General features: G+C 48.1%; 4 protein-coding genes across 4 annotated transcripts; 1 reads left to right on the top strand and 3 right to left on the bottom strand.

The window, feature by feature from the left end:
* Nucleotides 1-67,288: 67,288 nt before the first annotated feature.
* ZNF621 (zinc finger protein 621) lies at nucleotides 67,289-75,396 on the bottom strand. Its single transcript, XM_028134724.2, has 6 exons — nucleotides 75,369-75,396; nucleotides 74,717-74,794; nucleotides 72,433-72,501; nucleotides 70,712-70,838; nucleotides 70,044-70,151; nucleotides 67,289-68,423 (listed from the first exon to the last, which is right to left on the bottom strand). The coding sequence occupies exons 3-6, from the start codon at nucleotides 72,433-72,435 to the stop codon at nucleotides 67,345-67,347; spliced, it is 1,317 nt and encodes a 438-aa protein (XP_027990525.2). The 5' UTR covers nucleotides 72,436-72,501; nucleotides 74,717-74,794; nucleotides 75,369-75,396; the 3' UTR covers nucleotides 67,289-67,344.
* A 2,819-nt stretch (nucleotides 75,397-78,215) lies between these two features.
* Nucleotides 78,216-81,437, bottom strand: RPL14 (ribosomal protein L14). Its single transcript, XM_054729707.1, has 6 exons — nucleotides 81,374-81,437; nucleotides 80,804-80,905; nucleotides 80,144-80,238; nucleotides 78,903-79,002; nucleotides 78,765-78,818; nucleotides 78,216-78,559 (listed from the first exon to the last, which is right to left on the bottom strand). The coding sequence occupies exons 1-6, from the start codon at nucleotides 81,374-81,376 to the stop codon at nucleotides 78,269-78,271; spliced, it is 645 nt and encodes a 214-aa protein (XP_054585682.1). The 5' UTR covers nucleotides 81,377-81,437; the 3' UTR covers nucleotides 78,216-78,268.
* Nucleotides 81,438-89,049: 7,612 nt separating this feature from the next.
* ENTPD3 (ectonucleoside triphosphate diphosphohydrolase 3) lies at nucleotides 89,050-121,150 on the bottom strand. Its single transcript, XM_008154715.3, has 10 exons — nucleotides 121,106-121,150; nucleotides 117,834-117,961; nucleotides 110,767-110,884; nucleotides 101,321-101,471; nucleotides 98,184-98,343; nucleotides 97,013-97,246; nucleotides 93,768-94,040; nucleotides 93,469-93,579; nucleotides 92,807-92,944; nucleotides 89,050-89,821 (listed from the first exon to the last, which is right to left on the bottom strand). The coding sequence occupies exons 1-10, from the start codon at nucleotides 121,143-121,145 to the stop codon at nucleotides 89,585-89,587; spliced, it is 1,590 nt and encodes a 529-aa protein (XP_008152937.2). The 5' UTR covers nucleotides 121,146-121,150; the 3' UTR covers nucleotides 89,050-89,584.
* Nucleotides 121,151-130,706: 9,556 nt separating this feature from the next.
* On the top strand, nucleotides 130,707-130,901 carry LOC114227861 (H/ACA ribonucleoprotein complex subunit 3-like). The gene has a single exon (XM_054708072.1). The coding sequence runs from the start codon at nucleotides 130,707-130,709 to the stop codon at nucleotides 130,899-130,901; it is 195 nt and encodes a 64-aa protein (XP_054564047.1).
* The last annotated feature ends 746 nt before the right edge of the window (nucleotides 130,902-131,647 follow it).

Raw genomic sequence — 131,647 nt, 5'->3', positions numbered from 1 at the left:
TAGGGTTGACCACACCATCCCAGCTTGCCTGGGAGTGGGAGGTTCCCCGGGACACAGAACTTTCTTTGTCGAAACCAGGAAAGTGCCAAGCAATACCGGAGGAGCTGACCATCCTACCAATGGATGAGGGTAGGTGTTTTTCCCTAAGAGACTCCAGCCACAGAATAGTAATGCACCTGAGGCAGAGAACAGAGGAAGAGAAGATCCTGAGGGAAAGAAGCTCACATACAAAATACAGCATCTTCTCTAAGATGAATTTCCATTTTAAGAAAAGGATGTTAGGAATTAATTTCAGACTTCCTTAATGGGTTGAAGATTGCAGAAAATAGTCAAGATTAAAGAGTTCCCAGCTCCTAAGCCAAAATCAGGAGACCATCTCAGAAAGAGTGAACTGGAAACTCCCCAAAGTTAAGTGGAGATCAGGGTAGTCTACGGTCTCCTGTGACTGAGGGATGTCCTTGGAGCAGATCTTGAGTCCATTAAAACTCAAATTGGAGAAAGAGCCACAGGGTCAGCCTTGGGGCCATTCCAATGACAGGTCCTTTGTCTCAGCGTGGCTTCTAAAAGTCTCACAGTTGGTTAGAGTATCATCCCCATAGGCCAAGGTTGGAGGTATGATCCCTAGGTCAGGCCACATACAAGAATCAATTAATGAATGCATAAATAAGTGGAACAACAAATCAATCTCTCTCTCTCTCTCTCTCTCTCTCTCTCTCTCTCTCATCAATAAATACAAATTAAAGAAAATAAAAGTCTCACAGTTTCAAGCCCAAAGCATTTGTATATACACCCAATCTCAGGTTTCTTCATTTTTAACTAAAAAGGTATTCTATTTTAAAATACATATTTTCCATAAAACTCACTTGAAAATAAAATACAAAACTCACTATAATGTAGTTTAAGGTCTTGTCAAGATTAGAAAGTCCAGTAATCACCTGACCCCAGGACCTGGTTGAAGTGATCATTCCCATGATCCCTTACCATCCCAAATCACCTCTAGACAGCTGTAGGGGGCAGGTGGTGGTCTACAGGCCTGTGAGAGCCGGAGCTTCCCACGTCACAGAAGCAGGATGAGACCTTCTCTGCAGAAATCCCACGGAAATAATAACAGCATTGACCAATTTATTGGGGATGCACCACTTATGCCTAGCCTTGACATGTAACTTAACCCCAAGTCTCAGATCTCAGATATTACATGACGATAGATCAATACCTGCCTACTAGAGTTGCCCCGAAGATGGAAATGAACAAGGAAAGTGCTTTATGCCAGGGAAAAGTTCTACTCCATGCCAGGAGCCGTGAAGTTGTTACATGGACTTAGTGTCCAGAGAACTCCTTGGGGGACAGTAAGATCTCAAATCCCCATCAATGCTAAATGGTAGAGTCAACAATGCCAACTCCCTCTTCAGGACCCTTACCTAGAAGAGGGGCTATGCCCACAGTCCCGGTGGGAATTGCTTTCAGGTGAGCTGATGGTGGCTGGGAAGGCCCCACTGCCTAGCAGTGAGGGCAGTGGGAATGGTTTGGCAGAAGCTCAGGGGCTGGGCCCCTGGAGCATGGGAATCAGTGACCAAAATGAGGCCAACACTCCAGGGGCAGGGGTAGAACCACATTTTACTAAAAGAGTGTTTTGCGATGGTTAGTAGACCTAAATACGAAAGCCAAAACTACAAAGATTCTAGAGGAAACAACAGTTTATCTTTTTGATTTGACACTTATGACCTTGGGAAAGCAAAAATGTCTTAAACGGATTAAAAAAAAAAGTAAGTATACTAAGCATTCACAAGCTAGGAAAAGAACAAAATAAAGCTAGCCCATATGCAATAAATTAATATTGATGCAGCAATTAATAAACTAAAAACAACCAAAAGCAGTCGTAGCCTTGCTTTATAAATAAACCGATGGTTATTTTAATATGCTAATACAGTTCCAATGACAAAGCAGAAGGGGAGGGTAATGCATGGTTGGTGGAAATCCATGAGCTCCGGTCCTAGCTCTGGCCACACTGCCACCTTCCTGCCCTGTCCCTGTCCTGCCCTTTGGCAGCAGGACTCCTGGGCGGTGAAGTGTGCCGGTGAAGGTCATGGGAAACGCAGTCACCTGCCAAGCTAGACAGGTCTCTATGCATAGTGCTTTGTGCAGATCTCTGCCCTAGACCAGTATTTATTTCCAGTAAATGCCAAGTGGGGCCCAACCACTCATAGTAGATTTCCTCCCTGGGAAGACAAGGCTGGAGCTGACACTAAAAGAATAACTACATTTGAAACTGAGGAATTAAAACGAGAAAAGAAGCAGCAGCAAAAGCAAGTTACCTCCTGGTTTATAAGGTGATGTTAGAATTTCTTGGAATAAAACTGATCCAGGAAACTGTAGGCCATGATAACTAGCAAGAGGGGCCTTGACCCCCGAGCAGGGCCCTGGACAGCCAGGCACAAATCACCCAAATGCTGGACGCCTGGGTGAACTTGGATGGGGACATTCTAGATTTCCTCTAGGGAAATATATATTCTTCACGAGGCACTGGTGTAAAACCGTATTTGAAGCCTCTGGAATATTTTGTTTATACAATTTGAAACAAAAGGGAGGAAGAAAGTCCCTACAATTTGCCAAGAATCCTTTCACTCCCTAGAGAATTTTATCTGGATCCTCCTCAAGAGGGAAGCCGGGGAGCGAGGGGTGGAAAAAAGCACCAAATATGCAACTCCTACTGCTGCTCTGGTCATAAGAGTCCACAAAAAGCCAAGGACTCAAAAATTCCACATCCGAGGATTTAAGCAGCAAAACAGCCGAAGAAAGAAAAAGGAAGGTGGATGGAGGAGGGCACTTAGAGAAAGGGAGAGGTGATGATGGACCACCCAGAACCCAGCCAGGAGGACACGGCCAGAACTCTGAAATCTCCAACAAATAAAACAAGACATAATCCACGTGGGAACGGGAAGGATATTCTATCTCTGAAAAGAGTGAGGTTGGAGAAAAACCATAACAGTGAGCATCCTGCAATGTAAGTCCAAGCTTCCCAGGATGCTGTCCCAGGACGGTGTGCCAAAAACCTTAGACCAATCTGAGTCACTGTATCAGCTACCCCCAAAGACCAAAACGGGGTCACATTCTAAAGTGAAGACTTAGCCATCTCTTTGTGACTTCTGTTGGAAACATTTTGTTTTTGTTTTGGATGACAAAGTATTTAATATTTCATCAGAGTCCTAAAATAAATGTATGATAAAATGATTTTTTTTTAAAGACCCGGGAACTCTGGGAGGGGAAGGAGAGGTCAGAAGGGAAAAGGCCTGGAATAATCGTCATCCATTCCCTGAAAGTCAGGGATGGAAACTGGTGCCTGAGACCACAGCAGCTGCCTTCCAGGCCTGGTCTTCTGGGCATGATGGGCAAAGGGGATCCATGGGGTGTAGGGAGAGAATGTTAGAGCTTCCACTTACGTTAATGTTTGACCCAAAAAAAGGACATTAAGATTTTAAATTATCCTATCTAATAAAAGGGTAATATGCAAATTAACCATCACTCCGTCACAAAACAGTGGCACCCATAGCCACAAGATGGCGGCGCCCAGTCCTCTAAGCCCTGCCGGAGTCCCCCAGTCCGGGGGGGGGGGGACGGCCGCTGAGAGCGGGCAGCGTGAGCAGCCTGGCGGAATGCTTGCTTCGTCACTGCGGCGATGAAGCAAGCATTCCACCCCGGCCGCAGAGGGCCTCTGGGCAGCAGGCACAGAGCAGCCAGGAGAGGGGGGTAACGCTTGCGTCGTTGCCCCAGCAATGAGGCAAGCGTTCCGCGCCCAGCCACGGATGGGCCTCTGGGCCGCAGAGAGCCTCTGGGCAGCGGGCGCGGAGCAGTCCGGCCCCGCAGAGAGCTACTGGTGCACAGATTCGTGCACAGGGCTACTAGTTTAATATATAGACACTGGGGCCCTCCCTCACTCACTATTTAATATACAGATTGTCACTGCCCCCTCCCTCACTTGCTATGTCAGAGAGTCCCATGACACTTGAACTCTGACCTGTTTCCATTTGCGGAGAGACGGCCAGTAGAACCCCCTCGACCATTTGCACTGTCCTGTTTCGTGGCCAATTCAGTGGAGAGAGGGGGGGGGGGTAATGTCTAGTTTTAAATACTCATAAACTTGGCAAGTGATTTAAAAACATTCCTGCAAAGAAAGTTAGTAAAAGTAATCCTAACTGTGGAAATACAAGCAGATAAGAAAATGGACTAGCGGACACTCCTTCTCCCATACTCCGATTTGACAGCCACAAGCTATGCATATAGGCCACTGAGCCCTTGAAATGTTGTTTAGTGTGACTCAGGAACTAAATTTAAATTTTATTTTATGGAGATTTGTATTTAAAGCTGATACTCATTCCATTCCTGGAAACCTCCAAACTTATACTTGGAATGACTTGAGTGTGTGAGTCTATTCTGGCAACTATGAAGTTTCTGAAATCTAAAAACAGATCAAGAATTTCCAATAACTTTCTGCCATGGAGTCAAGTCCGCCGTAAATGTAAAACCCACACTGGACTTCAAAGACTTGGTAGGAAAAGAGAATATAAACTATCTCATTAATAACTTTCGATTACGTGTTGAAATGGTAACATTTTTAATATGTGGCAGTTAAAATATATATTACTAAAATTAATTTCGCCTTTTAAAATCGTTTTCCATACGGCTACAAGCAAACTTACACTTCCATGAGTGAGTCACATGAAATTCTTACCCAAGAGCCCTGGTGGGGATGCGTTGTTTTCTTAAACCAGACGACCCGCCTTTGGGGGCCCCGGAGGGTCTTGGGAAACATTTAATGTTGTCTACCTTCCTTGAAGCTCTTTGCTTCATGGCCAGCTCAGCAGACAAAGCAAAAACATACACAACCGGGCACAAAAACCGCTGGGGTCATTGGTCTGTGCCAGACGTGGGGCTGCCGAGACCAGCGCTTCCACCGGCAAAGCTCTTGCGCCTTTAGAACATGGCATTCCCCTCAGAAGCTAAGGTGAGCAGCTGTGAAAACGCTGGGCCGCTGCACGGGGCTGATGAAAGGAACAGCCGAGCAAGCACTTCTCCGTGTTCTCTCCTCTGATCCTCACGACACTCACTGGGCAGACGATGCCCCACTTCATAGAAGAGGGGCCTGGCAGAGGGGCTGGGGCACGTGCCCAGCAGAGAGAGGAGCTCACGTGCAGACGGCTACTCTGAGCTCCCAGACAGTCCTCAACACTATCCAGCAATAATTTTCTTTTTTTTTAAAATATATTTTTATTGATTTCAGATAGGAAGGGAGAGGGAGGGAGGGAGATAGAAACATCAATGATGAGAGAGAATCATGGATCGGCTGCCTCCTGCACGCCCCCCACTGGGGAGCGAGCCCGCAACCCGGGCATGTGCCCTGACTGGGAATCGAACTGTGACCTCCTGGTTCATAGGTTGATGCTCAACCACTGAGCCACACCGGCTGGGCCAGCAATAATTTTCAAATGAGACACTGAGGCTGCAGTTCTTTCTTCCCCTCGGATCTACCTTCCTGGTCCTGGGAGAGCAGCCTCTCTCTGTGGGAGCAACAGATCCCAAGCCGGCTGAGGGGAGCAGAGGGAAAAGAGAGCAAACTCCCTGAATGTACTCCGTGTCTTTCTGGAGCTTTCCGGTAGGAGGGCTGCTTCTGGAGAAACAAGATGCTCTCGAGCTGGCTCTGCACGCTTGTGTGTGCGCCCAGGTGGCATCAACGTGGCAATAACTGCTGGTTTGCCCAAAAGCAACAGCTCGCTGTCTGTGGAGCCACCCTTTCGTCCTACTGCCCACACCCTCCGGCCTCCGCCTGTGACCTGCGGCCCGAGTGCCCAGGCAGCACCGGCAGGTGGTGGAGCAGGAGGCTCCCAGGCCCGCCCCAGGCCGCAGTTCCAGGCCCCGCCTTCTCTTCTGAAAGGTGGTAGTTTGACTTGGAAGGAGATGCATCTGCACCTGCCAAGTTCAACACACAGTGGAGACAAACACAGCTCTATCCCCAAGAGGCCCCGCCTAAGGCAAGGCACAGACAGGGCAGTTCATCTGGCGAACAGGGCGAAGGGGGGGGGGGGGGGGCAGGCTCCAGGGCAGCCGGAGGGAGGTGGGTGGAGGGCCTGCCAGGCTGCAAACTGAGGCTCTGTGTGAGGAGGCAGGGGGCCAAGTTTCCGCGGGGCCCACCTCCTTTCTGCAGCTAAGATGCTTTCCAGTTCGCCTTAAAATCACCCCACAAGGTTGGATGGGTCTCTTTTGTTGTTGTTTTAACTGGCCCTCCTCGGGGAGGGTTTTCAGCGGTTCCAGGAGCTGGCGCAGCCTCAGAGAGAAGCAAGCTCTCCCACACCCACCGGCTTCCTCGGAGCACCAGGCCGGCCCTGGGCCACAGCTCAGCCAAGTCCTCCCAGGCCTCCTCCTCTGCCACCATTTCGCCAGGCAGGAAAATCACCATGACAGAGCTTCAGCCCAAACCAGCCGCGTCCCGGGATGGAGAAGAGAGAGCCCTGCGGGATGCCCAGCAGCTCTGAGTCTGTGGCCTGGGGAGAGGGAGGAGAGGGCAGGTATATACTCCTAGATCAGCAGGCGCCAACTGGTGGTCCGTGGACCACTGGTGATCCGTGAGGTCTGAAAGGTGGCGATTGCTGTCCTCACTATCCACTAATCAACAGCTCTGGCCTTCTTGAGGAGCTCTTTAAATCCGTCTCCACGCCGGCTGACTGGCATTTATGTGCTGTTCTCTAACAGAGATGAGTAAGAGACCCCAGGCCATCGCCCACCCGGGGGCCAGGCACCTCCCGGGTGGGCGATGGCCTGGGGTCTCTAGCCCATCTAGATATGGGCCCTCCAGGAAGGGTCTGGAGGGCCCATGTCTAGATGGGGCTGAAGCTGAGCTGAGGCACTGAGGGACTTCAGAGTTACAGTTGCACTTGGTTAATCGTTATAAAAATTACTCGTTATACCAGTTCTGACACTTCTAATAGCAACTTAATGGTTATTTATTAAACTTTCTCCAATTATGGCTGCTTAGCATATCAAAGGCTGGGAAAATACCTCCCAGATAACCTTGGGAAGGGGAGACAGGCACAAATATAATGGGTGGACTTGGCTGGGCTGAACATAGATCTCAGGAGGACAGCAAATTCAAATGAAGGTGAAAGCCATCCTTTAAAGAAACAAACCAAGGATTGAGGGGGGGGGCGGGGGAAGTGCTAAAATAATAGACATACAGAGGAGCCGCTGTACAGTTTTCAACAACTCCCCCCCCCCTCTAAGTCATTTAAAATACTGCACCATATGTTTTGCACTTGGACTCGGCATTATGTAATTGCCATTGTGACAAGGAAGCGCTCATCTGTGCATATTATTGACAAGCTTATGAACACAAAAGCCATGTCCCGTACCCTCTGGGCAAGCGAAGTGATTTTAATCCCCAATGCTCACCAAGCTTGATTTTCACCTGTCGTTAGAGTGTGTAACACAGTTGAATAGAAATGGGATCCCTCTGTGCTACCAGTAATATTTCAAATGAAGATTGTACTGTGTGTCAGGCACCTTGAATACATATTCATTTCACCCTTAGAACGTGTCTTGGGTTTTGTTTTTCTTATTATCCCCATTTTACAGATGAAGCCCTGAGGTTCAGAAATGTTCATGGAACATGCCAAGGTCACAGAGCTAAAAGTGGCAAAAGCCAAGATTTAACCCACAGGCAGCAAACGTCAGATCCCATGGCTTAATCACTGTGCCATAGGCCCCTTGTTAGTCAACTAATTTGTCGACCACTGATTTACAGTGTCAGCTCTCTGACTTAGCTTTCTGATTTGGAGGGGGCAGATATAGCTGGACACCCTCGGATCCCCATCAGATCCCCTTTCATTAGTTTCCTATTGCTTCTGCAACAAATTTGCCACAAATTTAGTGGTTTAAAACAACATACATGTATTACTGTAAGTTTCTGGAAATCAGAAATACGGAAGGTTTCATGGGCTCAAATCAAGGTGTCACGGAGCTATGTTCCTTCTGGAGGCTCCAGGGGAAAATCCTTCTCTTGCCTAGAACCAGGTGGTGGGAAGAGCGTGTTACGACAGGAAGGAAGAGGCAGCTTGGGTGATGCAGGAAAGGTTTCACGGAGCAGGAAGTCTCCAGGCCAAGCCTTGAAGAATCAGGAGGCAGCTATGACTTCAATAGAATAGACCATGGTGCAGGAGGTGGAATTTCTAAAAGGGCTTTCAGAGATGGAAACTAGAACTTCTTTTTGGTGTTTGTTTCCCTGTTTAGCCAAAACAAAGCAACAAGATCACTAGAAAGGTAAATGATATGAAATAAGGTATACCCGGAAGAGCCTCTTGAACATCCCTCCACGCCAACTTGATCTTCCTCTTTTTCTAAAATGGTACAACTAGTGGTTCCTTCTCTTGGATTAAGGTATTCTGTCTGCTCTCTGGCAATTCCCTATTAAATGCACAGATGAGACCCCATATTAGCTATTTCCCATTAACAGTGTAGCATGAGTCAGTGAATCAGCCCCATGGCTGCCCTGGGGTCTGTGTGCCGGTTACCCTCTGAATAACCTTGGGCAATCTCCTGAACTATGAAATGGGTGGTAACAGTATCTACCTGACAGAACTGTTGCAAGGATAAGAGGTCATACAAGCAAAGCACTTAGTACAGTGAACTCTCAGTGAATGTTAGCTAATGTTATAATGAACAAGACTTGAGGGAAGCGGGGGGAGAGGGTCAGTGCCTGGATGAAAGGAAGGCCAGGGAGGGCAGATTTGGGGGACACCATCACTGTCTCTCTGGAGCTGAGGGTCAGACACCAAGACCTAGAGGACAAGAAGACGGAGATTGGGTAAAGGGAGACGGGAGGGTCCCATCCATGGTAGGGTACTGGTTGAGTCTTAGTGGTTATATATTGATTTCCCCACAAACCTTATCAGTCTCATTCATCCCTGTGTCCTCTTAGGTGCTCAGTAAGTGCTGCTGAATGAGAGAGGGGTTGCCTTTTGTGTTTAAAGGTGTTGCCTTCCGCATCCTATGCATACCGTAATAGAACACAGGCAAGCGGAACACACTCTAAAATGTCCATTGTCATTTTATTGAGTTCACAAGATCACAGATGACCGTTTTGTCCTTTCTGCTGCTCTGCGTGTTTTCAAATTTTCTGCCCCAGTCTTCAGTTTTATCATTTGGAGGGGGAACGTTCAGGCCATTCGTGGTTTTCTGGGCTATCCAAAGTTAGATTGTTCTCACTTTCCCCTCATAAAGGAGGGGACTTTACGAACCAGAGCTCCTCAAACTCTAAGTGCTTGCGAATCGCCTGGGAATCTGGTTAACATGCAGGTTCAGGGTCAGCAGGGCTGGGGCAGCGCCTGGGAGGCGGCATCTCTGACAAGCTCCCAGCTGATGCTCATAGTGCTGGCCTGTGGACCACACTGTGAAAAGCCAGGTTTCGGTCTAATGCCAGGTAACACACGCAGGAAACAAAAGCGGGAAGAGAAGGTGTGCCAGTGGGCACACACAGCGCCTCATCCTGCCACCAACACGACTTCTCTCTTGGATGGTGCGTTCCTCCCTGAGGAGTCTCCTTTGCTCACTTGGTCCATCTGGAGGCTGTGCTGCTCCAAAGAAGGTATGAGACTGCTGAAACCCTGCGGGTACTCATATTTCCTCACCAAAAGGATGGGCTGTGGCAGGCCTGGCTCATTTTTTTTGGCTCTGCCTTCCATTAAACACCTTCACGGCTGTTGTCAGTAGAGTTCTCTTTAGATTAATGTCTCCTAAATTAATTTTGTGTTCAATAGACCTCCTTAAATATGTTTGCTCAGCAGACCAAATTGGAGCCTTCGATTTAACGGAGGGTGGAAACCCCGCCACGTAACGCTCGTCCCCGTTCACACGCTGTTGGCCCTGCTCTTTCATTAGTCACTGTCACCACCCTGCTCACCGGGCTCCCCCGAAGCTCCTCCATAGAATCAGATGTTGCTCCTACTGGAATGTAATCCTCCCGGAGCAGAGAGGGATACCTTCTTAATGGGCTGAAGAAGATCACAAAGCACCGGAGAAGAAAATGAATGATGGTAGAAGCAATTCCTTAATTTCAGATTTTCTGACAGCAGCCAAATCTTCACCGTTTTTTAACCCTCAGCTTCTCCCAGGAATGTTAATATGCTTCCCTCCCCCCTACCTTGTCCCATTCCATCCCCATGTCTATTCCAACCCCACTAATTGCTAATATTACAGGCTCTGGAGTTGGCCCCAACTCCTCGTTTCTAGGTAAGGAATCTGAAGCTCAGGGAGGCCGGGCAAAGCCCCCAGGGCTCACCCAGCCTCCAGGGCTACCTCCCTCCCCAGCCTTCAGCTGTCTGCTTAGTTCAATTGCTTGAGACCATAGACTTGGGAGTGAGCAAATCAGGTTTGTTGTTGTTTTACCATCTGGGTATTCCTGGTAAACAGCTTTGAAAGTCAATGGCGCTTTAATAATGATAACAATAAAAACAATGGGCCTTGATTTTCTAATTTTTAATCATGGACATTTTCAAACGTACCCCAAAGTAGAGACAATGGCATGATGCATCTCCATGCACCTGTCACCCAGTTTCGATGATGATCAACATTTGGCCATTCTCGTTTCATCTATTTCACCACTTACTATTTTTATGGGAGCAGTCATTCCTCATGCTTTGGGTTATTTTTCTCCAGGCTCCTCCACTCTGTCTCCAAGTGATATGCATTTCCTGTTATCTCTAGATTTGTCAGTTTTCAGCTATCACTTATTGACTTCCTGTTAAAGCAAATCAAGACAGAGCTCTCTTCCCCAGCCCAGCAGCCTATCCTGCCTGGTTCAGTTTCTCCAAAGAACAAATTCTAGGTCTCCTGCAGAAATGGGCTGAGAATCTACTATCTAACTGCTTCTTCCACAAACTTCCAAACAACTACTCTCCCTGTGCCCACTCTCACCCAGCATTTTAAGGCTCCTAGATCGCCCCAATTTGAAGCTTTCCTGTATTCCGCATGACAAAAGCAAACACACAAACTATGTGTGCCCCCCCTACACACACACACACACACACACACACACACACACACACCTTGCAACCACTCAGTTTTAAGCTTCATCCTCTCAGCTAAAAAATAAACCTTCTTCCCTCCTCTCTCTGACTTGGTGTTTTGTGGTTCAGGGTTCCAAGTGTTTCATGATTTCCTATTTCTTGTTCTGCCTATTGATTCTGAATCATTTTCAGAGAAGATAAAAATCAGAGAAACAACCTTACTCCATCTTCCAGAATATTCTTCTGGCCAAGATTTGAAAATGGGTCCATCAGTTATTAACTATGGCATTTTGATTTTAAATTACCTATAGATTCCCTGGTAGAAAAGACAGTAAAGACAGAAAGAACTGTAGAATTCTTAAACTGTTTTCAGTAATAACATGGTTGATGAGAGTATTGGTTTTATCATCCAACAGACTCTGAGTCTGTGTATTGTTTTAAAAAGGAGGAGGTGGTACTTATGATGATGATGTCATTGAGAACAGTTATTCGGAGGAAAGACAACACTGATGTCAGATCAGTGAGGTTTCTTCTGTAATCCTAACTTTGAATTGACAGTATCGATGTAAACTAATAAGATATTTTACTTTTTTCATTTTCTTAAACTTTTTATTTTTGAAATAATTCTAGATTCATAGGAAGTAGCAAAAAACAGAGAGGTCCCATGAACCCTTCACCTAGTTTCCTCTACTTGCTACATAACTATAGTACAGCATCAAAACCAGGACACTGACATGGGTACAGTGGGTATATATAGTGCTATGCCATTTCATCACATGTATGAATTTTTGTGGCCACCACTACAATCAAGTTACAGAATTATTCTACCACAAAGAACTCCTCCATGTTAGCCCTACATAATCATACCCACCTCCCCCCACTCATCATCTCCCTGACAACCACTAATCTGTCTTCCATATCTATAATTTTGTCATTTTCAGAATGTTCTATAAATGGAATCATACAGTACATAATTGGCTTTTTTCGTTCAGTATAATACCCTTGAGACCCACCCAAATTGTGTGTGTCAATAATTTGTTCCTTTTTATTGATGGGAAGTAGTCCATGGTATGGATGTACCCCAGTTTGTTTAGCCATTCATCCACTGAAAAAATATTTTGGTTGTTTCCTGTTTGGAGCTATACAAATAAAGCTGCTGTGAACATTCTTGTTCTGGTTTTTCTATAGATAAAAGTTTCATTTCTCTGGGGTAAATGACCAGGAATATGATTGCTGGGTCATTCTATAAATATACGTTTCATTTTTTAAAAACAGCCAAATTGCTTTCCAAAGTGGCAGTATCATTTTACATTCCCACCAGCAATTTATGAGAACTAGTTTCTCTGCATCCTTGCCAATGTTTGATATAGTCACTTTTTAAAATTTTTCTGACTGTTCCAACAGCCATACAGTAATATGTCATCATTGTCTTTTTTTTTTTTTTTAATTTAATGAATCTTTATTGTTCAGATTACAATTGTTTCTCCTTTTTCCCCACATATCTCCCCACCACCCAGTTCCTACCCCCCCTCTTCCCTTACCTCCCCCCCCCCCCGCTGTCCTTATCCATAGGTGTATGATTTTTGTCCAGTCTCTTCCCATACTCCCCACACAGACACCCCTTTCCCCCTGAGAATTATCAATCCACTCCCATTCTATGCCTCTGATTCTATTAAGTTCACCAGTTTATTCTGTTCCTCAGATTTTTAATTCACTTGACGTTTAGATTCACTTGTTGATAGATATGTATTTGTTGTTCATAATTTTTATCTTTCTTCTTCTTTTTCCTCTTTTTAAAGAATGCCTTTCAGCATTTCATATAATGCTGGTTTGGTGGTGATGAACTCTTTTAGCTTTTTCTTATCTGTGAAGCTCTTTATCTGCCCTTCAATTCTGAATGATAACTTTGCTGGGTAGAGTAGTCTTGGTTGTAGGTTCCTGCTATTCATCACTTTGAATATTTCTTGCCACTCCCGTCTGGCCTGCATGGTTTCTGTTGAGAAATTAGCTGATAATCGTATGGGAGCTCCCTTGTAGGTAACTAACTGTTTTTCTCTTGCTGCTTGTAAGATTCTCTCTTTGTCTTTTGCTCTTGGCATTTTAATTATGATGTGTCTTGGTGTGGTCCTCTTTGGATCCCTTTTGTTTGGGGTTCTGTGCGCTTCCTGGACTCGTAAGTCTATTTCTTTCATCAGGTGGGGGAAGTTTTCGTTCATTATTTCTTCAAATAGGTTTTCAGCATCTTGCTCTCTCTCTTCTTCTGGTACCCCCATAATTCTGATGTTGGTTCGCTTGAAGTTGTCCCAGAGACTTCTTACACTATCTTCAACTTTCTGAATTCTCTTCACTTCATGCTTCTCTGGAGGAGTGTCCTTGGCCTCTTTGTATTCCAAATCTTTGAGTTGATTCTTGCAATCCTCTAGTCTGCTTTTGGGTCTCTGTATAATATTTTTTATCTCAGTCAGTGTATGTTTAATTTCTAGTTGGTCCTTTTTTCATATCCTCAAGGGTCTCATTGAATTTATCGGCCTTTTCCATGAAATTCTTGAAAAACCTTATAACAGTGGTTTTGAACTCTATGTCCAGTCGCTTATTCTCCTCCATTTCTTTGGTTTGTGATCTGTTTCCTTGCCTTCTCATATTCTCTGCTTCCCTGAGTTGGTAGGGTAGTTTTGTCTACTAGGTGTCCTATTGGTTCAACGAGTCAGCCTCCCAGTTACCTGAGGTGGACACTCTTGGTGTACCCTTGTGTACTGTGTGTTCCCCAGCAGGAGCTACAGCAAGGGCTAGTTTTCTCCTCCTTTGCTTGGGCGGTTTTGGAGCAGTCTGGAGCTGTAGTTGGTTAAGCTCAGCTTTTCAGCTATTGTGCTCCTTTCTCTTCTCAGCTGTAAATCTTCCACTCAGCCAGCTTTCCCGTGGTTCTGGGTGGTAGACGTTTTTGTCTTTTAGTTGTGTTTTTGAAATTGTTGTGTGAGGCAGCAGATTAGTTGTTTAACTATGCCGCCATCTTGGTTCCCAAGTCTCGTCATCATTGTCTTAATTTGCATCTCCTAATGGCTAGTATTGGACATTCTTTCATGTGCTTATTTGCCATCTATCTATACTTTTCAGTGAAATATCTCTTCATGCCTTTTGCCCATTTCTAATCAGATTATCTGTGATTTTACTGTTGAGTCTTGAGAGTTCTTTGTCCTACAATATATGTCCTTTGTCATATATGTTATTTGCAAGTATTTTCTCCAAGTATGTAGCTTGTATTTTCATCCTCTTAATGGAGTCTCTCCCAGAACAAAAATTTACATTTTGATAAAGTCCAATTTTTTTTAATGGATCATACTTTAGATATTGTGTCTAAGGACTTTTCACCAAGCTATAGGTCCCAAATACTTTCTCCTATGTTTTCTTCTAAACTTTTTATAGTTTAACTAGTGTTCCGGTACACAGATTTATGCACATTGAAAGGAAATTAATTAGGAGAAATATTTTAATATCGCTATTCGGCCTTTCTCTATAATAGAAGTGTTAACCAAATTCACAATCGACAATGACAGACCAAAACACACGCGTTGATTGGCGCCAGTGAGAGCTTTACTAGTACATGTATCGTGCATGCCCAAGTCAATTTAGCCTTTTATAGATATGGAATAAACTCACTTAACTAAACCTGCTTTCTGATGGAGCTAAACTTTTTCCAGCCCAGTGAAGCACCCCAACTTCTCTTTCAGGTAATTGTCAGCAACAGCAGTAAATATCAACATGAAGCAGATTATTACTGTAGATCTCGCAGGGAGAACAAAGGGTAAAGTATTTAACTGCAGCAGTGTTTGACTATATTCTGCGCAGTGAGAACACCTGAAGTCACTTTCAAAGTCCACCATTTCTTACTTCTTTTCAGTTGGATCAAGTTTCTAAACTTTCTAAATTTCCGTTTTCCAGCTAATGAAAAGAAAATAGGATTGCACGGAGTCTCCTATCTACCTACTCCAGGACTTCTGTAAGGATCAAATGAGATGAGGCACAGGAAAAGCTTAACAAACATTTGGTTGAATTGTAAAATGTTTGCACCTGGCTATAAAGCAAGTTGGGTTCCTGGGCTGAAGAAACTCTAAGGAGGCTAGTCGCTAGGGAGAGGAAGCTGGGTGTTGCAATGTGATGTCATTACCTGGCGCTCACAGCGACCATTTACAGCTGTGGGTCGAATTTTGCACCAAGGGGTCTTGGCAGCGTTGGCTGCAATTTAGTGGGGTGTCAAAAACCAATATGATAAGGAAAAATATCCTGTAAGTAAATTACATCTAGAAAATTAATACTTTAGAAAATTAATTGTAAGGCTAAAAGCAAGACACCCATGAAAAACACACAAGGTGACAAAACAAGCCAGAGGAAAATCATTTGGGCAAAAATTGAAAAAGGATCCCCAGTCAAATTTATAGAAAATATTCCTTTATTAACTTTTGGTCGAGAATATGTTTGTATATTTTCAGAAAACTCCGAGACCATGTGGATTCCAGCAAGAGAGGAATCGACAGGACTACTCCAGCCATGAAGACAGAAGAGAAGCAGTCCAGAGACGGAAGACGCTGATGTGGCCTTCCCATATTAGCAGTTAGCAGCTGTGCATCACTGCAGATTGCCCAGGACCAAACCAGACAGAGTCGGACCTGCATTACCACCATTTGTCCACCATCCAGAACTGAAATGTCAGTGCTGACATGTACACATAAGGAACTGTTGGACATTGAAATTGGGTCTCAAAAGAACTGTTGGCCCAGAAGGAAACTCACTACACACTGATTCATTTGCCTGTCACCATAACCATTATTGCTTGTCTCATTTTCGGTTCTTATAAGTGTATTTCTAATAGCACATGATCTCACTCATCTAGGGGAAATAATGAACAACATAGACTGATGAACAAGAACAGACCCAGAAACAAGGAGGCATGGATTAGACTGTCGGGCCTCGGGGGGAGGGTAGGGAAGAGTGGGGGTAAAGGGGGAGATCAAAGGATTTGTGTGCAGGCATATAAGCCTAACCAGCAGTTAAGGACAACAGGGGGGTGGGGGCATGTGTGGGGAGGGGTGTGGGATGGGAATGGGGAGACGAGGACAAATATGTGATACCTTAATCAATAAAGAAATTTAAAAAAAAAAACCAATATGACTTATTTGGGGGTTTTCTATCTTATTTTATGATCTGTGTGCCTATATACCTCTGCCAATAACACTTGTCTTAATTATTGTAGCAATATAGTAAGTTTTAAAGTTGGTAGACTGATCTCTCTCACTTCTTCTTTTAAAGAATTATTTTAGCTATTGTTGTTCATTTGACTTTCCATATAAATTTTAAACTAAGCTTGTCTATTTCTACACACAAAATAATGTTGCTGGCATTTTAATAGAAGTTGTGTTGACCTGTAGATCAATTTGGGGAGAAGTGGTATCTTCTCTATGTTGAGTCTTTCAATCCATAAACATGGTACGTCCCTCCATTTATCCAGATCTTAGATTTCTTTAACATTTTGTAGTTTTTAAGCACACAATTCTTGTACAAGTTGTTAGATTTATACATAAATATTTATTTTTTAAAGTAATCATAAATGATATGTTTGTTTCAGTTTCCATGCAGTCATTGCTAGTGTATAGAAATACAATTCATTTTTGCATGTTTATCTTCTATCTTGCAATCTTACTCAACTCATGAATTTTTTTGTGTGTGTAGATTTATAGGAATTTTCTACATAGGACATCAATCATGTCCTTTGCAAAGAGAAAGTTTAATTCTTTTCCAATCTATATGCCTTTTATTTCCTTTTCTTGCCTTATTGCACTGGCTAGGAATTTGAGTACTGTGTCTTCCAGCCATTCAAATTTAGTGTGTTCAAATTTAAACTCATCTTTCCGCCCCAACTTCTGGATTTCTCATCTCAGTAAATGGCACCTCATCCACCAAGATGCTCCAAGCAAACCTGGAATTCTCCTTTAACCAATCCTTCCTCCTCACCCCCCACATCTAATCAGTCATCATCACCTATCAATTCCATCTCCCAAATAATCCCTCTGTCTATCCACTTCTTTCCAATTCCACAGTCACTCCCATAGTCCCACACATCATCTTCTCTTGCCTGCATCATGGAAATTCTTTCCTAACTATTGTCACTGCTTCTATTGTTATTTCCTCCCAACACACGCTCCTCTTCTTAGCCAAAGGGGTTCTACTAAATATGCAAATCTCATCGTATCACTCCTCTACTAAAAGCCTCACTGGCTTTTCATTGCTCCTTGTGGTAAACTATATGCCATGGCTTCTAAATTCTCCATTACCTGACCCCACACTAGCTCTCCAGTTCTGGTCTTGTCAATCCTCATCCCACCCTCTATAATGAAGGCATATTGAACGTTAGTTCATTCTTCCCATACCCTACCCTTTCTTCCCTTGTTCAACTCTTACTCAATCAAGTCTTAGCTTTCATATCCGATCCTCCAGGAGACCTTTCCTGATTCCCTAGACAAGAGACTTCGTAGCAACCTCACCAAATATATCACAGCATCCTGCACTTCCCTGTCATAATAGTTATTATACACTAGTAGCCCATTTGCAGGAAGAATCCTGCAAGCGGCCACTTGGCTATGTGCGCTGCCGCTGCCGCCGCCTTTGCGGCCGCGGCGCCTGCACCCGCGCACTGCTGCCGCCCACCCCACTCCGTCCCACCCCGCCCCAGCTTTCCCTCTGGCAGCCACCTTGCTTTATGGTTTCCCACAGAAAATAGAGGTTGGTCCATCCAAATGTCTGCTGGAAGCCTACTTTTATTGGGAAGGCATTTATTTATTCACTAGTAGCCCATTTGCAGGAAGAATCCTGCAAGCGGCCACTGCGGCTGCATGCGCTGCCGCTGCCATTTCGGCTGCTGCACCTGCTCCCGCACGCTGCTGCCGCCCGCCCTGCTCTGCCCTGCTCCGCCCCGCCCGGGCTTTCCCTCTGGCAGCCACCTTGTTTTCCGCTTTTCCTCCCTCTTCCTTCTAAGTTGTCTTCAGTCTTCACTCCTCCCTCCCTCAGCGTATGCAAATTAACCACCATCTTTGTTGGGTAATTTGCATACTCGCCCTGATTGGCTGGTGGGCATGGCTTTTGCTGGTGGCCGTGACTTGGGTGAAGCGAAGGTGCGGTCAATTTGCATATTACTATTTTATTAGGTAGGATTACTGTGGGTGCTGAAAGCTCCTTGAACAAAGACATCGCGACAGCCACTCTCCTCAGTGCAGCCGCTGAAGCAATGGGTAAACTATATCCTTCCAGAAGTGGTAAGTGGCAGAGTGTCCCAGAGACAGGTCCTTGCTAGATCTAGCATGAGAGGTGTCACAAGAAATGAATTCCCTCAGGAATAGAGACACAGTCGCTAGGACTTGAGCAAACAGAGAGGTATTTTCCTGAATGAAATATTATTTTAATTTGCACAATATGCACATTTATAATAACAATAGTTGCATGAGACATGCAATAATAAGTCCCTAATGCTAACCTGGAGCAAAATATCTAATACAAATTAAATTGGCTCTGTTCCTAGGAATTTTAGTATATTGCATTGTGGATTTCTGGCCAAAGTTGTGCAGAGAATAGCTGATTAATATTCTAATTAAAATCAGAATGGGACAATAGGAAATTGTTGGTTTTCCCCAGTAATCCTACCTAATAAAATAGTAATATGCAAATTGACCGCACCTTCGCTACGCCCAAGCCATGCCCACCAGCCAAAACCACGCCCACCAGCCAATCAGGGTGACTATGCAAATTACCCAACAAAGATGGCAGTTAATTTGCATACGCTGAGGGAGGGAGGAGTGAAGACTGAAGACAACTTAGAAGGAAGAGGGAGGAAAAGCGGAAAGCAAGGTGGCTGCCAGAGGGAAAGCCCGGGCGGGGCGGGGCAGAGCAGGGCGGGCGGCAGCGGAGTGTGGGAGCAGGCGCAGCGGCCGAAATGGCAGCGGCAGCACACGCGGCCGCAGCGGCCGCTTGCAGGATTCTTCCTGCAAATGGGCTACTAGTGAATAAATAAATGCCTTCCCAATAAAAGTAGGCTTCCAACAGACATTTGGATGGACCAACCTCTGTCTTCTGTGGGAAACCATATGGCAGACCCACCTAGAAGTGCTAATGCTAATGTCTCCAAAATCAACGCCATTATTGCCCTCTTAACTATGGAGGCATTTTGGCCTATGGAAGAATTCTAGATACATACAGTCATTTTCTTCTCTATTCTATCCCAGTAAAGAGAAACTGTCTCACTCACAATCTTGAAGAGGCAGCTCACTATACAATATGATTTTGCCTTTGGCCACAGATGGTTGAAACAGACGTGGATACTTGTACCAAACTGGGTCAGTCCAAAGGGTCCGTGAACACAGGGAGCTGACCTGGAAGGCCAGTGGCCTTGGAGTCTGCGGGAAGTCCTTGAGGGCAGTCATGATGGCTCAGTAAACCCCAGTGAATGAGCAGAAATGCAAGTCTGCACAGCCTGGCAAATGCAGCGGTCACCAGAGCAGACACAGAAAACTATGAGGACCCAAATGGCAGAGAGAAACCAGAGTGCATGAAATTTCCCACAGTGCTTAAAATAAACCCTCCTTTCCTTAAGCTAGTCTGAGCAGTTTTCTGTTCCTTGCTATCCAAGACCTCCAAGAGCTCCTGAGATAAAGGGAAGCCGTGCCCCAGGTCCCACGATTCCTGCCCAGGTTCTTAACTTCACTCCCAGCTAAGAATTGTGCCCGTGCCTTGGATGAGGACAGAGACGATGTCCTGAAGAAAACTGTGGGGAATGTGAAGCTGGGTGGAGCAGCAAGAGTAAGGTGAAAGGATCAGCACCCAACAGAACCCCAGTAACTGGAAATCTAGTAAATCTAACAAGAAAAAGGTCAATATAGGTGAAAGTAAAGACCTGCACTTGGACTGGAAAAGAAATAATCAACCAGACAGTTCAGGATGAATGGGAGGGTGAACTGATGTGACAGTGATGCCTGCTGAAATGACTGAGGGGACTCAGCTGTAAAACATGTCTGACACGTCCATGCTCACGAATTCAACAACTACTATATGTACCTACTATGTGCCAGGCACTCTATTAGATGCTACACAGCCATGCATGCTTTCTAGCCTACGGACAGTAAGAATAAACAAATAAATGATAAGAATGAATAAATAAGTAATAAAATAAAGCATGTCCTTATAGAAAGCATGATAGTCACGACTATGAAGGCAGGGTTCTCACTTCAGGCTTCCAATGCACAAGGTCACACCACAGCGTGTGTGCTCGGATCTGCTTTACCAATCCTGCTGGGTAGCCAAGGGTGGAAGTCAGTTGGCAGTTGAGCACACCCTCGTGTCTGCTCTCAAAAGCTGAGTGGGCCATTGCCTTCAAAAGGACTGAGCAGGGCTGCGTTTAACTGTTGACGTCAGAGCAGGAGGTGGGGCTAGGGTGCAGGGTAAGGGCAGAGGCCACTGGAGCTGGGCCCATCCTTGGAGCACCAGGCTTGTTCACTGACTTCCTTCCTGTCCCCCTCACCAGTGACGTGAGCTGTCTGACAGCAGTGGGGCAGGCTGAGGTTAGGCTCATGCCTAGGTTATTGATCGGGCTTCCTGTGCTTTATTCTCATTCCTTTGTGGTGCTGATTTTCATACCTGAATCATAACAGGCAGAAAATACTCAAAGCTGCACTTCTAAAAGTCGGTAAGGATTCTGGAGCAAAGTTGTTACGGAGCCAAACGACTTGTGACGTTTCAATCCCTGCCAGGCGAAAACGTTCTCCAACTGAAAACTAAATAAACAATATAGAGCATCGGTGCCCCTATATGCCCACCAGCCCTGAGCACTGAGCCTTCACGCAGTAAGCACTCAGTACATACTGGCTATTAGATAAACCAGCACTTGGCCAGAGAAAGTAATGACCTGCGAAGTAAAGCCAACAGAAGAATGAAAACTAATACTCTCCATTGGTTCATTCATTCATTCATTTGTTCATTCATGTTTATTGAGGACCTACCATCCTTTGAGCACACCGTTAAATTCTGAGGATAAAAAGATGGTCTTCAATGAAGAACCTGAGGTTATAGCTCCTCTGAAAATGGCATGGCCCTCGGAATTATAACAGCGGCGAGATCGTCCACCATGGACACCCATCTATAAAGTCCATCTGTCTAAATCAGCAGATGTGCCAGAAACTGCTGGCTCTCAGTGTTCCTCTGTGCTGTATAAATGGCCCTTGGTTTAGCCAAATTGGAAAGCAGCTTAAAAGAGGGAGGGAGCATTTGTTTATGAATTTATCATTCTTTTGGGTTATGAATTTAGTTCATGTTTGAGTTGATGACTTTCAAAGCAAAAGCCTTCACTTGAAATACACCAAGACTGTCCTAGATCAGTCTTTTATCAAGAAGAGTTGATCAAAGGAGTAAGTGTGACAAAAACTAGGAACTTTCTGATGGCCTATCAACATCGTTTTGTCATGAAGAGAGTTATGAGGCCAGGAAGAATGCAGATTAGAAGAATAAATCATGCTTACTGACTCATCCAGATCATTTAACGTTATTTTGAGTAATTTGCGCCCTTCACTGTACTAAATGTTTTACCTACATTATCCATAACCCTCACAACAATTCTGTTATTGTCTTCCCCATTTTATAGCTAAAGAAACTAAGGTTTTCTCAAAAGTTAAATACCTGCCCAAAGTCACAAAGTTAAGAAAAGATGGAGCCAGGAATCAAACCCATACAGTTTGAGTCCAGAGCCCCAGCTCTGGACCACAGTTTCTGCAGCTCTGTCATACACATCCATCACTTCACTTGAGTGTCCTGACTAATGCTGTGGCAGCCAGAGAGCCTTATTCCCCATTGAGAGATGGGGAACTACAGCTCAGATTTCACAGCTCTACTGGGCACCAAGGCCAAGAACACAGAGCACAGATGCATCACCTCTGGATGGCAGACACCTCCCTTACGCTGAGCCTCCATGTGGCCCAGTATAGAAAACAGAATCACCCACCTCTTAATTCTCTCACCGATGTTTCCTCGTTCCCCTCGGACTTTGTCCTAGTGTGCCATCTGTTTAATGGCACAAGGGCAGCTTCAGTAACCAACTGTGCGTTGTTTTCTTGACCCTCCTGACTCCAATTCCAGCACTCATCTCCACAGGAGATTGCCCGGTCTGTCCAGTGCCTTCCCGTGTGCTTACACATGCATGCCTCCTGTGTGCACACATGTGCATGCACTGAGGCTCTGACGTAGCTACTCCTGTGCCCAGACCCCGGGAAGCACAAGGAGGAGGATGCAAGGGAAGAGAGAAACACGTCAACAGGTATCTGAGGAGCAACCATCAGGGATAGGTTTGGAGCTGAACTATCTCTGCCAAGTACCTAAAGCAACACAGATGTGCTCTCGTCCATGAAATTTAGCAGGTGGAAGCAACAGATGCAGATTCTGAAGGCTGCTGCATTCAACTAGAGCAAACAAAAGCAAAATTCAACCGACCATGTAACTCTAGGAATCATTCACTGTTCCACCACCCTGCGCTTGTTTAATTATTTACATACATCACGTGGGCTTGTGTTTGCAAAGATTTTTCCTCCCAGAGAAATTACATTTATTATAGACGGCGATATTTTCATTTCCCCTGTGTCTTATTAAGCAAAGACATATGCAACTACCAAGCAGGGTTTCTGATCTTTCATTTGTTCATTCAACAAACACTTACTGAACCCTTACCGTGTGCAGGCACTGGGGAGACCGTGGGGAACATAGCCAAGGTCCCTGCCTTCCCATTCTTACCACAGATGCAGAGGTTCATCAAATGATCATAAACATATAAACACCAGTTAGAAAGGAGAATAAAGGAGAGAGCGCGAGGTGAGATCTGCATGAAGTGGGGCTTTAGGGAAGGCATCGTTGCCTAAGGGACACCGGAGCTGGGACCAGATTCTCAAGAGGTGTGACCCTAAATTTAGCAATTCTCCCAAAAACAGATGAAGACACTGAACTTACAAAGGAAGCTGATGTCTGCCCACATACAGAGCTGGGCCACCTCTCTGCAATATTTCTTTCTTTTTTTTTTAATCCTCACCTGGGGATATGTTTTCATTGATTTCAGAGAAAGAGAGGACGGGGGAGAGAGAAGCATCAATCAGCTGCCTCATACGTGCCTCAACTGGAGATTGAACCCCAACCTAGGTATGTGCCCTGACCAGGAATTGAACCCACAACCTTTTGGTGTATGACACTCCAACAAACTGAGCCACCTGGCCAGGGCTCTCTGCAGTATTTCATCTTTCCTCTGCCCAGCACTTCCTGCTCCCCAATTTTTGCACATTAAGACCGAGGCTCTCCAAGTTTCAGTAGCTTGACTGCATCTCCTGGTGAGTAAGAGGTGGATCAGAGAGTCAAACCTGGATCCCAGGCCCTAAGGAGCCAGTAGGAGAAGACAGGGATGCTTGCAGGGATCCCACTTTACCACTGGAATGAGAGCCATAAAGAGTCCCCATACCTGCTATGAAGGGCGAATGGATGCACCCCGGTGACACTCATGTTGTTAAACCCCCAGAGGGGGCATGTCACGAAACTAACCACACAGGCCCCTCCAGCCCTTAGACCGTCACATCTGCTTCCCAGGCTGCGCAGACAGGCCGCCCATGAGAGTAGCCCAGCCAATGACAGAACATTGTCCTTTTGTACAGATTTCTATAAATGAAGTCTTTGATTTGACAGAATTTGACCTCTCATGCTGAGTCCTTTGCAGGTCCCATCATCGTTCTGGGCCAGAATCCCAACCTCCCATAAAAAGGAATGTGTGGCCTATTTTAAAATTCCTCCTGGGAAAGAGTCAGTATGTTGCCTTGGCAACCAATGCAGCCCCTTTCAGGAGTCCTACTTGGTTCTTCCTTCAGTCTAACCCTGTGGTCGGCAAACTGCGGCTCGCAGCCACATGCGGCTCTTTGGCCCCTTGAGTGTGGCTCTTCCACAAAATACCACGGCCTGGGCGAGTCTATTTTGAAGAAGTGGCGTTAGAAGAAGTTTAAGTTTAAAAAATTTGGCTCTCAAAAGAAATTTCAATCGTTGTACTGTTGATATTTGGCTCTGTTGACTAATGAGTTTGCCGACCACTGGTCTAACCTACTTCTGCCCTGATGTAATTCCAAGCCCAATCATCCCGTGCTGGACTTCCAGAGGTGGAGGAGCAGACAGCAATGATCCCCAGGGCCACACCCTCCCTCCTAGCCCTTGCTCCATGAGAGTTTTGGGGGATGGAGAAAGAGGAGAAGACAAGGAGAGGGAGAGAAGAGGGGGAGGGGAGGGGATGGGGAGGAGAGGGGAAAGAAGGGGAGGAGAGGGAAGGGGAGGGGAGGGGAGGGAAATGGAGGTCATTTATAGGAGGACCTTCTCACCCAGGAAATGGAGGAACGGCTTTAAAGGCCTGGGCAATCTTGTGGACACCACCTTCCCGCCTTCCCCTCCACTGACCACTCTTGCCCAGCTTTAGGAAGCCTGCCTCTGTTCCCTGTCTGAACTCCTATAACCCTGACCGACCATTTAGTCTCCCACCAGGCCGTGCACTTGGGCTTGACTTTAGCTTTATTATACGTGCATCCTATCACCCTTTCTCCAAGCCCTTGGAGTTAGAGCCCATGTGTGATGCCCCTCCAGCCACCACATCGCTGCACCGTACGACACATTTCTGCTGACTTCCAGGGGAGTTCTGAGACGTCATCCCGGGCTCCGAGTTGTTGAGCACATGCCCACTTCCCCTTCACCCACTGTCTCTACGGAGAAGAAATGCTTGGCATCAGTAGATAGCAAGACCTTAATGGACCACCACAGAGCAAAGTCCTTCTGTCCTGGCCCTCTCTAGAAGGTGGGAAACAGATCTTTGGTGGAAGGAGTGAGAGATGGACATAATTGCATCCCCCGACTATTTTGGCTGCAAATGACAAAAGCTCAAATCAAACTGGCTTAAGCACAAACAAAGGAGGAAAGGGGAAATGTATGGACTCATTTAACTAAAAAGGCTGGTCCAGTGGCCCCAACAATGTGCTCTCCACGTCTTAACTTTACTGTATTTTACCTTCATTCTCAGCAGATAGGTCTTCTCCACATGATGACAGAGCTGACCACCAGCAGAAAAAAATAAAAATAAAAAGTCACCTTCCCCAGAGTTCCAACCAAGGAAGTTGGTGTCTACTGACTCTCCTGGGTCACGTGTCCAGTCTTGAACCGTTCTCCCTGGCCAGGCCTAAGAGGTGTTATCTGCCCGCTGGAGTGGGTGGGGTCATCTCCACAAACCTCGTGGCCTTGAATAAGGGAGGATCCACTGCCATCTGCACCCTCTCTTTTTTCTTCCTTTTTCTTGTTCAGAATAGTTAGAAGTGGATTGGAAGTGTCTCCCTTTAAGAAACAGCTTTAGTTCTGAAGGGTTGGGCGGGGCCAGAGAGAAACTGGGTTGAGAAAAAAAAAAGTAAGTCACCTAAAATTGGCACTGACCCTACATTTACAGAGAGAGGAGTGAATGGGGGTCGTACTTATTCATTTTCTCATTGAAATCCCAGCTCTGTTTCACCTTGAGGCCTTTCTCACTGGCTGTCCGTTGCCAGCTGGACTTTGCAGACATCAGAACGTTTTGCTTAATTATATGTCTGCGTTTTAAAAAATAAATGGTGGTGCTTATCACTCTGCCTGCACATGGGGACCTGGATGAGCCGCTGACGCAAAGCAGTTTCTAAGCAACTTGTGGAGCTGGTGCCTAATGCGGCAGCCACAAGATTTGGAGGAAAAATAAAATAAAGCCCATGGAAACTCAATGTGGAACCAAGTGTGATGGGTGCATAAAGGCTGCCCAGGGTCCTCTGGGAGGTTAATTCCATCTCAGGCGGATGGAAAGAGCCGTGTTTCCGGAGAGCCGGGCCTCTCTGCTGTGGGGCGCTTGATAAGTGGGCTTCTGGAGGATTCCAATCAGCACTCTGTCCCAGGGAGACCTGGGGCTGATACCGTGTGATGGCAGAAAAGCTGACGGTCAGAACTAAGAACGGCTCCGAGCATTGCCAGCAATTCTAGGGAAGAAGGTGAGGAGAGGAGGGCAGGGCAAGGTTTCCTTGTGCCCCTACTGCCCCGGGCCCAGTGTGGCATTACTGGCAGAGGCCGGGGGGGGGGGGGGGGGGGGGGGGGAGGGGGGGAGAGAGAGAGAGAGAGAGACTCTGACTGAGAGGGAGTAAGGACTCACCTCTATAGGACTAACCTCACAGCGTCCAAAGGAAGTGGATAATCTCATGCCAGCTGGCGGCATGAAAAAGTGCACGTGTTGCTGGCCAGTGTTGCTAAGTGGTTAGAGTGTCCACCCAAGCATCAAAGGGTCACGGGTTCGATTCCCAGTCAAGGGCACATACCTGGGTTGCAGCGATCCCCCAGCGCCAAGGGAGGGAGAGGCAACCAATATCTATGTGTCTCTCTCACATTGATGTTTCTTTCTCTCTCTCTCTCTTTTCTCCCCTCCCCTTTTTCCTCCCTCCCCTTTCACACTCTTTAAAAATCAATGGAAAAAATATTCTTGGGTGAGAATTAACAAACAAAAACAAAACACACCAAAAAGTGCATGGGCTTTCCCATCAGTGACACCAACACTTGCCGCTGGCTACGGCACTCACCATCTGTGTGACGCTGGGAGAGTCCTTTAAGCTCTCTTGACCCGTTTTCCTGGTTTTTAATGGGAGCAGTAGCAGGATTGTCATGGGGATTCGATGAGGTAATGACCAGAAAGCTTCTTGTTCCTTGTAGGTATTGGGCAAATACCTTTCCCTCAAAACTTTCCCTTAGTGATGAGAAATTTGCTAATACAAATCAGAGTTAGAACTGGCCTTAGAGATGATTGGCTAGTAATCTAGTGGTGCTCAAACTTGTGTGACTTGGAACCATGGGGGTCCCAAAAAGGTGATTCGTGGTTCACTGAGGGGGAAATCCGATACCAAACAGCACGGAGAGGACATCTGGGCCTCCCCACCCCTGCTTCACGCAGGGTGCCCGCAACTTTCTATAACAAAGAAGCCATTAGCCACCTTACTGCAAAAGTCCCTCTACTCCTCGTACCAATCTCCTCCTAGAACTGGCCTGTGGCTATTTAGATCCATTCTATTTAATTACTCAGCATCTTTGGGGGAACCAATATATGCTGAGGGCCTACTGGACACAAAGCACTACGTTAGGGCCTTCAGTAGGAGTCGGATTCCCTCTGCCCCGAGGCTCATGGGTCTTTCAAGTGTCATCCCCACGCCTGCCTTTATTCTTGACAGCTGCCTGTCACTTCACCTTCCGAGTCAAGCATCTGTTCTAGCCCACGTTCCCAGTCTTCATCACCACCCCCCTCCAGGGTCCTTTCCCCCTGTGTGAACATCAACCTGCTTTCTGGATCCAAGGACCACCCCGTTTTATGCTGTCAGTCAGCTCTAGCCCACCCAAGTCCCCAAGAGCTCCCAGTCTGAGAAGCAGGAGATCCTCAGTAAGGCCCCCTGCTCCCGCTGTCTACCGAGAGTCATGGCCCTTCTTTGCTAACACCTGCCCAGGCCAACCTGGTATTAATAACATACACCCATATAGGAAGCAGAGCCATTTCTCGTTAAGCCCGGTACGCTCGGACTCACATGACGTCACCAAAATCTTTACTTTGATGCAAACATCTCACAATGCAGCGTGAGGTCAGTTGCTATGAGACAGACTTGTACCACCTGATCATCTAAAATTCAATTCTTGGCTCTGCCATGGCCCTGATCAGAAGCATTAACTGAGTCACTTTATCCCACTGGGCCTCTATTCCTTCTCTCGCTGCTCAGTTCCCCACATCACCTGGGAGAGGGCTGCCAGCTGCCCACCACCTCCATAGATTTCCAGCTCCCAGGCCAGATGGTGGGAGGTGCTGGTGAGCAGAGATTCTAAGGGTTAACAGGAATGTTCCCATACCAGGAGAATGCTGGAGCTGCTTGGCCAATTCTAAGGTGAGAGACTGACATGCCTTAACTGCTGATGCTCCATAAAGGTCAGAAGTTAGTACCCAGCCCTAGTTAACAAGCAATAAGGTAGTGTGTCTAGCTGGTCAATGCAATGGGAGTTCCCATGTGCATTAGTAACATCTACCTCCCACATGGTGCTAACTGTCATAGAAAACAGTATGGAAGCTCCTCAAAAAATGTTAAGAGAGCGAACTACCGTATGATCTGTGAATTTATCCAAGAGAATTGAAAGCAGGATCTCGAAAAGACATTTGCACTCCTATGTTCGCTGCAGCAACCTTCACAATAGCCAAGCAGTACCAACACGGGCTTTGCTCACCGTCAGCTTTGCATGACCCAGTGTTAGCCACTATGCCACTGTGAGCTTAAAGAACGATTTTCTACAAAATTATCCCCTCCTGGCGGATGATTAGGAAAAGGCATCTGCTCTGGACTGGCACAGCCAGGGCCCACAGCCAGGACCCATAGCTTAAACGCCAGTGCCTACTCACCCCAGGTACCTCTGTGCAATGCACAAAATGAACAACTGAACCAAGTGGCTTTGATTAGTTGTACGACGAAGCAAAAGCTATTAACATGGGAGGAGACAGAATGTGGCTCAGTGGTTTCCCAGCCTCCCTTCTCCAGCGCCGTTTTGGGCTAGTGAATCAGGCCATGGCAGCCAGTGGCCCCAGCTGAGCACACAGAGGTGTTCTGAGAAAGGGCCAAACTGAGCTCATAGAACAAGAGGAAAGAAATCCTGTAAAATCTCTACCCAGATCAAGATAAACAACATTTCCATTACCCACAGAGACAGCTCCCCGGCCCCTTTCCAGTCAATACCCCTACCCCAGCTCCCTTGGCAACCATTATTGTGACGTCTAGCACTGTATTTCCATTTTTATCTGTTCTTTCATAAACATGGAATCACGGTACGTTCCCTTTTGTGTCTGGCTTCTTGAACTCAACATAATGTGTTTGAGATTACTCTGTTGTGAGTAGCAGTGGTTCATTCCTTCTGGCTGGAGAAAGGGATTCAAACGGCCAGATCACATATGAAAAGGTGTTCAAGGTCATTGGTCCTCAAGGAAATGCAAGCTAAAACCACAATGAGACACTCCTACAGGCTCGCAGAACAGCCAAAACCCAAGACTGACAACACCGAGAGTTGGTGTGGACATGGAGAAACTGAGGCTCCCGGACACCGCCTCTCGTGGGAGTGCAAACTGGTAAATCCCATGGAACACTGTGTGGCTTTCTAGTAAACTTCAGTGTTCACCTCTTCTACGACCTGGCTAGTCCACCTCTAGGCATTTACTCAAGAGAAATGAAAACATAAATCCATAAAGAGACCTATACAAGAATGTTCACAGTAGCCTTATTTACACAAATCCTACATGGAAAGAGCTGAAATGTCCATCAATAAGAGAATCTACACTAATAAAAGAGAAACATGCAAATTGACCGTACCTTCGCTATGCCCACCAGCCAATCAAGAGTATGCAAATTAACCCAACAAAGATGGCAGGTTAATTTGCATACACAGGTGCCGAGTGGCTGGAGGCGGGGCAGGACGTTTGTCCCAGCAGCTCCGGGCTGGTAAGAAGGCAGAAAGGCGGCTCCGGGCCAGAGCGAAGGCGGTGCTGGCAGCCAGGGGAAGCAAGGCCCATTCTTGCATGAATCTTCGTGCATCGGGCCTCTAGTAGATAAATAAATTGTGGTATATCCATACCATGGACATGTCACTCAGCTCTCTGGGGCTCAGTTTATGGGAAGAATAATGTTTATTCCATACACAGAATTGTTAGAGGAATAAGGTGGGAAGCAGCTTACAAATATAGGATTTATTTTTGTTGCATAAATAAGAGAAAAACAAAGAAAAAATAGGTGAAAAGAAGCCACAAATCAACATGCTTTTGGCTGCCAACTCCTAAATCGATTTAAATTTCTCATCTTCCTGGATTAAGCTGCCATTTCTCTGACTTACTGCAAGCAAGAAATAGTCCAGAAATAAAACCATTTTTGTCTAAACAAAAACAAGGTAACCAGAAGGGTTTGTTTTAGAACATTAACTTTCAAGAAACAAGCCAAATTTCCTGCACATGTTTAGTCTGTTCAATTCAGAAATCTTAAAGTATCGACTTCTGAATCCTTCCCATAATCTTTATTCTATTATTTATCTTTATTATTAAATAACTCCTCTTCTATTCTGCTTTAATCGGGAAACCACCTCAAAACTATTTGGAAACAAGCAGGAAAATAATCACACACACAGTTAATCATGGACATGCACAAATGCAACCTTCTCCAAATATGTATATATGAGGCCTTCATGTTTTCTACATCTGTGTACAATAAGCACAATATGAAGCAATGAGTCACTTAGTAGCAAACATGCCAGAACATATACATTCAAATAAGGTTCCCAAAGTAGAGAACTGCTATCCTTATTCGGCCGATGGTGTTCCTGCTCGAAACATCTTTGGATTTTTGGAAGTTACGTTCTATAAAGAACTGTGAAAATGACAGAGCCCAGTGAACCGGAAGGAGAAAAGCCTGCCCTTGACTATTTGAAGAGCCATTGTGCAAAAAAGGGAGTACATTTATTATCCCCATTTTACACATGAGGAAACTGAGGTTAAGCGATTGGTCCAAGGTCACACATCAATAAGGGGTGACGGCTGGACAGGAGCTCAGGCCATCGGTCCCTGATCTGCTTTATGATCGGCCCTCTCAGAATAGCATGGCACAGACTAGTGATGAAGAATGATAATGCATCCCAGGGGCGCTGGTGGAGGAGTACTGGACACAGTGGGTGCTTCAGGGGGAGAGTGCTGAGGGGGCTCAATCAGGCCCTGGATGGAGGTGGACGAGTGTGCAGACTGATGGGTGTGTATTTTCTCACCTTTTTCCAAGGTCGATTCGGAAAATGCCAGGTGGGACTTGGGACATCCTGTTCCTCAGTCACTATCCACTTGCTTGTCTGGTCTTCAGACGGGCATTTTATGTCTCTCCTATCGATGGGGCCTTGAGAAAGCCTTTGGAAGTGGGAGCACAGCAGGGATATATGTGCCCTGCCAATATCTTCTCCCCTCTGCCCTCCAGACTCCAGAAGTCATCATCAGATCTTTCCTGAGCAGTCAGGAAGGAGTGTGCCTGTGCCTGTGCATGTGTGGGTGCTCTTGCATGGTTCTTGTGTGCGCGCTCCTGCATGGTTCATGTGCATGTGTGTGTGCGTGCGCGCTCCTGCATGGTTCATGTGCATGTGTGTGTGCGTGCGCGCTCCTGCATGGTTCATGTGCATGTGTGTGTGCGTGCGCGCTCCTGCATGGTTCATGTGCATGTGTGTGTGCGTGCGCGCTCCTGTATGGTTCATGTGCATGTGTGTGTGCGTGCGCGCTCCTGCATGGTTCATGTGCATGTGTGTGTGCGTGCGCGCTCCTGCATGGTTCATGTGCATGTGTGTGTGCGTGCGCGCTCCTGCATGGTTCATGTGCATGTGTGTGTGCGTGCGCGCTCCTGCATGGTTCATGTGCGTGTGTGTGTGTGTGTGTGTGTGTGCGCGCGCGCGTGCGCGCTCCTGCATGGTTCATGTGCATGTGCATGTGTGTGTGTGTGTGTGTGTGTGTGTGTGTTGGGAGGCAGGTGAGGAGAGGCGGAGGCCCAAGGCCGTTGCTCCCCCACCGCAGAGCCTCCAGCGCCTGCACAGGAAGATGAGCTGCCTGGCCCTTTGATCCCGACCCCATGCTGTGCCTTGTTCAGGGAATTTTTAAATTCTCTTTCATTGTATTGAGCGGCTTCCCTCCCCACCGCCCATCCTGGAATCCGGTCTCAGGATTATTGGGTCCCTCTCCTCATTGATTTGTTTTCCTGACCTTTGTAGCAGATACAGGAATACACTGATGAACAAGGAAGGAAGGAACGGAAGGGGAGGGGGCCTGGCAGCCTCTGGAAGGGGGGTGCATGGTGAGGGCCTGGGGTCTGGCCACATTTTACAGAAAAGAGGCCAGTGGGGTGGCAGCCACCTGGTGCCCAAGATGGGGAACCCCTGGCCACTGAAGACCAGGCTAAGGCCACCACCCGCGGTCCCCCGCTAGTGCCAGAGACTGACGCTGAACCTCAGCACCTCTATGCATTTGCTTCCTGCTGCAAAGGTTCCTGTATCCACTCATTTTTCATTCTTTCAGTGAACCGAGGCTCTGCACTAGGAGCCAGAAATACACATGCCCTTTCCTTCCCCTCTCTCTGTACTCCCCTGGATGCATTAAATCTGATGTCCTCAGGTCACCCACCCTGGTGCATGTTCCATCAGCGACACTGGGAGGAGAGGATTTATGGAGGACCCACTGCCCAGCCCTAAGGAAGTCATTGTATTTGTGTTGGTGCTGAGGAGACTTTTCCCGCCGCTCCAGAAGCTGGAACCCACGGCAGAGCCACCATCTGGAAGGCAGTGCTGGATCTGAGAAATGTGATTCCTCCCAACGGTGTGAGTGCTGTTCCCATCTCAAAGCCAAATGATGAGGTTCCAAGAGTCAGTGGTCAAGATCTGACATTCCTGCAAGAGTCTGCCCCTCAAACCCCAAGGATGTCCACCTGAGCAGGGATGTGCTGCGCGGGACGCACATGGCAGAAAAGGAGAGCCTGGAACAGCCCGTGCTCAGCTGTTTGGTGAGGCTGATGATGTGGGGCCCCCAGAAGTCAAGCAGACATCCCAGAACGTGGCTGGACTCATCGCTCCTGTGTTCTGCTCAACTGGGCTGCCCGCCCACCAGCAGGTGGCTGGGGGTAGACTCCACAGTGAGACCTGAGTGGGGGGTGGAAGAGGTCAGCCTCCATCAGGCAGTTCCCACGGGGCCCTTTAAGGACCTAGACATGCACCCTACAAGAAAGCCTAACCTTTGGACTCAAGTCACAGAGACTATCAACAACCAGTTAGTGTTGGCCCACAAAACACCGACACCCAACAAAGGGGGCTTGACGGGAGGGTGCAGTTATGTAAAAAGATGCTTGACCTCTCCTCCTTCTCCCGGGGAGAACTTCCGGAGGACCTAGGACTAAAGACAGAGGGAGGGAAGTGATGCAGATGAGATTTAAATTGAGTTGGAGAGTTAGCAGGCCCTGTGAACCTCCCTCCTCATATCCCTTCACCTCTAAAAGTCTATGTCTGTGCATGTGTGTTAGAAACTGATGCAAAATTCATTTCTTACTGTGGGACACAGCGAACATTTTGAAAGCCATTGTGGTAAGCACTCCAGGACTTAAAGAACCCGAGTTGCTTCATTTGGCCCTGATGAAATGTAGAAAGACTAGGCCTTAGAGGAGATTTAAGAGGAGGTAGAGAGGTCAAGAAATATGGAAAGTTGGAAAGCACATTGTACACCCAGAAACTGACATGTAAACCTGGGGCTATTATTTCTTGAGTTAACTCCTCACTTATCTTCCCAATTCACATTTTTATTTCTACCTGCTCATCCCTTCCTTCAATGGAGGCCTTGTGCATGGCCCATATTCCGCCCGAGCTCCAGTCAAGCCTCATGCCTAGGAAATACCTTATACTCTCATGAGGGAGACTTGCTCTATAACCAAACTGTAGAGATGAAATGCAAAAAAAAAAAAAAAAAAACCACACACCCACAATTCATAGTATTAAGGGGGTTATGGAGGTTCCCAGGAGGAAGCTAAGTCACTTGAAACAACTGTACATTTTCATACATTTTTCAAAACTCACTTTGACACTGACTTTAAGTAGACAGGTACCAAATGACTCTTGACCTCTATGTACCCCCCAAAAATGCCCAGGAGAAATCAAGACCTTCCCATGCACTCAGTTGTAGGTCTATCAAGGGCTGGCTAGAGAAGCTTAAATCCAAATTAATTACCCAGACATCTCTAGTTCAGAAGCTGGGCTGCAGACACGCTCATCAGCATGCAAACGCCGCACCATTCCCACGGTGAGAAGAGAAGGAAGCGGGATAATGAGGACAGTAGATAAAAGGGAGACCATGGAGGAGGCTCTTCATTGTATCTTAATTGAGTCACACACTTTCTCCCAGCCCTCGAGTCAAAAAGAGAGTGGCCTCTCTGCTGGGGTGCTTCCTGTGCCCTTGCCATGTCTGGTGTCCAAGGTCAATATACGGTGGCATTCTATTAGAGGACGAAGGTATCAGTTAACTGTTGCTGCAATAATGCCGCTTAACCTTTATAACGATCATGCAGTCTCACTTCTGTGTCTGTGGGTCAGCTGAGGGTTGGCTGGACCAGGAAGGGTTTGGCTGGGCAGCTCTACCTCAAGCTTTGGATGCATCTCGTTTTGGCTCTCACTGAGGTTTGGCTCATCTCTGCTCCACAGTGTATTCATTGCAGGGCCCAGAGCTAAGAGGGACACTGATGCCTAGAAGATGGTCTCTGAACACAAGAGAAGAATCAAAATCATCTGAGAGCTCTTAAGGCTCAGGTTAGAACTGGCCTTTTATCACTGCCCAGATATTTCTGGCCCAAAGAAGTCCCACGGTTGAGCCCAAAGTCAAGAGGTGGGGACTTCATCCCACCTGCACTGAGGCCACAGCAAGGATGAAGATAGAGGGCAAGGTGAAGGATGCAGAGCCCACAATTTCATCTACCGAAGCCTGGGTCTTGCCTCCAAGCTCAAATTAAAGCCATGCCGATGATAAAGACTGGAACTCCCATCGTTTGTGGTACTAATTAGGAAGTATGAAGGTGCAAGTGACATGTTCACACACCTGACCACCACCCAAACTGAAGGACCATAATGGAGCACACCGCCCACGTCATTTGTACGGCAGGACTAGTCAACGGAGAATGGCACTCAGGGGCCTGCATCGTCCAGCTCATCCCCTCTCTCCTACAGGGATCCCCTGCAATCACCTCCCAGATAATCTGCCCACACTGGAACCCTGGTCTCAGGGTCTGCCTCTGAGGAACCCAAATCAAGACAGGCTGCCTTCTGGTTAAAAGCAGGGCTTTAAAAAATCAACTGCCTCCTTTTTCCCAGGTGTTGTTGCAGGTTTATGAGACCAGATTCTTAAAGACAGAGGAGAGAAAGGTGCCCGATTAGGGGCAGACGCCAGCTGTCTTCAAAACCCATGAAACATGCTACATCCCATACAAAATGTTATGTGCGGCCATTTTCAAAAATGAGGAAGATCTCAATATATTGATATGAAACCACAGCCAAGACATACTGCGTAGTGAAGGAAGCCAGGGACAGAACAGTGCACTTAGGATGCTGCCATGTGTGGATGTAAAGGGATTTATATATAAACTAGAGGCCCGGTGCACAAAATTCATGTACTGGGGGGGGGGGGCACTCAGCCCAGCCTGCACCCTCTCACAGTCTAGTCTGGGAGCCTCATGATCGTGGTGTGGAGGGCAGAGGGAGGCCCTCTGTTTACCGAGAGTTCCACCATAGAGGACAGAGGGAGGCCCCGCCCACCCGCCGCAGTGCTGCCGGCCAGGTAGCCTGGGCCTACCTCTGTGGGGTGACCGCAGAGACCCCCCCACCATTGATTGCCCCGCTCCCCCCCTGGCTGGTGGCTTGGGCCTCCCTCTGCAGGGCGATCATGAGGCGATGGCGGGGGGGCCCCCCCCTCCCCCCAGACCAATCGCATCGCACCTGCCTTGGCTGGCCTGGCACCAGTGTGTGTCATAGCATGGTCGTCCGGATGGTCCTTCTGCTGTTCAGCTGTTCAGTCAATTTGCATGTTATGCTTTTATTGTTATAGATGATGCAAAGAACATCTCAGGAAAGATACTTTTTAAAAATGACAAGGCAGGAGCTCCTAAGGACTGAGCTTGAGAATTAGGGACTATTTCTTCACCATATTCCTATATTTGCTTTGGGGTGGGGGGAGAAACACTATTAAATTAAACAAAGAGCTCAGCCAGTGTGGCTCAGTTGTTTAAGCATCATCCCATGAACCAAGAGGTCATGGGTTACATTCCTGGTCAGGGCACAATCCCTGGTGGGAGTGCAGGAGGCAGCCAATCCATAATTCTCTCTCATTGATGTTTCTATCTCTCTCCCCCTTCTCCTTTCCTCTTTCTAGAAAATCAATAACAACATATTTTTTTAAAAATTAAAGAGGCTTACAAAAAAAAATCTACGTGCATTTTCTTTACCGGAGGAACTCACTGAAAATGCCTGCTCCAATTGGTCAGGGGACTCTCAAATCTGTGTTTCTAATCAGTCCCCGGGCCAGTCTCCGGTCACTGGACTGTGCTGAGAAAACCTATCACAAAATGCTAGCCCACCACTGGGACGCAGTGCAGGCTGCCCAGGGCTCTGGAGGATCCGGGTTGGGGATGGGCGGTTCTGGGGCCCTCTGTGTGCCATAGGCAACGCCCCTGCTCACCATGACACGAAGCGCAATAATAAAACCGCACGCCACCTCCTTTCCCTGACCGCCACTCAGGTCCACGGCCACCACCCGCCGGATGGCACCCTCAGCAGCGGTTGCCTTGTTTGCTTTCTCCTTTCCCTTTGTAGAGGGTGCTCCCCGGACCCGAACGGTGAGCAAAATCAGAAACGCCTTAATTTAAAGAGAAAGGGGAGGATGAAAAGCACAGGCCGTATGAAATCCAAACCTGAGCCCCAAGGACCTCCGCAGCAATCTATAAAAAACCCAAGCAGAGAGAGACAGTGAAAGGAATGGCCAACAACCTCCAAACTGATTTACAATTAACCGGACATCTGGTCCTCAAGGGAGTCGCCAGATGCCCAAACCCGATGGTGGACTTTCAGTGTGTCTCGGGGCTCACAGAATGGGACTGACCCCTGGGAAATAAAGAAGTCCCCATTAAATGGTGGTCACGATGCAAAGCTACTACTTGGTCCTTTAGCTTGGTTTCCCCAGGCACAGGCTGGGCCAGAGAAACAGGTGCAGAGGAAAGGGAGGAAGTGATGGTTTGCAGGCCCTTCTGGAACTGTAATTCACACAGGCCCCAGCTGCCTGGGCCAGCACAGGGCTCAGGCACTAAGGGATTCGCAGGCTGAGGCAGACTCAGAGTGGGCGAAGGCAGCATGAGCCCTGCCCAGCCTCCATCCTCCTGTATCTGCCTCCCCGCCCCCCTCACCTCCCCAGAAGGGCAGGGAAGGAGGAGAGAGGAACCAAATAACAGATGCATGCTGGGATTCAGCGATCCAGCTTGGAGCTGGAGCCTGGGACCCCACTGGACCCCAGGCCCACAGCAGAAAGGAGAGCAAAAGCCAACTTCTCCTCAACCTGATAATGAGCCAGCCTCGTTATAAGATTACCGAGCGGCTGGGACGAACAACACTCTCTTAATAATGCACACATCGCTATGACAACCACCCACTTTGGTTCCTAAAGATAACTTCATTGGGGCAGCCATGTTTCCTGGTTTGAAAAGAAATGCTGTTTACCGAGAGTTCCACCATTCTGCTCCTCCTGGCTTCGTGCCAAGTGTGTGCCTGTAAGTGTGTGTGAGCAGGCCCATGTGCACATATGTGCGCGCATGCATGTGGGCGCGCTGCAGGGAAGCCCAGGCCCCCGTGCCAGTCCTGGGTGCAGAGATTCCATCCAGTGCTCAAGGTTGGTAAGATTTCTATTGGGCCAGCCACCCGAGCGTGTTGACATAATTATTCAGGCAGACAGGCTTGGCCAGGATTAATACTGTACTATGATTAATTATGGTGGGAGCCTCAACAAGCAAGTGCATGCTGGGGAGGGCCGGGGAGGGACGTGACAGCCCCTGCTCGCCTGCTTGCCGGCAGGACGGCTGGGGAGGGTGCGGAGCGGGGAGCCGCTTGGGCCTGACTGTAATGAGAAATGAGAAAAGTGCTGAAAAATTGATGGCGCCTGCAGATTGCGCAGGCTGGCACACAGCAGGGGGCCCCCTGCAGCCGGCTCGGTATGCTAATGCGGGCGGGCGCAGGGGCCAGGGGAAAGGGAGGAAGAAAAGCCCGCACAAAGGAGAGAAATGCAAATGACAGGCACAAAGATCAGTGCTGAGAATCCCGGATTAACTGCGGGAGCTGGTGCGCTCCCGAGTTTAACCCTTTCTGGACTGGGGCCAGACTGTGGGGGTGGGGTGAGGGGGCCTGCCGGGAGCTCTGGTCTGGATCTGGGTCCACGCTGAAGTGGGGATGCAGGAAAGTGGACTTGGGAAGAACCAAGAAGCTGAAGGAAAAAGGCCATTTCCTCCAGGGTGGTGACTTGTTTGGAAAAGTCCTGGGGAGGGATGGGGAGTGTTAGGAAGTGACATCTGGGGTAGGAGACGCAGTGGCCCAGCTGTGTGCTTCTTGGGACCGGTGGCCTGACAGGTGGCCAGATCTCCTGCAACATGGGCCAGTGGAAGGAAGCCAAGAGGAGAGAGCAGCGGGGTGCTGGGACGTCCGGACTGGGCAGTAGATACATGTATGGTGACCACCTCATCTATGTGATGCTGTAAATATCGGATGTGGGCACTTTCCTGTATCCGTTAGACTCCAGTCCAAGATGAAATAGGAAGAAGAGAAAAGGAGGCCAGAGCAGAGGAGCAGACCCGGGCTCCGAGCTCTGCAGACTGTTCTTCTCTGGGAGAGAACAAGAGAGGAAGCGGTGCATGACTGTGGAGACCCCAAAACACACGTCGGGGTCTTGGCGCTGTGCTGTGGGACCTTCCTGCTCTGGGGCGTGCACTTTCTCTTCGGATGCCCACCCTGGTTGGTACTCGGGGAGAGGAAAGCATTGCTAAACACAGATCCACCGGTCCCAGTCGTCCCTCTTAGGGAGGCATGTTGGGGTAAGAAGTCAGCAGGAACCCCACAAGGAAGCCCCGCTGCAGGTGTGACCTCAGGTCCTTAGACCAGCGGAGGAAGGAGGAGGACCCCAAACTCCAGACCACAGAACTGCACGTGGAGATGGGCAGACCTGAGAAGATGCTGGTGATGCAGGTTAGCCGGACACAGGAGAAACAGGAGTGTGTACATAGCGAGAGAACAGAGTAAGAGAGATTCCGGGCTAACCTACAATTTAAGTCATTGACCCGTCTACATAGTCACTGCTGATGTCTGAACGACTGTAAATCCAGCTAGGAACGCGGTTCGCTCCGTGGGATAAGAGCATCTGGACTTTCTCTGTAGTTTTGATTTTTTTTTTTTTTAACAATATTTAAGTATTAGGGACACATGAATAAGTCGATTCCAGTGTGAAAGGAAAAACATGGCAAAGGAAGGGGGAGTCAGGGGAGCCGTGAGCGCCTCATGCCCAGTGCCTCATGCCCAGCACGGGATCCTGGGTAAAGTGTCTTCCCAATCCTGAGGGCACGGCTCAGCCCTGCTAGGAGCACTGGGCTTCCCGTTTGCTTCCCCGAGAAGTGTGGCGCCTGATCCCCACTCTCACTCCATTTACACGGAGGCATGGGATCTCAGAATGGCCTGTGGGGGCGTGGCTGTGAGAAGCTGGTATTTCTGTATCAACAGCCTCATCTGTGCCCAGGCCGTGAAACACACTGAGTGAGCAGGACTCTCCCCAGCTCCCCTCATCGTCTTCTGGTAAGAAGACTCTTGGGGAGCAGCTGTGTCTTGCCCACAGAGGCTCTCTGGGGAAGTGTGGAAATGACCCTCCACCCCGGGATGTGGCCACAGCTCCGGGCCCAGCCCAGGGTCCGGAACACAGCAGAGGGCCCAGGCCTGTGCTGAGAGAGGAGAGAAATCTACATCCCTGGAGGAGCAGGACAAGGTGTAGAGATATGCACCCCCACCAGGGAAGGAGGCCACTCTGGGGTGTTTGATCCCTGGGGCAAGCAAGGCAGAATGCTCATGCTTGAGTTCCTCTGAGCCAGAAATTGCAAACTTGGGTCCAAGAGATGAGAGGATTACAGAACATTTTAAATGTCCTCTTTTTCTCCTTTCCACTGCAAAGCTCCAGTGAACTCCAAACCCAGGGGATTCACTGTAACACCACGGATTAGCCAAATAGGACTGGAGAGTCATTTAGAATCCTTTACACAGTCCCACGTGAGACGGGGCTTCGGGGGAGTGCAGGGGCGTTGAGGGGGGCTGTGCTAAGGCAGACACAGCAATTATTCTAGAAACATCTGGAGCATAAAATTTTAAACCGCCCAAATGGCAGTGGGTCAAGCTGGTGCCCAGGATATATATTCTCTGGGCAATGCCACAGGAGAGGCGGGCGGCTTTCCTGGGAGGCCAGGTCTGCCTCTCCCTCCACCTGTCCTGAAGGCAAGGCCTGGGGTTTGAATCCATTTGGTGCAGGACCCTCCTGTCCTGACTCCCAGACAGGAAGAAATCCGCAGATCACAGTGGATGGCTTATGCATCAGCCTCACTGAAGGGCAGCCCGGCTCTTTTTGCTTTCTATTTCCAAAATATCTGCAACTGACGATTAAGAAAACAAGCAACAAACAAAAAAAACTGACCTGGGACATCTGTACCAACTCCTTACCCTGAAAATTAACAAAGGGAAGAATTAAGCAATTCTCTGCTGCTTAGGAATAATAGTTACACCTAGTTGATTATTTAAAAAAATAAAGAAAGAAGAACTTCTTTACAGAAGAGTTCTAGCTAGTCAATGTGGAAGGAATGAAGAAATTAGAAAATCTACCAGTTTGCAGCCCTGAGTGAAATGTGATTCTCGCAGGGATGATCAATGAAAGTTAAAGCCATCGGAGGAGAATCACATCATTTTTAGTGATGTGGAAGTGAGAAAAATTACCTCCCATCTGTGCTTTCTTAGGACTCTCTAGGATGTGAGCACCCCCACCCTCAAAGGGAGTAGAAACCTGAGAGTCAGCAGGGAGGGTGGGGGGAGGCCTTGGAGAGACAGGCAATCAACTCAAACAGGAACCGAGGGTGGGAGATGTGGGTTAGGGGTGAGATTTCAGAGAACTTACACCTTCCCTGAGATTTTGGACGGAAGGAGACAATGAAAGCAAACAATTTTTTAAAAGAGCCCAGCTGGGTGGCTCAGTAGTTGAGTGTTAACCCATGAACCAAGAAGTCACTGGTTCCACTGCCAGTCAGGGCACATGCCCGGGTTGCAGGCTCGATCCCCAGTGGGGGGCGTGCAGGAGGCAGCTGATCCATGATTCTCCCTCATCACTGATGTTTCTATCTCTCTATTCCTCTCTGAAATCAATAAAAATACTTTTAAAAAAAATTTTAAAACCAAAAATCATTGAATTTTCTTCCACTTATCTGTGCATTCATTGGTTGCTTCCTGTGTGTGCACTGACCTGGGATCAAACCCACCACCCTGCAGTATGGGGACGATGCTCTAACTAACTGAGCTATCCAGCCAGGGCTATAATTTGATTTTTTAACCAAGAACATATATTACCTCAATTAAAAGACCTATATTAAAAATATAGTTAAAGACAGTTATAGGGGATTACTGTCATCCATGGATATGTATCATCTTGACTAAAAAAAATATTGACATAGAGTTAACAGAATTGCAACTCAAGAATAATATGGGAATTATTGACACCTACACATAGTGGGTCTTCCCATTTTTGAGTGGGTATGTCTCTTAAATTGTTTTCTTTTACGTCTCTCATTGTAGAGCTGAGTGTAGAGCATCCTTTAGTTGGTTCTTCCTGCCTTCCCCATCTCTCTGAGTGGCCCCACCCACTCAGTCAAGCTAGAGACCTGGGGACACCCTCAGAACTTCCTTTGTCACCCCTCTATTGAATTGATCAAGAAGACTGTTGATATGATTTTCTAAATCACCCCCAAATATGCCCATTTCCTTTCCCCTCCATCTTCGATGCCTCCTGAATTCCAACTGTCTCCTGCTTGGTCTCGGTGTCAGTCTTTCCCTCTCTGACCCATTTCCACCAGGTAGCTTAGGGGATTGTGGGTTTCCATGCCACCACAAAGGGTACGTTCCAAATCCTTAGCATGATATACAGGCCCTGTGCGACTTGCCTCCATCCGCCTTTCCCTGCCTTCCTGCTGTCCCCGGGGCCACATCCAGCCAGGCTGAGTCTGGCCCAGTTCTATAGCTCATCACCTTCTCCCTGACTGTCCCCACTGCCTCTAGCCAACCCCCTGTTAACTCCCATTCACCTTCAGCCTCAGCTCAAGTGTCATGATCTGGGGACACCTTTCCGGGCCCCACCCACACTGAATGCTAGAGCCACTGTGATGATACCCACCTTCCTCCAGCACGTTGTTCAGGAGTGTGGGGTGACATACTTCCTGATTGTTTAAGCCAGGTAGAGACACGTGCTCAGATCTTTCCTGAAGAAAACATCCCAAAAGATACAATCTCTTTACGAATTACCTTTCATTAGCCTATGGCTGTGGTCGGCAAACTGCGGCTCACGAGCCACATGCGGCTCTTTGGCCCCTTGAGTGTGGCTCTTCCACAAAATACCACGGCCTGGGCGAGTCTATTTTGAAGAAGTGGCGTTAGAAGAAGTTTAAGTTTAAAATATTTGGCTCTCAAAAGAAATTTCAATCGTTGTACTGTTGATATTTGGCTCTGTTGACTAATGAGTTTGCCGACCACTGCCCTATGGGAATGGCATGGGGACCCAAAGGTGAGAGAAGCATAATGAAACCTGGGCATCTTGGAGGGCAGTAGTTAACAACATGGACTCAAATGGGGTTCTAACCCCAGCTAGGACGTTCACTAGCTCTGCTACTGGGCATGTTGCTTAACCTTTTGAAATTTCAACTCTCTCAACTGTGCCACAGGGGTAACTCTTAGCTCCCAGGATGGTTATGAAGAGTAAATGAGATAATGCATAAAAAGAACGTTGCACAGTGCCTGGTGTGTAGTAATAGTAGCTGCTATCACTTAGTGATAGTGGTAGAATGGAGGTTAGGGGTGGTGTTTAGGAGTAATAATTATTCCACATGCATAAAGCACCCCATAAGACCTCCAAAGTCATCCTATGCATTGTTCTGCCCTGGACGTGCTGATGGAATTCGGAGTGGCTGAGACTCAGAGTTTGAGCTCATTGCCCCTGACAGTTGAAACTCCAGCTCTTTGCAAACAGATATTAATCTCCAATGAAATACTGTAGAGTTTTAATTAAGGCAATAGGACTGATTAATGATTCCCTCTGGGCGAGTGCTAAGGCACCCAGGAGGGAGCAAAGATTTTTTTTTTTAATATTTTTATTTATTTCAGAGAGGAAGGCAGAAGGAGATAGAAACATCAGTGATGAGAGAGAATCATGGATCAAGCTGCCTCTGGCATGCCCCCTCCTGGGGATTGAGCCTGCAACCCTGGCATGTGCCCTGTCCGGGAATCTAACCATGACCTCTTGGTTCATAGGTCGACGCTCAACCACTGAGCCATACCGGCTAGGCGGGAGTAAGGACTTTATGAAACAGACAGAGCAATCCATCCAGCAATTTACACATGACACCAGGTCTTCCCAGGCTTTTGGCTCTCAAGGCTGTATCTCCATCCAGGGTTCCTGTGGCTACTTTTACAACGATAAACACTGTTAACCTAAAATAGACGGCCAGATACTTTTCCAGCAAAGTGAGTTTATTCAGGAACAACAAAGACTTGCAATTTGAGCCACAGGTAGGGAGTGGTTAGAAAGGCCCCGCTTAACTCTCCCCGGGCTGGTGTCCTGTCTCCCTTCACTGCCGTGGCCCCAGGTGCTCACTCACACCTGCAGTCACTCCCACCCCCTCCTCCTCCCTGGTCTCTGAAGACTCCCTTCATTTTCTTGTCAGGTCATCCATGCATTTACAATTCTGTTTCTTAGGTTTTATCTAGCATTTTCCATTATTTGCAATTAGAAGGGTTTGAGAACCTCTAATCTTCCATTTTGCCAGGAAATGAAATTTCATCTTGTTCTAAACGCGCAGGGCTTAGTAACGATGATAAAGTGTCACACCCACCACGCAGCAAGCAAACTACCAAAGTTGTTTGCCTTGCTAAACGGAATAAGAGGTTGGATATTACCACATTAAGGTGTCTAGGGGATAATATTGCTCCCAGGGCTTCCCCAGTAAACACTGAGAGGAAAAAGGCATCATCGGGCAAATATTCCATAAAGTACATTCCTGGGAGAATTTCCTTCTTGGAACTGTGACAAGAACTTGCATCCAATTGTCACGGGGAGGGTTCTCTACCCTCCATTTGAGAAGAATAAAAGCACGCCACTGAAGGTCGATGTAATGATCATTGTTACAACAGCTTAAAGTTGCATAAAGGGCATTGTTGACAAAGTACTTCTATTATACTTATTTTGTTCCCCTTCTGACAGATGACCCCAAAGGCAAGGAGCTATGATGGGAAAACTAGGGCACGTCCTCTGGGGTCAAGAGCCCCCATGCCAACAACAATACATTGAAGGCTTTTTGAAGAAGGCTTTGGACAAGCCAACGAGCAGCCAAGAATCTCTGCTTTCTCCCCTCCCTGGGGGTAGTTCCATCATAGATGCTGAGATTTATGGGGTGACTGGGACCGTCACAGTCACTGATATTTGCCCAACTCAGAGTTCCTAAGGTCCTGGCCACTCATACATTTTACCATAGATTCAACCCAAGAGTTCATGTCCAGCACCCTCCCATTCCCATTAAACATTCCATCCCCAAGCCTCTCAAAGCAGGAGCAGGCTACTGGGAGACACAGTCCAAGAGGAAACACTATGAAACTCCCCAGTCTCCCCACAGGCCCACCTCCTGTGAAGGAATCTCAAGCAGCGGGCTCTGCACAGCCTAGGACAGCCCTAGGCCTTGTAGAATAAAACTAGCCCTACGCGCCGAAATCGGTTTGGCTCAGTGGATAGAGCGTCGGCCTGCGGACTAAAAGGTCCCAGGTTCGATTCCAGTCAAGGGCATGTACCTTGGTTGCGGGCACATCCCCAGGAGGGGGTGGGCAGGAGGCAGCTGATCGATGTTTCTCTCTCATCGATGTTTCTAACTCTCTATCCCTCTCCCTTTCTCTCTGTAAAAAAATCAATAATATATATATATATATATATATATATATATATATATATATATATATATATATAAACTAGCCCTATGCAGACTGAAGTACCCATCGCCCCACATAGAACAGCAAGGTTTGGGTCAGATGGGTATTTCCAGGACTGGCAAGAATGACCGATGGCCATGGTCTACACTACAGCGAGTGTGGTGTCTTTATTCTTTTAATGCTCTGATTCTAGACCAGAGCGATATTAAAAAGGAGCGATACTCATGTGTCTTTCCTTATTCCAAAATCTTCAGTTCCTCTCAATCTTGCCCAATGTAAAACCTCAGGAAATTGTTGGCCTTTTCCCTGACACCCCGACATGAGCCAGACATTCCAAGGTATGATTACAAATAATCACCTAACATTTCAAAATTGATGTTTGCTTTTTATTCACCTTCAAGATGTATCACAATTCCCGTTTCAACAGAACATAAATATTGCAGAAAAGGGGGGCACATGTGAAAAGTGAGCAGAGCAAGGTCACTGACACATGGAGGACACTGAGGCTCAAAGCAGGTGAGTCATTCCCTCCAGGTCACACGGCCCCAGAGCTCGGGGCCAGGACTCAAGCTCAGGCCAACTGTGGTCAAACCCATTGACTTTGCCAGTACTCCCTGCTATGCTCTCACCCTGGGCAGCTCATCCATCAAAACAACTCCATCCTATGAGGGAAAATGACCCTGTTATAACCTTCATGGAGAGTACAGAAAGGCCAAGATTTTACCAAACCAACAGAGACTGAGGGAGATGGAGAGATGGGGAGATGGGATGATGGAGAGGGAGAGAAAGAGAGAGAGAGAGAGAGAGAGAGAGAGAGGGAGAGAGAGAGAGAGAGAGAGAGAGAGAGAGGGGAGAGAGAGAGAGAGAGAGAGAGAGAGAGAGAGAGAGAGAGAGAGAGAGAATATCTCTTCTTGAAGTTATTATTGCCTTTGCTTCTTTTTTGTTTTGTGTGAGGTTTTTTTTGGGGGGGGATCTCCTACTAAATCAGATCTACTAATCTGATTTAGGTCACACACACACACACACCACACACACACACACACACCGCCCACACCCTGAGTAATCTAAGAGATGTGTGTCCTGAGAAGGCCACAGAAGTCTCTCGGAGCAGCATCGCTAGGGGCGCAGTGCCCTGTCCAGAAGGGAGGGTCCTGTGCGAGGGACACTGAGGCCCCATCGTTACACCGAGGACCCAGATAAGCAGAGGTCAGATCAGTAAGGCTGCCCCGTGCTCAGCTTCCTCTCGTGAGCAAGGTGGCTGAGGGTCAGAGAACACCACACACCTGTTCCCAGGGCTAGTCGGGTTCCCCCCGTTATCCAGGCAATGGCTTATCAAGAAGCTGGCTTTTTAATGGAACGAGCCAATGCGAAGGCGCCAAGACCTCTGCTCTCAGCCCTGCCTTTTTCTTCTTGTCTCCCTTCCCCACGGCCCTCACAGAACATGCAGATGGCTGTCCGCCGGCCTTCGGCACAAGGCCGCAATCAGGTGTACGATAAAAATAAAAACAGCCACAACTAGCATTTATGAAGACCTACTATGCGCAGATTCTGCACACACAGGCCTTAACCTGCCAACGGCTCTCTGAGGTCGTTGTTCTTCTCATTGCCCACGTGAGGAAGCCAAGGCTCCAGGCCAGAGGACCGGCCTCAGGGCGCATGGCTGGTAAGCAGGACCTGGATTTAAACCCAGGCCCTCAAACCTCTGTCCCGGTGCCAATCTGTTGCTCTTGCCTTCTTCACATCAGTTTCTTTCCCCTGAGAAGGCATTGGCTCCACTGGGAGATGGGCACAACCACTTTCTTCTTCCTTCCCTCTCCTTCCCCCATTCGCCACACTACCCCCTCTAGTGCGTTTCGATGTTGGATGGGGGGCGGGGAGGGGAGGTAAGACCCAAACGTGGGGAGTCAAGCTCATCAGTGCCTCCTCCTTCCATTGTGGGCTGAGGAGACCATTTTTAAAATTATTTTTCAGAAGATGCCCCGTTCCCCTGCAGGGGCGCAGACTGAAAGGGATTCCTAACAGGGTTTTCAGCCCGTTTGCTGCCGCTCTTTCCACAGTGGGCAGGCTGCATGAGCATGGGAGAAATGGGCCCCCCTGCACAGCGCCCTCAGTCCTTCTCCCCGCTGCCGGTTCCCCAGGACTCAAAGGTGCCTCTGCCCAATCGGCAGACATTGCAAAATAATAGGATGGGGAGGAGAGCGCCCCGACCTCAGCTGCTGTGCCAACGGCAGCGCCTGGTGCCTGGCACGCGGGCAGGCTGTCGTCCCTCTCACTTGCTTTCCTGGCCTGAGACCTTTCCCATATGCCCTTGGGCCCTGAGTTCCACGTTAGTGAATGAGTACCGTGTATTAGATAAGGTGCCTTTAAACAAAACACAGGAAACAAAGTCATGTGTTTACTGGCTGACGGCAATGTGGCTGGAGCCTTGCAGGGACCTACCCCAGGGAGCGATGGCTCAGTATTTGCTGATTCAGTGTTTGAAGTGACTTGACAGAACAGAACTAACTACCTTAAGCAGAACCAACTGTCCTCGGTACTGGCCTGTGTGGCCAGTAGATAGAGCATCGGTTTACGCTCCAAAGGGTCTTGGGTTCGATTCCCAGTCAAGGGCATGTACATGGGGTTGCAGGTTCCATTGGCCCAGTTGAGGCACATGCAGGAGGCAACCAATCGATATGTCTCCCTCCTTCACATCGATGTTTCTCTCCCTCTCTCTCTCTCTCTCTCTCTCTCTCTCTCTCCCTTCCCTCCCTCTCTCCCTTCTACTCTCTCTAAAAGTCAATGGAAAAAATACCCTCAGGTGAAGATTAACAAGAGAAAAAGAATCAACTGTACTCAAACAGTTGCAGATTATATGCGGCAAAAACACTGCGCAATGTTAATAAAAGACGTCTGCTGGCCTGGATTTGAGCCACAGGACCCGATGTTTAGCCCCTGGTCTGGTTCATTCTCCTTGACCTTTGCACAGTATAGAATTCCTCCCGAGTCTCCAGCGTCCCCCCATCGGTAGACACTTGCGTGGTTTCCAGTCTCACCGCTCTGGTGCGTGCTACAGTGACCGTCTGCACGTGCACAAGCTCCTCCCGCGGAGACACGGAGCAGTGTGACGGCGGAGTCCCAGGGTCTGCACATGCTACACTCTCATGGATGCTGCCAAACTGCCTTCCCAGCGGCCGCACCAATTAACACTCCCACCAACGGTCTGCGCCAGTCTGGGTCTCCCACACGCTTGCCAACACTAATTCCACAAGTATTTTTGGAATCCGGATCCTGCGTGAGGCACTGACGAGGTTGCGGGGGTGGGAGAAAGCAGAGCAGGAGAGAAACTGAGACGCGGCGCCACAGGCCCAGAGACAAAATGCTGGTCCTCTCCAGAGGGTCACCGAAGATGCACCGAACAGGAGGGCGCGAGTAAACAGCAAGCAACGATGTTCCACTCTTATCCGGCGGCCCACTTATCTTAAACAATAATCCACAAAAACACCCCCTTAAAATGTAAGCTACCCAACTGTTCAAAACAGGGCATTAAGTAGTTATATATATCAAGACAATTTTGAGCTGTTCATAAAGAGTTAAATAAATTGAACTATGAGGAACTGTTATGCCACCATCAGAAATAATGTGTCTGTTGTCAAGGGAAGACATTTGGAAAACAGTATTGTTGTTTTTAAAAAGCCACCGACGTGTGTTCATTCACTCACCACGTACACGCTGGGCACCACTGTGTGTCGGGCACTGTGCTGGGCTCCGGGGACAAAGTCATCACGACGCAGGCAGAGTCCTTGCTCTCGGGGGCCACGCCGTCCTCTGTCCCTCCTGCCTGCACGGTGGATGACATAGATGACACGTTCCTCAGGCCTGGATCTGAGCAATCTGCTTACTCTCGGCTGTTAAGCTTTCGGTGGTTTCACAGGCATCGATGGGTTGCTTCTAATTCTTAACACCACGTACGACGATGCCCCACTTGCTTAATATCACAGGACTCAGACCAGGGGGAAGAGAGTGTCTCTTAGCCACAGAACCCGCAGATCAGACTTCCCTCTCCCAACACCCCTCTCCGAGGGAAAGCACCTAGGACGGTGGGAACACAGTAGCCGAGGGTCCCACAGCCCGGGCGCCAAGCCCCCGTCTTGCCTTTTTCGGCACCTGAGCGAACATCTCCCAGGTTAAGGGAGCAGCGCCCGGTGGATGTTAAATGGATCACAGCCTACGGCGCGAAGAGGAGGTCTGCTCACAGTGGCCACGCTCCAGGTATTAGTTCCCTTCCCACCTTCGATGTCCTCCTCCAAGATTGCTTTCCCCTACAGAAATCACTAGTCTGAACAGCGAAGGGACGCAGTACTTCAGCTGGGATGTTCCTCTCCCTTTGCCCTCATAACGTGGGGGGAAGAGTGGTCTGGCTTACCCACAGACACTGGAAATGCTCACCAGTGTCACCTGAAGGTCAGCGAGGGATCCGATTCTAGAGGTTCAGGTGAGTTCAAGGCCCCTCTCTTCTACAACTTGACACCAGCGTGTGCACACGGCAAGCACCTGCCCTCGTCTCTACCTCCGGAACACAAGCCCCCGGGGGTCCCTGCTGCCGGCCCCTGCAGGGTGTGCAATGGAGTGGGTGGGGACGCCGAATGGGAGTGTGCAGAAGAGGACCTGAAAGGGAACCACAGGCCCGAGACTCGGGACTGGCCAATCAGACCATTCCATCCACCCGGCCGAGGTGTGCAAGTCAGGACGGTGATTTGCAACTCTATGATTTTCACGAAAAAATAAAGTTCTCCTTTTATTCTGCCGCGGTGCTTTAGTTGGGAGAGTTATCAGCCTGGAACTGCTGGCAGCCACTGCGCTGAGAATTTCTGACTCAAAAGAAAGCAGAGCCAAGTGATGTGAAGAGAGAAATCAAGTCCTAATATTATTTGAGTCTGCTGGATCCAACCCTACCTGAAGCCAAATCTATGCCTGGACTCCAGTTATATGGGACTAAATAAATCTCTCTCTCTCTCTCTCTCTCTCTCTCTCTCTGCAGAGGCTTCCCCTAAAACACTCATTTGCAAAGAGTTTGAGAAGTGATGCCAGAAAACCCAGTAGGAGAACAGGTGAGACCAGGAAGACAAGGTATATTCCTGAGCAGGTAACAGCTAAAGGCCAACTTGGGCTCAGTCCCGCTAGGAACTCCGGGAGACAGTTTGGGGCACACATTTCAGAGCCAACCTGCCTGAGGGGCAAGGAAGCTGGGGCATTGACCCACTTCTCCCGCCTGTCACTGTCAGCTGGGCCTGGGGGCAATGGGTACCCCTTCATTCCTGGACTGCCATGAGAATAGGCAAAGCAAGCTCCTTAGGCAACCACGGGGGCTGGCAGTGGGCAGACAAGCTGGTGTGCCCTGTGCAAAGAGAAATGGGTGGGATACTGCTGTTTTGTTCTGTATTTTTTTTCATTTTGTGAGGGGTGCTAGGCTTTCTACCACCTGCAAAGGAAAGACATCCTGACCTGACTAATGTATGTGATACTTCCACCCAAGTTAGAGGTGATCCTAGAATATCTCTGAGATTTTAAAAAAAGCCCTGGACCCAGCTGGTATGACTCAGTGGTTGAGTGTCGACCTATGAACCAGGAGGTCGTGGTTCAATTCCTGGTCAGGGCACATGCCCAGGTTGCAGGCCTGGTCCCCAGTAGGGGGAGTGCAGGAGGCAGCTGATCGATGATCCTCATCATTGATCTGTTTTTTTTAAAAAAGCCCTGGATTTCTTCCTTGATTTAACCCCGTCCTAGACGTGAAAGCATCCTGGTTACTGGAGAAACTCCTGCTGATATCTTCTGTGCCCAGCACTCACACTGGCAGGCCAGCTTGTCCATCGGGACACCCCGGAGTGGTCAGAGTGGTCAACCCTGCAGCCTTCCAGAGCCAGCCGGGCTCCAGGAGACAGCCACATCCTCTGGCTCCCTGCTCCAGCCGAAGGCCTGCACCCCGGCCCTGTCCAGGCGCGGGTGACCACCCACAGCAACCACAACGGGCAACCCGCAGGCCCAGCAGCCCCTTGGCAGCTTCCCAGAGCAGCTGTCCTGAGCTTGTATCTTCAACACGCCCCGGAGGAGGCAAAAAAACTCCCACCCAGAGAGCCCAGGTGGGGGAATGCTGGTTCCCACCCGCCCTGCCCTGCGGCAGAGGTCTGCGGGTGGGGACCAGGCCTCCAACCAAGGTCACAACAGCTCTCTGTTCCATCACAGAGGGGTGCCTGGGATGGAGGGAGGAGGGTGCCGCCCGTGTGTCTTCTCCCAGAACGTGGCTTGGAGGTGATAAATATCTTTTGTTTCTATTGAGAACGAGATCTTTCTTTTCCATTATTTTTTTCCCTCAGCGGTTACTGTTGGAAATAGGAAAGCTATTGATTTTTGTACATTTGTTTCGTGACGGGCCGCCTTACTGAACTCTCATTATTTCTAATAGTTTTTCAGTTCAATTCTCCCAAAGGAAAAAAAAACAGTCCGGGCGATATGACAGAGAGCGGGTGAAATCAGCCACCGTTCTATTTGTTCTGAGGCGTGTGAAAACAATGAGTTAGAAACAAAATCCCACTCTGGCCAGATTCGAGTCCTCTGCTCCCACCACCCCACCCCCAACACTTCAGTGCCCCCCTCCTTCACCCCACCCCGGGGCAAAGGCCATCGCCCTGTGTGGCAAAGAAAGTCTTTGAAACCCAGACTCAGAACAGTCCTTTTGGGGGGCAAACGCTCAAACCCTAAACCTTCCTGGACGCCAGGTGTGTGCAGGTGTACCAGCTGTGAGGAGGGGCCTGGGGTGGGCTGGCCCTCTGCAGATCCCAGCCTGTCGCCCATCACGCCAACCCCTCCCCTAGCAGCCACTCAGCCCCTCTCCAAGCAGCCCTCCAGCCTAACTGAGCACCTACTGTGTGGCAGGTCTGGGAATGCAAGAATGCAAAAGGCTTAGTCCCTTCCTCAGAGGACTTCCTACATTCCTGCAGATGTGCCCAATTCCATTCTGCCCGATTGGTCCTGGCACGCTTCATGGGCATTTTGTTATTGACTCAGGCTTTCCTTTGTGGGATGTAGTCCCACAGCCAGTGCCCTGCCCAGATGCCCTCCTGTCCCTTTTACAGTTGCTGTGTGGCCCTCCCCATGCTGGCTCCTGCGTGATCTTGCAGCTCCCAGTGAGGGACTGTGCTCACACACCTGCAGAGATGGAAATGCCTGGGACTTAATGTCCCCCCAGGGCAGCCCTTAGCCAGTGACTGACCCGAGAGGACGCACCTGAGCTCTCACCTTGCCTCTCCCTGACTCCCGGACCCATCCCCCACGAAGCACATCCTCAATGCATCACTTGCACATAAGTCCTCATCTCAGGGTTTGCCTCTGGGGAAACAGTCCTAAGGCTCAGAGCAAGCATCTGACTCACACACGCACACACACTGCCTTAGTTTCCCCATCTGTCCTGTTGGCATAATGAGAAAGTCTCCCGAGGAAAGGATTAAGTAAGGTTCTGTTATGGACTGCATTGTGTTTCTACCCCTGCCTCCCCACAAATTCATATGGTGAAATCCCAACTCCAATGTGACTGTATTTGGAGATGGGGCCTATAAGGAAATAATTAAGGTTAAACAAGGTTATAAGGGTGAGGCCCTAATCCAACAGAATTAGTGTCCTTGTAAAAAGAGCACCAGAGAGCCAGCACACAATCAACACTCTCTCTCGCTCTCACTCTCGCTCTACACACACACACACACACACACACACACACACCAAGAAGAGGCCATGTGAGGCCACAGTGAAATGTCAGCTGCCTATGGACCAAGAGAGAGACAGAATTCGCTAGCATGATCATGGACTTCCAGCCTCCAGAATGGGAGAAAATAAATGTCTATTGTTTAAACCACGCCGTCTGTGGTATTTGCTATGGCGGCCGAGCGGACTAACACAGAGTCCTTCACCGGCTCTCTGGCTGGGATCCTGGAAAGCCTCCTCGGCCTCATTCAAGTGTCCTGTCACCGCAAAGTAAAATTACAGTGGCTCTGGGAGCCACTCCGCCTCGGTCCAGGGAAAATAAATGAGACTGAGCCACGGAGCAGAGGTCGGCAAACTCTGCGGAGAACCAGGGGGTAAAACCTGGGGCTCCGTGGGCCGTGCAGCCGGTCCCTGTCACAACCACTCAATTCTGCTGCTGCAGGTGCAGACAGAGGCAGCCACAGGCAGTGCGTCCGCGATGGCGGGGCTGTGTGCCAATAAAACCTGATGTAGACAAACAGGCCACTGTGGACAATAGCTTGCTGGCCCCTGCCACAGGCAGTTTGAGCTGAGAGTTGAGTGACCCTCAGACCCAAGCTGGATCCTAAAGATGAGGACAAGCACAGGGGGTAGGGGGGGAAGCAGGCTCGCCCAGGTCCCACAGGAGTTAGTGGCAATAGGGCTGGAAATGGACACCCACTCCTTGTTTGCATTCTGTTGTTCAGTGGGTGGGGCTGAATCCTAAAGGCTTCTAGAATGCTGGCAATAGAGGGTGACGAGATGCGTCGGGCGGTGGGGGAGAGGGGCGGGGGAGGGGGGGAGAGAAGGGAAGGGCAAACGTTCGCAGACACCCAGGCATGGAGACAGCCATCAGCATGCCTGCCTGTAGGTCATCTCTGAGGCGTGCAGCGAGGGGCAGGGCCCTACGACGGCCCTACGATGCTGCCCCTGGAGATCCAGCCCCCTACTGCTCAGAGGAAAATGAAAGGCCGGCCACTCCCACCACCAAGGCCAAGGTGAGGACCAGGGAAGGGCGGCCGAGCAATGGGTGGGGAGAGACTCCTCACCTGCAGTGCTCACCCGCACAGGTGTGACCTGATTCGTGCTCTTGGCTTTAGGCTGGAAGCTGTGGGCCTGTTTTGAGACACCAGCTGAGCAGACGTGGACCTGCGGCTTTACATTTCACAGCGGCAGGAGGGCCTGGGGAGAAGGCAAAGGCGAGAGGCAGCTGTCAGGACCCGTGTCGTCGTCCTCCTCCTCCTCCTCCTCCTCCTCCTCCTCCTCCTCCTCCTCCTCCTCCTCCTCCTCCTCCTCACTCTCTCCTCCGTTGCCATGGACCCCTGGGCCCTGACGACAGCCTCTCACACCTGCAGGGAAGGGAGCAGCTGTCTCACAGCAATGACCCTCCTCGGGCCACCAGGCTCCCTGCAGCCGCCAGGGCTGCCTGAGGGCCCCCTCAGCAGCCTCCATCCTTAAAATCTCCCAGGGCACAGCCTCAAGTTTGAGAGAAGGAAATGTTCAGGTTTGGAAAGAGAAGGGCAAGGGGACATTGCCCCCCGCCCCAAGAGGATTGCTTCCATTCGGGATTCTGTTTAGCCACTTCAATGTCAAGGAAAAAGGAACCAAACATACCACCAGCACCCTAGAAACAGATTTTTTAAAATCTCCCTATCAACAAGACTTCAGTCTCCAATCATCTCAGATGAAATAAAACCTCAGCGGCAGGAGTTATTGTAGATACGCTCGATAAAGAAAGGAGGAGGGGGGGGGCTTTGTCACGTGACTGCTATGCTGCAGAAACTTAATGAGAAACACACCACATTTCCAGAATCCTCTTTCTAGTCGGAGCTCCCGCTGAGATAAAAGGTCACACGAAGAGAAGGAGGGAGGGCGGCGGGAGCAGGGAGGCAGGGAAAGGGGCCTGAATTTCAGACGAGCTGCTATCGGCCCGAGCGTCTAGACGGGTGGTTTTCTTTGAATGCCAGATGTGGAGGCTTTCAGAAAGGAATCTCAAACATCACCCATTCGAAAACAAATCCACCCAAACTGCATTCACTGACGCAGAGAACTTTCTACCCCAGACTGCGAGGAAGGCAGGCAGACAGCCTGGGCCGGGCGTCTCGTTGCTGCCCCCTGCAGGCCACGAGCTGCAGAGCGGCCGGAAAGCCGGCCCAGGCTGGGGTCCCTGGGCTGAACCGGAGAGGCAGGCGAGTGGGCCCCCTCACAGTGCCGGTGGCTGGAAGAACTGAGCTGGGTCTCGTCTCCGTCAATATTTAACCCTGCAAGGGGAGGATGGCCCTCTTTATAGAGGAGAAACCACAGGTCCCAACAAGTGGAGCGCGATGCCCAGGGGATGCGCCTGTTTATTCGGCATTGGCATTTGACACCCGTGCCTCTTCTAGGACCCTATGAACTGTGCTGGGATTCCCTTCTTCGGGAAAATCAAGTGAGCTCCGTTACACAAACTGAACCAGACCAGCGAGGAGGCTGCCCTGCCCTTGAGGCCCACAGGGCCAGGCGGGGGCCTTGCACCCCAGTGTTCTCACACTGGGAGTGGCCCAGGATTCGGGATGTTACGCCTGCTGAGGCGGGAGGGAGAGGCTCCTGGACTCCCACACACCAAGCAGGGCTGTGGGAGGTTTGCAGAGCCAGGAGCATCCAGGCCACCCTCTGGCCTCTGGGACCTCCTGACAGCCCTGCGTGTCTTCCCCTGTCTCGGCTGCCCTCACATGGGGTGGACTGTAAACAGGATGCTGACATGACCCCTGACCCCCTGGGACTTCCCACTGGACCAGCGGCAGCTACAAATTCTAATGCCAGACTCTGGGGATCCGTGATCTTTAGAAGGGGCCGGGCGTGGCAGGACCCTCCGAGTGATTCATGTCTAATGTGGCGTGAAAGGACCTCTGGCCCCTCCGCTCCGGCAGCCCAGCCTGCTCCGCGGCCTCTGGCTGGCCTGCCTGCTCCCCACCGGCACCGGGACAAGACCAGACGCCCTGCAGGGCCTGTGGCTTTCGGCCCGTGCTGGCGATGTAAGACTCTGTCCTGGACCCTTGGGTATTCCTTCCTTTTCTTTCTGTTTTTTGTTAATCCTCACCAGAGGATATTTTGCTATTGACTTTTGTTTTATTTTGTTTTTGTAATTATGTTTTTATTGATTTCAGAGAGAGGAAGGGAGAGGGAGATTGAGAGAGAGAGAGAAACATCAATGATGAGAGAGAATCATGGATCGGCTGCCTCCTGCACGCCCCCTACTGGGGATCGACCCTGCAACCCGGGCATGTGCCCTGACCAGGAATTGAACTGTAACCTCCTTGTTCGTAGGGTCCATGTTCAACCAGCGAGCCATGATGGCCGGGCTCCATTGATTTTTAGAGAGAGTGGAAGGGAGGGGGCAGGCAGAGAGGGAACATCAATGTGAGAGAGATACCTCGATTGGTTGCTTCCTGCACAAGCCCCAACCAGGGCCGGGAGCAAGCCTGCAAGGGAGGTAAGTGCCCTCTGTCCGGAATCGAACCCGGGACCCTTCAGTGCGCGGGCCGACGCTCTATCCACTGAGCCAAACTGGACTGCACCCTTTTCCGAATCCTCCCCAAGTGGCCCACTCACCTCTCCGACCCCATCTTTCCACAGGGCTCCGACCCCCCACCCCCACCCCAAACCCCCAGGCAAAGCTGCCTGCCCAGCCCGGCGCATGCGCGCTGGCTCCCACCTCCGGGCGTCCACCGGCCCCTCCATCACTTGCCTGACTCCGACTGGTCCCCACGCGTCACTCCCGCACAGATGGCTCTTCCATGCCCTCCCGTTTCCGCACCGGCTGCGGCCCCGCGCTGAGCCACCGCACCTCGCACCTGCGCGGGTCCGCTACGGCTACGTCATCACGCAGACCCTTGACCTCGGGCCTGCGTGATGACGTAGAGACCGTCCTGCGTAGAGACCAACCGGAAACACTTAGCAGCTGTGGGTGGATTCCCTGATCCGAGGCTCCGCGCCTGGACCTGCCTGCCCCCGTGTTCGCGGACCGCGCTCGCTGCATTGGAACCTGGGACTTGGGATGGATCGGGCCGTGGGATGAAGTCATGGCCTTTGGGATCGTCCTGGGGGGAGAGGTGTCCTTCCGGCCCTGTGCCCCCCCTCCCCCGGGCACCAGGCGGCAGCGAGAGGCGCCCACTCCGCCGTTTCAGTGGAGTTGGCCAGAGGGGCCCCCTCCGGCCCAAGGAGGAGCGGCCCCCCGGGGGGCTGTCCCTGAGCCCCGGGTCCAGGGCCACCCCGGCCTGCCGGACCCAGAGCCAGCTCCCCCTGGAACAGGTGGCTGAAGGCACTTGTCCCTTCAGCTGGGGCTGCGGGGAGAATCTCCCGGAACTGCTGTCCGGAGAAGGGGGCCGAGAGCAGCCTCGTGTGAGGTTCCTGTGAAAATCCGAAGGGTGGCTCCGTACTGGATCAGCCATGTCCCCTGTAATGGAGACAAATGAATCCCCCTGGGGCACTGATCCCAGAATCTGAGGACCAAGGGGGCCTTAACGACCGGCGCCCTGTCTGTCTAGCTGGCTCCCTCCCCTTCAGTGGGCGATGGTGCCGAGCCAGGAGCCTTTACAAACACATCTCCTACCCTCCGCTGCGCACACCCTCCTTTCTTAGCGAATTTAAGTGTCGAACGCTACCCGGGAGCCTTGTTAAAACAGGCATCCCTCCATGAAATGACAAAGCCTGAAAAGGTACCAGGTCCAACGCCCACCTGGCACAGACCCTGCCTCATCTATGAAGCCCTTGGCCTGGGAGGCTCTCAGACCCCAGGGAGGGAGGGAGGGGCCGTTACAGGCCGCCTCACTGGCCCCAGGTGGGAGGTACCAGCTCTGAGGTGGCGCTGAGGCTGCCAACAGGAGGGGAAATGTATCTCCTGCTTCTGCAGGCCCAGTGTGACTCCAGTCAGCAGGGCCTGGACAGGTCAGGGACAAATACCCCCTGGAAGTGTTGCTGACCCTAACAGAAGCTTAACGGCGCCTGGGGCTGGGGGGCCCCCTCGCCTGTTTGAGCCTCGCCGCAGCAGGACACACAGAGAGCAGGGCACCCCCATCCTGCTTTTCCAGCTCTGCCCTCCACCCTCCTCCTGTCTCCTGCTCCACCTCGGGAGTGAGGAACAGCTGGGTGCAGGGAGGGCCTTCAGGCTGCAGGTGTGTACAAACAGAAGCGAGAGCCGCAGGGGGGGGGGGCGCGACTCTTAGGCCTTCATCTGGAAGTAAATGAAAATGGGGGAAAGAAGACACGTGGCTTTGGCATCGCAGCAACTTGACTTTGAGCAGGAGAGGCCATCTGGGGCGGTGGCGAGGGGTACGTTTTAAAGCCACAGCCTGGGTCTGAAGTGCCCCTCTGCTACTCACTAGCCTGCCGGGGTTACAGAAGCACCGCCTTCCAGGGTGTGGGGGTTCCGAGTGATGAAGCTGTGACAACCGTGCCTGGCCTGTGGTGCATGCTCTCCGGGAGGAGGAAGAGGAGCAAATACCACAGAGAGACAATGAGCGTAGGGAGCACTTTAGAGTTGGAGAAGCTCCGTTGGTTCTTCTGTTCTTTCCTATGATGCCCACAGGGGCCCTGGGAGGCACAAGCTGTAATCATCCCCACATCGCAGAGAAGAAAACTGAGGCTCCCAAGGGCCAAGAGACTTGCTTGCCATCCACAGGATTTCCCAATGGACAGGACATCAGGAAAGGAGACTACATCTGAGGAGGCCATCCAGCATTTCCCCATCAGAAAAATCTAGAAACACTCCTTGCCCCATGCGTGTTGGGGGCTTGTAGGTTCAGGGTTGTATTTGCATGTGTGGGGGAGGGGATCTGTCCAGTGTCCAAATCCAGCTGCCTGTGGCTCCCTGTAGGTAGGTAGATGCAGAGAGGGCAAGGATGGGACCCCACCCTCCTATTTCTGGGTGCCTGCTAGTGTCAGGGCCTACAGTCCTGATGAGAGACCAAGGACATTCAGCCCCGGGCTTGTGAATGGACCGAGACAGATCTTGGCAGCCCCACAAGTGGAGTTTGTCATCTTGAAGGTGTCCGATTCTCCCTGCCTCCATCACCGTTTCTGTTAGAGACACCAGCACATTCACTCACCCTCTGCAGGTGCAGCCACTGCAAAATCCTCAATGCCCTGTATGCCTACATCCGAGCTCCATCTAGTGGCACATGTTGGGTATAGCACCCAAGTGTGCATTTTTTTTTTTTAATTGATTTTTTACAGAGAGGAAGGGAGAGGGATAGAGAGTTAGAAACATCGATGAGATGAGAAACATCGATCAGCTGCCTCCTGCACACCCCCTACTGGGGATGTGCCCACAACCAAGGTACATGCCCTTGACAGGTTCGAGTCCAGTCAAGGGCACATGCCCTGGTTGTGGGCTCGATCCCCAGTATGGGGTGTGCAGGGGGCAGCCGATCAATGATTCTCTCTCATCATTGATGTTTCTATCTCTTTCCCTCTCCATTCCTCTCTGAAATCAATAAAGATATATTTAAGAAAAAACCCAGACACAAAAGCATTCATAATGTATTTATGCAATATTCAAAAACAGGCAAAACTAAGGTATTGTGATAGAAATCAGCATAGTGGCTGGCTCTGGGTGGTGGATATTGACTTAAGGGGACAGGAAAGAATATTCTACCATGATAAAAATATGCTATACCTTGTTTTGATGATGGTACATGGGATGGGCATATATAATTGTCAAAACTCATCAAGTGACTGGGCTGTATGCTAATTATATTTCAATAAAAACTAGGTCTAGTCTCTTGCCATCATAGTAGTTATATTTTTAGCTTGAAGAAAACCATGGTTGGGCATCGACCTATGAACCAGAAGGTCATGGTTCGATTCCCGGTTGGGGCACATGCCTGGGTTGCAGGCTTGATCCTCAGTAGGGGGCGTGTAGGAGGCAGCCAACTGATAATTCTCTCTCATCATTGATGTTTCTATAGCTCTTCCTTCCTCTCTGAAATCAATAAAAATATATTTTAAAAAAGAAAGCTTATTCTGGCCATCAACTAGAACAATTCTAATTTTTAAATACTCTTTTCTGTTGAGAGGGGAAATGATACAATATATAATAGCAAATTAAAAAATGTTAGAACAAGAAAAATGTTAGAATATAACACAATATAATCTATAGACCTCTTTGAGTATTGTTGAAAGATAATAGATTGCCAATGGAGAGGGCTATGTTCAAAGATGGTGCTAAAAGTGTGTGCTTTTTCTATTGTTGTTGTTGTTGTTATTCAATACAGAACACAGATAGCACTTCATGTTGGTATGGGCTTTGGCACCCAAAGCAGAATATGTCATTCAAGGAACCATATGAAAGACGTCCTACGCTCATCTTCATGCTACAGAAAGACAGCATTCGGTGGGGGCTGAAGAGAGTCCAGTCCCTGAACGGCGCAGCCACAGTGCAGAACCACAGCCCAGCTTGAAGGGCCAGATGCGAAGGGGAGACCAAAATGAAAGCTATCAACGGAATGAAAGGACACACAGGCAGGGAACAGCAGGAGGGCTGCGAAATGCGGGCCAGCATGGGGAAGCATCCCAAGAACATGGGACGTGCGGCGCCGGATTTGCATGTTGGATTGGCCGATACACAGCATTTTTGAAAGAGAAAATTGAAATTGAAATTTATTTTTTTTTTAATGAACAAGAGAAGACAGTATGCAGGCAGATTCCAAATAACCTGGGAATGAGACCAATCTCTTCTAGTCAAAATTAAATTCCAACGAAAAGAAGGGGTGGGTGTGTGAATAAAGAGCCATTTTAAACAAAGAAAAGAAAAGGTATTTGGGGTTGAGAGATAATATGTGTCCTAAAGGCAGGCTAGTTGAATCTTTAAGCATAATAAACACACCTCAGAATAAATGCTTCTTAAGGTATACGCTCAGTGGCTGGAAATCCCAGAATAAAAAGCAGAAAGAATAGAAAATGGTTTTTTGCCACCCATGGTCCCTGATGCTCTCCATGGCCCCTCATTTATTCCATATACATTTAGCAAGCCCCAAGTCCCCCAGTGTTCCTGGCTCAACCTGGACCACAGGATGCCATCATCCTCCCAGTCCCTCATTCACCGTGCTTCCCCCGCTCCCAGCACCTCACTGCATGTTTCAAAATGCTTTCCTCCTCCTCTGCACCCCTCTGCCATAGTCAGGCCCTCATGTTCCTGTCCCAACCTGGACCACAACCCCCAACATTGTCACAGACAGAGGACCAGAAATACGTCAGAGCCTTTGTGCTGATTTCAATGTGACAATGGAGGGTCTTTTTATTTTTAAAAAATATTTTCTATTGACTTCAGAAAGGAAGGGAGAGTGAGAGATAGAAACACCAATGACGAGAGAATATCATTGCTAGGCTGCCTCCTGCACGCCCCATCCTGGGCATGTGCCCTGACTGGGAATCAAACTGTGACCTCATGGGTCATAGATCAACGCTCAACCACTGAGCCACACCGACTGGGCTGTAGGGTCTTTTTGGACTACCTATCTTTTAGGGTTGCCTACTGAATATTTATGGATGGAATGATATGATGTCTGCAATTTGCTTCAAGATAATATTGGGGAATATTACACGGCCATTTTTAAAACCTGACAACTACATGGATGAATCTCACAAAAAAATACTGAGTCCAGAAACTAGATCCCCAAAAAGAGTACATACTGCATGGTTCCCTTTATATGAAGATCAAAAACAGGCACAACCAGTCTTTTGAGCTACAAGTTAGAACAGTGGCCAGCTTGCAAGGAAAGAGGGCGATGGGAACCAGAATGGTCCCTGCCGCTGGGTGCTGGGTGTTGACTGGAACTCTCTGGATGTTTGAAATGTTCTCTATCTTATTTTGGTGATGGTACACAGTGTATATGACGGTCAAAACTCATCACAGGCTCAAGGTATGTGCATCTCATTGGATATTAATTCTATTTCAGTAAAAACTAGGTTTGGCCTCTTACCGTCATAGCAGTTCCTTTCTTAACTTGAGGAGCACGTACGCTGGCCACCGGCTCTCTTGACGGCTAATGCAATGAAGACTCTCCTTGAACTTGAATCTTTGTACAAGCCCGCAGGCACTGATTCTCTCTGCTGGTGACTAAATGAATAACTGCACTGCTGTTTAGCTGTGAGAATAACTCCATCCGGAGCCACCACTACTTAGAAAAGCACAGCAGGACTCTGTCACTGACAAATCACCCCATTCGGGATCTTCTGCGGGAGCGCCATTTTTCATTATGCCGTGTATGTTGAGGAACCGTACCGCACAGGACCAACAAATATAAGGCAAAGGTTCGCTTTTGAGAGGAATAAATGCACCCTCTGCAGGGAGACAGAGGACGCCCAAGCCCCGCTGAGCCGCTGAAGCCAGGGACCCTCGGCCCTTCACCGCCTGGCGCTGGAGGGGCAGGAGGATACGACCAGTACGCGTTCCTTATACGTCCAAGGATTCTTCATGAAGAGGGGAAGCTTGCCCAGCCGGTGTGGCTCAGTGGTTGAACGACAATCTACGAACCTGAAGGTCATGGTTTGATTCCCGGTCAGGGCACAGGCCCGGGTTGTGGGCTCCATCCCCACTGTGGGGCGTGCAGGAGGCAGCTGATCAATTATTCTTTCTCATCATTGATGCATCTATCTCTCTCTCCCTCTCCCTTCCTCTCTGAAATAAATAAAATATATATTTCCAAAAGGGGGAGAGGGGAGGAGAGGTGAAGCTTCTCCCAAGGAAACGACTTCAGCTTTAGAAACTAAGTAGAATTTGAAAATAAATATTCAGGAACTCAACAGAGGGATGAAGGGTCTTCCCAGTCCTAAGAATAGTGGCGGATCACCCAGGGTCAACCTGGGCCTGAGTCACAGGAGAACCATCACCTGAGGACTCAGAGGCCCCAGGCTCAGGCTGAATTTATTCCGTCTTCCCCTGGTGTTGTTTATAGCTCTGTTTAAAAATATCTGGCAGCTCTCACCTGGTTGGCTGGGCTGCCAGTCTCCTGAATAAAGAGTGTGAAGCATGCTGGCACTCTGCAGCCATTTCACCTGCCAAAGATAATTTAATAGCATCATGAAACTTGATCCAGGTGCTGTCTTCCGCCTCACTGATGATGCTGATGGATCCATACCATCTCCATTTAAAATTGAGGGTATGACTCAGGCAAGACTAGGTGAGAGTTTGCTAAGGAGTATAGTTACCTAAACTCAAAATACCTCCCACCGAAGTACTTATTAACCACAAAAGGGAAAAGAGTAATTTGACCGTGGAAAATCTGATCAACACCCACCTTCACCAAATGGTCAATGTCCTTATTTTCAACAATGAAATCAACCCACAAGGTATGCCTCAAGATAAGATGTACTGAGGAGGACACATTATTCCTTCTGGGACATTGTGGCCAAAACGCATCATCTGAATCTAATAATGAGGAAACATGAGACAAACCCAAATTAGGTAAAGTCGAAGTCATGAAAGACAAAGGCAGGCTGAGGACGTGTTCAAAATCAACGGGGCCCGAGAAAGACATGAGAACTAAATGTAATCTGTGATCCTGGATTAGAAATACAAATAGCTGTAAACAACATTAATGGGATAGTTGGCAAAATTTGAACATAAAGTAGGAAATAGTAGATCGGTGTGAAATTTCATGAATTTTATGACTATATTGAAGTTACATTACGAAAAGATTCTTGTTCTTGGATATACCCATGGAAGTATTTAGAGGTAGCTAGCTAGCTAGCTAGATAGGGTGGAGGAGGAGAAGGAGGAGGAGGACCAAATGTGGAAACTTAACTATTGGGGGCTGTGTGAATCTTTTGTCAAATGGGGTGAAAATGAGGGTGGAGACCTGAACAGGGCTCAATCCCCTCTCTGGATTACTAGCATCCCAGAAAGGTCAGAAGACCTCTCAAGTCAATCTCAAAAGAAACAAATTGAACTATTTGAGGAGGCGGGGTATATATGCATCCAGCTAGAACTGAAATAACTCCAACCATCTTTTTCCTTTCCCTTTGCTTCCATGGCTAATGCTTGCTGTGCTCTCTAAGATGATAATTTCACTCTTTCTTAGAAATGCCACTTTCTTGCCTGGCTGGCGTGGCTCAGTGATTGAGTATCGACCTATGAACCAGGAGGTCACGGTTCAATTTCTGGTCAGGGCACATGCCCAGTTGTGGGGTTGGTCCCCAGTGTGGGGCATGCAGGAGGCAGCCAATCAATGATTCTCTCTCATCGTTGATGTTTCTATCTCCCCCCTCTGAAATCAATAAAAAAATATATATATATTTTTAAATGCCACTTGCTTAAAACCTAGGCACAGGTAAAAGTCTATAAACAATGCTGAATTTTGCCCCTTTCTGCACTAACAAAGAAAGATCAAACTTACTGCTTCTCACATTGTAAACTTCCCTTTTGCTGGTGACATTTATCTACCAATATACACTTATTGTTTTAGGATCACTTTTGCTGTAATCCTATAATTATGGCAATAATTTCTTCAATTCATAAACAAACTAGGATCCACAGATATTAAGATGTATTTTAATTCATAATGAGGCCTGTTTTACGATTTATAACTCATGAATCTCTATATATTTATTGCTTAGCCTTCTGGTGACATTAAACTACATCTCAATAGAAACAAATTGAATTATTTGAGGCGAGGTACATATGAATTACGATGAAGGCAATAACTATTTATACAAAGATGCTTTGGTAATTTATTTTAAAAGCACTTATTAAAAGCCTTCAACATGTGTTATTTGGAAATCGAATGAATTAGACATGGCAGCCAATCACAGATTATTTACTCTTTTCTTACACACACACACACACACACACACACACACAAACCATAATGGCGACAAGTTCAAATAAGAACCAAAAATCAATGCCTCTTGATTGTCATATTTTAGCACCAAGATCAGAGAGATCCATCTGATCATTTTGCATTTTCACATGAAAGCCAGGTGAATGTCCAACAGCCCCCCAGCCCTGAACTAGCGAACATGTAAATCCCAGCCTCCGGCCATCCATGTTCAAGATACCATAAGACATCTGGTCCCCAGCTCTTGGTTTCTAAATATGTCCCACATCAGGGCTCCTTGGAGAAATGGATGATTCCAGGGCTAGAGCTGGGAAGTACCAGCCACACAAGGACATCATATTGTGCTAGAAAGCCCAAAAGTACTTTTTAAAAATAGGAACTGTTGTCCAGACAGTGTGGCTGAGTGGTTGAGCATCAATCTATGAACCAGAAGGTCATCGACCTGGTCAGGGCACATGCCTGGGCTACGGGTTCAATCCCCAGTAGGGGGCGTACAGGAGGCAGCCGATCAAAGATTCTTATGGATGTTTCTATCTCTTTTTCCCTCTTGCTTCCTTTCTGAAATCAATTTAAAAACTTTTTAAAATAAAAAATAGGAACTATTGCCGAAACCGGTTTGGCTCAGTGGATAGAGCGTTGGCCTGCGGACTCAAGGGTCCCAGGTTCGATTCCGGTCAAGGGCATGTACCTTGGTTGCGGGCACATCCCCAGTAGGAGGTATGCAAGAGGCAGCTGATCGATGTTTCTCTCTCATAGATGTTTCTAACTCTCTATCCCTCTCTCTTCCTCTCTGTAAAAAAATCAATAAAATATATATTTTTTAAAAATAGGAACTATTCATAGAAAGATTTATGGAGACAGAAAGTAGATTAGTGGTTGTTTGGGCAGGAGGGACCTTACTGGATGAAAATGTTAAACTGATTTATGGTCATGTTTAATGTTACTAAAAAAAATCATTGAATTGTATACCTGAAACGGGTGAATCATGTATGTGTAAAATATACCTCAGTTTATGTAAAGCAACTTTTAAAAAGTCAGTATCATTTTGCTTTTTTAAAAATATGTATTTTTTACAGAGAGGGAGAGGGATAGTTCAAAACATCAATAAGACTGAAACATCATTCAGCTGCCTCCTGCACACCCCTACTGGGGATATGCCCGCAACCAAGGTACATGCCCTTGACCGGAATTGAACCTGGGACCCTTCAGTCCGCAAGCCGACACTCTATCCACTGAGCCAAACCGGTTAGGGCTCATTTTGTTTTTAATCAAGGGACTATTCTAGAAAAGATGTAACAACCAAATCCATGGAAAACCTTCATTGGAGCTTGGATTGGGGGAAAAAATCAGCTTTAGAAAAGGTATGGAGGAAATCAGGAGAGATTTTTTAATGGACTGTAAATTAGATGGTACCCCCACATTGTGGTATATTTTCTTGGGTGTGAGAATGCTATTGTGATTATGTGGGAGGATTGCCTTAAATTCTCAGGAGATACAGCTGAAGAAGTCAGGGGTGAAGTGTCTGAGGCCTGCAACTTACTTTGGAATGAGTTAGGAAACTATACATACATACGTATGAAGATAGAAAATGCAAATGTGAAAATAATGTTAACAGTTGTTTAACCTATAGGGAAGGTATACAGGTATTCATTGTACCATTCTTTCAACTTTTCTACAGGTTTAACAATTTCAAAATAAAATGGTTGGGTAAAATATTTGGGCCACATTTATTTGCTTTAGGGTGGACCTTGAAGAATCTCTGTGTAATGAGTAAGCGAGTTGTGCTAGTAAAAGGACTCTGTGTTACACTGTTTTCTCCATCCCTCACTTATTACCCTCGCCACATTGGATTTCTTTTAGCATCTGAGATGAGCCATGTGTCTTCCTACCTCAGGACCTTTGCTTTTCCCTCAGGCCCTCCCTTTTCCTGGATTCTCGCATAACACCCCACACATTTCCTTCACATTTGAATAATTTGTTAAGGTATCTGTCCCACTGTCTTCCCCAAATAACTGTAAGATTCAAGAGGATGAAGACGCCCACCATCATTTCCCTGGTTTTCCGACAGTGCCTGGCACACAGTAGACACCCAATATTTTTAAGAGAATGAATGAGTGGGTTTGTTTAATGGACCCACCAATGTGGCATCAAGTGTCGTGAATCTCACTCGTGTTAGGGAAGCACCACTTTATCTTCGAATGGCTCTGTCTCTAAGGAACAGTTAACACTTTAAATTCAGGTCTGCTGATGCTCCCTGGAGGTCTCTGCCAGCCTGCTTCTCAGTCTCTCCACAATGGACACTGGTTTGGGGGAAGGCAGAAAATCAAACTGGTTATTTCACACGAGCTTTGGCATAGATGTATGAGAGATCCTCAATGATCCGAGCCGAGGACAATGCAACTTCAACTGCGTTACTACACCATCTCGCACTATTCTAAACAATCTGCGTTCGTTTCTAAAGTCTGTTGTTGCAAATTTATTACAATTCTCTACTCTCCTCCATTTCTCTCAGGTGGCTTCTCTCTAATGACCTAACACAGGGATGTGCTTTCTCCCAAACTTCTCTAACACCCCAGTGTCCGACCTGCACCCCCACAATACAGATACAGATAGCCATTGCTATTCAAGCCAGAAAGGGGCCAAGGCAAAGATCAAGTATTTCCATCCCCAAAAGAAAAGAGAACATATTATATAAGCACAATCTTTAAATATATAGATTACAATGCAGTGTGTGCTGAAACAGTTGAAACACGTGTAAGGTGAGGGATAAAATACAAATGAAACTCAAATTAGGTCGGAGGTTTGCTGGGCGTGAGAGCCGCGGGCGTGGCAAGATGAAGCTCGCGAGAGGAGAGATGAACTGGGGAAGGCTTGACGATGGGAGCAAGGGCCTGGAAGACTTGCACCATCTGGACAGGTGGCGAAGGCATTCCAGATGTGGGCAGCAGCATGAACCAAGGCCCAGAGGTAGGAAGGAGCACAGCCTGCGGAAAGGTCAGCGAGGGCGTGGCCACGGGGGGAGCCACGCGCGGGCTCTGGAGAGGACCCGGCGACAGGGCCAAAGAGGCGCCCTGGGGACTCGTCGGGACGGGCTTTTTCTCCACGGGGTGCAGTTTCTGGTGCTGAACAAAACTGCCGTACCATCTGAAGGCCTTCCCACACACCTTACACTCGTACGGTCTCTCTCCCGTGTGCACTCGCTGGTGCTGAACGGAGGCTATCTTCTGTGTGAACGCCTTGCCACACTCCTGACACTGGTAGGGCTTCTCCCCAGTATGAATCCTCTGGTGGACAATGAAAACTGACCTACAGCCAAAGGCTTTCCAGCACTGCTTGCACTCATAGAGTTTCTCCCCCGTGTGTAATCGCTGATGCTGCAGGCAGGCGGCGCTCCTGCGGAAGGCCTTGCCGCACTCCTTGCATTTGTAGGGCTTCTCCCCAGTGTGGATCCTCTGATGCTGAGTCAAGGCGGTGTTGGAACTCAAACCCTTGCCACACTCCTTGCATTCATAGGGCCCTTCCCCAACGTGATTCTTCTCGTGTATGATACAGTCATAGCTGGACTTGAAAGCTTTGCTACATTCCTTACATTTGAAGGGTTTCTCCCCGGTGTGGCTCATCTGGTGCCGAAGGAGCCTTGAGTTGTACCGGAAGATTTTCCCACATTCTTTGCACTCGTAGAACTTCATTCCCCCTCGAAGTATCAGATTCGGATTCAGGCTGAAAGTTGGCCACGTGGCCCTGCTTTTAAAATCAAGGTGCCGAGAAACATTTCGGAGCCCACCTCCCGGCACTCTGAGCCGCTCTGTTTCTCCAGAGGCTTCCTGCTTTACGGCAGGCTCTTCATCCTTGATCCAGGACTCATCACCTGACCAAAGCAACCATGAGCACTCCAAATTACTGAGCTGGACAGAAAGCAGAATCCAGGGGTCCTAATTCTCTCTTGTAGGATGCGATTTTTAAAATACATACTCATGAAATGGCTCTAAGCTTCCATAAAGGAGGACAAGCGAGAAAAAGGAAAGTACTGTCGTAACATACAACTGGAGAAGTAATGACATTGGAAACAGGAAGTGCCTCCCATAAGGAAGGCTGGAGTTGGGGGCACAAAGGCAGGTAAAATGGGCAGAATGAGAACTTCAAGAATGGGAGGGAGCCCTAGCCGGTTTGGCTCAGTGGAGAGAGCATCGGCCTGAGGACCAAAGGATTCCTGGTCTGATTCTGGTCAAGGGCACATGCCTGGGTTGCAGGCTACTCCCTGGCCTGGGCCCTGGTCGGGGCTCGTGTAGGAGGCAACCAACCAATGTGTTTCTCTCACATCAACATTTCTCTCTGTCTTTCCCTCTTACTTCCACTCTCTAAAAATCAATGGGCCTTTGCTGGTTTGGCTCAGTGGATAGAGCGTCAGCCTGTGGACTAAAGGATCCCGGGTTCGATTCCGGTCAAGGGCACATGCCAGGGATGTGGGCTTGATCCCCATTAGAGGGCATGCAGGAGGCAGCCAGTCAATGATTCTCTCTCATCATTGATGTTTCTGTCTGTCTCTCCCCTCTCCGTTCCTCTCTGAAATCAATAAAAATATATTTTTTAAAAAAATCAATGGAAAAATATCCTTGGGTGAGGATTAAAAAAAAGACGAGGCGGAGCAGGCTGGGAACACAAGTGAGCAAACAACAGATCATAATGCCCCCCCCTATAGGCTAGGAAACCACCCGAATTCTAAATTCTAAATAATGGCCTAATAATTCCATTTTTAAATGTTCCACGTAATATCCTGAGATAAAAGATTCCTCCAAAACGTCAGCTGGAACAGAAGTTGGAGAGCTGTAGGCCACAGTGGCATCGTTGCTAAAGGAACCATTAGTTACAAAATCACAGTACGTGTGAGAAGTAGGGCCTGAAACCTTCCTTTGAAAGGAAAGAAAACCAAGGAATGAAAAGCTCCCAGGACTGGGAAGCAGTCTCGGGGAAATGAGAGGCTATGTATGTGCCGGGTGCCGTGGTGGGGGAATATTCCTTGCCTTCTCCTACGCAACCCCTCAGAGGACAATACAATGTAAACCCAAATATTATGGCATAGGAATCTTTAAACTGCACCCAAAAAGGCAAATTAAAATAAAATTCATAGCCATGGCACAAAGAAATCAGTTTGACCCACAGAATGAAATTTTTCTTAAAATATGACAGAAACCCTACTCCTCTGTCATGAAAACTGGCATGAAATTAAATATTTCCACTGGTGAGAAAGGAAGTGGTTCAGGAGCCCCGGGGCCAGTTTTCTGCAGGAGCTCAGCCACCTGTGTGTGCAGACAGTGTGCGGCCAAGCACTCCGGGGACTGGTCTCTCTGGGCTGGGGGCTGGAACTCAGTGGAGGTCAGAGTGCACCGACTACTGCCTCATGGACAACAGGGAGCTTTGTTTTCTGCTGCAGAAGAAACATTTCCAGTAAACCGGGAAGGCCAAACCAGAAACTGCTGTATTCTCTTACCCGGACAGATGCCTCGCAAAACCTCTGCTTCCCAAGGATCGGGGCCCCAGGCTGCGCTCCCGCTCTCCAGCTGGGAGATCAGATCCGGCTTGGGGGCTGGAAATGCTACTTCAGGAAGAAAAAAGACAGATAAGTTGAGGGAGACATCCAGACCTCTTCCTGAGATCTCTCTTGGCCCAGTTCCTAACGGGCTATTGGGGAGAGAAATGGACCGCCTAGGAGACCAAGTGAGCCGGCCAAGGGTTCTGAGGATGGACTCTAAAGTGGTCCAGGGGCATGACAGGGAGACAGCCATTCTCCAAGGAAATTTCAACGTTTCCCTGACTTATTAGAGAGGAAAACCCCTCAGGAAGGATATATGCACTGATAGCCTGGGAGACTCCTCCTCAGAGAGGAGGACCCACAACCCCAGGACTATGGAAGATGGAGGAACAGGTCACCGAGGGCACCAGGAAGTCCTCAGTGCCCAGAACCTCGCTCTTCTCTGAGATGTGAGGAAGTCTAGTTTCAAGACCAAAGGGCTCCGGGGATTTTCCCACCCAGCATCTCCAGAGGCTGGGACTGCAGAACTCTCCCCTGGAGTCATCCAACCCAAGGGCTACTAGAATCCCCCCAAATATCCGAGAAAGATGTCAAACTACCACAAAGAGCCACTGAGAGAGACCTACCCAGGGCGGCCACATTTGCATAGTTCTCCAGCATCACCTCCCTGTACAGGGCCCTCTGCACAGGGTCCAGGCTGGCCCATTGATTCTGGGTGAAGTACACAGCCACGTCCTCAAAGGTCACGGACTCCTGAAATAACAGGTTCCTGCTCAAGCTCTGAGTGAGGGGCAGAAGGTAGCAGCCTGAACTGCAGGGTCCCCAACTCTGAGCCTGTGGAAGGTCTGCTCTATCAAGAAGATCGCCTTCAGCCAGTGGTTCCACTTCAAACATGGAACCCCAACACGCTCCCATCCGCTCAGCTCTGTTCTAAGTCATCCTAATCTCATAGCCTGGCATCTGGGGCTCTCTGCCTGGTGACTGCATCAGCCCCTATGGACCTGTCCCTCTGGCACCTCCTATCTCAAGTACTCCATAATCTGGTCACCTTATTTTCTATACACTAACCACTACAGAGAGCTGCCAATCACCCCATCTCCACCCATCTAAAGTACGCACGCACAGCCCTAGCTGGTTTGGCTCAGTGGATAGTGCATCAGCCTGCGGACTGAAGGGTCCCGGGTTCGATGCCGGTCAAGGGAATATGCTCAGGTTGTGGGCTCGATCCCCCAAAGGAGGGGTGCAGGAGGCAGCCGATCGGTGATTCTCTCTCATCATTGATGTTTCTATCTCTCTCCCTCTCCTTTCCTCTCTGAAATGAATAAAAATATTTTTTTAAAGATTAACATTAAAAAAAATAATTTAAAAAAAGTATGCATGCACAGCTCCATCTGCAGAGAAGCCAATCCTCAAAAAATTTTCCAACTCTAGCTGGTTTGGCTCAGTGGATAGATAGAGCATTGGCCTGTGGACTAAAGGGTCCCAGGTTCAATTCCGGTCAAGGACACATGCTCGGGGTTGCAGGCTCGATCCCCAGTAGGGGGGTGTGCAGGAGGCAGCCGATCAATAATTCCCTCTCATCATTGATGTTTCTATCTCTCTCTCCCTCTCCCTTTCTATCTGAAATCAATAAAAATATATTTTAAAAAAGAAGTTTTTCCAGCATTTTGCAAATTTCTTTTCATACCTTCTCACTTTATCAAAAAGCTAGCTCTGATGAAGAAAACCCACAATCTGACTGTTCCAGTGTCTTCTCTGAACCACCTGTATTCAAACAAGGCTGGCAGTGCCCTGTCTCTGGGCACAGATCCATTGATGTTTCTATCTCTCTCTCCCTTCCCCTCTTAAATCAATAAAAATATATTTTTTTAAAAAGACACACAGCCCAAACCGGTTTGGCTCAGTGGATAGAGCGTTGGCCTGCAGACTGAAGGGTCCTAGGTTTGATTCCGGTCAAGGGCATGTACCTTGGTTGCGGGCACATCCCCAGTAGGGGGTGTGCAGGAGGCAGCTGATCGATGTTTCTCTCTCAACGATGTTTCTAACTCTCTATCCCTCTCCCTTCCTCTCTGTAAAAAATCAATAAAATATATTTTTTAAAAAGACACACAGAAGGCAAATAAGTATATGATAAGATGTTTACTATCATATGTCATCCGGGAAGTGCAAATTAAAACAATGAGATACACACCTATCAGAATAGCCAGCCCTAGAACAGAGCACTGACAACCAAAGGCTGGTGAAGAGTGGAAGGGAACTCTCCCTCATTGCTGGTGGTAAGGCAAAATGGTGCAGCCACTTTGGAAGACAGTTTGGCAGTTTCTTACAAAACTAAACGTACTCTTACCATATGCTCCAGCGATCACGTCCTTGGTGTCTTCCCAAACGAGCTGAAAGTCTATGTCCACACAAAACCCTGCGCACAGAAGTTTACAGCAGCTTTACGCATAATTGCCAAAACTTGGAAGCAACCACAATGTCCTTAGTAGGTAAATGTCTACTCTAAACAAACTGTGGTATATCCAGACGATGGAATAATTATTACTCAACACTAAAATGAAATAAGCTATCAAGCCATGAAAAGTCATAGAGGAACCTTAAATGAATATGATTAAATGAAAGAAACCAATCTGAAAAGCCTACACAATATAATTCCAACTATTTGGCATTCTGAAAAAGGCAAAACAATGTAAAGAGTTGAAAAGATCAATGGTTTCCAGGGAGGGAGGGATGAGTAAGTAGAGCCCAAAGAATTTTTAGGACTATGAAAACACTGTATGATGCTATAATGGCGGATACATGTCACATACATTTGTAACCCATAAAGTATACAACACCAAGAATGAAGCTGCTCAGCAGGTGTGGTCAAATGGTTAAGCATCAACCTATGAACCAGGAGGTCACAGTTCAATTCCAGGTCAGGGCATATGCCCAGGTTACGGGCTCCATCCCCAGTAGGGGGCTTGTAGGAGGCAGCCAATCAATGATTCTCTCTCATCATTGATGGTTCTGTCTTTCCCCGCCTCTCCCTTCCTTTCTGAAATCAATAAAAATATATTTTAAAAAATAACAAAAAAACGTGAATGCAAACTATGGACTCTGGAGAATTATGATGTGTCAATGTAGGTTCATCAGTTGTAACTAATGTACCACTCTGATGGGTGACAACAATAATGGGGAGGCTATGCATGTATGGAGGCAGGAAGACATGGGATCTGCTTTTGCTGCTCAATTTTGCTATGAAAAGAAAACTTCTCTAAAAAAATGAAGTCTAATTACAAATAAAAAAAGACAATCCTTAATCTCTTACCTGATCTACAAGATGCAACTGACCAATACCCTTCCACAAATAACTCACCACTAGGGAAAACCTTTTAAACAGATAAATCTAGCCATGTCACCTCCCCTTTTTAAAATTCTTTAGTGCCTTCCCAGGTGACCTACAAGACACGTGCCTACTTCTCCCATCTCACACTGAACAACTTCCCTGACTTCCCCGTTTCTAAAGTACACCCAGCTCTCCCCAACCCCTCCCACCCACCACTTCAGGGGCTTTGCATATGCTGTCCTTATCTCTGGAAATTTCTCTCTTCAGCAGTTCCCAAGACTGTTTCTATCGCATCCTTGACGTGAAGTCCTACCACTGGAGAGGTAGCTTCTTTGAGGTGTCTCAGATCTGAGAAGGTATATAAAAATCACCTGAAGGGCGTTCACAGCAGATTCCTGGTGCCCCCCCCCCCTCCCCTCGCTATCCTCCTCCCCAGTTTTCCTGAATCTAGGATGGGGCCCAAGACTGCAATTCTAATGAGCTCCCAGGTGATGCCCACACTGCCAGTGGACCAAGCTCTTGAGAAGCACTGTGCTTTCGCAACATGTAATTATGGTACTAACTTGTGTATCTGTTCGCAGTCCGTCTATCTGGCTAATGAGAAAAGGGAACTTGTCCGCATTATTCAGTACCACGCACCCAGCATTTAGAAAGTGCATGTGGGAAGAACAATGCTGGTGTCTCTGGGATACGTCTCAAGAGATTGCCCTTCAGTGAAGAACTTCTCTGATCTCGGCAGGTGCCTTTTCTCTGTAGAACATCATCTAGATTTCCACAGGGAAGGAGAATTTCTAGGCTTTTTACACTTAAACCTGCACATCCCCCAGAGCGTCGTCCAGGCCTGCGGATGGAGGGGGCGGGGGGGGGGGGGGGGCTGTCACAGGTTCGATTCCGGTCAGGGGCATGTACCTTTGGTTGCTGGCACATCCCCAGTAGGGTGCCTGCGGGAGGCAGCTGATTGATGTTTCGCTCTCATCGATGTTTCTAACTCTCTATCCCTCTCCCTTCCTCTCTGTAAAAAAATCAATGAAATAAATTTTTAAAAAATAAATAAATAAATTTGTAGCAATTTCAGAGAGGAAGGGAGAGGGGAAGAGAGGCAGAAACATCAACGATGAGAGAGAATCATTGATCGGCTGCCTCCTGCTCGTCCCTCACCAGGGATCCAGCCCACAACCGGGGCAGGGCCCTCATCGGGAATCCGACCGTGACCTCCTGGAACCTGACCTCCTGGTTCATGAGGCCCCACGCCAGCCGGACGCTCATGTGCTTTTTTAAAAGACTGAAAGGAAGCTCAGCTCACCTGAGGCCAAGTTGTTTGGAGCATGGCTGGTGTCCCCTGGCTTCGGGCACTGTCTTCTGGGTTTGGAAAAGCAAGAACCTTAGAAGCCAAGAGAAGAAGAGCCATGAGTGCCAGGGGCTCAGTCCTGCATCACCCGCAGCCGCCTGGGGCCCTCGCAGTCTCATTCCCAGCTCTGGCAGGAGGCTCCATCAGGGGCCCCCGGGCTGCTCGCCCCACCTCCTCAGCAAGTGCTCCGCCTGGACCTCAACGCCGTCCCGCACCTGCCCGCTCAGTCCCCAGGCTGCTGAGCCATTGACACCGGGCGGCTGAGGTCCAAGACGAGCCGTGAGTAACCTAAAAACCTAAAAAAGCTCTTACAGGGACCATGCCATTGACCCCAAAAAGGTGCCTATGGAAAGGCGGGACAGGGATGGGTGGCTGCGGATAAAGAGTAAGACAGTGTTCTCGTGGGTAATGCTGGCCCAGACGCCAAACACAGAAACTCTGCAGCGGGCGCAGGAGGCTGCTGGGCCAAGTTCTTTGGGGCGGAAAGGAGGATCACGCTGCGGTGGGCAGGGGCTGCCCCGGGCTCTGGAGGCCGCGCAGCCACCAAACGGACCGAGCTCGGGGGCGGGGGCGCCAGGGAAAGTGAGGAGGCCGGCACCGGGCGGACCTGGCACGGAGAACTCGCTGGAACGCACACTTCCTCTCCGAACCGCGAAAAGCTGGCTGCTAAAAGCCGATGCGGAAGCGAGCGCGTGCGCTCAGCGCCCCTCTAGGCCGCCGGAGGCCGCCCATCTCGGTGGTCCCCGCGCCCGTCCCCACGTGACCGGGCCGGCGGCGGAAGGGGTGGGGCTGGGGGCGGGTCCCTGCCTGCGCCGTCGCTGGTCGGGTGGGGCCCCGGCCAGCTGGGAGGGACCCTTGTTACAGACTTGGGGTGAAAAATATATGTCATGGAATTAACGGCAAATCAGAAATTGCAGGGATTGGGGTGGGGGGTGGAGGTGAGTAGCGCATGTAAGGCATAGCAATACAAAATGAAAAACAGAGAGAAAAAGACTGAAGGCAGAAAGACCAGCAAAAATGACAGCTGCTCTCACACTTCTCAATACTGAACGAGAGGTTCCAGCCAGTGCAATTAGGCAAGAAAAATAAAGGATCCAGACTCGAGAGAAAAAACAACTACTCTTTATTCACAGATGGCATGTCTATGTAGAAAATCCAATGGGATCTACAAAATAATTATTCGAATTGTGTTATCCAGGGATAACAATCTTGTGGATGGGGTGAAAGGGGTCTTCACTGTATGCAGCGCTGCAATGTCCACTTTTCAGTTAATTTCTACTTTTCAGTCTCAAAGCCAAATCTATCCCAACCAATCCCTCCTTACTCGCTTTTTCCCCATTGCAATTATCTTAGTTTGGGCATTCTCATCTCTCCACCCCTCAACTCCTCCTCTTCTCCAAACACATCCAATTGTGACAGATTCAAAATGGAAGCCACTGGCCCAGACAAGGTCTGGATGCAGAGCTGACACCTACTCTCCTGACATCTGTGGACAAAAGGGACCAAATACTAAACCCGACAAGCTCAGGGGAGGCCTGCGTGGCAGCCCTACAAACTCAGAGACCTAGAGTAACCACATAGGGATGATTTTAAATTAAAACTTTTTAACTAAAAGCAGTTTATGGCGTAGTCATGCCTAAGGCATTTTTCCCTAACAAAGGTCAATACTCATCAGTTTGGCTTGAATAAACTAACAGGTTTGAACCTGCTTCTTACATTGACTCATCAAAAGGATGGGACTCAACAGAGGCCGGGAGGACGCTAACTCACCTGGTGCCAAGTGGCCTGGACCATACCGCCCTCCAGGTTCTGAGAAGTGAGACTGAGGAGAAAATAGGAGGCACAGGTAAAATGAATGCTGCCTCGCACCCTGCCAATGTGTGCTGTTCGCCTCGGGCCCCATCCCTCCCTCCACATCATCACCCCAAAGGCAAAGAGCTTAGAAAACCCAGCACTCCGCCCCGGGTAAACAAACCTGTTAGCCAGCCCGGGATGCGAACCCCAACTTGACCTGGGGGCTAACCCGCGCGGCGCAGGCGCAGGGAGAGCGTGGGAACGCGACGTAGGACCTCTCTAAGGAAGCGCGGCTGGCTCAGCCGGAAGTTCATGCGTTTCCTCTAGAAACCTGGGAAGCCGCTCGTCTCTATGGTTCCCTATCCCAGCCACTGAGACCGCGGTTCCTACAGGCGGACAGAAAGTTGCCGGCCCCAGGCTCGGGTCCTGCAGGGCCATCCTCCGGGGATGTCGGCCACCCCGCTGGAGCCACAGGAGTTACAATCCTGGGATTTTCCCAGGGTTCTCTGGCGTTTGCCACTACGGGCTGCTCTGCCAGGCACCGAGGGGACCATTGCTCCGCGTGTGCCAGAGCTGCCTGGGTTCTGCGGCTGCGCCCGCCCGCAGTGGAAGGCTTGGAAGTGGGAAGAGCTGTTAAGTTTTAACCTTTATAATAAACTGTCAACAGTAAGTTCTATGATGAGCTGTTCCAGTAAATTATCACGTCTCAGGAGGCAGTCCAATTTATAGCTGGTCACTCAAAAGGCCTGGGACTTGTGATTGTATCTGAAGTGGGAAAAGACCTCTAAACCTGTGGGTCTGATGCTAACTCTTGATAGTCAAGTGTCAGAATTGAACTGGTTGTGGAGGATAAAGCCCATATTTACTATAAGACATAGTCATATAAAGACAAAAATAATACAGACAAGTAAGCAAAGTCTATCACTCATGAAGCCTAACTGGAAGAAACACTAGAGGATGCAGTAAGGGAAAACCAGAAAATGAATCCAAGAGCAGTAAAACCAAGAAACCAGTAAGATCATTTACTTAGGCCTACTAAATGGCACTACCAACACTTAGACCAGTGATTTTCAACCTTTCTCATCTCATAGCACACATAAATGACTAAATGATGTGGCACGCACACACAAAAAAAGGGTATAATTTTGATTCTCTAGACATTATAAAATGTTTAAAAGTTAAACAGATACAAGATGTATTTCCCAAACCCTCACATAAGGGCAGGTAACCTGAAATTGCCTGCATTTCCTTTATCACAGAAGCTATTACACTATTATCATTTGACTATTAATACCAAGCCAAAATGATTGTCCATTACCCAGTCAGGTTCAGGAAATCAGCTTATGGTTAGAAATGATAGGCAACCAGAACTTGTATATTACTTACTAAACCCTTAAGCATCCACAGCTGCTAGAATCTTATGTGTTTATATGGGAAATATATTTGTACAAGAAAAAAAAAAATCACCTGATGTTCTAATTATAATTTCCCATGAGAACATTAACTAGTTACCACTCAGTGTGATGGCTTTATACTATCCGAAAACAGGCAGAACCAGATAAAGGAACTGATTTTCGAACAATGACATCAACCATCCTACAATCAGTATACTTCGAAATCCCTGCCCAAGCAGCAGGCTTTCACCCACAGTAAGCAGATGCCAGTGTGTTAAAAAGAACCTTTATTATACGTTTATAGTCGCCCCTCGTGTTCTCACGCTTTCTTGCCAGATGCCTTGGGAGCAGCAGGTGCTTTCTGGGCTGGGGCTTTCGGACCCTTTTGAGCTTTTGGAGGTGCTGCCGCCTTCTGGCCTGCAGGTTTCTGGGCGGGAACCTTCTGGGCTGGAGCCTTCTTGCCTGCAGCGGTCACCTTTTTTGCTGGAACCTTTGCAGCAGCTGCTGCAGCTGCAGCAGCACCTTTAGCAGCAGGTGCTTTTTTGGGAGAAGCTTTCAGGAGAGCTGCCTTTTGAAGCTTCCTAACTTCAAGCTTGATTATTCGGTTCCTCTGAAAAATGTCAATGTAAGTATATTTACAACATATGCATACAAAAACTGTCATATATGTACATATGATGTATAAGAGAAAACCCTAATGTCTTAGACCTTCATATAATCCATCAACTTTGCTCTACTAAGCTTGGGCAAACAAAATTACCATATAAACAAGTTTAGGGTTAAAACATAATCCTGTACTAATTTAAAAAACTTACCATTTTCTTTGCCTTCATTACTTTGTAACGATCAAAATCTGTCATCTTGGCTTTCTGTAAAAAACAAAACACAAAATTCTTATACCACCTTCCAACCCTCCGAAAAAGGTCAGAATTCAAATGCCTGTAAGTTATTACCTTTTCTCTGGCTTCAATCTTCTTGGCCCATCTTGTGGCTGCCCATTTTGTATTGATATCTGCCTTCTCCCAGGCTTGTCGAACATACTTCTGGCGGGCACTAGAAAGAGACAAGACTAGAGATGAAGAAATCAGCTTTGAAGCAACACAAACCCAAGGGCAGCTTTCGCCCTCTGAAAAGCAGAACTGATACCCCCTCCTCAGGTTAAAAGCATAAGCAAAATAATCCCAGAAGTGCCCTTCCATTTGTTGTACTCTGGCTCTAGTCGTCTCTAGAGAACAAATACCACCTGGCACACCACACCTTTGGATGTCTTACAATCTCACACACACAATAAACCCAGCATACTTTAAAGTAAACTAGTAGTTACAGTAGGTGTCCCACTACACCCGTCAGTGTAGTTGAGATAACTGTACAGCAACATAGTAGTTAACGTCCGTAGTCTACATCAAGCATGTCAAGAAAGAATTAATGATTTTCTCAATTCCGTGTAAGTAGCTGGGAATAGAACCACTTCAGCAGCTGTCACGAAATGATGCATGTTACATTTTTTAAAAATCCTCACCCGAGGATATTTTTCCCATTGATTTTTTTAAAGAGAGACTGGAGAGGAGGGGTGGGGGGTAGAGAAACGTTGATGTGGTTGCCTCCCATACTTGCCCCTACTGGGGCCAGGGATCGAGCATGCAACTCAGGTCCATACACTTGAGTGGGAATTGAACCCGAGACCCTTTTGTCAGCAGGCTGACACCACTGAACAAAACTAGCTGTTAAATACTTCTGATACATAGGAAACATTCAACTAAGGATAACTAGAGTATTTGGAAGAGACAAGAATTCATGTTTGTTTTGGAGCTAAAAGTGATTAAAATATGAACAGGAAACCAGAATGCCTAAAAAAGGTCTTTGTTGTGTAAATCCTGAGAGGTACAAACAAAAGCTGGCTAATCTGCATACAGGCAGAGCCAGAGGGCTACCGACCACAGCACATTTAAAGGGAAACGATGCCCGTCTACACTGGAAGTCTTCTGAATTGCCTCCATTCTTCAACACTGTTCACTATCTTCTCAAGGGAAAACTAGTCAAACAACAAAAACTTTTTTTTTTTAATTAAATCAAGAAAATGTTCTCTAGCGCAGTGGTCGCCAACCGGTGGTCCACGGACCACTGGGGGTCCATGAGGTCCGAAAGGGTGGCCACCGCTGCTCTAGCATAAACAAAGCTGGGAGGTGGATTTTACCTGTGTGGGAACTTAAGGATGAAGTCAGTGAGCTGCATGCATTTGAAAGGCATAGCCTGTCTCCTTACTTGAGTGCAAGGTCCATCAACCAAAGCCTAGAATACAGAACATCAAGACCTCAGTGCAAAACCTAACAGCATTCAACAAGATAGTCTGTACAACACGTCCTTTCAAAACCCAATCCCTACTATTCAAATGGCTTTTTAAATGATTAAATTATTAGCAGTAGTTCAACCTATTACCTAACTACCTATAATTTACTTGACAATTTTAAGTCTTCAATCCTCACATTCCCAACCAACAACTTTATGTTCATTCACAGCCTCTGGTCAATCCCTTTTAAGTTTGTGGTTCTCCATACTGACAAGAGCAAACGAGGGCTTTCTACATGCCTGGCTTGTTCTCACCTCGCTTTATACGTGTCTATAGTAGCTCATTAAAACCTCACTAATGGTTTGCCCACACTTAAAGGCTCTGGCTAGCTTAACTCAAACCCAGTAGCACTGGCCAACTCACATCTGTGCTTGAAAACCCCTCAACACACAAACTAAAATAAAGCCATCACCCACCCACAGAACTCCTACCTCTGGGGGCCGCTGGGATCATTACAGCGCACCATCCACTGCCACGTCAAGTTGTGACACTTTCCTATACACTTACCCTGTTCTGATCGATAACATCGACGATCGCGACCAGCTTCCCGGCATGAGGACCAAAGGAGACGTAGGCCACCCGGCCAACCTCCACGAAGCGCCTGAACACCTAAAATGGGCCGGGGGGAGGAAAACAAAACTAATTAAAATTTATCCACATTTATAAGGTCCTGCAGTTTAAAGGCAGAGAGGCTCAGAACAGAGAAAAAGGACGTCGAGGGCAACACCCCTCCCCAAGTGCCACGGGTCGACCTGGATGACCCAAATTCGCAGAGGCGGCGACAGCGGCAAAAGCCGGAGTCTCGCCGACTTCCACGGCCCCGCCCGCCAGGCCGCCGGCCCTCCAGCTTCGGCGGCGGCTGCGCGCACGCGTGGCCCAGGCGCGCCGGGCCTGCCGGGCCCTCCACGCGCTCACCGACCGCGGGCCCGGGAAGCCCGCAAACTACGTGCTCCATTCGCCCGGGAACCCTCACCATGCGCTACGGAGGGCCCGCTGGGCGCCATTCCGCGCCCCCGCCCAGGCGGTGGTGCAGCTGCATGGCTGCCAGACCCCGGAGCCCGCAACAGTGGTACTCACCATGTTGGCGGCGCTCGGCGAGAAGGAAAGAGACCCACCCAACCGTGCGCATGTGTAGAAAGCCGCCCCGCCCCTGCGCTGAACGGAACGCCGACGTGGGCGCTGATTGGTTAGAGCTGGGGCGTGCGTGCGCACTCGCGCGCATGCTCACTGGGAAAACATGGCGGAGCCGGCAGGAGCGTGGACGATTTTTCGCTCCAGCCGGCAATGAGCTCGCCTTCGGTGAACCGGCGCTCGAGTGGCGGAAGGGAAGGTCCTCTCTTAGTAGTTTAGAGTGAGGAGCACAGAAGCTTTGACTCCAGTGTAACTTGGTCCACGTTCCATTTGACTCTTTTTTTAACATTCTTCCCTCTTTCTTTCCACTACTCACCCTTCTCCCGATTTTTGTCTAGACGTTGTTACTCCTGGTTTAGTGCTAGATATTTTTTTTTCTGTCCCTGAGTGACTCCAGTAATTTTGATAACATTTTATTTTAAAATAATTCAGATTTACAGAAAAGTTGCAAAGCTAACATAGGTAGTTACCATGAATGCTAAATGTTAACATTTCATGTTTGTATTTTCTGAACGATTTGCGAGAAAATTGCAGACATCATGTTTCTTTATTGCTACACTATTAAATGTGTTATTGCCTAAAAACAGAGACATATCTTACGTAATAAAATGATCAAAATCAGGAAAATAATAACGAATAGTCTGTTCTTTAATTTGCAGTCCTATTTAAATGTTATCGGTTGTCCCATTTACAGTTGTTAGAGTAAATGCAAAAATAAAAATTAAAAAATTCCTGGTCCACAATCTAATCGAAACAAGTTGTGTTTAGTTACCATGTCTAGTTTTCTGTTTGTTTGTGTGTGTTTTTTTATCTGTAACAGTTCCTAAGCTTTTATCTTTTGTAATACTGACATTTTGACATTTTTAAACACAGGCTAGTTGTTTTGTAGAATGTCTCTCGATATGGATTTGTTGTAGTTTTCCTCACGGTTAAACTCAGATTATGCCTTTTTGGTAAAAATGCTGTGCCCTTGATGGCATCATATCAGAACACATGCAGGATATCTCCTTGTCAGTGTTACTATGGCAGTGTTACTATTCATGACTTGATTCAGATTGTGATTATTTTGCTGACAATTCCCAAATCTATTTCAGTCGTTTCCTCTTAAGATCTATGCCAGCATCTATTCCTGGGACTGTTCTAAGCAGCCTCCTAAAGTGATCTGCTTTTCCACGGATCCATTTAACCTATCCTCTGCTCAGAAGTCAAGAGGGCTCTTTATATATATATTTTTTTAATTGCTTTTTTGCAGTGATGAAGGGAGAGGGATAGAGAGTTAGAAACATCGATGAGAGAGAAACATCAATCAGCCGCCTCCTGCACACTCCCTACTGGGGATGTGCCTGCAACCAAGGTACATGCCCTTGACCGGAATCGAACCTGGGACCGTTCAGTCCGCAGGCCGACACTCTATCCACTGAGCCAAACCCGTTAGAGCTAGAGGGCTCTTTTTAAAAAACAAACCGTGCCCTGGCAGGTGTGGCTCAGTTGGGTGGGTGTTGGCCGGGGCACTGAAGGGGTGCCCCTGGTTTGATTCGGTAGTTGGTTTGATTCGCTGGTTCAGTTGGATCCCTGGAAGGGGGTGTGCAGGAGGCAGCCCATCTAAGTTCCACTCTCACGTCGATGTTTCTCTCCCTCTCCTCTCCAAAAATCAATAAAAATGTTTAAATCAATAAATAACGTCACATCTTTCTATTTAAAACATTTCAATGACTTTCTACACTTATTTAGAATAAGATCATAACTGCTTATTCCGGCCTGCATCGTATGCTCCTACATGCAAATCCCTTGTTCCCCCTGATCGTGCTTCAGCCACACTGGTCTTCTTGAGTAGCACAAGCTCTCCCCTTCTCTGTGACTTGTACATGGTATCTCCCGTGCCAAGAATGCTCATACTCCTGGCATCACTGCCACATAAAAAAAGGTCAGTCCCCTTGTCCCTTTGCTAGATCAGCTTTTTGTTTTCCTCAGAGTTCTTACCACAATTGTTTGACTTCTTTTTTCTGTCCATTTAGCTGTAGTTTTGCACCAACTAAAGTTCTATGAGGGCAGGACCTTGACCAACTTAGCACAGAGCCTCCTAAGGGGCTCAATAAGTGGGCAGCGAACGATTGAGTCTTTAGGCCTTGGTATCCTGCTTTATAATTTACAAAGCAAAAGACATGAATAAGAGCATCCGTAGCAGTCTGGTTGTGGTAAGAGCCCCAAACTGGGAACTCTCCAAAGGCCCACAAACAAGAGAATGGATAAATCGTGGACGTCTTTATAATGGCGTCAGCAGCATCTACGCGGAACATGGACGCATTCACACATAGCAGTGAAATAAGTCGGACACATAGAGTGTATGCCATGTGATTTCACTTCTATAAAGTTCAAAACAGGCAAACGTGTTTACCCTTGGAGTAGGCAGGGGTGGCTGGAGGTGAAAAGAGACTTGTGAGGTGCTGGTGGCCAGTTTCCTCTGCGTGTTGGTTACCTGAGTGTGTTCAACTTGTGGACATTCATAGCTTTACCTTTAGGGTTGGTACATTTATTTCCCCCAAATAAATGGTAGCTTAAAAACGCACACACAAAAACAACTTTTAAAAGGGAATTTTTCTGGCTTTAACACCAGAGAATCTGATTTGCTGGTCTGAGGAGGGGCAAGAATCATTTAAAAAAAAAAAAGCTCCCCCACCTGGCAGGTGTGGCTCCGTGGTTGAGCGTCGACCTATGAACCAGGAGGTCATGGTTAGATTCCTGGTGAGGGCACATGCCCAGGTTGTGGGCTGCATCCCCAGTCTGGGGTGTGCAGGAGGCGGCCGATCAATTATTCTCTCTCATTGATGTTTCTAATCTCTCCTCCCTTCTTCTCTGAAAGCAATAAAAATATATTTAAAAAACAACAACAAAAACAAGCTCCCAGTGATTCACTGAACACACTTTGGCAATCACTTTCGGATTCTCCAGTTACAAAATTATTTTTCTAAAGTTCATCGTCTCATTAAGTCCACCCTATTTAAAGTCCTCCAAATGCTCATTTTAATCCTCTGTTCTACAGAATCAAGTCCAAACTACCCAGCCTGGCATTCAAGGCCCTGCACAACAATTCTGCAATAGCTACAGGTCTCACAGCTTTTCACATAGTCGGTCTCCCTTTTCCTAGAACGTGCTCCTCACTCCACAGCTGGTCCTTGAAGAAGCATCTGGAGATCCCTTCCCAAGCAGCCCCAGGCTGTTTTCAGATTTCTCTGAAGCTCTAGGATAATGGCAAGGTAACTCTAAGTAAGCCTCGATGCAGGCATCGGGAAATGAGCAAGATAATCATTAGCAGCTACTTACATCAGAAGCCAAAGTATCAGACCAAGCATAAGCAGAACTCTGATAGGCCAGCTACACCCCTTCTAAGACACCCAACTGTGAGGATTGGCAAGTCCTGTCCCATCCACATCCTCCTCTACAAATAATTTTGAATCAGTTCATAGATGTGATGGTCAATTTTATGTGTCAATGTGGCTCGGCTACAATCTTCAGTTATTCATTATTCTATAAGGTGTTGCTGTGAAGGTATCTTGTAGGTGTGATTAAAGCCCAATCAGTTATTTTTAAGTAAGGGAAATTACCCTAGGTAACCTTAGTGACTAAGTCAGCTGAAAGACCTGAGGAGCAGAGCCAACCAACGCTCCCCAAGAAAGAACAAATTCCACCTGTGGCAGTAGCTGTCGCTCAGGCCCAGAGTTCAGTCTGCCCTTCTGAGCAGCCTGCCCTGGGGATTTCAGACTTGCCTGTCCAGTCCCTACCATCGCATAAGAAATTGATTGCAAAAACAATCTCTTAACATATATCTCCTACTGGTTCTCTTTCTCTGGTTAAACCCTGACGGCTGTACCAGATAGATATCATTTCATCTGGAAGTAGTTTTTAGCAAGTATGTAAATGGTAAGGATTCTTGGGGACTGGGGGGAAGGGGGGCGGAGGGGTAGAATTCATAAGACCACTATCTCACCTAAATAAAAATTGGAATGCTTGTAGCAAATGTTCAGATTTCTGATGGTCTCAGTATTTTATAATATTAAAAATAATCTTGAACTAATGATTTTTTTTTAGCATCGTTAATGAGGTTGAAACAAAAAGAACTCAACCTAGAAAGATATTCTCCATGGCTCCAGCAGAGGGCCTTCATGTCTCGTGTGTTAGCATAGAGTAGACTTTTGGCGAATGTATGATGAATGAATGAATGAATGAATGAATGAATGAGTAAATGGATGAAAGAAATACTTTTTAAAACTCTTATTCATTGCCTATACTCCCTGCCAGACACTGGCTAAGTGCTACATTTCTCTTAACAATCACATGAGGTACTAGTAGATATTAGCCCCAGAGATTGAAAGACTTTATGTCGCTCATAGAGGTAGCAAATAGCAAATTCTTGAGTTAACCCGGATCTATAATTTTATCTTTTAAATGTCATATAGGACATACAGAAAGTGCATACACGGTTGAAAAAAGGGAGCACCTGTAACTACCACCTAGTTATAGAATATCAATCACCATCACCCCAAAAGTTCTGTTACTATGGACTGAATTTTTGTGTGCCTCCGATATTCATATGTTAGAAGTCCGAACCCCCAATGTGATGGTATTTGGATATGGGACTTTTGGGAGGTGATTAGGGTTAGATGAGGTCATGAGGTCATGAGGGGGTGCCCACTAGAATGATGGAATTAGTACCCTTATAAAAAGAAACACCAGAGAGCTCACCCTCTCTTTCTGCACAAGCACAGAGACAAGGTCCTGTGAGGACTCCACGAGAAGGCAGCTGTCTACAAGCCAGAGAGTTCTCGCCAGGAACTGAATCAGCTGGCACCTTGATCTTTGACTTCCCAGCTTCCAGAACTGTGAGAAATTAGATTTATGTTGTTTAAGCCATCCAGTCTCTGATATTTTGTTATGGCAGCCCTCGCAGACTAAGATATCTGTTTATTCCTGCCCTAGCCAGCTTGGCTCAGTGGATAGAGCGTCGGCCTGCGGACTGAAGGGTCCCAGGTTCGATTCCGGCCAAGGGCACATGCCTGAGTTGTGGGCTTGATACCCAGTAGGGGGCGTGCAGGAGGCAGCCTATCAATGATTCTCTCATCATTGATGTTTCTATCTCTCTCCTCTCTTCCTCTCTGAAATCAATAAAGAAATATATATATTATATTTTTTAAAAAAGATATCTGTTTATTCCTTTCCAGACACAATCTCTGTTCCCCCCAAATTTAAGAGCAGTAGTTTTCTTGCTTTTCTTTAGAGTTCATCTTCTGTGTTTAGTTTTGCCAGTTTTTGAACTTTATATAAATGGAATTATACTTGCTTTTTACCCTATGTTTGTAAGATCCATCCATATTGAACATATTTGTAGTTCTTTTGTTTCCACACCAGATGGTATTTTCTAGCACAGATATATCACTATTTATTCTTTCATTTTATGGATGGGCATGCTGGTGGCCAGTAAGAATATTCTTAGGTGTGCATCCTGGTGTACACATGCATACATATCTTAGAACACATATTCTCTAAGGTATATGCCTTGAACTGGAATTTCCAGGTTATTAGGTATGCATATCTTCAACTTTTTAGACAGTACCACAGTTTCTCAGAGTGATCACATTAATTTACATGGTCAGATTTTCTAATTTTTGCAAAACCAATGGGCATATTGTATTATCTCATTGTAGTCTTGATATGTGTTGCCCTGACCTATTTAATGGTATTGAGCACATTTTCATATTTATTGAACATTTAGATTTCTCCTTTTGTACAGTGCCTTTTCAAGTTTTTTGCCCATTTAGAAAAAACTGGATCATCTGCCTTTTCCCCACTGATTTGTAGGAATTCTTCATGTAATTTAGAAACTAGTCCTTTATCAGTCATATATGTTGCAAATACCTTCTTCCACTCTGTGGTTTGTCTTTTCATTCTTTTCATGGTGTTTTTGATGAATACACGTTCTTAATTTTAATGTAATCACTATTTATTACATTAAAATAAATACCAAGTATTCTCCTATGGTTAAGGCCTTTGTGTGTGTGTGTGTGTGTTAAGAATCCCTTTCCTTATTCAAGATCTCAAAATCTCAAAACCCTTCAGTCCTCGGGCCCGCGCTCTATCCACTGAGCCAAACTGGCTAATGTACCTTCTGTCTATTTTAGGAACAAGCCATATGCACACACAAAGATGAATAATGATATAAGAATTTATGTGGTAATTCGTTTTTAAAAGGTGATCCAGGAGATAGGCCATAGTGTAAGGACAGCTTTGTGAAAGAAATAGAGCTAAAATTGGACCTTGAGAAATACGCATTATTTGGATGGATTGGAGGATGACCCAGGCTAGGTAGGGAGAGCTCTGTGAGCAAAGGTGCATTTTGGGATGGGAGCAGCCATTCTGGGTGGGAATCAGGATCTAAATGGCAAAGGGGAAAAGGGAAATATCTAAATGGCAGGCTGTGGCTTCACAGAAGCTTTGACTGTTAAATAAGGTAAAGAAATGTTCAACACAACTACTAGTATCTCAAGGAGCCAGAGGTTTTCCAAAGTGAAGCTCTTAGAACACTCTGAAATAAAAGTGATAATAATGCATACTTTTCTTCTTTTTTTTTTTTTAAAGATAAATATTTATTTTTTATTTTATTTTCTTTTATTGGTTTTTTTCAGAGAGGAAGGGAGAGGGATAGAGAGCTAGAAACATCGATGAGAGAGAAACGTGAGAGAGAAACGTCGACCAGCTGCCTCCTGCACACCCCCTAACGGGGATGCGCCCGCAACCAATGTACATGCCCTTGACCGGAATCGAACCTGGGACCCTTCAGTCCGCAGGCCGACGCTCTATCCACTGAGCCAAACCGGTTTTGGCAATGCATACTTTTCTTAATTCACTAGGCAGGTTTTCTTAAGAAAATGTTCTCAATTTTTTAAACTTCTCATCAGTACTGCCTTGGGACCTTAGGAGAAAGAGTACCATTGTGCAAGGTAACAAACACACACTCTGCAAGTCAAAATAAAATCCGCGTCATTTATTCCACATTGAGCTACCAAAAGACAACCTGAAACCATGTTGATTTTCAGCCTGTAGCCGTTGGACATACCGGAGTTCTCCCCCATCCCACTTAGGAGTTCAACGTCCCTGCAGCTTCCTTTTCTTTCTCCCAAGTCAAGAACTATGGCCGCTATGCAGTGAGGTCTACCACCCAGGAAAGTAACGGGCAAGCCAATCGTATCTAGCACAGATATATCACTATTTATTCTTTCATTTTATGGATGGGCATGCTGGTGGCCAGTAAGAATATTCTGGACGCCTTGTGGCAGCATCAAGCATGCCTGTGGAATGGTGGACAGAAGGTACACACCATGCTAACGATTTCTGGAAAGAGAGCCCGAAACAAAAGCCTAGCAAAGGCAAAAAGATCTGGGACACAACACCCTCGCTAGGAGTAGATGTTCCTAGGATGACAGGAGCAATGTGAAGGGGCGGGGAGGATAATGATACAGACACCGGCTGCGGTCCAATGGCCAGAGCCCTGAGCGGGAGGGAATCCCACTTGGGGAATGGCCAGCTGTTTTCTGGGAGACGTGCTGTGCGTTCTGCCTGAGTGACACTGTTCTTGGGTGTAAAGCAGTCTTCTCCCCCATATATTCTACCGACCTGAGGGAGCTCCACGTTTACGGGATTGCTAAAGGAAAGTCTCAGTTGAGGACCAGTGGGCGGGAGCCATACAATGAGATATCTGATTGGGTCCAATGCTTAGTGGGCATCTGCCAGGAGGAATACGGCATTTCTAAGGGAGGACAGGATGCAAAATGTGCCCTGAGGTCCATTCTTCAACATGGAACTGTCATAATCTCTGCGTCCTCTTCCTCTGGGGCCCTGGAATAAAGAGCCGGCCTCGAGGGCCTGTCTCTCCCGTCCCCCAGGGCGTCAGCATTGGGTGGTGGGGTCTCTGAGGAGCAATGTGCACAGAACAGGTGAGGGACTCCCCAAGAGGTGCTTTGGCATACATCAGTATCTGAGAGGCGCACGACCTAAGTATTTGACTGTGGTGGTGTTTCCCGCAGACGGGCATTTCACTTGCATTGTCTGGTGCCACCCAGACTGGACCTGGGGCAGCCCTCGAGCTTCTGCAGCTGCTCACTCGGCTCACTCGGAATCCACTGCATGGTCCAAGGCATGCTGGGAGCGCCTCTGATTCTTAGACAACGCATACAGGTATACCAAGAATGCCAGGCACAGCAAGGCCACTCCCGTGAAGAAGGCGAGGAGGCTCATAAAGGTAGGCAGCTTCATGGGCAGGCGGATCAGGGGGATTTCGGCTGGGATCTGGTTGGTCAGGGTGAGCATGTAGCCAAGAGACCAGGCTATGCTGCTGTTTTCCACCTGTGAAGTAGAGAAGATGGCTCAGTGCAGGTCCCCACCCCAACCCAACTGAGCATTGAACCTACAAGCCATGTATGTTCCCTGACCAGGAATAGAACTATGACCTCATGGATCATAGGTCAATGCTCAACCATTAAGCCACACCAGCTGGACTATATTATTTAAGATTTAAAAAAAAAAAAAGTACTTTTATTTAAAAAAAAAGAAGAAGAAGAAGAAGATGGCTCAGTTCTCAGGGCAGGGGTTGAAGTGGGAATGCCATACCCGGGGCACACCACTGTCACCAGCATGAAACACCCACCAGAAAGGAGGTCAAAGGACTAGCCCAAGTTCAGACACTGCAGAGGCTGGGCTAGAATCCAAGTCACTGGGACCCCGCCCCCCCCCCCCCCAAGGCTCGAGGGCCCTAACTCCAGCATTGCAGAAAAGTCAGAACTAGTCCACACAACCTCGTCATGGCCAAGTGGCAAGAGGGCAGAGCTGATAACAGTGAAACACTGTCTGTTGCCGGCTGTCCAGAGTGTCTGCGGCTAAAGAAAGAAGGTAATGTGTGTTCGCTAAACCAAGGGCCAGTTTCTAAGAAACAGGGTTTGTCCATTTCTTCTGGTAATTCAATCCATTTTTGGTTGGCACATTTTTAGGTTGTTTTATGAGATGGATAAATATTTTGAATTTGCAATCTTCATGATGAATTGAACTTTTTGTCATTAAGTTGTGATCCTCTCTATCTTGAATGATGCTCTTTATCTTAAAGACGATTGTTTTCAGATATTAAATAGCTACAGCAGTTTTCTTTTGGGTGATGTTTGCCTGACAATTTTTAAAAAATCTTTTTTTTTTTAACTTTCAATTTTTCCAAATCCTGATGTGTGAAGCGTAAGTGTTTCTTTAAAGTGTTTCTCTTATAAATTACATTATTTGATTTTTAAAAATCAGGTGTGACAATGTCTGTCTTTTAACTGGTAGATTTGGTCCATTTATGATTATTATAATGGTTGATATATTTGGACTCCTAATACCTTACTTTAAAATTTTTAATTGGTGCTATCCTCCTATATAATAAAAGGCTAATATGCAAATCAACCGAACGGTGGAACAACTGGTCGCTATGACACACATTGCGGCAGACGCTCAATGCAGAAGCTGTCCCCTGGTGGTCAGTGCGCTCCCACAGGGGGAGTGCCACTCAGCTAGAAGCCCTGAGCCGGGCTCATGGCTGGCGAACGCAGCGGTGGTGGCGGGAGCCTCTCCCACCTCTGTAGCAGCACTTAGGATGTCCGACTGCCCCTGAAGGCTCCCGGACTGTGAGAGGGCACAGGCCAGGCTGAGGGACCATCCCCCGAAGTGCAAAAATCTCATGCACCGGGCCTCTAGTTTTCCTATATTTATTTTTTTCCTTTCTTATAAATTGTGTGTGTGCATGTTCCCTTTAAAAAATTAGCATTTTAGGCCACTCCTATGTTCCCGTATCCATGACCCCCTGATCCTATCCCCATCACATTGAATATTAGCTATACTTGAATTCTGGGTTGTTCTGGTATATGGATGAATTCTTCTCTTTTACTCTTTTATTTGGTGTTAGTTTTCTTTTTCTTTTTAATATACATTTTAAGCCACAACATTATTTATTCTTACTTCATATGTTTTTATAACATCTGGATTTATTTCTAGTCTTATTTCATTACTTCCTCCAAATATAGTTTTGATGTGCAGTCTTTGTGTGGCCAATCTTCTGCAGTCTTTTTTGGGCCCTCACATTCGGATACTAACTTGTCTGGATATAAAATCCTCTATGAATAAAGGAAAGGAACTTGACGCCTAGAACTCTGTGTGCATCCAAGCTGGTACTCGGTGGGAAGTGATGCTCCATCCTCATAATGGACTTTCCTGATAATGAGGTCATGAAGTCAAGCCGGGAGAGGACATGCCCACAACAATCCTCATATGTTTCCAGACATCCTCATTTCTTGTAGATGATTCAATTTCATTTATGTAAAAATAGACAGCCACAGGCCTAATGTCAGATGTTGATTGGTTTAATCTAATTAGCCCAAGCTAATACCGAACAGACTGACTCCAGATACACTTCAGGCTTTACACCAGCTCTTCCTGAAACCAGACAAGCCTCCCAGAGCCCGGGAACGTAGTGCTGGATGGGCATGTCAGCCAGGCTGCCTCTGCCCAAAAGCCAGGTCCGAGGCCCCGTCACCGCACAGTCACCTGGGAACAGCTGAGGTTTCAGCTTTGGCCCATTCCGGACTCTTGACAGGAAACACGGGGCCTCAGGCTCATTCCAAGAGAAAATTCTATTTAATCCCTCAAGCTCTAAAGCCTGTGTCTTACTCTGACATCTGCGTAAATAGAGAGCAATTAGTTACTACCCTCTTTTTTTAAAAAAAATTTTTTTTTAATTGATTTTAAAGAGAGAGAGGGAGGGAGAGGGAGAGAGAAACATTGATGAGAGAATCATCAATTGGCTGCCTCTTGCATGACCCCTATTGGGGACTGAGCCCGTAACCAGGGCTTGTGCCCTGACCAGGAACAGAACCAGTGACCTCTCAGTACATGGGATGACGCTCAACCAACTGAGCAACACCAGCCAGGGCAGTTACCATCCTCTTTTTTTTAAAACAAACAAACTGTTATATTGGAAGCTTCTTTTTAGAATGAAAATATGTTAGGATGAAATCCTTAACCTATTTATTCATTCACTCAACAAACATTTACTTAGCATCTTCCAGGTTCCCGCCCACGTGCTGGATGCTAGGAATCTGAGGATGATAACAAGTCCTGCCCTGGAGGAACTCAGATCCTTGGCTTCCAATCCTTTGCTCAAGGGGGAGGGTCTGCGGTGAACTCCCCTTCCCAATTCTTCATCATCCCTTCGGGGAGGTCACTGGGGATCAAAGGCTCTTCTTTCACGCACACACGCGCAAACCTCTATTTTGAGAGGAAGAGGAGGAAAAGATTTGTGCTCTGACTTACCTCTTTTTTAAAATGTATTTGGGGCCAGGTGTCCTCGGTGAATTTGTACCCACTCACGAGCAAGTGGTAGATATAGTGGGCCGAGAAGCAGTACGAGCGGGCGTACACCTCATCAAACCGGGGCAGCAGCCGCGGGAGCTGAAGGAGGTCAAAGCAGGGAAGGGGAGGCGGGCAGGCAGGTTTTAAAACGCACATTTTGGAACACCTTAGGACCATAGGCCTCTCTGAAAAAATTGTCTCACCCAGCATTTCATATTTATTTTTAATTTTTTTTAATTTTAATGTTTTTTAAAAATTGATTTGAGAGAGAGAGAGGGAGGGGAAGGGAGAGAGAGAAACATCAATGAGAAAGAACCATCAATCGGCTGCCTCCTGCATTAAGGAATGGAATGATATAATACTAAAAACATATCCCTAGCACAACATCATGTAAGAACAAGCTCTAAGTGCACAGGGCGCTTATGATGTGCCCACCACGGTTCTAACCACTGCGCCTGTGGTCAGCACATTAGTTCATGATGCAGGTATGGCTCCCTGAGAGCCTCATTTTGGGGGTTAAAAACAACAGCATAGGGCGAAATTCAGAGCATAGACACGCATGCGCACAATGGGACAGACGCTGCTCTGCTGCCGCTCTGGCTCCTTTCTCTTTACGCACTGACCTGACTCCAGTCCTGCGAGCAGAAGTCCCAGGTGCTGGAGTTGAAGGCGCTCAGGGAAAAGCTGTCTGAGAGGTTGAACGCGTTGGCCGTGTAGAAGAACCCCGCGAAGGCCTGGGAGGAAGCGGAACAGAAGGACATCCTGTCTCAGAATGGGGCAGACAAGGCAGGTGTTAGGGCAGGTAAGAAAAGCAGGACGCAGGTCAGCAGAAGAGAAACAGAACGGTGAGAAATAAATATGCAATGGGGGGGGGAAAAAAAACACAACAACACGGGGATCTTTCCGTGGTTTTTGCTCTTACCACAAAAGAGCCTTTAACTTTCGGCTGATAAACCCCGTCAAAGCAGCAGATGTCTCGGTTCTGGCAAGCTCTGAAGGCAAAGAGGGAAGCCACCTTCACCCGACACAGTAATGGGTCCCCGGTTCCTTCAAAAGTGATGGTGTCATCGGGGTCGTAACCTCCAGGCCTCAGGTCCTCCGTGCACAGGCTGTCAAAGAGGTGGCCCGCGGTGAAGGTGGTGACGTAATTCCGAGGGTAACAGGGGTTGGTGACATTGGCGTCGGTGGTGGAATTCTGTAGGCACAAGGGTGACCTATTAGAAATCACTCTTATGTGGAGGACCAAGCAATTCCCTTGGGCCAACTCTTACTATCGCTACACGCTAATGCCAAGAGGGAAATGGAGAAAATGCCATTCTGTGTCAGTGGGTCCTTGAAGGCAACTCCCAGGTTGTCTAGGTAACGCAAGTGGCGGCGGGGGGACAGTTACCTGGACCAGGTGCAATGCTAGGCTCTCGCTCACATGGCCAGATCCAGCCCTCACGGCAGGCCTGTGAGGCAGGATTTATGAACTCCATTTTGATGAGAAAACAAGACAGGCTGAGGTTAATCAACCGTTTTGACTGGAGTATTATCTATCCACCTAATAAAATAATTCCAAAGGGACAAATACATGAATTATGAAAATTTAGCTTCCGTCCCCCCTCATTGCCACCCACCTGACCCCCTCCTTGGAAGTGACCTCTATGGCCAGTTTTTGTGTATTCTACCAGAGATTTTGTCTGTACTTCGTGTGTGCATGTGTGAATACATTTTATTTTCTTCCCTCTTTTACTAAAATCATAAATGGTAGTACCCTACACACTATTCTGCTTCTTACTTAAAAATCCGTCTTTGATATATTGTACATGTAGAGCAGCCTCTTTTAAAAAAAAAAAAAAACTGTTTTTTTTATTGATTTCTAAGAGAGAAAGGAAGAGGGAGAGATAGAAACATCGGTCGGCTGACTCCTTCACGCCCCCTACAGGGGATGGAGCCCACAACCCCGGCATATGTCCTGACCAGGAATACAACCAGTGACCTCCTGGTGCCTGGGGCAACGCTCAACCAACTGAGCCTCACCAGCCTCTTCTTTTTAGTAGCTGCATAGAACTTCGCTGTGCAAATAAACTATAATTTATTTAAGAAATCCCCTCAAGATGAAAATGCAGGCGTTTTCCAGTCATTTTGCCATTACAAACGGCACCACAATAAACATCCTAGTTATGTATAGATCTTTGATCCATTTGTAATTTATTTGGATAGAGATTGTAGTAGGACGCTGACTTTATATCTTTTCCAGATGACTATCAAGTCTTTTATGTCCTGGTGAAACAATGTTCCCTTTATCTTACGCTAAACTAGAGGCCCGGTGCACGAAATACATGCACTGGGGGAGGGGGGTGTGTCCCTCAGCCCGGCCTGCGCCCTCTCGCAGTTGGACATCCTTAGCACTGCCGTGGAGGTGGGAAAGGCTCCCCCACCGCCGCTGCACTCTCCAGCCGTGAGCCCGGTTTCTGGCGGCGCTCCCCTGTGGGAGCACACTGACCACCAGGGGACAGATCCTGCATGGAGTGTCTGCCCCCTGGTGGTCGGTGCGCATCATAGCAACTGGTCATTCCACCGTTCAGTTGATTTGCCTATTAGCCTTTTATTATATAGGATTCCTAAATTGGTTCTGTTTATGAGTTCTCTTTTCAAAGGAGCAGGATTTGAACTCTACTTTCAAAGCCACTAAAGCATCTTATTTTCCCTACAGTAAAATCTTGACTGAAGTAAAACACTGAACATGTTACTTAAAAAACAGAAGAAAAAGATCTGGAAGGAAGGAAGGAAGGAAGGAAGGAAGACAGGAAGGAAGGAAGGAAGAGTCCCTAATGTCTAACAACTTATCAGAGTGAGACCTGAGCCGGGGGTGGCTGGGGCCTGGTTAATAAGAGGATAACTGCCAAGTATCTACCCAGGTGTCCTTCTCACCACACTGTGCAGGCCCTTATGGTGCAGAAGAGGAAATGAGACGCAGACTCAGCCAGTGAGCATGATGTCATAACCTGCGTGAACCTTCTCAGTCGGGCTTGCTAGCATGTACTTGGCGCATGAAAGTGCCGGTCAGGCAGGTCTGGGCACGCATCTGTGGGTGATGCTCATCACACCTGGATCCTTTCCCTCACCTGAGTCAGAAGGCTCAGGGCAGAGCCACCCTCTCAGCATCCTGAGGTAACCAGGCAAGTTGGAGAGATGGCTGGTCCCTGGGAGGTGACTGTCCACAGTCCTGGACTCACACCTGGAAACTTGTGTTTTCATATGCAAATGAGACCTCAGACAGGTGTGTATACTCAGGGCCAGCTAACTTTAAAAGGTTAGACTCCCTGACCCCTACTCACCCTGGGAGGATAGTTTCACCTGCCTGCTTCTGTCGGAGTTCCGAGGAGCCCCCCTCCCCCGCCCTACCCTCCCCCTCCCCCTGCCGGGGCCAGAGCTGGAGGAAGAAGCATTAAGCTTTGCCTGAAATAACAGGAGGTTGAGAAAAGAGGATTTTCCAGGGCTTTTCTCCTGGAAAGAGGCGTGTTGGCTGAGACTTAATGCCTTGGCAGGGCCAGACCAAATGATTTCAAAGGCCTTATATAGCCCTGTGGGCTGAACATTCCCCACCCTGCCATAAAGGGATCCCAGGACTCGGATCATTTATAAAATGTCTGGACCTCTGGAATTTCCTTGGAATTCTGACTCAAATACATTGGAAGAGGCCAACACAACAGAGACAGAGAACAAGAGAGAGAGAGAGGAGAGAGAGAGAGAGAGAGAGAGAGAGAGAGAGAGAGAGAGAGAGAGAGAAGAGAGTGCGCTTGGACCCCCACAAGTAAACCAGGGAGGGGGAGAGAGAGGGAGGGAGGGAGGGAGGGAGGGAGGGAGGGAGGGAGGGAGGGAGTGAGAGAGAGAGAGAGAGAGAGAGCGCACTTGGACCCCCATAAGTAAATCAGGGAGAGGGAGAGGGAGAAGGAGAGGGAGAGGGAGAGGGAGAGGGAGAGGGGGAGGGGGAGGGGGAGAGGGGGAGAGAGAGAGAGAGAGAGAGAGAGCGCGCGGACCCCCACAAGTAAACCGGAAAATGCTGTTGATTTCCTCCACCTTCAAACTGGAGTTGGAAGGATGGACCCCGGAAGGCAAGGCGCCCTTCCCTCAGCTAAGACCCCCAAGGCAACACCTGCTCCCCGCCGCCCCCTCAGGTACCTGAAGGAGGATCGCCAGAAACCTCTTCTCAGCCTCGTTTCGCCCGTAGCACTGGAAGCTGCGTGTGTAGAGGGTGTACACGTAGCCGTACAGGGACACCCTTATGATGTCACTGGTGTTCAGCTCCACCTTCTCTCCCACCGCGAAGGATATTTGGGTGGAGGCACCGCCTAAATCCAGGGCGCCTGTGGTCTCCACTCCATTGGGATGCACCCACATGTGCCATAGGTCCTTCTGCACGGTGGGATAAGAAAGCATGAAAACAGGCCGAAGACGCCATTTCTGTTTGCCCAGGGTCCTCCACCTAAGACCCATCTCTGACTGCTAAGAACTAGGACATATGGGGAAGCATTCAGGGGTGCTTTATGTCAGGGGTGGTGAGCTCAAATGCTTACAGGAGCTGGGCAGGCAGCAGAAACGAGCAAAGGAGGTGAGGTGTAGACAACAGGGAATGGTGGGGACTCTGGCAAACTGGGGAGTTGCACCCCGTTCCAGTTGGCTGTCACCATGCAGGAATGTGAGTCCACTGTGACCAGCACTCCCAGCACTTGGGGGGGGGGGGGGGGGGGCGGTGTCAGGAGAAGCTATGAATTTTTATTTGAAAATTTTCAAAATATTAACTGTTGGCAATGAACTGAAAATGTAAAAATATATGTGAGGAGGAACAGAATAGGTCTTGGGCTGGGTATGGTCTCTGTAACCCGGTGTTTGTCTCTTGGAGTCAGCCTCCCTCTGCACCAAAGAAGAAGGGCGTGTGGGGACTGGCGTGTAACGGAGACCTGGGGACAAGGGGGCCTGAGGAGCGGGCCGCCTGAAGGCTCTGTACATTCCAGATGGCTCTGGACCAGCTTAGAAGAGTCATTCTCCAGCCGCCCTTCCTATCACCCATAGCCCAGGGTTAGATTCTCACCTCCTCCCCCAATGTTTTATTTGCTAGTAAAGGGATGATATTCCCTCTCCCCCATGCATTTGGTCCCGCTTATGATCCAAGGCTTGGCACCAGCCATCGAGTCTTTTCTTACCTATTGTCTCCCGGGTGTCCCTAATGCATCACACCACAGGAATGACATGGGACAGACTGCCCCTGTTGGCATGCACCTCTGCTTAAGCTACCGCCCACAGGGAAGGGATCCATAGCAAGATTAAAAACCATGCATTTGTTTTCACACACCTCCAGGAAATTTCCCATTAAATAGTTGGCTGTAATCCATCCATATATCCCTTCCTCTTGCCCAGAAATGATTTGAGCACCCCTAAAATCAAAGGGCTGGGACTCGAAGTAGTTTTGGATGCTTGCAAGGACTTCATTAGCTGCTGTTTCATTTTGCAACCTATGCAAGGCACAGAACACACAAGGCTGAGTGCCCAGGCCACAGAGCCTGAGCATAACCTCACTCAGGTGAACAGGTGAGACCGCCCCGCCCGCTGCCGACAGGGACGGTTTCCCAGATGTGTGCAACCCGTGCCAACCCCGCCTGCAAGCGGAGGCTCCCTGGGTCACAGGGAGCCCTTGTTACCTGTCAACCTGCCAAGCAGGAAAACAGATTCCAGTGAAAGCACCCTGTTCCCTCCTCCCCGACCTGTTCCTGTCCCACCCTCCAGCCACCCGCTAGTCCCAAGAGCCTGTGCTTAATCACCGCTGCTCTGTCTCAGGTCAGCAGAGGGAAGGAGATGGGTGAAGGCACAGAAGTGGTATAAGTCAGTGGTCGGCAAACTGCGGCTCGAGAGCCACAGGCGGCTCTTTGGCCCCTTGAGTTTTTAGCAAAGGCCGGCTGAGGAGGACCCTCATTAAGTTAATAACGATGTGCCTACCTCTATAGTTCAAGTTTAAAAAATCTGGCTCTCCAAAGAAATTTCAATCATTGTCCTGTTGATATTTGGCTCTGTTGACTAATGAGTTTGCCGACCACTGGTATAAGTCATCTCTTGGGGGCACCATCAAAAGGAGCCCTCATCAAGCCCTAACTGGTTTGGCTCAGTGGATAGAGCGTCGGCCTGAGGACTGAAGGGTCCCAGGTTCTATTCCGGTCAAGGGCATGTACCTTGGTTGCGGGAACATCCCCAGTAGAGGGTGTGCAGGAGGCAGCTGATCGGTGTTTCTAACTCTCTATCCCTCTCCCTTCCTCTCTGTAAAAAAATCAATAAAGTATAAAAAAAAAAAAAAGAGCCCTCATCAAGCCAAAAGGAAGGGGAGCCGAGGAGGGGGCGGGGAAAGGAAGAGGGTTGACTTTCCAGCTGTCCCTGCTTTGCTCTCTGGGAGTGCTTCACCAGGGGGGATATGAGGACCCTCAGGGGTGTCACTGGATGGAAATCCATTAGTGTGCTGCCCTCGGAGGGGTGGCCACATAGTAGTTTCATGTCACCCAGGACACGTGTGATCATACCATTCATCTGCTGCCATTTCACCCTTCGGAAGAAAGCGGACTGGGGCATTATGTTCCCTTTCACACCTGCGTTAAGAAAGCCGGGGCCACTGGCTCACTCTTGGCTCAAGAAGAAAGAGCAGTGCGACAAGCAGTAGCAAGCGATCGATGCTTGGAAAATAAGTCAGAGTTTCCCGAGTTTCATCTGTTCTCATCCAGGATGATTCTCATTAATTTTTTTAAAATATCTGACTTTTCTAGCAACTACAATGCCAGCTAGTTGCTCAGAAGAAATGGATCGCCATCAGAAAGTTTCACAAGGAGGAGTTCATGTTTAATTTATTGAAATGGAACATTCATTCACTTCTTCTCCCAAGCGTTGACCTTTCTACCCCATGGTGTTGGTCACGGGCTATAAATTACAGAGCCTTGTGGTTATTTCTTACTCAGAGGACTGGGAGGGGAAAAAAGCAATGAAGTAAACATTGGGTTCTTTGTTTGCATGTGAAAGAAAAGGCGAAAGGAAGGAATGGCTATATCATTTCTATTTCAGGTAAACGCAATCATTTTAAAACATGGCAGATCCCAGGAGATTCCATGTTCCTCTTGGTCAACCAGGACACAGGAATAGGAACAAGGGTCGGAAAACTGCAAGAAAAAGGCCCAATCCAAGTAAGATTTTAAAAAAACAAAACATATTTTATTGATTTTTTACAGAGAGGAAGGGAGAGGGATAGAGAGTTAGAAACATCGATGAGAGAGAAACATCGATCAGCTGCCTCCTGCACACCCCCTACTGGGTATATGCCCGCAACCAAGGTCCATGCCCTTGACCGGAATCGAACCTGGGACCCTTGAGTCCGCAGGCTGACACTCTATTCCCTGAGCCAAACTGGTTAGGGCAAGATTTCTTTTTGATGGTGATGTTAAAAAGGCTCTGTGTGGCCGTTCCTTTGTGTTTCCTTCATGCCTACATGCGATCTTACATTACTGGGATCACAGACAAGGGGGCTTGGGAGCAGAATGAGTGTCATCTTTTGGGGACAAAGTCTTATTTTCAAAGTTTGGAGCAGCTTCTACCCTAGCTAGATTTGCGTTTGATGTTGTTGTGTTTTAAAACTATTTTTTCTTTTATTTCAAGGCCAATGAAATACTATAATGAAGAAACAGAGATAAATGGCATTCAGAAACAATGCAACTGGGCTAATCATGGCTGCAAATCTAGAAGGAACTGCTTAGTTGGGTGAAATGAGATGTTTGTTTCATACTAACGCCAAAGGCTTTGACGGGGCGAGGTGAGGTGCAGGAATTTCATGATTTTGAAGTAGATTTCAGTGTCATTTTGTACATGAGTACAAGCTACATAGCTATGGGTGGCCCTTAGTGGAGCTGGTTGTGCACAGGTGTCAACATACCAGCTGTCAAAAACAGTGTCTACTTTTTGCCCAGCTGGTGTGGCTCGGTGGTTGAGCGTTGACCTATGAACCAGGAGGTCAGGGTTCATTCCTGGTCAGGGCACATGCCTGGGTTGCGGGCTCTATCCCCAGTAAGGGGCATGCAAGAGGCAGCTGATCAATGATTCTCTCTCATCACTGATGTTTCTATCTTTCCCTCTCCCTGCCTCTCTGAAATCAATAAAATAAAAAAAGTTTCTACTTCTCTAAAAACTAGAGTCAACCCCATGAACAGATTTCATGTCACCTTCCTCGTTCCCAGAGTTCTCATTAGAATTGCCAAGGGCAAGGGAATCGATTTCAGAACTGTTTCTTTCTGGGTATTAAAATAAAGACGAAAAGTTTCCCAGCGTTTAGATCCTACATTTATGGCAGAATGTGGGCTTCTGCCTTTGGGATTTGGTCCCAGAAATAGTTACGTTCTTGGCAAGGCCCAACACATTCTCGGCTATTTTGGTCACACGGCTGCTTCGTGCCCTCCCTGGCCTTACCTCAGCAGGCGCATCCCGGCCGTGGCACCCAGGTAGACGTGCGTGGATCCCTGGAGGTGGGCTGGGATCTGCTCCTTGACTTTTTGCATGCAATCCTCGAAGGCTTTGGGGGCATCCTGGGGTTTTTTCCAGTAGCTGGAGATCCCGGAGCCTGAAGAGCAAGCGGCCAGCACTTCTTAGCATCTCCAGGAACCAACAACAGCAGCACAACTTTCAAATCAAAAACCGGTCAGCTTTGGAAATGAAGAGGTTTGGGTGGGGGGTTGGAAACAGGTGGGTGTGCTAGGTGCTGGGATGAGTCAACTCCCAAAACAGGAAGGAGGGAATCACAAAGGCGGGAAAACTGAGCCAGGGGGGAAAGTGAACCTGCTTGCAAAAGTTGTTGAATCGGTAAAGGGGTCGAATATACGGTAACGGAAGGAAACGACTTTGGGTGGTGGGCACGCAGTGGAGCCCACAGATATCGAATTAGGTTGTTTACACCTGAAATTTACACCATGTTACTCATCAATGCTACCTCCATAAGTTCAATTTTAAAAATATACCCAGACCTCACCTTCTCGAGAGCCTCAGTCTACCCTTACGCCAATAGTATGCTGCCTCAGTAAATGTGTTTTTACAAAAAACGTTCTCATTTTGGAAATTCCAAACATAAATAAAAGTAGGGAGTATAATGCAGTGAACCCGTGCACCACCTCCCAGCTTCAACCATGATCACCTCTTACTCCACCTGCACCCCCGCACCCATTCTCTCCTCAGAAGCAAACCGCAGACACTGCATCCTTTCATCCTGTAACTATTTCAGCACACATCACTAAAGAAAGAGTTCTTTTAAAGGAGCATAACCACCACCCCACTAGCATACCGGTAAGAACTTAAAATCGTCCTTTAACATCGTCAGATATCTAGTTAAGGCTCACACGTCCTCCTCAGTCGTATTTTTCCTTGCCCCCACCCCTCTCTTTCTAGTTTATTTGAATTAGAGTCCAAATAAATCCCACCCATAGCCATTGGTTGGTAGGTCTCTTTTTTTTTTTTTTAAATATATTTTATTGATTTTTTACAGAGAGGAAGGGAGAGGGATAGAAAGCTAGAAACATCGATGAGAGAGAAACATCGATCAGCTGCCTCCTGCACACCCCCCACTGGGGATGTGCCCGCAACCAAGGTACATGCCCTTGACTGGAATCGAACCTGGGACCTTCCAGTCCGCAGGCCGACGCTCTATCCACTGAGCCAAACCGGTTTTGGCATGGTAGGTCTCTTTTAATCTAGAGGCTGTGCTTCTCTATTTTTTCTTGCTAATTCATTTTTCCCCCCTCCCAATTTAATTTGGCTTGTAGAGTTCCCCACAGCCTAGAAGTTGCTGATCGAATCCCCATGGTTCACTTGACATGCTATTTGGTCCCCGTTTTTCCTAGGAATTGGTAACGGAATGCCGAGGCTCACTCGGATTCAGGTTTGAACTACATCAGAAACGAGAACTCATCGGGATGAGTGCATTCTTCCAATAAGAGGCGCGAGTGTCTGGCTGTTTCTTTTCAGGTGCAGGCACCAATGATCACTGCTGAGAACCATCAGTCCAGTCAGGCCTGAAAATGGTGATCCTTTCTCCCTAAAATGCTGTAACTGGAGAAGAGCTACACCATCATTCGCTCCTTGGTTACCCCAGACTCAGTGGTCGGCAAACTCATTAGTCAACAGAGCCAAATATCAACAGGACAACGATGGAAATTTCTTCTGAGAGCCAAGTTTTTTAAACTTAAACTTCTTCTAACGCCACTTCTTCAACATAGACTCGCCCAGGCCCTGGTATTTTGTGGAAGAGCCACACTTCAAGGGGCCAAAGAGCCGCATGTGGCTCGCGAGCCGCAGTTTGCCGACCACGGCCCCAGAGTACCGTTTGTCCAGAGAAGACAGGATAAGCGCTTGATTCTGTCCCTTTACTTACCAGCTTAAAAAAAATACAGACTGCATCTCCAATGTCTTTCTCACTTAGTCAAAGAGGGATTTTTGTTTGCTTTGCATCTTAGGAACATATAAAGGCATATTTGATGTGTTTCAATTCATTGCAGTTACTCTTACTGAGCCTCCTTCAGTTGGCCCGGAGTCCTCTGAGATTCTCTTTGCTTTCTGACATGAGGAGATGTGTCAATGATCTTATACACGGCCTGCCCCAGATCTGGACTCAGCCATTCAGCCAAGGAGCCCTGGTTGCTTTCACTGAGTAACTAGAGGCCTGGTGCACAGATGGGGTCCCTTGGCCTGGCCAGCGATCAAGGTCTATGGGGGGAGTGGGGGAACCCAGTTTGGGGGAGGGGCCACAGGAGGTTGGCCAGCCAGGGGGAGGGGCCACGGGAGGTTGGCCAGCCTGGGGGAGGGGCCACGGGAGGTTGGCCAGCCAGGGGGAGGGGCCACGGGAGGCTGGCCAGCTGTGGGAGGTTGGCTGTGGGAGTGCACTGACCACCAGGAGGCAGCTTCTGCATTGAGCGTCTGCCCCCTGATGTTCAGTGCGCATCATAGCGACTGGTCATTCGGTCACAATGGTTGCTTAGGCTTTTATATATACAGATGGTATTTAGCACCCAAAGTTTGGAAGCTACGGTGTTCACTGTAAGTTTTCTCAGAGGACAGACCTAGGGAAAGCTTTATTTCAAGAGGAAAATATATCATGAATTCTCGTGGGTGCTTCTAATTCAAAACTATAAGTTTTTACTGAAATTCTTAGATTTTTCTATCCTCACCTTCTTTTTTTCTATGCTACAAATCCTGTTTGCTAGCACTCCAACTTAACAACTCATTTGCTTTATTTCACAGTCCACACACAAGTCTCAGTATGACAACACTGCACTACCAACAACTTAGACTGTATCATTATTGAAAACAGTCTAAGATTTTTTTAAAGTTCTTTCTGTCCTTGGGGAATATCCCACTAGGCATGTACAGTGTCCAGAAATAAAGCTCTCTTGAAATACATTTTTTTTTGGTCTGCCTATTGGCTGTGGCTGCTTTCATGCTCATGTGGTAGTTACATAGTTATGTCAGAAACCACGTGGCCAACAAGTAAAGAGTATTTACCACCTAACTCTTTACAGACAACGTTTGCCAGCTTGAATTCGGCCCCTCCACCCAACTTCCTGTGTCCAAAATCAAATTCCTCAATCCCTGCAAGTCCCCAGCTGACTGCACTCCAGGGAAATGGTACCATCATCTGTAGTTACCAGCTCAGAACTGATGCTCAGGCACCATCAACCCGGATGCCTCACATCGAATCTATCCTTAATTCTTGTTGGCTCTCCTGTCAAAACAGCTCTCCAATCTGAGCCCACCTCTCCCTGTCCCCCAGAGCCATTCCAGACCAGACATTCTTAACCTCAGCACTGCTCACATTGGGCCAGATAACTCTTGTGGAGGCTGTCATGTGCCTTGTGCGATGTTTAGCTGCATCTCTGTCCTCCACCACTAGGTGCCAGCACCTTCCCCAACCACAGCTGGGACCATCAAAAATGTCCCCAGGCATGACCAAATGTTCCCTGGGGGTGGATGGAACAGGCGGAGGGGGGGAAATCCCCCCATGCTGAGAAGCACCTGTCCGCCAGACCATCACAGCACCATCTGTCACCCGCACTGTTCTACCCTGCTTCTAATCCTAGCCTATCACTACGTGTTCTGTATCAACAGAGGGATCCATTAAAATGATAAGTCATAGCATGTTAGTTCCCTGATCAGAATCTCCTAGTGGATTTCCAATATACTTTGCAGAAATTGCATTGGAGTAGAAGTCAGAGCCCTACCGGATCTAAAGCCTCCACGCACTGGCCTGGCTACAGCTTACAGCTTTGGTCTCCTCTCTCCCTTCCTCTTCCTCATTCTGCTCCAGCCACGCTGGCCCCTTTGCTTTTCCTGGAAAATGCCGAGCAGCTCCTACCCTTGGCTTGCTCAGCATGTTCTTCTCTCAGAAACTTGCATGGCTCACGCTCTTGTCCTACTTTTGTCTCTGCTTAACTGTCACCTTTTTTGTTCTTCCCTGAAGATCATGTCTAAAATAGCATAATCACTCTCTATCCACCTGCCTGGCTTGATTTCTCTTCGCAGAACTTCTCCCTGACGTATCACATATCTGTTTATTATCTATCTCCTTCATTAAAATGTACATTCTGTAACAGCAGAGACTGTATATTTTGTTTGTTTTAGAATTCCCAGTCTCAAGAAATGTTACTGGCAAATGGCAGGTACCCAGTAAACACCTATACTAATAAAAGGGTAATCTGCTAATTAGACCAGACATCTTCTGGACGACCTTCCAGACAAAGCCATGGTGTCAGGGGCCAAGGCAGAGGCAGTTAGGGACAATCAAGCCGGCAGGGAGGAGCAGTTAGGGGGTGATCAGGCTGGCAGGGGAGGGCGGTTAGGGGGCGATCAGGCTGGTAGGGGAGGGCAGTTAGGGGGCGATCAGGCTGGCAGGGGAGGGCAGTTAGGGGGCAATCAGGCTGGCAGGCAGAGGCGCCTGGTTAGGGGCAATCAGGTCAGCAGGCAGAGGCGGTTAGGGACGATCAGGCAAGCAGGCAGGCAAGCGGTTAGGAGCCAGTGGTCCCAGATTGCGAGAGGGATGCCCCCCGAGGGGTACCAGATTGGAGAGGGTGCAGGCCGGGCTGAGGGAGCACCCCCGCCCCATGCACAAATTTCATGCACTGGGCCTCTAGTTTATTAAATAAAAGAATGAACTAAGGATCAAACAATGAGATCAATCAAACCAGCATGCAACTCTACAGGAAGGGATTCGTTTGCTCCCAGCTGCAGCCAACAAACTATATTCTGCTAGAGCCGGTCTCTGGATGGGGACAGGTTAGCAGCCTTGCTAGAATGTCCACACTTGGAATATTCCAGCATGTCACCTGTTTACATAAGGTCCCTTAAGGACTCCTAGAGGGGAAAAAAGATTGGGCTCATAGGCTCATGGGATACTGGGATTCTCAACCCCAAGAACAGAGTTAAAACTGTATTCCAATCCGGGGACGGAGGGGTGGGCAGACGACACAAAGCTTACTCCAGGTGGGACAGCAGCGTAAGACACACGTGTCTGAGCAGAGGGTGCTGTCAACACCACAGTGGCTGGTCGCTGGGGCAACGCTTGAAGGGGTTTCCATAGAGGAGGAGGCTCCGGTGGGGATTAGGGAGGTTTTAAGCACTGGTGTAACGGGAAAACATGAGGGTCCCTTGTGGGAGAAGGCAGCAGCAGGCATGAGCGCCGCCCACCGCAAAACAGAGGAGGGGTGTCAAGGAGCCAGTCCCCCCAGTAAGGGCTCCACACCAGCACGGGGACCAGCACCCAGTGAACTCCCAGAAAAGAGCAGCGACCTGGACCGACACACGCCAGGGAGCCCCTGAGAAATAGACTTCTGAGGGCCCAGGCATTCGGGAAAACACAGCCGGGCAAGCGAGCATTCAACACCCACTCGGGGATGTTGCCTAAGACGGGGGAGCCCCGGGGGAGATTTGCAGTTGAGAAACCAGAAACCCACATTATCCTCGGTGAAGCCACATGTCCTCGAGGGGGTGACACTGAACCAAAGTCAGCCCTGTCATTAAGCTTTCGTCTGTGGTCCTTTGGTCGTTCAGGGTATATGTGGGTCACTGAGGCTACGGTGATCAAAGGAGGGACGATCCATGTATGGAGGCGGTGTGGCTCCATGACCCCGCTCCTCCCCTAAATCCCACCCTGGGTGGGCCAAGGCCCCCACCCCTGAGAGGCTGCCCTGCGTTCCTTCCCATGACAGTCTCACGTCTCCCTACACGTCAGAGGGACATCAGGGCTGACTTGGCTACATTGCTTTCCTGGGTCGAACAGACCTTACAACTCTGGCACAGAAGACCTAAAGTGTGATGCCCCATGAACAATAACAGCTAACACGTATGGAGTGCTTAGTGTATGCCAGGCGTTTGCTACCTGCTTTACATGTATGATGTCATTTAATCTTCAAATCTTTCCGATGGGGGAGGCTTTGCTATTGTTGTGCTTTGTATCTGAGAGATGAGGGGGTCAAGACGCAGAGAGGTTCGATACCTTCCCAGAGCTCGCACAGCAGGGATGAGGGGAAGTCTTCATCACTATTCGCCACTCCCCTCTCTTCTTTGAACTGGGTGGTCTCTCTTTTCTAGACAAGCATCCTGGTGCTCTCTTTCATGCCCAGGGGGGAGGAACAGCTCAGAGATCAGGAGAACAGAGATGGGATTTCCGGCTCAGGTCAGAGCAAGGCTACTGCTGCCGGTGCCATGTGGACATGCAGCACCCAGAAAACACCCAGCTTCCTGATTGTAATGCGCCCAGAGGGGTGCCACCCAGACGCCCTTCCAATAAGGACGTGTTGTCCCAGCCGCCAGCAACGGCAGGGTTTGCCTCGGCCGTAGGGAGCTGCCTTGCTCAACGCTTTGTCCTTTGCAAGGTGGCAACATCTGAAGACTGGAGGTGACAGGATATGGCTACCCAGCCACTCCAGGCCATTTCAGTCCAAAGCAAACTCCGATTGGCTGAAGCTTTGCCAGGCCTGCGTTGCACTTTATCGCTCTTCTGTCTAATCCTTCTTCTTGCCCCCTCCTTCAACAGGCGTGGATCTCTAGTAACTACCTGGTATCCCTAGCTGAAACCTAACGGGAACACCTATGCATCAGGTTAGACCCGGCCAGGATGCTCACCACGGCAGGGCAGGTGATCAGAATTCTCCCTGGCCTTCAAAAGAAGACTGTTAGGAAAGGCTAATTCTGCCTCTCAACTTTTTCTTTATAAAAAAAAAATTTTTTTTTATTTTATTGATTTCAGAGAGGAAGGGAGATACTTAGGGCCAGGAGGAGTCTCTAACCTATGAGTATATCTGTAACCCAGACAGGACACACTGATTGGGAAGCTCCAGGCCACCTCAAAGGTCAGAGTGCGCTAAGGTGACTGGCTTTTAAAGAGGCTCACCCAGGTGCACACCCACAACCTGGGCTTGACTGTGTAGACTGAAGAGTTCATGGTTGAAGGCAAAATTATAAAACGTCTGATAGGAGAATATCTTTAGGACTACAGGATAGGGGAGAATTTCTTTAAAAATCCCAAAGAGAAACCCATAAGGGAGAGGACTGATAAATGCACCCCCATAAAAATTAAGAATTTCCACTCATCGAAAGACATCGTGAAGAAACTAAAGCGACAAACCATAACCTGCGAGATGATATTCGCAACAACATAATAACAGCAGAAAAGCATTCATATTAGGATATGAAAAACGAGCAAAAGCCCTAGCCGGTTTGGCTCAGTGGATAGAGCGTCAGCCTGCGGACTGAAGGGTCCCAGGTTCGATTCTGGTGAAGGGCACATGCCCGAGTTGCTGGCTCGGTCCAACGTGCAGGAGGCAGCCAATCAATGATTTCCTCTCATCATTGATATTTCTATCTTTCCCTCTCCCTTCCTCTCTGAAATTAATAAAAAATATATATATATTTTTTAAATGAGCAAAAACATGAACAGGCATTTCACAGAAAACACAAGTGGTCAGAAATATATAAAAAGATACTCAACCTTATCAATAACCAGAGAAATACAAATGTCCATCAAAGGGGAAAATGACTGAATACTGCTACTCATATCAACATAGATGAGCCTTAAAACCCAGTGTTAGTGAACAAAGCAAATTACAGAGGAATAAATGTTTGATTCCATTTAACTAAATATGTGTTCGATTCCATTTTTCAAAACCAGGAAAAACCAAATACATTAGGACAAAAGTATATAGAAAAACAAGGAAACAGTTACTATAAAGTTCAGGATATGTTGGGGGTGGCAGGGAGTTGTGTGGAGGGTCATTAAAGATGCTGATACTGGCCCTAACCAGTTTGGCTCAGGGGATAGAGCATTGGCCTGTGGACTGAAGGGTCCCGGGTTCGATTCCGGTCAATGGCATGTACCTTGGTTGTGGGCACTTCCCCAGTAGGGGGTGTGCAGGAGGCAGCTGATCGATGTTTCTCTCTCATCGATGTTTCTAACTCTCTATCCCTCTCCCTTCCTCTCAGTAAAAAATCAATAAAATATATTTTTTTAAAAAAAAGACGCTGAGACTGTTTCAGGGGTTGGCAGCTCATGGGCCAAATCAAGTCCATCATCTTTTTTTGTGTGTGTGCAGCCTGTAAGATAAAATAGTACTTACCTTTTTTTTTTTTTTTAAAGAATAGTTTATTGATTTTGAGAGAGAGAGGAAGGGAGAAGAGAGAAACATCGATGTGAGAGCACAACATCCATCGGCTGCCTCCCGCACACCCCCGACTGGGGATTGAGCCCGCAACCTGGGCATGTGCCCTGACCCGGAATTGAACCAGAAACCTCGAGGTGCACAGAACAACACCCAAACTGTGCCACACGGGTCAGGGCAGTTTCTACATTTTAAAATGGTGGGCAGAGGAGTTAAAAGAAGCATAAAGAGTATCTTGTGACTCGTGAAAACAATACGAAATTCAAAATCTCAGGGTCCATGCATAAAGCTTCCCTGGAACAGAGCCAGGCCTACTTGTTTCTGTATTGCCCACCTCCCTCCTCCCCCCCACATACCCCTGCTGGGAGACAACTTGTCTCTCGTGTTCCTGCATGTTTTATGAGCACAGACACTGATTGCCTTTGTTCTGGGTTATTTTTCAAGGATGTTTACACAGCGAACAGGCTCGGAAGACAGAGAAAAGTTGCACCCCAGAGCACAAGGCAGGCACGCTCGGTGCCCTTTTATAAATGTTTCAGATTCCCTAATCTCAGGTTTCTCTTCCGTAATACAACCCACTGTGTGAGCAGATACTGTCTGGCCCGCTTTGCATCCTCCTCAGAGAACCAGCATCTGAAAACGAGCTGATACTCTGGCTACTGCTATTGCTGTGCATAAGGAACTGCCCTTTATTTGTGACCCAGGAACCCTGTGTCTCCCGCCAGCATCCATGAAAGAGCGGCAGGTAACGTCTCAGACCATTCACAGTTCCTCACATGCCCCGCCCGCCCCAACCTCTGTGGGTTTTGTTGTTTGTTTCTTGTTGTTGTTGTTCCACTTATTTATTTTTAAAATTCTTTACTGTTGAAAGTATTACATATGTCCTCTTTCCGCGCCCCCGCACTGACCCCCATTGACCCCCTCCAGCCCATTCCCACCCCCTGCCTTCGCCACCCTATTGTCTGTGTCCATGGGTTACGCGTATATGCATACAAGGTCTTTGCAAGCCTCCATGCTTCACAGATGAGAAAACGGTGGCCCAGAAAAGGGCAGTGACTGACTCAAGGTCACTGTTACTGATGAGTAGCAGCACTAGCATAAGATCTCATCGGTTCCTGGCCCCGAGTCCAGGCAGCCTCTCGGGACCCCTCCCGGCCTTCAGGGACACAGGACTCTCCCTTTGCTTCCCTCGGGGCCTCCCAGCCGCACGCTGGGCCTTACCTTTCACACTGCACTTGCAGGTCTGGCTGACCACTCCGGTATTGTTCTCCTTCTCCGCCGGCCACTGGTACACGTAGACTGTGGTTCTGGAAGACCCGGCATCGAGCACGATTCCGTACTGAATGACAGGGGCGGGGGGCAAAGGGGTCAGAAATGGGTTGGGCTTCTCTGGAAACTCCTTTCCCCAGTGGGCCCCCGCGCACGCTCACGAGCTTAATCCACACTGCTTCCCGGAGGTAAGGGCTGACGGAGAAGAAAAAGCTATGTGCTCCAAACCAATGCTGTCCCCTTGGACTGTGGGGGGAGGAGGGGACCGAGGGAGGCAGGGCCGATGTTGTAGGGCACGGTTCTCAGCCGTGGCCACACGTTAGAATCACTTGGGGAGCTCTGGAAGCTCCCAATGCCAAGGCTGTGCCCCACACCCGTTCCATCGGAATCTCTGGGAGTGGATCCGGGCATCAGCAGTTCCTAAAGCTCCCTTGGTGACTGGTTCCTCACGCAGCCAAGGCGGAAACGCAGTGCTCTGAGGACCTTGGATACAAAGACAGGCCCGTGAGTCCCCTTCCTGCAGACCTCTGAGGAGTTAAAAGAACTCAGGAGGGAAATGAATAGTCAGTCACCGCCTGCCCTCTATGCTCCAGACTTCCAGGCCTATCATCCTGGAATAAACAACCAAAAGGAAGCTATAGGTGGGATGCTCGCACAAGGGAGACATTAATATCTGAATCAGCCCTCAGAATTAAAGTCTTCATATTTTTTCTTTTTTTTCTATTTTATTGATTTTTTACAGAGAGGAAGAGAGATGGATAGAGAGCCAGAAACATCGATGAGAGAGAAACATCAATCAGCCGCCTCCTGCACACCCCCTACTGGGGATGTGCCCGCAACCAAGGCACATGCCCTTGACCGGAATCGAACCTGGGACCCCTCAGTCCGTAGGCCAACTCTCTATCCACCCAGCCAAACTGGCCTCGGCTTTTTTAAAAGATACTTCTATTGATGGTTAGAGAGAGGAGAGAGGAGAAAGAGAAACATTGATGTGAAAGCAGAACACCCATCGGCTGCTTCTTGCACACCCCCTACTGGGAATCGAGCCTGCAACCTGGACATGTGCCCTGACCGGGAACCGAACCAGCAACCTTTCGGTGCATGGGATAACACCCAACCTACTGAGCCACACGGGCCAGGGCTAGACATATGTCTTTAAACAACACGGGGACATATTGTACATAGTCTTTTCCAATGCTTCCTTCTTACTTAAAATGATGTTATGAACATGTCTCCCTGCCAATAGAGCCATTTCCAGTACACTCCGCACATCCGCTGTGAGATGTACAATAATTTATTGAACCGCTTCCCTGATTCCAGACATGTAGGAGGTTTCCAACTCTCTACGACGCGAATTTTTGCTTCATTTGAAATGGGACCAGATAATAGAAACTGCTGCTCTGGCTCCCAAATCCCAGCTTCTCCGCGACATGAGTTAGAACATCCTGTGTTCACTGGTATTTGAACTTGGATGGCCTCTTAATCTCAGCCCTTCAGTCTGATGAATGTTGATCAGGATCCTGACCTGACACCTTCCTCCGTGGACAAGGGAGGCATTGTTCACCGTCCCTCCCAGGCAGAGAGATGGGCAGATTAAAGTGCTGGTCGAAACCCGAAGGCAAGAGGGAAAGCAGGCACTCGGGAGGTCTGAGCTCCACAGTATGTTTGCTCTCTCTCCTCCCTCCCACTGTGGAGCTGATCAGCACCCCTGTACCGGCCCTTCCATGCCTGGTTCTCCCCCCCGCCCGCGCTCTCCTCCCCCCCCTCCCCCATGAAATGGAGAGAGAGAGAATAAGGGAACAGTGACTCCCTCCAGGGGGTACCTGCCTTTCCCCAAATCTCTGTTCCAACCCTCACAAAGCATGCGTTTGCCTGTGTCTGAAGCCCGGGTCTGCTGGGCCTAGGTCAGCGGGAAGGAAGAACATCCATTCTCATGTGGAATCTGGCTGGAATCCAGTTCTTGCGGGGTAGGGATGGGGTTGGGGGGTGAGGAGCCAGAGACTCCGCCTGGTGAGCCTGGAGAGACGGCAGCCCCCGGGGCACCTGCTGATGTGGGGACAGGGGCCAGCCTGGAGGCCCAGCGCTACTGCTAGGATCACTGAACCTCCCCACCACCGTTCACCGACATTTTCCAAAGTGGAAAAATGGGTCTTTGACCAGTTTTCAGAGCTCCTTTGCCTCGATCAGTGGAACTCAATGCGGTTTCCGTGGAGGAGGGGAGAGGGAATGCATTTCATTCAGTTCAGCCGGGTGGGTGATGTTGGGATGAGAAACAGTAAGGAACCCTCTGTCTAACGTAGCTTCAGAGAGGAACAGGGCTGGGATGTGGGTTAGCCCACGGCGAACAGTCTTCCTCATGGACCCCATGGTCCCAAATGTAAGGACTGTGTGAGCTTCTGGCAAGAGCAAAAGCGAAGGCCATGAGTTCAGATTTCTTTACTGTCAGTAGTAGCAGCAGTACTACTATCATCATCATCATTCTGTTACCATCAGAGAATAATAGTAGTAAATATTTATTTAGTACTGATTATATGCCAGGCACTGCACCAAGTGCTTTCATATTTCTGCGCTTATAATGCAGGTGTTTTCATTACCCCCATTAAACAGATGGGGAAACCAAGGCTCACAGGGTAACTGCCCAAGGTCACAGAGCTGGGATCAAGCCTGGGTCTCACAGACTCTCAAACCTGTACCCATAATCCCCACGCTTTCATCGAGTTCCCAGGAAACCGAGTCTAGCAGGGGCCTGTGTAGCCAATAGGTGGGCCTGGCAGACCGACTGTCCAGACAAAGAGTCCCCGAAAGCAAACTCCTGGTTACGTGGGATGCAGGTCTGGCTGGAGAGGAGGTGGTCCACGTTGGACAAGGAGCCCAGGCTTTCTGGAGAGGAAGAAACCAGTGATCCAACCCTCGCCCTCCCAGGGGCAGAGCAGGTGGGACACAGGCCCCAGAGATCCAGGCCGCGGGGCCCAGCGTGATGGGGGTCGGAAGGAATGGTTTCAACGCAGAGGGGCCCCGTGGCTGTGCTTCGGAGAGGAAATGGCCAAGCAAGGGAGAGTGGCCCAACGTGTCACAGCAGAAACGCCGCGCCCCGGAAGCCCTGAGCCGGCGCAGGCCCCTCCCTCTTCAGCAGTGACATCAGGCGGCTGCATGGGCGAGGCATGGGGTATTGGTCACACCGGGCTGAGCAACTCCAGGGCTCGGGACTAGTTGCTGATTGGAGGTGGGGACAGGAAGGCTCAGGAGGAAGATCCCGGACTTGATCCTAAAGGTTCAGCATCAGTGGGGGCTGAGTGAAAGGAGCAGTGATGTCACCATGTTTACACTTCGAGCTGGTAGAGCAGGTCAGACCAGTAACAGTGAAAAGGGGACTGGGGGGGGCGTTTTGACCCTTAACTACGTTTCACTAGTTCCTCTCTTAAACTCAGGTAAACCTTGGTTAGGAAAGCCCCAGTTGGATTGAATTGCCAGACACCATGACCTTTCACGAGGGTCTTGAGGAGCATCCCAGCGCCCCCCCCCCCCCCCCCGCCCCCGCCCCCAACAGGCCATGGTGGAGTTGGCTCCTCCTCACCAACTGTCAGGTACGCACAAAGGAAAAGGGGGCTCCAGGTATGACAACATAAACACGACAATGAAAAAGCCCTCATATATTCAGTCAACCCTTCCCCCTCCCCCATCCCCGCCCTGCCCCCTCCCCCCTCTCCCACCCCAGCACACCCAGCGAGAGGAAAGATGGCTGGCGCCCTGAGAAAAGCTGCATGTGGACGTTCTCTTAGTTCTCTTCCAAGCCTCTCCTCCTCCTCCTGGCTCAGCCGGCCCAGAACGCGTGTCTTTTCTCACGCTAATGGGCCCGGTGAGGCAGAAGGGCCCTTCTGAGCCAATATCCCAATGTTACACAACTTCCGGTCCCTGACAACGGGGCCTGGGCCCGAAGCAAGACTGCAGAGAGTAAAAGGCCCCTCTTTGAGCCCTGGCCGGGTGGCTCTGCTGGTTAGAGCATCTTCCTGATACACTAAGATTTTGTTGTTTTGTTTTGTTTTTTAAAATATATTTTATTGATTTTTTTTACAGAGAGGAAGGGAGAGGGATAGAGAGTTAGAAACATCGATGAGCTGCCTCCTGCACAGCTCCCTCCTGGGGATGTGCCCGCAACCATGGCACATGCCCTTGACCGGAATCGAACCTGGGACCCTTGAGTCCACAGGCTGACGCTCCATCCACTGAGCCAAACCGGCTAGGGCATACACCAAGGTTTTGGGTCCAAAGTCCAGTCAAGGGCACATACAAGAATCAACCAATGAATGCATAAGTAAGTGGGACAATGAATTTATGTTTCTCTCTCTGTCTCTCAAATCAACAAATTTTAAAAATTGTGTTGTTTTTTTTTTAAGAAAGCCCCTCTTTGAACTGTGTGCTAATCGGTGAGGGTGTGTCTTCCCGTCTTCCCAAACCCCTGCTTGAGGCCAATGCTCTACTCTTTCCTTCCTTCTATACCAGTCCTGCTCTGTTCCATCTGTGTAACTGTGGGACGCCATTTCCCCTTCCTGTCCTTCTATTTCCTCCTCTGCAAAGGGGGGAGGGGGGGTAATAATAATTGTATCTACAGGGAACAGTCACGGAGGTTCCTGCCCCCGGTCCCTCAGACCTTACCACCGTGATGGCCAACCGTGCGCTTTCCACCTGCCTGCAGACACTCTCTCTGGTGGCCTGAGCCAACCCGAGCGCATAATGTGCCAGAAACACTAGAGTTAACGTACCCCGGGGAGGAACATCGATCAGCTGCCTCTCAACCGATGAGGGATGGGTGTTGGTGTATAAATACGCCCGAGAGAGGGATAGTGGGGAAGCAGGTGTTCCATGTACCCCTCCCCCTCTGTAGAGGCCAACCCTGCAGTGGGTTCTGCGCTGGCGTCCAGGCATCCACCACAGGACGGAGCCCCAGGTGCCCACGGGGTAACCTGCTGGGTCACAGGCCCTCCAGTGGCTGCCTTCCTCCTGTCCCCCCCCCCCCATCCCCTCCCTGTGCTTCCTGGGCCACCCTCAGATGACCTGCTGGCACTGATCTTAGGTTGGGGGGATCCACCCGGGACAGTGACATTGAACAGGGGTGGCCCTCTCCTTCAATGGTGCCCTCCGTATGCCTCGGGCTCAGCTTTTCAGCTCACTCTCCCAGTCTTCTAACTCCTCATGTCCCTCAGGCCGAACAGAGGACGTACTGCTGACCTCCCAGAATGAGTGGAAACCAGCAGCTGGCAACCGCCTTAACCAGCCCACGCCTCGCTTTTGTGGGCCTGAGGGGCGATTTTACAGACGCAGGCTTTTGCCCTGCCCACCCCATCCACCGGTCCTTTCCCCACCCCTGGCAATTCCACGAGGTAGAGAGCCTTATGCATCTGTATGTTGACTGTAGGCGGTGGGAGAGTTCAGACCCCACATCCATGCTCTGTCTACCTTTCCTGCAGACCCCGAGCCAAGGCAATAGTAGTTTCTTATCTTTAAAAACGTCTACTTCAAATATAGCCATTGAGCAGTCACTAACAGTAGGAAGATGCAGAAGGACTTGTGAGGCCAAGTGTAAATGCTAAAGGAGATTCAAATAGCCCTGGCCAGGCAGTTCAGTTGGTCTGAGCATCAGCACAATACACCAAGGTTTGATCCCCGGTCAGGGCACATGCAAGAAGCAACCGATGAATGCATACAATCAAATAACACAGTTGAACTTGGCCCCTATGTCTCTCCAGCTAAGAAGGGTTTTTACATTTTTAACTGGTTTTCTTTAAAGTATGTTTTTATTGATTTTAGAGAGAGAAGAAGGGAGAGGAATAGAAACATTGATAAGAGAGAGACATGGATTGGCAGCCTCCTGCACGCCCCCTAACGGGGATTGAGCCTGCAACCCAGGCATGTGCCCTGAGCAGGGATTGAACCGGGGACCTCTTGATTCATAGGCCAACGCTCAACCCCTGAGCCACACCCACCAGGTGGTTTTGACATTTTTAAACAGTTAAGAAGACAAAAACAAGAGAGAGTATGTGGCCGAAACCGGTTTGGCTCAGTGGATAGAGCGTCAGCCTGCGGACTGAAGGGTCCCGGGTTCGATTCCGGCAGGGGGCACGTACCTTGGTTGTAGGCACATCCCCAGTAGGAGGTGTGTAGGAGGCAGCTGATTGATGTTTCTCTCTCATTGATGTTTCTAACTCTCTATCCCTCTCCCTTCCTCTCTGTAAAAAAAATCAATAAAGTATATGTTTTTTAAAATAAAAGAGAGTATGTGTAACAGAGATTATGGCCCTCAAACCCTAAAATATGTACTATTTAGCCCTTTACAGAAAATTTGCTGACCTCTACCCACATGGCAGAGAGCTCAATGACTCTGTCTGCCTTTCATTTGACAGTCCCTCGTGGGATCACCTCCCATCATCGCCAAGGCGGGGGCGATATTCATGATTCTCAGCCTGCCAGAAGTCATCCGGGAGGCCATCTGGGATGCACTTATGTATCAAGGGCTGAGAGAGGTCTCTGGAACAGGGCATAAGGTCCTGAGAAATTTTTCGGGGGTGGGGGGAGAGTTAGAGGGATCATGGCACATTTCTAGGCCCAAATACAGTTCCAGGAGATCTTCTCAAGTCCTTGAATTTTTGTTCATCCAGGCCAGGCCAGAGGAGGAGCCTGGGTCTCCTGGTCTCCACTCATGATCAGGGAGAGATGTGTGTGCTCTGGGGAAACGGACAAGTTGGTAAATCTTTGGCAGCCATTTGTTATTGGCCACAAAGTCTAGCTTTGATTCCAAAAGTCAGGGGTCAAAGCAAAACCACACAGTCCTTGGGAAAGGTGTCACCAAATCAAACTGGAGCCTCTAACATCACAAACCCAGCATGCCCGGGGGTCTCACACTGTCTCCCCAGGCTCCAGCTGGAGGCGGGGAGCATGCTCTTCTCCTCTCCTAACTCATGGCTTTAGAATAAGCGATGCCATAGCCCACTGCTTCCCTTCCATGCCAATCCCTTCACGCTCACCTTCAGTCCTGGCAGGAGGACCTCTTTCTGGTGAATCTGGATGAGTGTGATGGCCACAAGCACCACAACGCTCACAATCAGGACCACCAAGGCGATGACGACTGGAGTGCGGGAGAGGGCCTTGAGGCCTGGAACGGGAAGACCCAGAAGACTTACGAGGGGAAAGCAGGAACAAGACACTCGCCTTCTCTGCAGAACCCGGGAGCTGGGTGCACAGTCGTGGGCACAAGTCACTTCTGGCTTTAGTGAGACCCACACGCTCAAGGTGGAGAAGCAGCTGGGCTCTAGTACCCACTTATCTCTCCTCCGAAGAGTGGACTTAAACCGTGTTTGCATGGTTTTAGTTTTCTGGTATTTACTTTTCTGTAGCATCATATTAGTTATATATTTATACACACACACACACACACACACACACACACACACACACACACATACACTGAGTGGTAAGATTATTATGATCTCTGAACGCATAATAATCTGGCCACTTAGTGTGTGTGTGTGTGTGTGTGTGTGTGTGTGTGTGTGTGTGTGTGTGTATGGCCTGGTGCATGAATTCGTGCATGGGTGGGGTCCGGCCAGCCTGGCCAGGGGGAGGGGACATGGGTGGTTGGCTGGCCTGCCTGCTAGTCGAACTCCTGGTCAAGGGGACAATTTGCATATTAGCCTTTTATTATATAGGATATACACTGAGTGGCCAGATTATTATGTGTTCAGAGATCATAATAATCTGGCCACTCAGTGTATATATTAGTTTTTAATATATTTATACATATAGTCATATATTTTACATTATATATATACATATATACGTTGTATACAGTATTATATTAGTTTTCAGTATGCATAGTTTAGTTTTCTGGTATTTCTCAAAGTATGTTATGCATATTACTGGGTTGTCCCTGAGAAGATTTACAATAACATTTGTTTCAGTGCAGATTAGAAAAATATGGGTTTTCCATTAAAGCAGGTAATATTTCATTTAAAATTAATCTCAGATAAATAAGAAGAAATTAATATGGTACTTCAGATATAATTAATGATTCACTACATGGTGACTTATTGTAGAGCAAATGATAACATGTCTAAATTTCTAAAGCATTTGGGTTCCCAATAAGAACTCACACTCAGTTATGCTTGCTGTGTCTACAGTGAAGGCATTAGGTCTCCCTACATTTTCACAAACAAAGACAAACTAGACCCCAATCCACATATCTCGTCCAAAAGGGATCATGTAATTGCTGGGATTTGTATTTTAATCATAACATGTAAACTCTACCCATTTAAAAGCAAAAAATAAATAAGCACATGAATACTCTTAAATATATAGACACTAAGTAAAGATTATATAACTGCATGTATTATATAATATATAATGTATATACATATCTATAATAATAAACGAGTAATATGCTAAATAGACTGGACAGCCGAACGACCTCCTAGACGTCCTTCCAGACGAAGCCACTATGGCAGGGGCTGAGGCAGAGGTGGTTAGTGGTGATGAGGCAGGCAGGTGAGTGGTTAGGGGCAATCAGGCAGGCAGGCAAGTAGTTAGGAGCCAGCAGTCCTGAATTTCGAGAGATGTCCCGGATTGTGAGAGGATGCAGGCTGGGCTGACGGACCCCCCACCCCTGTGCACGAATTTTGTGCACGGGGCCTCTACTTGTCTAATAATACATAATGTATCATAATGAACTATGTCTACTAAATTTAAACTAATATTGCTTAACTGAATGATTGTAAGCAGATTAGGTCTTAACAAACTAGTGTGGGTTCATGAAAGTTTATTTCTGCCCCATCTGATCCCCCTGCTGTGTAGACGCTGCCGCAGACATTTCCCAACGTCAACGGTGGTCACTTAACAGCCTCATCCTTCTACCTTGTCAATGGGAGTGAAAACTAACACAGCATCAATGGAAGGCAAAGTGTCAGTATTTACTGACAATAATTGCAAGCAGGTATACCATCTGACTTTCAATCCCACCCCTGGGAATTAATTCCATGGAAGGAGTCCCATGTGTGTAAAATGACACACAGTTACTCTTTGCTGGCTCCTCTGTAGCAGCAACTGAACGCGGCCAACCACCATCGGATGACCTTCAGGTCCTAGGTCACTTTTCTGATGCTGGAGACCGCCAGGAACCAGTTTATCCACAGAGGCAAACTCTTGTATCAACTTTTAAAGAAACCACCTGTCCGTGTCAGTTTAAGGCATCTCCCCCCCTAACAAGACATGGTGGAGATTTAATCTGCCAGGTTAAACTTGTCCTTGGGGAGGAATGTAACAAGTTAGTCTGTATGTGTGATGTTACCGGATCTGCGTTAAAATTTCAAAGTGTGAAGGGAAAAACCTGGAGATCAAAGTACATCAGCTCCTTAGAGACAATTTCCCTTTTTTTAAAAAAACTGGTATAAATTGCCCCCCCCCCCCCCCCCATCCTACAATCATATCCTTTTGGAAGACAAGAATACCCAACGGTGGGGCACAACTAAAGAACATCTGGCCACAGGAGGGAGGCGGGGTCATCGGTAAGCAGTCTCCTGACCACAGCCACACGCTAGCCGCCCCAGTCCTCTGCGCCTCAGCAGATTTTGGGTAAAAGGCTGTGATTACCTTAAGCAAACACTTGCCCCAGCAGAAAAAAAAATCTCTCACGAAGCAAAATGGACTAGACCAGGTCTCATTCATGTAGGGAACAGGGCCTAGGGCTGTGCTATCATTAGGGCCGGACACACACGGTCATTATCAAGTGCCTACCTGGGAGAGGAGAGGCCAGAGGCGTGCTCCAGAAGGCAGGCAGGTGGGGCAAACTTGGAAGTGCGTGCATGTGCATGCGTGTGCGTGTGTGTGAATTCCGCACATGTGCCTGCGGGAACATCCACAGGAACCATGCTGACGGTGGTGGGGGCTTGAATGGGACCAGAGGAAAGCTCCCAGCACTTTGAAGCTCACCACAAAATCAACCTGATTCTAAAGCCAACCTCACACACTCCGTGGGGTAAGGGAAACCACAGGGGCCAGATGAATGGATTGTGCAAACCGGAAAAACCATTTGATCGGAGCATGCATGTTAGCCCTTGTTTTGTGTCGCTTGGATGAAAAGCATTACTTTTCCGGGAGGAATGCCTGTGGTGAGAGCCGGTGAGCAACTGTGCGCATCCAGCTCGAGAGGAGGCTACGCAGCCATTTGCGGGGGGACGGGGACGAGAAACCTGAGCGGACGCCGGGGCTCTCCTGCCATCTGGGGCCATCACGCGGCGATACTCACCTGCTTGCTCGCAGGGCTGGCGGGTCAGCACAGTGAACATCTTGCCTCCCGAGGGCTGCGGGCGAGAGAACACAGGATGGCCACGTTCCCACGGCCCCCGGCTTAAGTTCAACCCCCTCGCACACAGTTAAAACACAGACCCACTTCCTCCCCGTCCAGACCCCGCGGCGGGGGCGGGGGGCGGGGGGCGGGGGGCGGTGAACCTAGAACTTCAGAGAGAGACCCACAGCTGGGGCTGACATTCCAGCGTCACCTCCCCAGATGCAAGGAGAAGGGTTAAAACGGGCTGGCTGAATTTTCACATTGGGGGGAAAAAAAATACAAAATCAGAACTCAGTCTGTCTTTTCCTGCAGGATTCTCCACCTGCCCGCAGCACCGGGGCAGAGCACATCTCCCCAAAACACGCCACGAGCAAGGTTTCTGGGGGCGGTCGCGGCCCGCGAGCCTGGGGTCGTCCTTCCAAGACCCCGAGGGGTGTCGTTAGCTCCGGGCTGGGCACAGCTGCGAGGGGATGTGGGGGCCTCCCCCCCCCCCCGGAGCCAGCGCCCCAGGATCCGGGAGGCCCCAATCCCCACGCAGTCACGGGCACCTAAGCGCCCGGCGCATCTCCGGACGGGGAAGGCGAGCCCCGCTCCCCGGCTGGGCAGGGACCCCCTCCCGCCGCCCGCCGAGGAGCTGGCGTTCGCGCCCCTCCGTTCCCCGCTCCGGCCCTCCGCGCCGTCCGCGGACGCTTCCTCCCCTCCCGGCTCTCTCCCTTCCGAGGCTTCCCGCTCCTCCCTCCGCGGGTCAGACGCGGGGTTCCCGGGGCTCACCTGCGCGGGGCGACCCGAGGGGGCGGCGGGAGCTGCCGCAGTGGCAGCCGGCGGCCAGCGTGCGGGCTTCTGCGGAGGCGCCGCGGGGCGGGGCGGGCGGGGCAGCCGCGGCCGGGACCGCCCCCTGGGCCGGGTCCCGGCTGAGCACCTCCTCACCTTGGCCTTGTAGCTCGTCACTCCATCACCAGAACCAAAGTAGAAAGGAGTGGGGCTTGCGAGGCCGTGGGGGTGGGGGTGGGGGTAGGGGTGGGAGTGGGGGGGGGCGGGGAGTGAGGGGGAGCACCCTGATCGCCCCGGGGCCTACACTGGGAACTGGAGGAGGTGCCACTGCCTGCCTCCCCCTTCCCTCCGTCAAGGCCAAGAACCTTTTTATTTCTCTTCTAGTTTCCTCCACCTCCACCCCAAGCCCAAGTGAGGGGGCAGCGGGGGCAGGGCAGGGCGGAGACGGGTCGCTCCGTGGGCGCGCACAGGTGGGCCCGGTGCTCCCACTTCCCGGGGAGGGGAGGCCAGTCAGCACCTGTGAAGTTGGGGAGGCGGCGAGGAGGCGGACAGGTGTCTAGGTCACCTGGGCCAAAAGCACAAATGAATGCAGAGACATGTTTCTCAAATACGGGGGGTGCTCAAAAGTACTTTACATTACCAGCCATCGTTACCTAAAAAACAGATCCTAAGTAAGGATATGGAAGAAGAAGAAGAAGAAGAAGAAGAAGAAGAAGAAGAAGAAGAAGAAGAAGAAGAAGAAGAAGAAGAAGAAGAAGAAGAAGGATAAGGAGAAGAAGAAGGAGAAGAAGAAGAAGAAGAAGAAGAAGAAGAAGAAGAAGAAGAAGAAGAAGAAGAAGGAGAAGAAGAAGGAGAAGAAGAAGGAGACGAAGAAGGAGACGAAGAAGGAGAAGAAGAAGAAGAAGAAGAAGAAGAAGAAGAAGAAGAAGAAGAAGAAGAAGAAGAAGAAGAAGGAGAAGAAGGAGAAGAAGGAGAAGAAGAAGAAGACAAATAATACAAATAATTAATAAGACAAGAATAAGCTGTTTCACGTACCCACAAGTGTAAACCTCCTCTTGCCCACCCCATACCTTACCAGATCTGCCCTGGCCATGCCCAGGGACCTTCTCACTGGCCCCTGAGCGATGCTCTCCCCTCCCCCATTTTATATGGGTGCCATTAGGTAAAACATTAAGACAAGCATTGCCTGGAAGAGGCCAAATAGGGGAAATGACAGAAGGGCAGCGTGGGGGCTGCGGAGACTCCAGTGCCCCCGGCGTCTGTGGTTCATGCAGCAGCAGGCAGCCTCCTGACCCCTGAGTGACCCCAGGGGCCCTTGCAATGATCCCAGCAAGAGGCCCATCCTGCTAATGTTGGACGGCCCCTCCTGTGGCTCCTGGTTGTCTGGAGGAAAGAGCCGAGGCCTCTGCTCTGTCCTGGGCTGCCTGCCCTCGGCTAGAGCCAGGCCTGGGAGCTGAGCTCAGAGGGTTCCAAGCTAGGGTGTGTGTGTGTGTGTGTGTGTGTGTGTGTGCATTTTCAAAATGTTTTAAAAATCTAATTTGTGATGTAATATATGTGTGTGTCTTTATTAAGCCATTAAGTAATGAGATCCAGCAGCAGACTTTATGCTATGATGAGTGTAGGGATATTTTAAAACATTCACCATAACTGTAAGGTGATATGAAATACCTGTGATGACTATCGGTGACAGTCACAGCTCCTGCCAATACCATTGAGCTTGGTTGACGCCATTCATAAGGGAAATGTTCCATTTCCTGAAAATGAAGGTATATTTTTTCCCCAGGCAAGGACACAAGCCCCCTGAATTGTGTGTGTAAGGACCCGCTAGACTGATTTTTATAGCAGAGGTGTGGCGTTCCTGCTCAAAATCTTTTGACGACTCATTCAATGAGCTGCCTACTGAAATAGTTCCAAATTTAGCCTCCCGTCAAAGACCCACTGTACCAATTAATATCTTCTGCCTTAAAAATGGATATAAATGGTATTTTATTTTCTATCCTTTTGCCACTTGCCTTTTTCATTCAAAAGGGTTCTTTCCCCCCGAGATTTGCTGTTAACATGTAGTTATCTATAGATTCAGTAAAAATGAGCTGCATCATATTCTATTGTGTAAATAAACCAAGTGCACTTGGCCTTTTCGGGATTTGTGGATATTTGGGTTGTTCTCATTTTTTTGGTAAGCAATTATTGGATTTATTCTTGTCATTTTTAAATGACGACAGTATTTTTTAAATTCTAGGTTTAAATTTTAATGCATTCATTATTGAGAGCTACAGCCCATGAAAATGAAAGCCCTCTGGGATCCTCAGAACTTCTGTTCTAGGCCAGTTCTACCTGAGTCACAGACGGGCATGTGCTAAGCTCTTTCTTAGAATTGCGCCCTGCCTATGCCAGGCACCGATAGTCATCACAGGTATTTCAAATCACCTTACAGTTATGGTAAATGTTTTAAAATATCCCTACACTCATCATAGCATAAAGTCTGCTGCTGTGATGACTGTCACCGATAGTCATCACAGGTATTTCAAATCACCTTACAGTTATGGTAAATGTTTTAAAATATCCCTACACTCATCATAGCATAAAGTCTGCTGCTGGATCTCATTACTTAATGGCTTAGTAAAGACACACATATATATTACATCACAAATTAGATTCGGCGGGGGGTGGGGGGGGTGGGGTGGGGGTGGAGGGTGAGATTTATAAGCAAGTGCCTCACATGTTCCTTGGGCACCAATTTCTATTGTAATCTCTTTCCATCTTTTATTACCTGATTCGGGGAAATGAAATTCTGCACCCTTAGCTGGAATATGCCTAATTTCCTTCTCCGCTGGCTGGCTTCAATTGCTCTTTTTCTTCCCTGCCTGATTGGTTTCTGCTTTCTTTTTATAGTTTTCTTGTCTGTCAGCCACAATTCTGTTGTCATTTTATTAACCGTCCTCTCTCCACAGTGGGCCTTTGTTGGCAATTACAGCTAATTTTGTTCTTACTTTTATTTCCTTCTTCCACTTTTCAAAAGCTCTTTTTCTAACTTCTTGAGCAAAATGGTTAGTTTATGACCTCATTTAACCTTAACTGCCTCCCTACAAGCCCTATTTCAAAACACAGTCACATGGAGGGTTAGAGCTTCGGTTTTGGGGGGTACGATGTAGTCCATAACCTCTACATGTGTATCATCTCCTCTGGGTCCTTCCGGCTCTCTGTTTCTCTGCCTCTCTTTCGGGGGCACTTTAAAAAACAACTCTGCAGCCCTAGCCGGTTTGGCTCAGGGGATAAAGCGTGGGCCTGCGGACTGAGGGGTCCCAGGTTTGATTCCGGCCAAGGGCACAGGCCCAGGTTGCGGGCTCGATCCCCAGTGGGGAGTGTGCAGGAGGCAGCCAATCAATGATTCTCTCTCATCATTGATGTTTCTATCTCTCTCTCCCTCTCCCTTCCTCTCTGAAATCAATAAAAATATATTTTAAAAAAATAACTCTGCCTGCACTCAGGTTTATTCACTAATATGTTATATAGCAAAATGATAATAAAGTGTCTTTTCATCTAAAAAAAATTATGCCTCCCATCCCCGTGGTCTATATTTGGGTCTGACATTCTCTTGGTCTCTCACACCCCAGTGGTTTTTGGTTTAAGTCAGTATTGCTATTTATGTTTGTGTTTTTTACTTCTTCAGAAGTTATTAATATTTTTAGTAAACTTCTTACTTTAGAAGTTTTAGTTTTACAGGAAAGTTGCCACAATATCACAGAGTTTCTGCAAACCTCATACCTAATTTTCCCTTGCAACGTTACACTCTTCTTTCTCCTTCTCCATTCTGTACTTTTAAGAAGGAAGTCCCTCTTAGCACCGTACACTTAAGGGTTAGGGAGTTATGTTCCACCTCCGTGAGGGCAGAGGAGCTACATAAATTATTTAGGAATTTTCTGTACATGAGATTCAGTGATTCCTTTTTATATTCAATTAATACGTTTACCAATTTCTTTGCTTTCCATTCATTGCTTCTTTAAAAAAATTTTTTTTATTATTATTGCTGTGGCCAGTGTGGCTCAGTTGGTTGGAACATTGTCCTAGGCACTGAAGTGTTGTGGGTTCGATTCCTGGTCAGGGCACATACCCAGGTTATGGGTTCAATCTCTGGTCAGGGTGGGTGCAGGAGGCAACAAATCAATGTTTCACTCTCACATCGATGTTTCTCTCTCCCTTTCTCTCTCTAAACTCAATAAAGAAATTAAAAAGTAAGTACATACATAAAATAATTTTTATTATGTAAATTTCAAAAATATATAAAATAAAGGAAATAGTGTAGTGAACTCTAGTTTCAATAATTAACACTTTGTCAATCTTGTTTCTTCTATATTCTCCCAGTCAACATTTTTTTCCCCTGCAGTATTTTGAAGCAAATATCAGGTATGTCAATTCCCTGGCAAACTGACAGAAACATAAAAAAACTCCCATTCCCTTCCACATAACAGAGTTAACAGTAACAATATCATCTAACAGGTGCCTTTTTATGGGTTGTTTATTTGAATCAGGGTCTAAATAATGTCCAGACATTGCATTTAATTGCTTTATCTCTCAAGTCTTTTTATTCTATTATAGTCCACACTCCTCTGCCCCCCAAACCCCCGCCATGTCATTGATTTACTGGACAAATTGGGCCATTGGCCAAGACTTTCCCAAATTCTGGATCTGGCTGATGGCTTTCGTGTAGTGTCATTTATCTGTAAACTGAGAGTAGAAGCTTTATTGGGTTTAGATTCAATTTATTTTGACAAGAATAGGTGGTTAGATGCACTAACTACTTATTAGACCATATCATGCAGTGTATAATGTCTGGTTGCCCTATTTTTGATGATGTTAAAGGTTGGGCATGGGTTCAAGGTCTCAGCAATACGTCTCTTTGATTTTTTTCTCAGGCTGGTGGGTGAAATGTTTCAAGGGTCTTTATCAAGTACATGGCAGTTCTCAGAGGATCTGGGCTTTGTGCAGGGGGCTCATCCAGCTAGTTTGCCATCACATTTTTATTTATTATTATTATTATTTTTTTTTTTGGAATTTCAGCCTCCAGCCTCTGAGGTCTATATTTGGGTCTGACATTCTCTTAGTCTAGAGTAATTTTTAGCTTATACAGATTCCTCTGGCCTCAGATTCTCTCTTTGTTTATGGCAGCATTTCCTTACTTATTTTGACTTGTATTAAAAATTCATTTATATTATAGTTGTGCTATACATATCAAAGCCCCCAATCAGCCAGGTAGAGGTTTATTAGTATAAATAGTAATACTACTGCTATCAGCAGATGCAGTGGGGTGGGGCCACTAACACGGCTCAGCTCAAAGGTTCCCACCCTCCCCAAGAACAACCGCAGGGTCTCACACCTTCACCACCGGGGGTGTCCCCGGCCACCATTGCATTTAAGTTTTCCTGGGACATTCCCAGGGGCAGTTGAATGGAGCAGGCACTCAGACAGGGATGGAGCGCAGTCCCCCTGTGGTGGGTTTTGCTCCTGTGAGAAGTCACCCGGGGAAGGGCTGATGCAGCCCAGGTGAGATTCTGCCCTGGAGCTGGCGGGACCTTCCGCAGGTGAGACCGCAGCCTTCCGGTGGTGCCCCGAACAGTGGTCCTGCAAACACAGCTTCGGGGGCACCATTCCCATGGAGTTGAGCAGCGTGCAACCCACACAGCCGAACACAGGGGCCTGGGCCTGGCGAGGTGCACAGGCCTCCCGGAGCAGCAGGGTTCTCCTCGCTCCCCACTTCCTGCCTTTTTGTCTTGGTAACTTCTACAGGCTCCACTCCCAAGCTTGGAGTTTCAGGGTGCACCTCCTGAGCCCCTCCCCACGCATCTCTGGGACTGAGATGAAGTTCTTCCTTCCTTTAGGGACCGTGAACCAGTTGTTGGATGCAATTGATTCTGTCTCCAGTACTGATGGGCTTTCAAGGTTATTCAGGCAGATATATATATATATATATATATATATATATATATATATATATAGAGATGTAGATAAAGATATAGATATATAGAGAGACATAGATATAGAGAGAGATAGAGATATATGAATTCATAAATATAACATAGCTTTTTGTGTCTGGAGCTGGGGATGTGTCGGTAGGAACGCCTAAAGGTAGGCACAGTGATTAGCTCCTTTTTAAGGATGTGGAAGCTGGAGCTTAGCGAGAGCAGGTGATTTAGCCAAGATCACCGGCTAATGTGTGTAAAGGCGACGCCTGGCTTGTCTGACCCCACTATGGAGGAATGGTGTGCTATCTGGTTAGTGATTTCTAGTGAGGGAGGGAGTACAGTACATTTATGAGGTGGACTTTACACATGAAATGCACAAATCTTAGGTGCTTAGTTTGGGGAATGTTAATGTGGAAACGCCACCTAATTCAGGATATAGAACATTTCCTTCACTTCAGAATGTTCCCTTGTACCTCTTCCCAGGATTAATCATTATTCTGACGTCTGTTACCATAAATACTTTCGCCTGTTCTTGAACTTGATATAAATGGAATGGCTCAGGCGGCTCTCGGGGGTTCCTTCTTACTCTAGGGAATGAGTGTGTGCGTGTTAGCGCAGGCCGTGTCCAGCTGAGTCTTGTTTATCCTCGGTGACACAGCGAGAGAAACCCAGACATAAAGGACACGCACTGTAAAAGCATGTGCTGAGTCATGGGTGTCTTCGAGACCTCTAATGGCCAGGTGTGGGACAAGGCCCCCTCTCCCGTGAACTGGCTTGCATTTACATTTGCTTTGGGCGTGATCAGGAGAATCGTTACCTTGGCGAACTTTCTCTGTTTAATCACTTCCATTCCTTAATCGCATTAGATGTGCACGTGGAAACAAAACGAGCTCCCCTGAGACGGCACTGGTGAGTCAGGATCTCAGCCCATTGGATCGGAAGGCAGACCGCGGTGGGCACCGACACGCTAAGCTTTTGAAGGATGAGGGCATCCCCATTTCTCCTCTCTCTTCCTAGCACGGTGCTGGGCGGAAACACCCCAAGGAAAACAAGAACTGCTCACTACTGGTCTTGAATTGGGCAGGAGGAGTCTTGCTCTCCCCCTTTCTCTTCTCTCCTCTTTCATTATTGTTACCATAAGTGTTGGTGCAGGCAGAAAAGATAAGTACGGCTTGTTTCCTGGGCAGCCTCATTCCTCATGTTTCAAAGGCCGCGTAACTCGGAGATACAAATCAGGCATTGCCAGTCCCTCGTCGTGTGACTCACCCTTTCTGTGCCTCCACCTCCTCAGCGGCAGGATGGGGACAGGCATCGGACCTATGTTACAGGGTTGCTGTGAATGCGCCGCACATTCATGTACACATAGGGAAGTTCCTGTACGGTGCTTGGCTTTTAACAAGCTATCCGTGGAGACAAACCATTATGCTTTTAGAACAGTGCTTGGAGCCTATAGCTCTTCATGCAAATAGTTGTGGCTTGAAAAAAATAAATAAATGACTGGCTCAGAAATATAAAAGGAAAACTGCAAAATAAAATCAATAAATACGAAATAAGTTTTGTGGAAGGGACATTTACAACTCATGAATAGCCCTGGGCTCCCTGCATTTCCTCACTCCCTTGCAGTTAGGTAGGGCCTTGCGGTTGGCTTGGGCCATTGGGGGTGACTGGGAGTGGTCTCTGTCCCTTCTAGTACGGGGCATTGTAGAGCCAGTGGGTGACTCCCCAGCTTACTCCTTCCCAGCTATGGAGACTGACGAAGTCATGTGTTCTCACTGGCGCAGCTTCAAGGTGGCGATGCTTTCTGAAGTCTCGGTTCCCACGTGACCACGTAGAGCATAGCACCTCCAACCTCACTGGATAGGTATAAACTTGTGTTATGTTAAGCCACTGAGGTTTTAGAGATTGTTTGTTATCTCAGCATAGTCTAACCCAGCCTGACTAATACAAGTGCCTACTTAATGTAACATGCCGACCATTCAATTATACTCAACCTAACCTGACTCTTCTTTAGTTGTATATAAATTATATTGAACCAAGTCTCCACAATAGAGACCTTAATTTTGTTCACTAATGTATGCCAAGTTCCTAGGGTAATGTAAATATTCAATAAATGATTATGATATAGGTTTATTATAAAGGATTTGATAAGACTATCGGTGGGGCTTTCAATAGTATGACTGGTCAGGACACACAAAGGTCTTCAGATAGCTCAGATGGGTTTGGATACAATCAGGAATGCTGGTTATGATACATGTTGATGAGATAGAACTCTGATAGACTCAAAAGTCCAGTCCATGCCATGAAGGAGACAAAATTCAGAGGTGGATGAACCACATTTCATCCTCCAGGCCTTTCTCATGTGCTTCCATTTTTAAGTTCCTCTGTCTCCTCTTGTTCTTTGTAGCGAAGAGGAGATAACTGCATTCCCTTGAATAATATAATGTAAAAATTATTCCAGAGCTAAGTCAGAAGATGTGATGTGTAGCCTTCTGGCCTAGCCTATTAACTTTAAAAATTTTAATTTTAACTGGGAGGTATTATGTTGTTTTTAAATATAGAAATGTCAGGCTCTAAAACCTTCACAGTTAGGATGACTTCGGTAATTATACTGACAGCACAGATATTAGCATGAACTCAGTACCAAAATAAATCAAACCATGGATAATGGTAATCAAAGAAGACAGTAAGACTAAAGAAGTGAATCATCTTTCTTTGAGTTCGTTTTTATTTTGAAATTGTAAACCTACCTTGCTCATCTGATATAAGAAAAAATTATGAGTAGACAGAGAAGTGCAGACGGAATTGGAACCTCCTGCTTCAGTGAGATCATGTTTCTCCAGCATCCCCTCAATGAACAGGGAGACCGGGTCTATACCCTGAAGCAGTTTGATCCTATGGGACAACAGACCTGCTCAGCCCATCCTGCTCGGTTCTCCCCAGACGACAAATACTCTCCACACCGAGTCACCATCAAGAAACGTTTCAAAGTGCTGATGACCCAGCAACCGCGCCCCGGACTGTGAAGGCCCCTTAAATTTCATGTCTCTCCTGCCACCTGCGACCCTTCGGAGACTTTTCCGAAACAAAGCTTTTCGGTCTGTGAGCCTTGAAGCCTTCTTACCACCCTTGCTCTTTGGAATCGGTGTCATCATTACCTTAGAGCCGTGGTCGGCAAACTGCAGCTCGCGAGCCACATGCGGCTCTTTGGCCCCTTGAGTGTGGCTCTTCCACAAAATACCACGGCCTGGGCGAGTCTATTTTGAAGAAGTGGCATTAGAAGAAGTTTAAGTTTAAAAAATTTGGCTCTCAAAAGAAATTTCAATCGTTGTACTGTTGATATTTGGCTCTGTTGACTAATGAGTTTGCCGACCACTGCCTTAGATCATGCTTGTGTGAAGCAATCATGGTAGTACCCCCCTTAAAGAAAAAGTTTGAGTCTGCTTTTCATATTTTGACTGCCACGTTATTAAAATGATTTGAAAGAGCATAAAAAAAATTATGATGGGCCAAAGGAAAGACATTTGTGGGCTTTAGAAAAAACAATAAAAATAGGAAATCTGGGGAAATTAAAAATATTCCATCCTTTATTCTTATAACAAAGATAGAATGATGTAACCATATCCAAACACTGAATATAATTTTTACTATGCTTTATATTTTATTGCCAGATGCTGATTTTTGTTTGTTTTGGTGAACTGGGAGTACATATCATTTATTCATGTTTTTCTATCGGGTTGCTCATCCTATCTAATAATAGACAAATAATAGA

The sequence above is a fragment of the Eptesicus fuscus genome, chromosome 18 (assembly GCF_027574615.1).
Source record: "Eptesicus fuscus isolate TK198812 chromosome 18, DD_ASM_mEF_20220401, whole genome shotgun sequence".
Lineage (NCBI taxonomy): Eukaryota > Metazoa > Chordata > Mammalia > Chiroptera > Vespertilionidae > Eptesicus > Eptesicus fuscus.
Note: the sequence above shows the minus strand (reverse complement) of the source record. Positions and strands in the feature narration are given on the sequence as shown.

What these genes read in the sequence shown, in the direction of transcription:
- ZNF621 (XM_028134724.2), bottom strand. An exon ending in TGCAAATGTGGCCGCCCTGG is followed by an intron (nt 70,152 to 70,711) that starts GTAGGTCTCTCT and finishes TTCTTCCTGAAG; the next exon opens with TAGCATTTCCAGCCCCCAAG. An exon ending in TTTGCGAGGCATCTGTCCGG is followed by an intron (nt 68,424 to 70,043) that starts GTAAGAGAATAC and finishes TGCTTTGGTCAG; the next exon opens with GTGATGAGTCCTGGATCAAG.
- RPL14 (XM_054729707.1), bottom strand. An exon ending in ATGTTATCGATCAGAACAGG is followed by an intron (nt 80,239 to 80,803) that starts GTAAGTGTATAG and finishes TCTGTATTCTAG; the next exon opens with GCTTTGGTTGATGGACCTTG. An exon ending in ATCCTTAAGTTCCCACACAG is followed by an intron (nt 79,003 to 80,143) that starts GTAAAATCCACC and finishes GTCTCTTTCTAG; the next exon opens with TGCCCGCCAGAAGTATGTTC.
- ENTPD3 (XM_008154715.3), bottom strand. Translation starts at nt 121,145, where the DNA reads ATGTTCACTGTGCTGACCCGCCAGCCCTGCGAGCAAGCAG. An exon ending in CTGCAAGTGCAGTGTGAAAG is followed by an intron (nt 101,472 to 110,766) that starts GTAAGGCCCAGC and finishes CTTGCTCTTCAG; the next exon opens with GCTCCGGGATCTCCAGCTAC. An exon ending in AAGTTAAAGGCTCTTTTGTG is followed by an intron (nt 93,580 to 93,767) that starts GTAAGAGCAAAA and finishes GCTTCCTCCCAG; the next exon opens with GCCTTCGCGGGGTTCTTCTA.
- LOC114227861 (XM_054708072.1), top strand. Translation starts at nt 130,707, where the DNA reads ATGTTTCTCCAGCATCCCCTCAATGAACAGGGAGACCGGGTCTATACC.